General features: G+C 54.8%; 11 protein-coding genes and 1 non-coding gene across 18 annotated transcripts; 5 read left to right on the plus strand and 7 right to left on the minus strand.

The window, feature by feature from the left end:
• Window positions 1–4,823: 4,823 nt before the first annotated feature.
• PLVAP (plasmalemma vesicle associated protein) lies at window positions 4,824–21,936 on the plus strand. Its single transcript, XM_061149902.1, has 6 exons — window positions 4,824–5,295; window positions 13,021–13,117; window positions 13,237–13,949; window positions 15,920–15,989; window positions 16,123–16,204; window positions 21,277–21,936. The coding sequence occupies exons 1-6, from the start codon at window positions 4,927–4,929 to the stop codon at window positions 21,281–21,283; spliced, it is 1,338 nt and encodes a 445-aa protein (XP_061005885.1). The 5' UTR covers window positions 4,824–4,926; the 3' UTR covers window positions 21,284–21,936.
• Window positions 21,937–27,638: 5,702 nt separating this feature from the next.
• Window positions 27,639–32,148, minus strand: GTPBP3 (GTP binding protein 3, mitochondrial). Of its 2 annotated transcripts, none has more exons than XM_061149903.1 (9): window positions 31,281–32,148; window positions 30,829–31,161; window positions 30,277–30,530; window positions 30,080–30,166; window positions 29,792–29,994; window positions 29,312–29,618; window positions 28,964–29,129; window positions 28,467–28,745; window positions 27,639–28,290 (listed from the first exon to the last, which is right to left on the minus strand). In XM_061149903.1, the coding sequence occupies exons 2-9, from the start codon at window positions 30,879–30,881 to the stop codon at window positions 28,068–28,070; spliced, it is 1,572 nt and encodes a 523-aa protein (XP_061005886.1). In that variant the 5' UTR covers window positions 30,882–31,161; window positions 31,281–32,148; the 3' UTR covers window positions 27,639–28,067. The 2 variants fall into 2 exon arrangements, with proteins under 2 accessions (XP_061005886.1, XP_061005887.1); XM_061149904.1 differs by lacking the exon at window positions 31,281–32,148 and having other exon boundaries at window positions 29,312–29,455; window positions 29,546–29,618; window positions 30,829–31,260.
• Window positions 32,149–32,622: 474 nt separating this feature from the next.
• ANO8 (anoctamin 8) lies at window positions 32,623–45,361 on the plus strand. 3 transcript variants are annotated; one of them, XM_061149908.1, is made up of 18 exons: window positions 34,592–34,829; window positions 35,595–35,705; window positions 35,813–35,945; window positions 36,128–36,266; window positions 36,347–36,443; window positions 37,048–37,164; window positions 37,253–37,380; window positions 37,478–37,639; window positions 38,102–38,254; window positions 38,359–38,485; window positions 38,609–38,664; window positions 38,925–38,999; window positions 39,732–40,550; window positions 40,999–41,190; window positions 41,300–41,431; window positions 41,520–41,630; window positions 43,169–43,838; window positions 44,673–45,361. In XM_061149908.1, the coding sequence occupies exons 1-18, from the start codon at window positions 34,724–34,726 to the stop codon at window positions 45,050–45,052; spliced, it is 3,708 nt and encodes a 1,235-aa protein (XP_061005891.1). In that variant the 5' UTR covers window positions 34,592–34,723; the 3' UTR covers window positions 45,053–45,361. The 3 variants fall into 3 exon arrangements, with proteins under 3 accessions (XP_061005889.1, XP_061005888.1, XP_061005891.1); XM_061149906.1 differs by lacking the exons at window positions 34,592–34,829; window positions 44,673–45,361 and adding an exon at window positions 32,623–34,171 and having other exon boundaries at window positions 38,102–38,182; window positions 43,169–44,577; XM_061149905.1 differs by lacking the exons at window positions 34,592–34,829; window positions 44,673–45,361 and adding an exon at window positions 32,628–34,171 and having other exon boundaries at window positions 43,169–44,577.
• A 1,951-nt stretch (window positions 45,362–47,312) lies between these two features.
• Window positions 47,313–55,045, minus strand: DDA1 (DET1 and DDB1 associated 1). The gene is made up of 5 exons (XM_061149911.1): window positions 54,889–55,045; window positions 50,040–50,120; window positions 49,731–49,782; window positions 48,961–49,022; window positions 47,313–48,012 (listed from the first exon to the last, which is right to left on the minus strand). Exons 1-5 carry the CDS (start codon window positions 54,889–54,891, stop codon window positions 47,902–47,904), a joined length of 309 nt encoding a protein of 102 aa, XP_061005894.1. The 5' UTR covers window positions 54,892–55,045; the 3' UTR covers window positions 47,313–47,901.
• A 645-nt stretch (window positions 55,046–55,690) lies between these two features.
• ABHD8 (abhydrolase domain containing 8) lies at window positions 55,691–66,368 on the plus strand. 2 transcript variants are annotated; one of them, XM_061149910.1, is made up of 5 exons: window positions 55,691–56,203; window positions 60,567–61,314; window positions 63,620–63,790; window positions 63,937–64,153; window positions 65,673–66,368. In XM_061149910.1, the coding sequence occupies exons 2-5, from the start codon at window positions 60,575–60,577 to the stop codon at window positions 65,841–65,843; spliced, it is 1,299 nt and encodes a 432-aa protein (XP_061005893.1). In that variant the 5' UTR covers window positions 55,691–56,203; window positions 60,567–60,574; the 3' UTR covers window positions 65,844–66,368. The 2 variants fall into 2 exon arrangements, with proteins under 2 accessions (XP_061005893.1, XP_061005892.1); XM_061149909.1 differs by lacking the exon at window positions 55,691–56,203 and adding an exon at window positions 59,127–59,341.
• Window positions 56,363–57,410, minus strand: MRPL34 (mitochondrial ribosomal protein L34). Its single transcript, XM_061149912.1, has 2 exons — window positions 57,258–57,410; window positions 56,363–57,020 (listed from the first exon to the last, which is right to left on the minus strand). The coding sequence occupies exons 1-2, from the start codon at window positions 57,329–57,331 to the stop codon at window positions 56,804–56,806; spliced, it is 291 nt and encodes a 96-aa protein (XP_061005895.1). The 5' UTR covers window positions 57,332–57,410; the 3' UTR covers window positions 56,363–56,803.
• TRNAE-CUC (transfer RNA glutamic acid (anticodon CUC)) lies at window positions 64,958–65,030 on the minus strand. The gene has a single exon. It is a non-coding gene; the product is annotated as a tRNA-Glu (tRNA).
• Window positions 66,369–67,790: 1,422 nt separating the features above from the next.
• ANKLE1 (ankyrin repeat and LEM domain containing 1) lies at window positions 67,791–72,998 on the minus strand. The gene is made up of 9 exons (XM_061149913.1): window positions 72,763–72,998; window positions 72,525–72,677; window positions 72,009–72,114; window positions 71,749–71,893; window positions 70,778–71,431; window positions 70,468–70,645; window positions 69,599–69,758; window positions 69,370–69,499; window positions 67,791–69,109 (listed from the first exon to the last, which is right to left on the minus strand). Exons 1-9 carry the CDS (start codon window positions 72,993–72,995, stop codon window positions 68,949–68,951), a joined length of 1,920 nt encoding a protein of 639 aa, XP_061005896.1. The 5' UTR covers window positions 72,996–72,998; the 3' UTR covers window positions 67,791–68,948.
• Window positions 72,999–74,052: 1,054 nt separating this feature from the next.
• On the minus strand, window positions 74,053–79,939 carry BABAM1 (BRISC and BRCA1 A complex member 1). Of its 3 annotated transcripts, none has more exons than XM_061149914.1 (10): window positions 79,815–79,939; window positions 79,349–79,445; window positions 78,631–78,982; window positions 77,974–78,032; window positions 77,278–77,398; window positions 77,119–77,197; window positions 76,813–76,837; window positions 75,757–75,886; window positions 75,491–75,577; window positions 74,053–74,539 (listed from the first exon to the last, which is right to left on the minus strand). In XM_061149914.1, exons 3-10 carry the CDS (start codon window positions 78,922–78,924, stop codon window positions 74,336–74,338), a joined length of 999 nt encoding a protein of 332 aa, XP_061005897.1. In that variant the 5' UTR covers window positions 78,925–78,982; window positions 79,349–79,445; window positions 79,815–79,939; the 3' UTR covers window positions 74,053–74,335. The 3 variants fall into 3 exon arrangements, with proteins under 3 accessions (XP_061005897.1, XP_061005899.1, XP_061005900.1); XM_061149916.1 differs by having other exon boundaries at window positions 79,349–79,439; window positions 79,815–79,915; XM_061149917.1 differs by lacking the exon at window positions 79,349–79,445 and having other exon boundaries at window positions 79,815–79,933.
• A 3,239-nt stretch (window positions 79,940–83,178) lies between these two features.
• Window positions 83,179–92,234, plus strand: USHBP1 (USH1 protein network component harmonin binding protein 1). Its single transcript, XM_061149918.1, has 12 exons — window positions 83,179–83,723; window positions 83,818–83,966; window positions 84,198–84,621; window positions 87,704–87,829; window positions 87,964–88,100; window positions 88,273–88,413; window positions 88,690–88,863; window positions 89,455–89,704; window positions 90,323–90,544; window positions 91,296–91,402; window positions 91,605–91,727; window positions 91,983–92,234. The coding sequence occupies exons 1-12, from the start codon at window positions 83,670–83,672 to the stop codon at window positions 92,170–92,172; spliced, it is 2,097 nt and encodes a 698-aa protein (XP_061005901.1). The 5' UTR covers window positions 83,179–83,669; the 3' UTR covers window positions 92,173–92,234.
• A 4,320-nt stretch (window positions 92,235–96,554) lies between these two features.
• On the plus strand, window positions 96,555–106,885 carry NR2F6 (nuclear receptor subfamily 2 group F member 6). Its single transcript, XM_061149919.1, has 4 exons — window positions 96,555–97,124; window positions 100,637–100,731; window positions 104,106–104,690; window positions 106,149–106,885. Exons 1-4 carry the CDS (start codon window positions 96,841–96,843, stop codon window positions 106,421–106,423), a joined length of 1,239 nt encoding a protein of 412 aa, XP_061005902.1. The 5' UTR covers window positions 96,555–96,840; the 3' UTR covers window positions 106,424–106,885.
• Window positions 106,886–108,892: 2,007 nt separating this feature from the next.
• OCEL1 (occludin/ELL domain containing 1) lies at window positions 108,893–111,376 on the minus strand. The gene is made up of 6 exons (XM_061149920.1): window positions 111,111–111,376; window positions 110,723–110,899; window positions 110,386–110,600; window positions 109,808–109,973; window positions 109,518–109,571; window positions 108,893–109,317 (listed from the first exon to the last, which is right to left on the minus strand). Exons 2-6 carry the CDS (start codon window positions 110,798–110,800, stop codon window positions 109,195–109,197), a joined length of 636 nt encoding a protein of 211 aa, XP_061005903.1. The 5' UTR covers window positions 110,801–110,899; window positions 111,111–111,376; the 3' UTR covers window positions 108,893–109,194.
• Between the last annotated feature and the right edge of the window lie 3,447 nt (window positions 111,377–114,823).

The raw sequence follows: 114,823 nt of genomic DNA on the forward strand, positions 1-114,823 counted from the left end.
CCCATCAGGAATTGAACCGGCGCCCTCAGCCGTGAAAGCACAGAGTTCTACCCACTGGACCGCCAGGGAATTCCCACTGTACAACTGTTGAAAAGGCCAAAACTGACCTTCGCTGAGACCCAGTCATGTAACAAGCAGAAGAGTTATAGTCTGTGTACATCTTTTTAAAAATCGGGACTGGGGGAAACTTTTATCCAGATATCTCTGAAGGAAATCCTAATCACAGCGGTGGCCCCTGGAAAAGGAATCAGGGATCTAAGGATCAGTGCGGGGAGGAAGTCTCATGTTCCTTTGTATTATTCCAGTTTAGTAGCTCAGTCGTGTCCGATTCTTTGTGACCCTATGGGCCGCAGCACACCAGGCTTCCCTGTCCATCACCGACTCCCGGCGCTTGCTCAAACTCAAGTCCATTGAGTCAGTGATGCCATCCAACCATCTCATCCTCTGTCGTCCCCGTCTTTTTGTAGAGTTTGCGTTTTAAAACTCACGTGCATGTGTTGCCTTTAATTAAAATTCGTCTTGAAAAATGGTACTTAAGAGGCTGGTGTAAGGAGCCCTTGAAACTCTGATCCCCTCCTCAGGCAGTTCTGCTCATAATCTCCCACTCCCGCCCACCTTGGAGGTGGCTTTAAGGGTCTTTACTGGGAGAGGGTCCACCTAGAGGGAGAGTTGGACCCCATCCCTCGCGCCAGAGGAGGAGGTGAGGTTGAGGAAAGTCTTAACAGCTTTGTTCCGCTACCGACCGCCAGGAGTCGCCCCAGTCTTCAGACCTAGTTGTTGCTGGCTGAGGGCCCAGAATTTGTGAGGCTGGAAGGATGGGTCTGAGACACGCTCCCCCTCACCCCACCCTCCGCCTCCGCCCCCTGCACCCCCTCCAACTCTGGCGTAACTCCAGAAGTGAACAGGAAACAGCTTCTCCTTCTGGAGTCAGCTAGGTCTTGACACTGGCCTCGCCTTGTCTGCCGCCTCAGGGATTTAAGACCCTTCACTGCGCAGCTGTGGGGTCCAGGGCTGATCCACACAAAGGGTTGGACTCAGCGCTGTATACGGAGCCTGAAGTATTTTCATTATTATTCACTTATTCTGCTAACCTCACCTTGGTCATAAGTGCCAGATCGCTGAAAATCAGCGCCAGGGAAACGGGGAGCCACGGGATGTGTGTGAGCAGAAAGGGAACCGTCAGATCTGGTGTCAGACAGAGTTGGGAGAAAAAAGAGGGAGGTGGGAGGCTGGAAGCTGTGGATGCCCTGGGGAGGCCAAAGGACAGGGAGTGGATGACAACTGGGGGCATCTGGGAGAGAACAGACCCCAATCCCAGGCCAGGACTAAGAACCCCCCAGCTGCCCTGCTTCCCAGACCTCATATCCCTCATATCCCAGGGGACTCATATCCCAGTCCACAGGGCCTGCGCCCCCGGCCTGCCCTTGCTCTGTGCCGTTTGCCTGTCTCCACCTGTCTAATTACCACTCAAGTCTCCATCTCTCTGTCTCTGTGTCCCCTCTCTCAGGCCCCTGCCCTGGCCGCCCTGTTAATGGTCACCCTGGGATCCCTCCCTGGCTGCAGAAACAGGACTCAGTGGGGCGGCGTGAGGGTTGGGGGCGAGGATGAAAAGGGAAAACCTGGGTGGAGGGCGTTGGGGACAGCAGCAACTTGATCTTGTTGGTCCCCAGTCCCAGGCGTTCAACCAGAAGGCCCAAAGAGGACAGGCTCTTCCCCTCCAAAGGGCTCTCTTTGCCTCCTCTGTCAGTGCCCAAAGTCGCAAACTTAATTTCCTTTGCAATTAACCAAAACCCAAAGACATTGGCAAAAATGTGGAGGGTTTTCTGAACTTTACTGAAATTTTTCTCCATCAGAAGTTTCACTTCCTCCCCAACCTTCCTGAAGTTCTGTGAGAGTTCTTTTTTTAAAAAACAAAACAAAACAAAACAAAAAACTTGTTCTCCTTGAGAACTTCAGAGTTCAGTCTTCAGAGTGACATGGAATTGACTTCCTCAGGACAGTTTTCCCATCTCTGACCAAACAATCAAATGAAATCATATGGACTGTTTTTGATTTAGAAAAAAAATTAAAATTGGTGTTGGGTTTTATGATGACCCTCCAAAGGAATTCAGAGAGATTCATACACAAAATTTCCTGTGACTATGACAAATGGTTTTCAAGAAAAAACCAAACTCTCCCATCATTTGATGCATTTGACCTCATGTGAATTCAGGGACCTCCCCCCTCTGGAATTTTCTGGCCAGGAATGCAGGCAGAAAGTGTTTAAAGAGTCTGTTTTTAGAAATTTTAGACACTGCTGGCAGGGGTGTCAATGGAAACTACCTTTTTGGAGGACAAATTGATAACAGCTGTCAAAATATAAAATGTTATTGCTTCAGCACCCAGCAATTTCACTTGTGGAGATTTGATTTCAAATCTTATTCTGTTCACTGAAACAAAAAAATTTAGAAACATTCTAAGTGCCCCTTGATAATTATTATGATAATAAAATATATGTCCTGAAAACCTAAACAGTGGTCAAAGGAATCAGCAATCTCAAAGTCATAATGTTGAGCAAAAAGAAGTTTCATCATTACCGTTTCCATTAAAAAAAAATCCAACTTTTTGAAAAATAAGTTATAGGGGAAAAAAAAAACTTATTGAAAAAGAAACATTACAAATCTAAGTTGTGAGACCAAATTGCCAAAAAGAGTGTTATTTTTGAGCTTGACCCAAAAGACATTTGTGTGTATTTTTCAAACTCTTTCTTAGACTGTGACAATTGCTCCAAATTGTAGCACATTGATACTGTCAGTTCTAGAGTGGCTTTTCAGTTTTCTGGGAGTTTATGGTTGCCTATCTTTTCTCTTGACAACAGATACCATATTCATACATACTTCTGTGTAGCATCTTCAACATAAGATGAGGAATAGCCAGGATCTGAAGTTCATACCAAGACTGTAACACCTCCAGGCACTGTCCCCATGCCTGAGCTCTGAACTGGACCCTTGTCACTCAGGCTCTCCTCGTCATGCCCCCTGGCCCCAGTGATCCCACAGGACCAGGGCAACAGCACCTGGAGTAGTGTGTCTCGGTTCCTCAGCCCAGGGTCAGAGGCTGCACATGATCCAGCCCCACCTTTAACAAACACCACCCTTTATTAAGGTTGACCGTGTGCCAGGCACCGAGGCTACTGATTATGGTGGCTCCACTTTAGACAGAAGACGGAGGCTCGCGGGGGGAGAAGTCACTTGTCCCAGGTCACCCAGCGGGAGGCAGCGCAGCCAGAACGTCACTCCGGAGGCCTACAGTGAGACCACGTCCTCACTCTGCCCGCGTGGCCCCCCATCAGTGAAGAGGGACGATCTCCTCCTCCCACCCAGCTCCAGGGGATTCTGGGTGGGCCTGTCCAACCTAGAGAAATAGCTGGTTGGGCATCACTTGCAGCCCCCAACTCTCTTCCCTCCCAGTAGTGGCTGAGAAGGGTCCGGAATCAGGAATCAATGGGTAGCTGCAAAGGCCAAAGGTCAGACAGGGGTTTCCTGCCCACCACTGGGACCTCTTCCTTCCCCACCCAACTCCTGCCTCCGTGATGAACAGCAGCTTGGAGGACCCCTCCCCCTCAACAACTCTCCCACCCCGTTACCCTGGCTAATAGGGGGCTGTTTCCCCATGCCACCACTTTCACCCTGCTGTGCCCCCACACAGGCAGTGGACGGCAGCTGTTATTATCACCCACCCAGGATCCAGCCCCCTTTCCATCTCCTTGCCTCATTCCCTTTGGCCCCGTCCCTCCCTCCTATCAGCCTTGACCCCATGGGGCTAGGGTCTGTGTCCCACCTGTCTTCCCAAGACTGAAGACCTCTCAACACTCCTCTTGGGGAGGGGTTCTGGTGTCACCTACAGAGGAGGTTTACCTAGAGTGCCTGTTTCGGGGTGAGGGGGGCACGTTGGGCAGGAGGGCATACCCAGAGTCCTTTCCTCCTCGGTCCCTAAATCCCTTCCCACAGTGAAGTTCGACCCCCACTATCTTGTACTTCCCATTCACCATCTCACAGAGCTCGAAAATGAGGTTTCAAACAGGAAGTGGTAGTAATAATAGCAACTGGCAAATCTTTTCTCCCAGCCCCCTCCCCCACCCTGGGACCTGGCGCCCTACACGGCTCATCTCACCGAAAGGGAAGCTGAGACTCAGACGTGAGAAGCCCGTCATGGGAACTCACACTGGCCCCAAGTTCACGGCTGCTTTACTTACTAAGTGCCTGCATGAGCCAGGCATTGGGTGGGATGACAGCCTGGGGAGCCCACGCCACCGCCGTCCACCGATCAGCCTTCGGTGATCTGCGCCAATTACTGAGTGCTGTGTGCACCTGGCGCCCGGCAACGGGCTCTGCACAGTTTAGCTCCTGTAATAGCACTGTCCCTTGGGGTGGGCGCACATCTGTAGCCAGCCCCCTCCAAGGGGAGTTAAGGCCAGCTCTGTGAATGACCAGAGTGAGAGCTGACGCCCGCCCCCCAAAACAGTCCTTTCTCCTCCCGGCATCTGTGTGTCTTCCACACAAGGGGGATGTTGAAAAGACGTCATACGCAGCTGAGAACAGCTCTGGGCACAGAGCAAGGGCAGAAGGGGAAACTGAGGCTCAGTGAGACCAAGGATGCCTGGCCGCTCCAGCCTGTGCCCCACCCATAGTTAATCAGAGAGGCCAGACGTGCCTTGGTGTCCTCCCCCCTTCCCTTCACAGCCCGGGGTGGGAGTGTTGTGATAACCCACAGCCCCCATTTCCTCCTGGCCAGGAAGGAGCCAGGCAGAGGAAGTATTAAGAGGAGTAATATAAACACTTCCCCCTCCCCCCCGCCGTGGCAAGGTCTAGAAGGGGCAGCGGCCACCACCCTGAGCAGGCCAGCGAGCCGAGCAGCGCTTGTACAAGGGGCAGACGCTGGGAGGAGATGGGCTTGGCGACGGAGCACGGGAGCCCCTATTCACGGGCTGGGAGCAGCTCCAGGGGCTGCTGGTACTATCTGCGCTATTTTTTCCTCTTCGTCTCGCTCATCCAATTCCTCATCATCCTTGGCCTCGTCCTCTTCATGGTCTATGGCAACGTGCACGTGAGTACTGAGTCCAACCTGCAGGCCACCGAGCGCCGGGCCGACGGCCTGTACGGCCAGGTGATGGGGCTCACGGCTTCCCAGGCCAACCTATCCAAGGAGCTCAACCTCACCGCCCGCGCCAGGGATGCAGTCAATCAGATGATGCTAAACGCCCGCCGAGACTTGGACCGAATCAATGCCAGCTTCCGCCAGTGCCAGGCTGATCGGGTAAGACCACAGGCTAGACTCTCACCGTGGGGACCCCAGGCTGGTCACCTCACCTCTCTGAGCTTCACTTTCCTCATCCATGAAGACGGGGACATTTTGCATGACAAGCCCATGTAGAGAAGTGATGCGTATTTTGTTCCTATGTCTCATGCAATATTTGGGACTTTGTTGTTGTTGTTCAGTCACTAAGTTGTGTCTGACTCTGCAAACCCATGGACTGCAGCACACCAGGCTCCTCTGTCCTTCGCTATCTCCCAGGGTTTGCTCAAACTCACGTCCCTTGAATCAGTGATGTTATCTAACCATCTCATCCTCTGCGGCCCCCTTCTCCTTTTCCTGTCAGTCTTTCTCAGCATTGGGGTCTTTTCCAATGAGTTGGCTCTTGGCATCAGGTGGCCAAAGTATTGGAGCTTCAGCATCAATCTTTCCAATGAATACTCAGAGCTGATTTCCTTTAGGATTGACTGGTTTGATCTTCTTGCAGAGTATTTGGGACATACTTAGACTGAAAAAAAATGATTTGTGGTCTATCTGGAATTCAAGTTGAACTGGGCATCCAGTCTGTTACCAGACATAGACGCTATATACATACTTAATATGTACACAGCACCCAGAACGTGCCAGCATACACAAGCTGCAAATAAGAGCTGACTTAATAAACCACACAGAGCGTTGAGTTCTGCATAATTAGTATGAATGGCCCAGGTCTGCCCGAGGCTGGATGTCTCCTTTGGAAATATTGTTTTGTCACTGAATGCTGAGAGGTAGGAAGAAGCTTTAAAGCCCTTTTGCAGAGGGGAAATGGCCACCTGATGTGAAGAACTCACTCACTGGAAAAGACCCTGATGCTGGGAAAGATTGAAGGCAGGAGGAGAAGGGGACGACAGATGATGAGATGGTTGGATGGCATCACCCACTCAGTGGACATGAGTTTGATTAAGCTTGGGGCATTGGTGATGGACAGGGAAACCTGACGTGCTGCAGTCCATGTGTCACAAAGAGTCGGACACGACTGAGCGATTGGACTGAACTGAACTGAACTGAACCGAAGGGAGGAAGTGGTTTTTGGGAGGCAGGGGAGCAGAAACGGCGCTTCCCTTGTGGCTCAGCTGGTAAAGACTCTGCCTGCAATGAGGGAGACTTGGGTTGGGAAGATCCCCTGGCAAAGGGAAAGACAAGTGAGCAGAAACAGTTACCCCTGGGTCTTGTGGAGACTGTCACCCACTTCACACCCTCAGCTCCTGTCCAACTCACTCAACAAGATCCCCTGGGGTTTCCCTCACACGCAGTTCCTCTGGGGCGGTCCAGCTCCCGGGAGACACTGAGGATAAGGATGCCTCCTCAGGCTTTGGCTGGAATGGGGTGAGAGATGGGGTGAGCAGGAGAAGGGAAGTTTCTGGGGGATGAGGTGACAGCCTCGCTTTCCCCCACAGGAGGTCTCTGGGCTGTTTGGGGCAGGGGACAGCCCCAAATGGGAAGAAAACATCTTTTCTGGGGCTTCAAACTACCCAGTCCCTGCCCCTGGGCAGGAAGGACGTGCATGCCCCACCCCCATGAAACTGCCCAGTCAAGGGCGGTGTCTCCCCCTCATACCCCCAGGACAGGGCAGGCCCCCCTCAGACCTGCAGAATGGGGTGAGTCCCCCCTCAGAACCCGTCTGAGGCAAGTCCCTCCTCAGACCTCAGGGCAGGACCAGGTACCCACCCAAGAGCCCCCCCAGGCCAGGGCAGCCCCCTCAGTTCAGGGCGGTCTTCTCAGTTCCAGGGAATTGGCTCATTTGGATCTTTCAGGACACAGATGGCCTTCCGGTCCAGGAACTGTTAGGAATCGCAGGATCGTAAAGTTTTATAGTTTTGTTTTGTCTTTTTCTGTTTTCCTTTTTTTTTTTGGTCCCACTGCCCAGGGATCTTGAGGCTTCCCAGGTGGCTCAGTGGTGAAGAATCCACCTGCAATGCAAGAAATGCAGGTTTGATCCCCGGGTGGAGAAGATCCCCTGGAGGAGGAAATGGCAACTCACTCCAGTACTTTTGCCTGAAGAATCCCATGGACAGAGGAGCCTGGAGGGCTACAGTCCATGGGGTCACAAAGAGTCGGACACGACTGCCCAGGGATCTTAGTTCCCTAACCAGGAATTGAATATGCACCCCTTGCAGTGGAAGTGTGGAGTCTTAGCCACTGGGCCACCGGGGAAGTTCCTTTTTTTGTTGGTTTATTTTTTTATCATAAAGTTATAGACTTGCATATCTTTGAATCCCAGATGCCCCCATCATAGAATATTAGAAATCTAAGAATCTGGATGTTCACAACTTTGAAATTTGAAAACCATAGCTTTTTTTCCCCTTTAAATTGACAAATTCTTCTGGCCTGGAACCCCTCAGGATTTTCTCCAAGGATCCCCAGAAAGTCAGTGCTAATGCTGGGGAAGAGCCCCCACCCTTGCCACGGCAGCCCCATCTGTCTGATGATAGCGAATCTTAGCCGCTGGACCACAAGAGAAGTCCCAGGATTTTATTTAGAATTTGTAATAATATCTTTAAAATTTTTTCTTTTATTGAAGTACATTTCATTTACATGTTGTGTTAATATCTACTGTACAACAAAGTGATTCAGTTACACATATGTATACATTAATATATTCTTTTTCCTATTTTTTCCATTGTAGTTTATTTATAGGGTATTAAAATATAGCTCTGGTACTATACAGTATGTAATAAACTTTTTGATGGTCAAATTGTTCTGAAATAGGCCACTAGGAATCCTGCGTTCTGGCTCCTGTGTCTTTTGACATAACTCCAATAGTCTTTAAGAGCTTCCTGGCTTTATGTCCTAACAAATACTCCAGAAAACACTTCAGATTATTTATACTTGTTTACTAATCGTTGAGTTCTTCTCCTCTTAGTTCAGGGCAGCCACAGCTGCTAGAAAGTGAGGGAGGGACTCCTGAATTGCTTAAGAAAGAGGTACCTGAACACTCCCTGACAAGAGAAGGTACTTTTTTGTATTGTTAGGTTGTGTTTGCTATTGTTGTTTAGTTACTAAGTCGAGCCTGACTCTTTGCAACCCCGTGGACTGTAGCCTGCCAGACCCTTCTGTCCATGAGGTTTCCCAAGCAAGATACTGGAGTGGGTTGTCATTTCCTTCTCCATCAGATTGCATTAGTTCTAAGTACATGTTATTCTCATCGTCTTGGCATCTGGGAACCTGTAAAGAAGCAGAACTTTTGTATTTTGGGGAGCCACTTCCTTCAACTAGAAGAAACCCTCTTTCTCATTTCATCTTTGGATCCAACTTACACCCTTAGATCTTCCCTTTCTGTAGTTGAAGCTTTTGAAAACAACACTTCCAGAGCCCTTTTTTCTTTTTAAAATTAATTTATTAATTTGGCTGTGTGGGGTCTTAGCTGTGGCACATGGCATTTTTGATCTTCATTGTGGCCTGCATGATCTTTAGTTGTGGCATGTGGGATCTAGTTGCCTGACCAGGGATCAAACCTTGGCCCCGTGCATTGGGAGGGCAGAATCTTAGCCACTGGACCACAAAGGCAGTACCCCCAGAGCTACTTTTGCTTTCCCCCACCCCCAGGTCATTAGCACAGGGTCAGCTTCCAAAAGGAGGAAGGACAAAAAAAAAAAGAGAAAAGCAAACCTTCTTCACCCCTCTCCTACCTTTCCTTGTTATATTTCTACAGAGGCTTCTGTTTCAAAGTTTGAAAGGCACGCCCATTGTTTATAAAGAAAAGTTACTTATAAAGCTTTGTCAAGTTAAAATGCACAAGCCATGCAATTGACCCATTCAAAGTGTACATAACAAAAAAATGTAGATGAAAGAGAAAAAGTGTACATAACAATGATTTTTAGTACACTCACAGAGTTGGGTAACCATCGGTTGGATTTAGAACTTTCATTACCCCCAAAAGAAACTGTATCAGCAGTCACTTCCCTCCCCCGCCCCCAGCAGCTGCAAATCTGTTTTCTGTTTCTATGGATTTACTTATTCTGGATATTTCATTTAAATAGAATGGGGCACTGTATAACCTCTTGTGTCTGACTCCTCACACTCAGCATGATGTTTTCAAGTTCATCCACGTTACTACATGTGTCAGTGCATCATTCCTTTTTTGTGGCAGAATAACATTCCACTGGGCGGCTGGATCATGTTTTATCCATTCATCTGCTGATGAAACACTTGGGTTGTTTCAACCTTATGGATGCTGTGTCTACCGCTGCTGTGAATATTTGGGCACAAGTTTCTGTGTGAACATAGACTTCCATTGCTCTCAGATGTATATACCTAGACATAGAATTGCTGGGTCATAGTGTGATTCTATGGAAAATAGATGGGGAAACAATGGAAACAGTGACAGACTTTATTTTCTTGGGCTCCAAAATCACTGCAGATGGTGACTACAGCCATGAAATTAAAAGACGCTTGCTTCTTGGAGGAAAAGTTATGACAAACCTAGACTGCGTATTAAAAGGCAGAGATATTACTTTGCCAACAAAGATCTGTATAGTCAAAGCTATGGTTTTTCCAGTAGTCATGTATGGATGTGAGCATTGAACCATAAAGAAGGCTGAGCACCAAAGAACTGTTGCTTTTGAACTGTGGTGTTGGAAAAGACTCTTGAGAGTCCCTTGGATTGCAAGGAGATCCAACCGGTCAATCCTAAAGGAAATCAACCCTGATTATTCATTAGATGGACTGATGCTGAAGCTGAAGCCTCAATACTTTGGCCACATGATGCAAAGAGCCAATTCATTGGAAAAGACTCTGATGCTGGGAAAGGTTGAAGGCAGGAAGAGAAGGGGACAATAGAGGATGAGATGGTTGGATGGCATCACTGACTCAATGGACATGAGTTTGAGCAAACTCTGGGAGATGGTGAAGGACAGGACATGCTGGGCATGCTGGCAGCCTGGCACGCTGCAGTCCGTGGGATTGCAAAAAGTCAGACACCACTGAGCAACTGAACAACCATGTGTAATTCTATGTTTAGCTTCTTGGAAAACTGCTAGACTATTTTCCACTGTGGCTCCATTATTTTTACAGTTCCACCAGTACTGACTGAGAATTCTGTTTCTTCACATCCTCACCAACACTTGTCCCTTCTTCTTTATTTATGGCCATTCTATATCATTCTGAGGTGATATCTTATCATGGTTTTTATTTACATTTCCTGATGTCTAAAGGTGGTGAATATTTTTTGATGTATTGGTTGACATTTTGTATGTCTTCTCCGGAACAATGTCTATTCAGATGCTTGGTCTGTTTTGCAATTGGCTTGCTTTTTATTATTAATTTCTAAAGAATTTGCTTTTATATATTCTGGTTACTAGTCTCATCATCAGACACATGATTTGCAAGTATTTTTCCCATCTATGAGTTTTTTTTCCTTTCTTGATGTTGTCCACTGAGGCACCAAAGTTTTTAATCTTGGTGAAGTCCTAGTTAGCTGTTTTCTCTTTGGCTGCTTGTGCTTTTAGTATCATACCTAAGAAAACATTGCTGGGACTTCCCTGGTGGTCCAGTGGCTAAGACTCCAAGCTCCCAATGCAGGGGGCCTGTATTCAATCCCTAGTAAGGGAACTAGATCCCACATGCTGCTACTAAAAAACCCACATGATCCCACATGATGCACCTAAGACCCGGAACAGCCAAATGAATAAGTATTTTTCAAAAAGAAAAGGAGAGAAAGTACTGCCAAGTTCAAACTCAGGCAGAGTTAACACCTAAGTTTTCTTCTGTGGAATTTTTTAGTTTATGCCCTTACATTTAGGTCTTAGATATGTTTTGAACTAATTTTTGTATATGGTGTGAGTTAGAAGTGAAGTGAAGTGAAGTGAAGTCGCTCAGTCGTGTCCGACTCTTTGCGACCCCACGGACTGTAGCCTACCAGGCTCCTCCCTCCATGGGATTCTCCAGGCAAGAATACTGGAGTGGGTTGCCATTTCCTTCTCCAGGGGATCTTCCTGACTCAGGGATCAAACCCAGTTCTCCTACACTGCAGGCAGACGCTTTAACCTCTGAGCCACCAGGGTGTGAGTTAGGGGTCCAGATTTATTCCTTAGTATGTACCAGTCCAGTTGTGCCAGCACCATTTGTTGAAAAGAATCATCTTTCCCATGAAATAATCTTGTCACCTGTATTAGCTTGCTAGGACTGTCTTAACAAAGTACCACAAATCAGGTGGCTTAAATAACAGAAGTTTATTTTCACAAAGCGCAGGATCAAGACGTTGGCAGAATTGTTTCCTTCTAGGGCTTCCCAAGTAGCTCAAAAGCTACTGCAATGCGGGAGACCTAGGTTCAATCCCTCGATTGGGAAGATCCCCTGGGGAAGGGCATGGCAAGCCACTCCAGTATTCTTGCCTGGAGAATTCCACGGACAGAGGAGCCTGGTGGGCTACAGTCCACGGGGCCACAAAGAGTTGGACCCGACTTGAGTGACTAACTCACAGGACTGCCAGGGAAGGAGCCGTTCCATGCCTCTCTCCTGGGCTTGCAGATGGCGGCCTTCTCCCTGTGTCTTCAGGTCACATCTGTGCGTGTCTGGGTGTCCAGGTTTCCTCTTATAGGAACCGCAGTCACTGTGGATTAAGGCCCACCCAATGACCTCATCTTAATTTAACCTCCTCTTTAAAGATCCTCTCCAAAAAGATTTACATTCTGAGGTCCTGAGGATTACGACTTTGACATGGAAATCTGGGGTAGGGGACAACAATCCAGCCCATACTAGCATCCATGTTGAAAAGCTTTTTTTTTTTTTAAGATATTTACTTCTTTATTTTATGGCCATTCTGGGTTTTGGTGCTGCATGCAGGCTTTCTCGGGTTGCAGCGCTTTCCCTTGTTGCAGAGTACAGGCTCCGGGCACGCAGGCTTCAGTGGTTGTGGCACGCAGGCTTCGTTGTCCCTTGGCATTTGGGATCTTCCAGGGATTGAACCCATCTCCCCTGCATTGGCAGCCGAATTCTTTACCACTGAGCCACCAGGGAAGCCCTTAAACATCTATTTTTGATTGGCTGTAAATGTTTACAAGATTCCTTCAGGTTATACAATGCATCAGTTTATAAAATATTCCTTTTTATTGCTGAACAGTATTAATCATAAAGCTTTTTTTTTCCCCTAGTTGACTAGAATGCGTAGGGGAAAGGGTGGGATTTTTTTTAACCTTCTTTTTTTTTTTTTTGAATGAGAGGTTCTTTAAATTCTATAATGTTTTACAATTTTCAAAAGTTTCACACATATGATTTCATGTAATCCCATAATAACCCATTTAAAAAAAAAAATTTCCAGCTCCTGTATTGGTCCTTCCCTCTTCCTTCTCCCCACCGGTAACCACTCGTTTGCTCTCTGTATCTGTGAGTCTGCTTTTGTTTTGTTATATTCACTAGTTTGTCGTATTTTTTAGATTCTGCCTATCGGTGATACCGTACAGTGTTGGTCTTTGTCACGGATGCCCTTCAAGTCCATCTGTGTTGGTACATATGGCAAAATTTCATTCTTTTTTATGACTGAGTAGTATTCCATTGTCTATAATTGTCACAACTTTCGAAGCTCAGACCAGCATCCCTTGTAAAGAAGCTACTGTCCTTGTGAACTGTGCCGACACAGACCACCTGGTTGACAGATCTGGGTCCCCCGTCGCAAGGGTCTGGGCAGGCCTGGGGGCGGGGGGTCCCATAGGTGCTGGACACCGACCTCTGTCTTGCGTCCCATTCCGGTAGGTGATTTACATGAACAACCAGCGGTACATGGCTGCCATCATCTTGAGCGAGACACAGTGCCAAGAGCACCTCAAGGAAGCTAACAAGAGCTGCGATGGTGAGTGGGTGAGGGTGAGAGTCGGGGTTACGGGCCGTGGAGAGCAAGGTGGCAAGATTCCCCGCCCAGTCTCTTGGCAACTGCCCCCCTTCCTGAGTCTTCTGGTCCTATACCCCTAGCTTTGGCCCTCACGCTGACCCAGAAAGCCAAGACACTGGAGGTGGAGCTGGCAAAGGAGAAGTTGGTGTGTACCAAAGACAAGGACGGTCTGACAGTGGGCAAGCGAGTGGCAGAAGAACAGCTTGCCGAGTGCGGCAAAACCCGCGACCAGCAACAGCAGGAACGGCTGCTGGCTGAGGACCGGCTGCGGAAGGTGCAGGCCTTCTGCCTCCCCCTGGACAGGAACAAGTTTGAGACGGATCTGCGAAACCTCTGGAGGGACTCCATCATCCCGCGCACCCTCAGTACCCTGGGCTTCAACTTGTACCATCCCCTCGGCTCGGAACTGCCTTCCATCCAGAGAGCCTGCGACAGCCTGCCCTCCATCATGACCTCCAAGGTGGAAGAGCTGGCCCGGAGCTTGCGGGCTGGCATCGACAGCGTGACCCTCGAGAACGAGAAACTCCAGCGCCAGAAACTGGAGGTCGAGCAGAGCCTGCGCGCCAGTCAGGAGGCCAAGGAGAAGGTGGAGAAGGAGGCGCAGGCCCAGGCTGTCAAGCTCCAAACTGAATGTGCCCGCCAGACCCAGCTGGCCCTGGAGGAGAAGGTGGCGCTGCAGAAGGAACGGGACAGGCTGGCCAAGGAGCTGGAGGAGAAGAAGCGGGAGGTTGAGCACCTCAAGTTGCAGTTGGCAGTCAGCAACTCAGCCCTGGACACCTGCATCAAGACGAAGGTGGGTAGGGGGCCCTAGATTCACGTTGCATTGGAGGGACGGGTCTGGAGGCCGAGTTGATGGTGATGTTGAACTTGGGTTTGAACTTGGCTTTTTTTTTTGAACTTCTTTTTGAGGTTGGCTTCCCACTGTAGATTGGTTCTGTTAGGACTCACTTGAGAGTTTCACTGATGTTAGGATTGAGGCAGAGCTTAAAATCTGTATCAGTACTGAGAAAGGGGATGGGGTTAAGACTGTAGTCAGAGGTAAGTTGTCCATCAGGTCCAGGGTTGAGTGAGGGGTGAATCTAGAACTGTGATTCCTTTGGGACCGGGGAGAGTTGAGACATTGAGGGTGGATTTAGACTTGAGGCTGGGATCACACATGGGTGTCCATGAGTCTAGAATGGCCTTAGGATTATGATCATGTGTTGACACAGGATTTTATTGGCATTAGGACTGCAGTGGAGTTTGGATTGGGAATGATATTAAGAAAGAGATAAGGATTGGGGTTGAGTTTAGGAAGGCGGTGGGCCTCAAAATTGGCTTAGCGTTAGAATTAGGAACTCATTCAGTGTTGGTGTCAGGGTCAGGATGGATTTGAGTTGAGTTGAAGGATCAGAGGATGCTGGGTTAAGGATTGGAAGTGACCCTGGGGTCAGCATGAGGGTTAAGGCAGGTCACAGGAAAGGCTTGATGTGGGTGCTAAACTAGTGTTTAGAGTTGGGTCAAGGTGAATTATTGGTGACTCCTGGGTCTAGAGCTGGTTTCGGTTAAGGTAAGGGTTTCAAGTAGGATTTCATTAGTCTTAGAATTAGGTTGAATTTGGCATATGGATTGATTTTGGATTATGAGGAAAGGTTAAAAGTTAGGTCAGAGGTTGCATGTAGAGTGGTCATTGTATCTAGGTCAAGTGAAGAACAAATCAAGGATTTCAGTGGTTTGGGGACTGCATTGAGTTAAGGCTGGAGTTGAGGCTTAGGTTCCTATAGGCGGTTGGTGGGGCTAGAGATGCTTAGAAGTTTGGGGCTAAGGGTAGATTTAGCACTTCATGGGCATTAAGATTGGGGTTGGGATTGATCATGGGTTAGGAGTTGAGACTAAGTTGAGTTTAGGGTGGTTGGTTGGGGTTGAGTTGGGTTGGCGTTGGGATATATTTGAAGGGAAGGATTAGGTGATCCTGGGTTAGAGCAGGGATATACCAGAGTTCCAGTGAGGGTCAGGGTTGGGTCTCGTGTAGAAGCTGGGTGGATATTGATCTCGGGGCTGAGGTTGGTAGAATTCTAACTCAGGTAGAGGCTGAGGTCTAAGGTTGAGTTGGGGTTGAGTGTGGTATTGGGAAAGTATTTATGGGTGGTCATAGGGGAATACAGGACTGGGGCTCAGGGAATGAAGTTGTGGAGTAGATTTTTCACAGCGGCTGGGACTAGGGGATGGGTTATGGTCGGGGTTAGATGTAAAGTAATAGATCAGATTTGTCATTGAGATTGGATTTGATTCTAAGGGAGGTTCTGTTTTCAGGTTAGGATCCAATTTTAGGTAATTGAGTTCAGAACTGGTTTTGAATTTCAGGCTTGTAGGAATTCATTTAGGGTTGTTTGAAGGATGGCCTTGAGGATGGAAGTCCAGTTGGTTTGCAGAGCGGATCAACTTCAGTCTGGAACAGGGCTGGATTGGCTGGATAGACCCGACTGGGGCTATGGATTGGAGTCAGGTTGGCACTGAGGCTATAGTGGATCCCTGCAGAATGGTGTCTCTGGGGGGCTGCCAAGGGGAAGTCAGTGCCTGGAGCTCCCAGTCATTTCAGGGCAGATGGCTGCAGGTGATTATATAGCCATCATCGTATGTGTCCTTCTTGCATGGGTATCTGTCGGTTTCTCTGCCCTGGAAGGAACTCAGGTCTCTAAGGGTGTAGAAAGGCAGGAAACTCCCCAGGACTTGTGTTTGGGAGTGCTGGCCTCCACCAACCTCCCTTCACTCTTCTTTCCACAGTCGCAGTTGACGCAGTTGACGATTCCTGGGCCAAGACCAGTGGCCCCTGCCCCCAACCCTCCACCTATCGGTGAGTGACAGAGGGCAGGGCCAAGATGGGGGGTGGATTCCACCTTGTATCCCGGGTTGCCAGCCCATCCCTGGCCCTGGAGGCAGGGCTACTAAGGCCCCCAGTTAGCCCTGGCCCCTCCCTCTCTCGGCAGACCCAGCTAGCCTGGAGGAATTCAAGAGAAGGATCCTGGATTCCCAGCGGGCCCCTGCCAGCAACGTCTTGGTCTCGGCCAGGTGAGGCTCTGGACTGTCTCAGGCTGACGGTGCAGTCTCAGGGTTTGAACAAGGCTGGGTACAGGACTGGGGTGGGGGAGGGCGGGGGGCTCATATCACACTGTTTGTTCCTTAATTGAGTGCTTGCTGTATATACCAGGCCCTGTGCTGACACCTTTGGCTTCCCTGGTGGCTCAGATAGTAAAGAATCTGCCTGCAATGCGGGAGACTCAGGTTCAATTCCTGGGGTCGGGCAGATCCCTTGGAGAAGGGAATGGCAAGCCACTCCAGTTTTCTTGCCTGGAGAATCTCATGGACAGAGGAGCCTGGCGGGCTACAGTCCATGGGGTTGCAAAGAGTCGGAAACGACTGAGTGACTAACACTTCATGCTGGGCCCAGGGTCAAAGCCGTGACCAAGACACATACAGTTTCATTCATGAAAGTCTCTGAATAATGGGCCAGAGAGACAATGAAGGAGGCAGGGTAAGAAAAATGACCAAAAACCTGCCGTGATTGGGTGCTGACTGCAATCTTGGCATAGTCCTAAGCACTCTGTCCATTTAACTCATTTAATCTCCAGAATCTTAACCCATGGGTGAGCTACTGTTACCCCCACATTCTGGAGGAAGCAAATGAGGCATGGGGCGGGGGTGTGCGTCATGCCCCAGGTAACACAGCTGGGACCTGAACCTAGGCGATCAGACTCCAGACAGGCAAGGGAGAGCCTCGGTGAGGAAGGGATCTTTGAGCTGGAAGACGGACAGGAGCCGACCTGGGGGACAGCAAGGGAGACAGTCCCTCCTGATGGCAAGAACTGCCGGAGCAAAGACGAGGGTAGCAGAAGTGAACGTAGCCAAGGAAGGGTAGCAGGGAGAACAGTGTCTGAGGGTGACCCTGGGCCTCTCCCTCCACCCTTCTGAGCCACACTTTCTAACTCCACAGAAATGTTGGGTGGGGGGGGGTGAGGGTCCCTGAAATCATCTTCCCAGATGTTGCAGTGGTAACGCGCCCGCCTGCCAATGCAGGAGGTGCAAGAGATATGGGTTCCATCTCTGGGTTGGGATGATCCCCTGGAGGAGGAGATGGTAACCCACTCCAGTATTCTTATCTGGAAAATTCCATGGACAGAGGGGCCTGGCTGGCTATAATTCGTGGGGTCACAAAAGAGTCGGACATAACTGAGCATGCACACACACACTCTGAGATTCAGGGTAAGAAAATACTTTGCCAGCTGTAAAGTGCTGTCCACGACTGGCTGGAGCAAGGGACCCAGAGCCTCAGTGGGGAGTATCAAGGGTGCCTGGCACATGACCAGGCCATAGCTCCATGCCTTTGCCCCCCTCCCCTCCTCCCAGGGCCCTCTGGCCTGGGACAGTCATCCTTTGGACAACAGCCTGTGCGTCACGGGGAAGGTGACTCAGGCCACGGCCCCTAGAACACCCTGTGCTCCCACAAGGAGTCAAGGATTGGCTTTCCATTTGCAATTTATGACCTGAGGTTCAGGGAAGTGTGTGGAATTTTTTTCAGATCCCTCTGACCCCAAAGCCCGTGCTGTCCAAGCTTTTGCCTTGTGGCTATCATCAAGCTAGATCTATTTCAGCCCCAGGGTGCTAAACAAAGCCCATAGGATTCAAAGGACTTCCAAAAGTCTGTCACTAACTCCCCAGAGATCTCCACACCCAGTTCCATCTTCACTGTGTCTCTTCTTACATACTCCCCCTGACGGGGAACTCACCCCCCTTCAGAACGGGTCCCCTCACTCTTTGAATAGAGTTTGACCCTGCTTTTTGAACAAACAGAGCTTTCCTCTCTCCATCTTGGCCTGAAGCCATCATGGCAAGGAAGGAGGTTCTATTATTATCCCCATTTCTCAGAGGAGGGAACTGAGGCCCCAGGGAAGTGACCAGCCCGGGGTCATGCGTCAGCAACTCAGGGTTGGAGCCAGGCTCACCATCCAAGCGTGTCTGGGTCCCAGCTGAGAATGGGGAAGCTCTTGACATTGTTTACCCCAAGTGACACACCGCACCCACCTCCCCTCCGAGGAAACAATGTGTGCTTAAGCCTGGCCCCTCCTGCTTCTCTCTGCAGGATCGCAGGAAGAGCCTCTGGCCCACGGGCTCCAGCTTGATTTGCCTCCCCCTGAGAGAGGGGCCAGGGACAGGCAGGCTGGGGTCTTCAGCTCTGGGTTTGAGTCCCAGTTCATCCAGTCACTCACTGGACAAGCTGTGAATGACTGAACTGTAACATCTGATTTTTACAGGCACCCAATAGGGAGGTAGATTCGAGGCAGGCTTCAAATCACCCATCCCATGGTGGGGACTGTTGATTGCTTTTCCACTCTTATTCCTTCTGGGCCTCCAGAAAGCCTGTGCTGTTGCTAAGTCACCCCCATGCATCCCAGATCCTTGCAGCTTGCCGTGCTCACAGAGGGAGGGAACACCCAGGCCTCCGCCATGGCTGGGCTTGAGAACAAGGTCATGCTTTTTAACTGAACGTTGTTTTCTATTAGTGCCAAAAAGTGCTGAAAGCGTCAGTTGCTCAGTTGTGTCTGACTGTTTTTGCGACCCCATGGACTGTAGCCCACCAGGCTCCTTTGTCCATGGAATTCTCCAGCTAAGGTACTGGAGTGGGTTGCCATTCCCTTCTCCAGGGGATCTTTCTGACCCAGGGCTCGAACCTGGGTCTCCTGAGTTGAAAGCAGATTCTTTACCATCTGAGCCACCAGGGAAGCCAAATGTTCCAGCTTTCCTCTACTTAGTAAGACTGAGCTTCCTTTGGAGATCAGTTTATATAATTAAAAAAAACACAATGGAGGTGAAGACAAACATTAAGTAAATGTTGGTTTAGTGGCTCTGTGGTTGAAGATGGAGAAAGTCACAGTATGTAAGGTTGAAGATGGAACTTCAGCCCTGACTCTGAGCCAGGCAGACAGTAAGTGTCGATTCAAGTTCACTACTACCACTATGACCATTCGTTTTATCTTTCAACCCATATTTCTTGAGCAGCTATTCGGTGCCAAGGACACAGGGGAGAATAAGGCATAGATATTCAAATTCCCACACCCTGTATGAATGCCAGGCTAGTAGGGGAGACGGATAACAAACCAGATGAATGAGCTATGACAGGGCCCCTTGGTAATGAGTGAGACAGAAAAGGGATGAGGGAGCTTGAAGAGGTTGGAATTTTCCACCAGGGGTAAGGGCGGGCTTCACTGAGGAGTGATGTGTGAGCAGAGAACTAAAAGTGAGGGAGGAGCCAGGAGGGGATTCCCTGCAGGGTGCCCCAGGCAGTGAGGCAGCCTGTGCAAAGGTCCTGAGGCAGGACCATCCATGCCTGGTGAGTTTGAGTGAGGAGTTGCGTGTGGCTGGAGTGGAGTGATGGAGCGGGGAGTTGGAGGAGGTGAGGTCGGGGTGATGGCAGGACAGATCAGGCAGGGCCTTGGGGCAGTGGTGAGGACTTTGGGAGCCCTGCGAGGGGCTGTGAGCAGCAGAGGACATGATCTGACTCAGGTGTTCACAGGCTCTGTCTGATTGTTGTTCTGCGGGGTGAAGGCAGGAACCTGGGACCAGGGTGAGGGTGACAGCCCTGGTCCAGGTGATCAGTGGGGCTTAGAAAATGGCCAGGGACGACCCTCCCTTGCAGGTTGGTGGGCAGGAATGGTTAAAGAATCTGATCTCTGTCAGGGCTGGCTCGAAGCCAGTGGATCCTGGTGAAGGACAGAGGCTGGAGCTGGTTGTGGGGGGACGGGGGGGAGGGGGGTTCGGAATCTACGAACGTGAGGCTGCGGGGGCCCCAGGGAAGAGCCGGGGAAGGAAGGGAGGGTTGCCAGCGGAAGCAGGACTTGGCTGAGGCCCCCACCTCCCCCATCAGGAAACAGCCTCCGCGTCAACCTCTGACCCCTCACGGGAACCTTTGCCAGGCCAAGGAGGGGGAAGGGCATTCCAGACAGTGGGACGGCTCTGGCAGAGGCAAGGCGGAGGGGCAGTGTTGAAGGGATGGCTCTGAGAATTTGGGCGATGCTTGGACAGGTTTTGATTCCCCAGTGGGGAGGTCTGGGAGTGGGGGGCGGAGTGGGTGGAGCCTTGAATGCCAGATACAGAAGATTTGGCTTAAAAAAAAAGCTGTCTTTGTCCTGAGGGTGCAGAGGAGCCAGGGAAGCCTGTGAAAAGGGGCAGGCTCATTAGAAAAACCTTCCTGGGAGTGAGTGAGGGGCTGGCTCTAGGTCAGTTCTGTATGGACTAAAGAGGGAAACTAAGGTCCTGCCTGGGGAGTCGGGGGTGGGGGGTGGAGGGGGGACTGGGGCGGCAGGGACTTTGGGCAAACTCCCAGGATCCCAGGGCCTTAGGGAGCAAAGGGGAGAGTCAGACAGACTGCAGCAAAACCTGGAGGTGGCCTCTTGGAACCCCAGTCTTGTCAGTGGTATAACGGACAGGCACACACCTCAGTCCCACAGAGGTTCAACAAGACGAAATCTAAGGGGAGGTTGATACTGGTGTCTGCTAAAAAAATGTACAACGTTAAATGCAAGTTAAGTTTTATTTGGGGCCATGTGAGGGCTGCAGCCCAGGAGACAGAAGATCGGGTAACTCTGAGCAACGGCTCCAAAGAGATAGGGAGAAGACGGTACATATGTGATTTTGGTAAAAGGGGCGTACATGAGATCAAGCACACATTTTTTTTTGTAGAAAGCTTCTGCTAGTCACGAGAAACAGCTGCCACCATGAAGGATTTTAGTGCTTTTCTAGATATGAGGAGATACAAGAATTGGGCTCATAAAATTAGCTCCTGAGAATATATAACTATTAAAGACCTGTCCAGCCAGCTTCTGGAGCACAGAGTACTTCGTTTCTGCTTTCTCCTTTGAGCTTCTTCAGGGGGTGTTGGAGGTCAGCAGCTGCAGTAGCACATAATTTAATCTTTGTAGAGGTAGATGGCAGTGCCCACAGCAAGTGCCAATTTGTGATTGACACCGGAAAGACCCCTAGGGTTCTTGGGAGCTAGAAGGGGCCCAGGGTAAGAGGCAGGCCCAGGCGAGGTTTGTCCTGCTGTCTGCCTGACCGACTGTTGTATTCTCATCTCCTTCCTGCTCCAGTGGCTGAGGAGGCTCCAGGCCCCGCTGACTGAGGGGTGGCCCGACTCACCTGTCTGGAGACCCGGTGCAGCGAGACGCCCGCAGCGTGGGACGCAGCCAGGGTGGCGTCAGATGACCTCCCGCACACACGCCAAAGTGGGCGCCCTGGGCGGGCGTCCTCTGCTCACCCTCGCCCACACCCTCCCTGCACACCCCAATACTCTCACACAGACTCACACCCACACCACACCGTCCCTCACTCCTAGACACCCTGACGACATCACAGATGCAGTGACATCACATGGACAGCTTGGTGGCGTCACACGGAGACGAGGCGATGACTTCACAGAGACACGCGGCGACACCACACACGCAGTTTCTGCCCAGCCCCTGCCCAAAGTCACCCCTTCGTGCACCCAGGCCAAGGCGCCCATCCTATCCCACTTGTTTAGAGCATTTTAGTGCTCCGGGTCTGAGGAAGTGAGAACAGGAAGACATTCACCTTTGTCCTCCCCTGAGAGTTTCTAGGCCCCCCTGGAGAGGGAATGTCTCTGATCCAGGGGCCCCCTCAGAGCCCGGGAGGGGGCTGCCCCTTCACCCTTTCTACCCCTACACCCAGTCCTGCCTGTGGCCCGTATAAATGTTAGTAGCACTAAATAAATGTTATCGAAACCCTTCAAAGTCTCCTGAGTCATGATTTTTGCTTTGAAAAGGCACCACCAGGCTCTGAGTGGCCAAAGAACTAGCAATAAGATGAAAGTCGAAAAACCCCATCCCCAGCGTCCCCAGAACAGAAGACCTGGAACCTGGAACCTACATGGGTGGACGCCGGCTTCCCTCAAAAGGCAGGCATCTCTATGCACATGTGCGTGCTAAGTCACTTCAGTCGTGTCCGACTCTTTTCGACCCCATGGACTGTAGCCCGCCAAGCTCTTCTGTCCTTGGGATTCTCCAGGCAAGAATACTGGAGTGGGTTGCCAGGCCCTTCTCCAGGGGATCTTCCTGACCCAGGGATCAAACCCGCATCTCCTGCAGCTCTTGTGTTGCAGGCAGATTCTTTACCACTGAGCCAACGGGGAAGCTCCAGGCATCTCTGTATGTGAAGAGAAATGGCAAAATCATATAATCAATAAGGGTTATATGAAATGCCTTACAAAGCCCCACATTATGACAGCGATAATATGAATTTAGTGTTTCTTTAAAATAGCAGATTTTTTCTATTTTTTTTTTTAAAGCAGATTGAGAAAGCAGTTTCTTTCTTTTTCATTTTTTAATGTAGTATAGTTGACTGGGGCTTCTCCTGGTGGCTCAGCAGTAAAGAATCGCCTGCAATGAAGAAGACGTGGATTCGACCCCTGGGTAGGGAAGATCCTCTGGAGGAAGCAATGGCAACCCACTCTGGTAGTCTTGCCAGCAGCATCCCATGGACAGAGAAGCCCTTGCATCCACTGGGTCGCAAAGAGTCGGATATGATTGAGCAACACATCTCACACAGTTGATTTTTAATGTTGTGAAAGTTTCAGGTTTGCAGCACAGTGATTTCAGTTATACATATACATACCTATATTTAAAAAGCAGTTTCTGGGACTTCCTTGGTGGCCCAGTGGTTAAGAATCTGCCTGCCAAGGCAGGGGACACAGGTTCGATCCCTGGTCCGGGAAGATCCCACATGCTGTGGAGCGACTAAGCCCGTTCACCGCAGCTACTGAGCCCGAGTGCCCCAGAACCCGTGCTCCACAGCCAGAGAAGTCACCACACCCTGAGACTGCAGAGTGGCCCCCGCTTGCCTAACTCGAGAAAGCCCGTGCATAACGAGCAAGACCCAGTGCAGTTAGAAGTAAATAAACAAATAAATAAAATTTTAAGGCAGTTTCTTAAATAAATACAAATCAGTTTCTGAAAAAGCAGATTATTTACCTGTAGCTTTTGTTTCTGGTGGAAATGGCAACCCACTCCAGTACTCTTGCCTGGAAAATCCCATGGATGGAGGAGCCTGGTAGGCTACAGTTCATGGGGTCGCAAACAGTCGGACACAACTGAGCGACTTCACTTTCACTTTTTGTTTTTGGTAGGTTTGCAAAGATTCCCCCAGGTACAGACAATTACTGAGGAACCATAGCCTGTTTGTCAGGAACTCCTTATTCCAGAACAATTTCACAAAGGTCCCAAGCATTTGTTTTTGGGGGGGATTTTTGGTGGGAAGGTAGACGTTAGAAAGGCCATCGGTGTCCAGTGTGGGAGCACTTAAACTCACTGATCACTAAATAAGTAGGAAGCCAGGGAAATTTTGCACATTAGAGGGACCCAGGGAAATCACATCATACCAATTAGACTGGGATGGGGGGAAGGAAAAGGATAAAAAGCCATAATCCCTACTGCTTGTGAAGATGTAGAAAAAAGGGCATTTTCCTCTAGGACTGGTAGAAATGCCCATCTCATCCTGGCCCTTTTGGAAATAAGTTTGATGATATTTAATAAAAGTGAAGGCAGGGAATTCCCTGGCAGTCCAGTGGTTAGGACTCCTTGGTTTCACTGCCAAGGGTCCTGGTTCAATCCCTAATCAGAGAACTAAGATCCCACAAGTTGTGGAATGCCGGGGAGGGTGGGAGCCGGGGCAGGGGTGGGAGGGGAGTGAAGACAAACAAATCCTTTGATTCTGCAACCCCATTCATAGCACTTTGTCCCTGAGAAGCAAAAACTCCAGGAAACAAAGCAAATGGTCATCGGTGGGAGAACGGCCTAAAAATTGTCATCTAGAGTCTCAGCTTGCCTGTCCCCAGTCCTCCATCCCCCCAGCCCAGCCCATCCCCTGGGACCTTGGAGGGAGGAGATGAGTCACAAGGAGGCAGGGCTGGCAATGCCACGCTTAGGGCAGGCTGGTCAGAAGGGACAAAGGAGCGATATTTCCTGGATACGGAAACCCGGGCGAGAGACAGGCCGCTGCAGGAAACACTCGGCTGGGGCCCCGCCAAGCAAGGGCAGGAGGGTCAGCCAGGCCCAGCCGCCCAGACGGGCCCGTCTGGAGGCCCCAAGGAAGCCGGGACGTCCCTGACCCTGAGCCTACTGCCTGAGCAGCCAGGGAGGACGCTGACAGCAGACGGTCCTGAGTTTGGGTTCCAAACCCCGACGCTCTTGCAGTCAAATTTGGCTCAGTTGACCTCAGACTCCATTTACTCACCTAGAAATGAATGTGGGGGGATTCAGGATGTGGGGGGACACATGTATACCTGTGGCCGATTCATGTTGATGTATGGCTAAAAACATCACAATATTGTAATTAGTCTCCAATTAAAATAAATAAATTAAAAAACAATCATCATCCTAAACTCTCTGGGCCCAGGGATGCAGGTCTCTGGCTCTTGCTTGGTCTTTCCCATTCAGAACATCCCAGGATATCAACCTCCCAACCAGCCCGGTGGTCTGTAGTTCATGGGGTCGCAAAGAGTGGGACACGACTGAGGGCTAAGTACAGCACAGTCCGGTCCCAGGTCAGGCCTCCAACACTGGGCCTCAGCCTATGCCTCCTTTGTAGCCTCCATGCTGGTCCAGAGGGATCCATCCGTCCCGGGACCTGACCTCGCGTCTCTCCCACTCGCACCCCCTCCACGGCTCCTTGGTGCCCTGGGAATAAGGCCCAATTCCTCAGCTCTCTTGGGCCCTTCCTCCCCACACCCAGGGCAGCCTTTGCCTCCAGCTTTTCTAGACACGTGACTCTTTGACTGAAGACTCACTGACTTTGCATCTGTATTGTGCCCTCAGACTAGAATGAATGCTTTGTTCTCGCCGCCTGCCAATTCTTCTTTCCCCAAGGCCCCGCCCTAAAGATCGCTCCTCCTGGCAGCCCCTCTGGATGCCCCAGAGTTCTTGCTCCTTCTGGGTACTTTCCCTACGCCATCCCTCCCTCTTTCCTGCCCTGATCCTGGAGCTCTGACTTCTCCAGGCTGAGGCCCTACGCCAGCCCCGCCCTGCCCTGAGAGCCAGGTGGGGGTTGAGTCTTAGCTGGGGAGCAATTGGCAGACCCCCTCCCTGATCCTGTGGTCCAACCACTGGGTGAGGTCCTGACTCTTTGGGGATTTCCTGTGACCTCTATAAATAATCCCCATGCCTGCTTCCCACAAACCGCCTCCCCCTTCTTGGAAAAAAGGGACTGTAGCCAAGGACCTCAGTCCCTGATGTGCCAGGGACCGGGTAGGTGGGCGGGGTCGAGGCATCCTTTCCCAAGAGCATCTTCCTCCCCACCCGGACCCCACTCCTCCCTGCTGGGAGCCCTCCAGACCCTCCCCACGCAAAGGATATCTGGGCACCCACCCTCTCTACACCCATATTGCTGCTTCTTGCCTTTCTGCAAAATGGATCTAATAGTAATATCCATGGACTGAACTGGGGTGACCCTTCCCTTCCAGGAGCCCCCCATTCAGGGGGGACCCCAGCTGTCAAACAAGCAAACAGACCAACAGAGAGTGACATATTGCAGTGAAGCCATGATGAAATGGAGTCAGAGGGTCCCTATGGTTGCAAGATGGGCCCTGGACAAGTCCCAGCCTCTGCTCCTGTGTCCCTTGAAACCTGAGAGTTTGTATCTTCAACTACTGGAGGTGGAGATTTTTTTTTCTGATTCTGAAAAAGAGCTTGACCCTATTTGAGACTCCATTTCCACCTCTGGCAAAAGGGGAGTTAACTATTCATAAGCCATCAGGTGGGTGTGGAAGCCTGGATCCCTGGGACCTTAGGGGGCCGGAACTTCACTGGTGTCGGGCACCTTTCTTGTTAGGGCAAAGCGCCCTCTGCTGGTTCCTCACCTCAACAGCAGATCCCCTATAAGTGAAAGTCGCTCAGTCCTGTCCAACTATTTGTGACCACAACCTCCCTCTTGGACAATAGTCCCCCCATGGAATTCTGCAGGCCAGAATACTGGAGTGGGTAGCTGTTCCCTTCGCCAGGGGATCTTCCCAACCCAGGGATCGAACCCGGGTCTCCTGCACTGTAGGCGGATTCTTTACCAACTGAGCTATCAGAGAAGCCCAGATCCCCCATAAGTCCCTATAATCAGAGGCTTCACTATCAGGCCCTCCTCTCCTGGATTCTTTCTCCCTTCTAGCGCTCACTCATTCTACTTCCAGCCACACTGACCACCTCGCTGCCCCTCAAACACACGGTGATGCTCCCACCTCAGGGCCTTTGCACATGCCCTGCCTTCTGACTGCGACGTTCTTGCTGGCCTCTTCTGTCTGCTTCTCACCTTTCATATGTCAGAGTAAATTCCATGTCTACCCTCACATCCATCCCTGACCAGGTCAGGTCTCCTCATCGTAAGTTTGCCCAGCAGCCTTCAGAACTCAGGTTTCCCAGGTGACTCGGTGATAAAGAATCCACCTGCTGACGCAGGATTCAGAGGAGACATGGGTTTGATCCCTAGGTTGGAAAGATCCCCTGATGGAGGCAATAGCAACCCACTCCAGTATTCTTGCTGGGATAATCCCATGGACAGAGGAGCCTGGAGGGCTACAGTCCACTGGTTGCAAAGTGTTGGACACGACTAAGGGACAGAGCAAGCAAGCATCCAACCTCACCAAAAGGAGCTGTGTCTCTTCTTTAATTAAGGGCAGGAGTGGGGACTTCCCTGGCATTCCAGTGATTAAGAATCCTCCTTCCAGTGCAGGGGAGGAAGGTTCGATCCCTGGTCTGGGCACCAAGATCCCACATCCCAGGGACAACTAAGCCCGCCCACCACAGCTACTGAAGTCAGCACACTCTGGAGCCCATGCAACTAGAGAAAGCCCATGCATCGCAATGAAGACCCAGCACAACTGAAAATTAAAAAAAAAAAAAAAAAACCAGGAGCAGGAGTGATGCCTGCTTACTCCCCCCTGTTTCCAGCCCCCTACCCTCAGTCTGTCACCCAGCAGGCCCACAGTGAACTCAAACTGAAATCTAACCTTATGTGCAAATCCCAGAGCTGCGGGCCTTCAGCAACTAAATACTTCTCTGAACCTCAGTTTCCTCATCTGTAAAACTATGACAACATAACTACTGCATTGTGCTGTTATGAAGATCCAATCAAATGATGGGTGCGATTCTACCACATAGTAGGTACTTGATAGTCGTTGAGTGACTAATGACTAAGCTTGGAGAGGAAGTAGGGATTTTGCAAGTCATTTTGAGGACAAAAGAAGCAAAGTTTCAAGATTAATACCACAAAAGGAATGACAGCTTGGGACTTTCCTAGCGGTCCAGTGGTTAAGATTCCCAGCTTCCACTGCAGGGGGGCACTGGTTCAATCCCTGGTTGGGGAATTAAGATCCTGCACGCTGTGTGGTGCAGGGTGGTGGTGGTGGTGGGTGTTGGGGAAGGACAATTTGCAGAGCAATAAACACCAATTTGTGTACAAAATACAAGAAAAAATATATTTTATAGGCATATCCACAAGCATGCAAACATGCACAGAAAGTTCTGGAAGGATACAACAACCAAGGAGAGGGTGTTCAAATATTTCTGGATCACCCATTTTTTACCGTTCTTTGGTATTTGCAAAATAAATTAAAACCTATAAAAAAAAAAAAACCTCTGAGACCTTTCGACCTCCGTCTTGATCCTCCACTCCTCCTCCCCCAGCATTTTGTGCCCCAGAGGACCTCCCTTCAGCCCCACTCAGGGCCAAACCCCCGAAATCTGGCCGGCTGCCGTTCAGTCACTACCAGCAACAGAGGCTTCGTGGTTTGGGGTCAAGTTCCCCCACTTGGCCTAAGCTGTTCCCAGACACCCCAAGGCTTCTGGGTGCTCCTCCAGTCTGGGTCTGAGCTTCAGCTGCCCCCTCACTTGCCCACGCAGAAGTCCCGGAAGATGATATCCAGAATTTCCTCGGTGCCCCCTCCGCCAGTGAGACGACTCAGATGCCCTCGGGCTACCCGAAGTGCCTCGGCTGCCAGGGCTAAGTCTCTGGCCTGCTTGTACTGACCAAGGGCACTCAGGCAGCCCTGGAGGTGGTGCTGGTGCCTCGACCGTGTCAGAAGTGGGCCTGTGGACGGGTCCCCACACCTGGAAGGGACAAAGGATAAGGTCTCTCTCGACATTCAAAGTGGGGGGGAGGGGAACGATCATACCCCATTTTTAGATGCAGAAACTGAGCTGGAAGGGCCAGTTGTACCCAAAGCCACTGGCTCAGCCCCCAAACTTGGACAGAGCGAGGTTGCCCAGTGGGCAAGGGGGCTCACAGGGCAGCCAGCTCCTTCTTGAGTGCTTCTAGGAGGCCGTCCAGTCCCTCGCCCGTCAGGCAAGACAGCAACAGGTGGGAGGGGAGGTCAGGATGGGGGTCTGAGCACCCAGCGGGCAGCAGGTCCGATTTATTCAGCACAAGCAGGAGGCGCTGGCTGTTCCCACTGGGGTTCCCGGCTCCTGCCGGGATGACAACGGTGTCCAGGAAGTTGCAGCTGGCCGGAGAGGCCAGGTCAGAAGCATCCAACACGGCCAGAATGAGGTCAGCCTGCTCCAGCCTGGCGAGGGTGAAAATGGAGGATGGACTCCAGAGCTGCGCAACGAAGTGCACTGGGCAGGGACGGGGGTAAAGGCCAAACCTAAAAAGCTGCCCTCCCCAAAGAACTGAGGCCCCACCTTAGTAACCTTTCCTCATTAAGGGCTAATGAAAGATAAATGCAACAGGTAGAAACAGCAAAGGGCCCGCGTTTCCCCCTCCCACCTCCCTCCTGCTCACCTTTTTTGGGCGCGCCGCACGCCCTCCTGTTCCACAGGCCCCACGCCTTCCCGCAACCCCGCAGTGTCGCTCAGTAGCGCCGGGAACCCGGCCAGGTCCACCGGGGTCTCCAGAACATCTCGGGTGGTCCCCGGCTCCGGGGACACGATGGACACAGGCTTCCGGCCTGGGGGTGAGAGTGTGGTCAGAGGAAGCGGGCGGGGTGGAGACAAGAGAGTCCCTCCCTTAGGCTCCACCCCCGGACAGACAGTTTTCAACCTCCCGGGCCCCTTCCCTACCCCGGAAAGCCCAGTACCTTTAGCTCCCAGCCCCGCCCCCTGCCCTGAGCCCCGCCCCCTGCCCACGCACTGAGCAGGTTCACCAGGCTGCTTTTGCCGGCGTTGGGAGGTCCCGCAACCACTACGTGCGCTCCTGAGCGGAGCCTCTGCCCGCGCCTGGCATCTCGAAGGTGTACGCCCAGTGCCACCTCCAGCTTCCGCACCTCACTATCAGCTGTGGATGGAGGAAGGGAGAGAGAGAGTAAGAGGACCTGGGGGCGCTGGATGCCAGATATCTCCACCTCCCACCCCCAGGGGGACCCACCTTGATCCAGGACGCCTTCCTCCAGGTTGTCATCCTCACTAAAATCGATATAGGCCTCTACATGGGCCAGAGCCTGAGCGAGGGAGAGGTGGGTAGTGTGATCATACAGAAACTCACCCCGAGTGGGTGCCCGGGTTCAGCCTGACCTTAAGGGACCAGATTGGAGGCTCATAGGCAGGAAACACTAACACAGGAAAAGGTTAGGTAGTGTCTCTGCGGCAAGGTATGAGCGAATGGTGTACTTGCTTTAGTGAGGGTCTCGGCCCAGCCGCGGCAGAGGTCACCCAGCTCCCCATCGAGCTGCCTCAGGGCCTGTCGCCGCTGCGCCTCGGTTTCTGCATGGATCAGATCTGCCAGCCCCTCCACCTCCGTCAGGCTCAGCTTCCCGTGGGCGAACGCCCTCCTGGTGAACTCGCCTGCTTCCGCTGGCCTCAGCCCTGGCACACTGCCTGCGGAAGGTTCAAGATCCTGAGGCCCCTGGCCCCTACCCAGGTCACCGGCGTAGCAATACCTCAAACCCAAGGCTGCACTTACCCAGGGCCTGCAGGACACCACTCACCACGGCCGGCCCTCCATGCACGTGGAACTCCGCGCAATCCTCACCCGTAAAACTTTGGGGACCTAGTATGTTGAAGAGATGGGTGTCAGCAGGATACAGCCTGGACGAACGCCTGGAAGGAGGAAGTACGGTCATAGGAGCTACTTGAGGTTCCGGATCTGAAGTCCCGTACCTGGAAACCAAAGCACCAACGCGCGATCCAAAGGCTCCCCAGAGCGGGGGTCGCTGAGCAGGCGCAGGCAGGCTTTGCGGGCCGGGGGTAAGTCCCGCGGCGCCGTGAGGCTCCGGAGGGCGTGGCCGCTGGCAGGGCCGCTGGTTCGGATCACCGCGATGCCGCAGCGGCCTTGGCCAGAGCTCAGAGCGAAGATAGTGGCTCCGGAACCGGGGGCCGGGTAACCACTGCCCTGGCGCGTGCACGGTCTGGGACTGGAGAGGAGGAAAGTCAGTGCATCTGAGAAGCTCTGACGCCAGAGTGGCAGGTGGATAGATGGCTCGATGGTCGCGTGAGCCCCCAAGTGGACGTTTTGTGGCTAGGGAATGGACTGATCGGAGGTTCTGAGGCCAGAAGAAGACTGGATTTCGGTGGGCTCTGCGGCCGGGGGTGGGGCTTGGACTGAGGCGAAAGGTGGTTCTGCCGCAGGGAACCGGACCCAGGTCCCAGGGAGAGGGTTTGGGGCCCAAGCAACGCCCTACGCTGTCACAGCCCTCCCCCAGGTCACCCCACCTGTGAGGCCCACGTGCAGCCCGGGATACCAGGGTCCACAGCCCCCGCCACATGGATTCACAACCAGCTACCCGCCTGCCCACCCTGCCGTGTGGGTCTGCAAGTCCTCGCAGGAGGTCCCGCCCACTCTGCGGCGTGACTGGTCAAGTGCTCAACAATTGTCGATTATCATTGGGCCCCTTAGAAGACGTGCCGCCCATCCAGTGAAGGTCTTCGCTTCTACTGGCTAATGACAGGGAAAGAAGCCGAGGGCTCGCCCGCTGCGGTGCAGTGAAATGGTGTTCCTCCAGCAACATTAGACAGAATTTTTAGGATCCTAGAGAGGCCAGGTTCCTAGACACCGGAAATGAGGAGTGGCGCAGGGCAATGGAAATTATAGAAAGGCCAGGGTTTGAGTCGAAGCAAGAGCATCTCGGGGGCTTCCCTGGTGGCTCAGACAGTAAAGAATCTACCTGAAATGCAGGAGACCCAGGTTCGATCCCTGGGTCGGGAAGATCCCCTGGAGAAGGAAGTGGCAATCCACTGCAGTATTCTTGCCTGGAGAATCCCAAGGACAGAGGAGCCTGGTGGGCTGCAGTTCATGGGGTCGCAAAGAGTCGGACACGACTGAGTGCCTTTCACTTTCAAGAGCATCTCAGTGGCCGGGAGGGATGAGCTCCGGGTAACCTACTCCCTGGCCCTGGGGAAATCTATTCCAAATTTCTGGGAAGACTTCTCCTTTTCTCGGAACTCTACAGTTTCTCGCCCCTCCCCAGCCTTCCCTCCCGCCGTCCCTCTGCCTCAGATACCCTTCCCTTGACAAACAGCCTCAGTGCCTTGTTCCAAGGTCCCCTCCGCTAGGAAGCCTCCCTAGGATCCCCAGCACAGTCCTCTCTCCCCTCTGAGCTACTCTGGCCCCGGTATCCTCGTGCAGAGTTGTGTGTCCCGTCTGTCTCTGGCTCCCCGAAAGCCAGAAAGGGGAGATTATTTTCAGGTTAACCCGGGACAGCGCCGGCCCGTGAAATAAAGCGCTGATGGTGGAATTCCAGGCACTGGATAGGCGGGGTCTCCGGGGTGCTGTCACGCGGCGAATTCTCTGGTTCTTGGACGGAGCGGGCGGGTGGCGCAACTAAGAAGACTGGAACAGTACTGTTCTAATGATTAGCTCCACGCCTCGCTCTGTTCAGTTTTTTAATTTGTCAGTTAGGGAGTTTGGGGACATGTTCACATTGCTATATTTAATATGGATAACTACCTAGGACCTACTGTATAGTACATGGAATGCTGCTTAATGTTGCCTGGCACCCTGGATGGGAAGGGAGTTTAGGGAAGAAAGGATACTTGTATATGTTTGGCTGCGTCCCTTCGCTGTTCACCTGAAACCATCACAACATTGTTAAGTGGTTATACCCCACCACAAAAATAAAAAGTCCAAAAAAAATTTTTTTTTCACGTGTAGAAGAGGAGTGAATGATGACGTTGGCTCTCTCCAAGTTGTTCCATCTATCAAAAGTACACATCAAATGCCTACCGTGTAAACACGGAGAATCAGTCTGGGCCCCTGCCCTCGTGGTCGATCAGTCTAACGGAGGAGGCTACAGAGGATGGTCAGGGGGTTGGAGGACAGACAAAATACAGGAGCCCCTGCTAAGTCACTTCAGTCATGTCTGACTCTGTGCGACCCCAAAGACGGCAGCCCACCAGGCTCCCCCATCCCTGGGATTCTCCAGGACCCCCAGTTAAATGTAAATTTCAGATGAACAAGGATTATCCTGTCCATATAATTATGACCCATACAATATTTGTGTGTCCGTGTATGTGTGTTAGCTGCTCAGTCATGTCTGACTCTTTGCAACCCCATGGACTGTAGCCATCCAGACTCCTCTGTCCATGGGGATTTTCTAGGCAAGAATACTGGAGTGGGTTGCCATGCCCTTCTCCAATGGATCTTCCCAACCCAGGGATAGAACCCAGGTCTCTGACCATTGCAGGCAGCTTCTTTACCACCTGAGTGACCAGGGAAGCATGTAATATTTGGGACATACTAAAAATTTATTCATTTGTCTGAAATTCACATTTAAATAGGAGAACTGTATTTTTATTTGCTAAACTTAGAAAAGGCAGAGGAATCAGAGATCAAATTGCCAACATCCGCTGGATCATCAAAAAAGCAAGAGAGCTCCAGAAAAACATCTATTTCTGCTTTATTGACTATGCCAAAGCCTTTGACTGTGTGGATCACAATAAACTGTGGAAAATTCTGAAAGAGATGGGAATACCAGACCACCTGACCTGCCTCTTGAGAAATCTGTATGCAGGTCGGGAAGCAACAGTTAGAACTGGACATGGAACAACAGACTAGTTCCAAATAGGAAAAGGAGTATGTCAAGGCTGTATATGGTCACCCTGCTTATTTAACTTATATGCAAAGTACATCATTTGAAACACTGGGCTGGGTGAAGCACAAGCTGGAATCAAGATTGTCAGGAGAAATATCAATACCTTCAGATATACGGACCTTATGGCAGAAAGTGAAGAAGAACTAAAGAGCCTCTTGATGAAAGTGAAGGAGGAGAGTGAAAAAATTGGCTTAAAGCTCAACATTCAGAAAACAAAGATCATGGCATCCGGTCCCATCAATTCATGGCAAGTAGATGGAGAAACAGTAGAAACAGTGGCTGACTTTATTTTTTGGAGCTCCAAAATCACTGCATATAGTGACTGCAGCCATGAAATTAAAAGACACTTATTCCTTGAAAGGAAAGTTATGACCAACCTGGATAGCATATTAAAAGCAGAGACATTACTTTGCCAACAAAGGTCCATCCAGTCAAGGCTATGGTTTTTCTAGTAGTCATGTATGGATGTGAGAGTTGGACTATAAAGAAAACTGAGTGCCAAAGAATTGATGCTTTTGAACTGTGGTGTTGGAGAAGACTCTTGAGAGTGCCTTGGACTGCAAGGAAATCCAACCAGTCCATCCTAAAGGAGATCAGTCCTGGGTGTTCATTGGAAGGACTGATGCTGAAGCTGAAACTCCAATACTTTGGCCACCTGATTCAAAGAGCTGACTCTTCTAAAAAGACCCTGATGCTGGGAAAGATTGAAGGCCCAAGGAGAAGGGGACCACAAAGGGTGAGATGGTTGGATGGCATCACCGACTCAATGGACATGAGTCTGAGTAAACTCCGGGAGTTGGTGATGGACAGGGAGGCCTGGCGTGCTGCAGTCCGTGGGGTCACAGAGTCGGGCACGATTGAGACTGAACTGAAATTTGGTAACTCCACCGCGTCCTCTCTGAGGACGTTTCATCCTGAAGGGTGCAGCAGTTCACTGGACAGAGAGGGCTTGAAAAGTGTCCTAGGTAAGGAACAGCATGTACTAAGGCATGATATACTTATTCTCATTCTCCCCGTGGTGGTTGGAGTTATTGCTACCGGGAATCTCCAGAGACCAACCCCCCCTCAACCCCACCCACACCACCTACCCGCAAGACCATCTCAGATTCCAAACCGATGGGGAAACTAAGGCTTTAAGGCAGAGAATCCAGGCCCAGGGCGGGCGGTGTCGAGATGGGGCCACGATTCGGGCGGGGACAGGGAGGAGAATGAACATTCGGCGCGGGCGGGGACGAACACCAGAGAGCGAGGTGGGCGGGCGAGAACGAAACTCGGAAAACATCAAGGGCGGAGTCGAGAACCAGAGAACGACGCGCGCGGGGCCGAGAAGGAGAATCGAGGTTCCGCGCGGGCGGGGACGAGAAGCAGCGCTCGGGCACGCGGGGACGGCGGCCGGCGCGGGCGGGCGCGGCCTTTGTCTCCTCCTCAGGCGCGCTCGGTGGCTGCCCCGGCCCCATGAGCCCGCGGCCCCCCGGCGCCTGGGCCGCCCGCAGCCCCTGACCTGACCTGCCCTCGCAATGGCGGAAGCCACCTCCGGCGCTGGGGGCACGTCCCTGGAGGGCGAGCGTGGCAAGAGGCCCCCGCCGGAGGGCGAGCCTGCAGCCCCGGCGTCCGGAGTTCTGGGTACGTGTGCAGCGCCTGCATCTGACAGGGTTGCAGGTGCCTGGAGTGCTCGCGGCAGGTCTACGGGGAGGGTTATTGGAGTCAGCCGTCCCGGGCCTGGAGTCCAGTCGAGGCACCGGCTCTTCCCGGCACTGCGGCTGCGGCCGGGCGAGCGCGGCTGGAACGGTGCAGCGGGTGTGGGGTCCCAGCGCAGAGATACGGACACGCCCCTCCTAGAGCCCCGGTGCGGGACTGAGCCCAGTCACCCCTTGGGCTACTCGATCGCTGCTGAGTAGTGATGCGCTCAAGACAGCCTCTCCACAGAGGATACAGAATCATACAGTCCTGGGTTCAAATCCCTTCTGGACTCTGTGACCTTGGGCGCGTGAGTTAAATGATCGGCCTCAGTTTCCTCGCCTGTGAAATGGGGGTAAGAACCGCACCCAGCTATGAGGAGACGCTGACATAATATGGTGAGGCGCTCAGAGCTGCTAGTGAGCGCCCCATCGATTGTGGTTTCGGAGGCGGAGCTGGGCCTCAAGAATGAGTAAGATTTGTAAGGGAGGACCTGGGGGAAGGGCATTCCCGGAGAAGGGCCTGGCTGGTACAAGGACGTGGAAGGAAGGAAACAAGCCTGGGCTAGAGCTCATAAGGCCTTGAATGCCAAGCTGAGTGCCAAGGAGCCCTGGCGAATGTGTGATCAGGGGCAAGGTTTGGAGGGACTAAGACTGGAGGCCAGGCCATCTGAGACTGACCTGACCCCAGCCTGCCCTGCCTTCTCCCCAGATAAGCTTTTTGGGAAGCGGCTCCTGCAGGTGGGTCGGTATCTGGTGTCTCACAAAGCATGGATGAAGACGGTGCCCACGGAGAACTGTGACGTGTTGATGACCTTCCCAGGTACCTGTCTGTGCTCACCCGCCCAGGGCCCACACTGAATTCCCCCGAGCTGAGCTGCTCCCCTGTCACTCCTGGCAAGAGCCATTGGTCCCTGTGCCCCTTGGCAGATACGACCGATGACCACACGCTGCTATGGCTGCTGAACCACATCCGCGTGGGTATCCCTGAGCTCATCGTGCAAGTCCGCCACCATCGCCACACACGCGCCTACGCTTTCTTCGTCACCGCCACATACGAGAGGCGAGTCCCTGTCCCTGGCCTCTCGCTGACCCTGCTACTCAGCTCCCCGCCCTTCCAAGCGCCAACTGCGAGGTCCAGCCACCCTGCATTTGTCCCAGACGGCCACCAGGTACACCATCCCTAGTTCCAGGATGGTGAGCCAGGGTCTCCCCGTGATCCCACCTCCCCTGCCCTTCCCGCAGCCTACTCAGAGGGGCCGACGAGCTGGGTCTGCGCAAAGCAGTGAAGGCCGAGTTTGGCGGGGGCACCCGCGGCTTCTCCTGCGAGGAGGACTTCATCTACGAGAATGTGGAGAGTGAGCTGCGCTTCTTCACCTCCCAGGTGCGGCCGGCTCTGGCCCCCAGCGCACATTCCTAGCCCGTGGGCGGCTGCTCCCTGTGCTCACGCCCTGTCCCCTGCAGGAGCGCCAGAGCATCATCCGCTTCTGGCTGCAGAACCTTCGTGCCAAGCAGGGCGAGGCACTGCACAATGTGCGCTTTCTGGAGGACCAGCCAATCAGTGAGTGAGGCGGTCCCGAGCTTCCAATCATATGTGGGGAGTTGGCTGGGGCTCTTAGAGGAGTGGCTTAGGAAGGCGGGGCCTAGATGAAACCAATCAGAGTCTCCCGAGGAGTTGGGCGGGGCCAAGAGATCAACCAATGAGCTGAAGGGGTGTGGCCTCAGCAAGGGGTGGGGCTTGTCTCCTTGGAGGCAGGTCCAGGAGAAACCCTTTTCTGGGTCTGCGATGAGGTTGGGGCAGGACCATGGACAGCACTCCACAAATTGTGTGGTGGGCTCTGAGGCTCAGTATCCCCCAGAAAACCAGTCGCTGCAAGTTCACCTCCTAATGCCAGCTTTGCACCATTCCTCAGACGTTTGGAGGAATGAGCTGAAACCAAGTAGCTCTGTTTAAAAACGTGTTTCCCCACTGGGATCCCACCTGCCCCTGCCCCTCCCAAATCTTGAGGAATGATGTTCCTTTCACCAAGAACGCTTCTCCTGGGAATAGCGTCTGCTAGTTTAAGAGCAGGCAAAAAGTTATAACTTGGGTTTCAGCCGAGGGGGGACTGGCGAGGCCCAGCACAGGCAGACGGGTGGGGTCACCCGTTCTTGTCCCCCAACAGTCCCTGAACTGGCGGCCCGAGGGATCATCCAGCAGGTGTTCCCAGTCCACGAGCAGCGCATCCTGAACCGTCTCATGAAGTCATGGGTGCAGGCTGTGTGTGAAAACCAGCCTCTAGGTGTGGTCCTGGCTGGAGTGGGGGGTTGGTGGGGGTCCCAGGAGGCAGGCAGGGCTGACTGGGTCTGCCCCCTCCTCATCCCCGGCAGATGAGATCTGCGACTACTTTGGTGTGAAGATTGCCATGTACTTTGCCTGGTTGGGTTTCTACACATCGGCAATGGTGTACCCGGCGGTCTTCGGCTCAGTCCTGTACACATTCACAGAGGCTGATCAGGTGCCGGGTGTGGACTGGACAGGGGGTGGAACACCTCAGATAACTTCCTTCCTGGACTGGGCCAGCCAACATTGCAGCGCTCCTCTGTCACCCCCAGACAAGCCGGGATGTGTCCTGCGTGGTCTTTGCCCTCTTCAACGTGGTCTGGTCAACGCTGTTCTTGGAGGAGTGGAAACGGAGGGGGGCCGAGCTGGCCTACAAGTGGGGAACACTGGACTCACCCGGGGAAGCTGTGGAGGAGCCACGACCCCAGTTCAGGGTCAGTTGGGGCAGTCTGAGTTCAGAGACTTCGAGAATGGGGTAAAAAAGAGAAAACATACTGAGCAAGTAGCATTATAAGAACAAAGCAGGAGGTGAGGTAGGGCTACAGCTTCTGAGAAGGTTTGCCAAGTGAGGGGATCTGCATGCCCTAAGGGAGAGGTGTGGAAATTTGGATTTGAGAGACTAGGGAGAGTGCATTAAGTGGACACACCCTGATAGCAAGGATGAGATATCTGGATGGCATCACCTACTCAATGGACATGAGTTTGAGCAAACTCCAGGAGATGGTGAAGGACTGAGAAGCCTGGCGTGCTGCAGTCCATGGGGTCACAAAGTCAGACACAGCAACAAACCACGATAACAAAGCATCATAGACATGGAGTTCGAAGGGTTGGGAAGGGGGTGGGACAGAGGCAGCCCCTCTGATCTTGTGTCCGGCCGTGCCCCCACCCTCTGCCAGGGCGTGCGGCGCATCAGCCCTGTGACTCAGGCAGAGGAGTTCTACTACCCGCCCTGGAAGCGGCTGCTCTTCCAGATGCTCGTGAGTCTCCCCTTGTGCCTCACCTGCCTAGCCTGCGTGTTCCTGCTCATGCTCGGCTGCTTCCAGCTCCAGGTGACCTCCAGTCCCTAGCCCTGGCCTCGACCCCAACCTGTTCAGGTGTGCCCGGAGCCGAGTCCAGCGACCGGGGCAACCTGTGAATCCCTTTGTCTCTGCAGGAGCTGGTGCTGAGCGTGAAGGGGCTGCCCCGTCTTGCCCGCTTCCTGCCGAAAGTCATGTTGGCCCTGCTGGTCAGCGCAAGCGCCGAGGGCTATAAGAAGCTGGCTGTCTGGCTCAACGACATGGGTACGCACTGTGAGGGGTGGTCCCACTGCCCAGCCCCCAGGAGGAAGGGCCCCACTGCCTTGTGGGGTCCCTGCTGCCCATGAAGGTCTGGGCTACACTCTCACTCATCTCCTTGGCCCCCAGAGAACTATCGGCTGGAGAGTGCCTATGAGAAGCACCTCATCATCAAGGTCGTCCTGGTGAGTGGTGGCCAGCAAGCTGGCAGGGCTTCTTTTATTTTTTTATTATTTATTTATTTGGCTGTACCGGGTCTTAGTTGTGGCACATGTGATCTAGTTCCCTGACCAGAGATCGAACTCAGGCCCCCTGCGTTGGGAGCGTGAAGTCTTAGCTACTGGACCACCGGGGAAGTCCTGAGGCAGGGGTTCTACAGGGGACACATGGGGGTTCCCTGGGACAGACATGGCAGGGTGACCACCCCCCTGCCTGCTTCGCACAGTTCCAGTTCGTCAACTCATACCTGAGCCTCTTCTACATTGGCTTCTACCTCAAGGACATGGAACGCCTGAAAGAGGTGAGACCCTGGCCTAAAGCAGTACCCCCCAAGGCAGCTGGCTGTGGGGGCCAGACCTGGCCCAAGGGGTCCATGGGCTCTTCAGCCCCTCCCTTCCTCCTCCATCCTTCTCTCCTCTCTGTCCATTTGTCTGTGTGTCCTCTCTCTGCCTGTCATGCCCCCCCCCATCTGTCTGTCCACCTGTCCATCGGTCCCTCCACAGCTCCTGATCGTCCTGTCCCTGTCCCAGAGCCTCGAGCGGCAGCTTTGGGCGGTGCTGGTCCCGCTCGTGGCCCTGCGGTTCCGCCTGCTCCTCCTCTCCCTCCAGGGCCTCCTTCTTGAGGCCCGGGCCAAAGTACGGGCAGGTGGTGGCAAGCCCTCGGGGCCTTGCCAGGGTGGGCAGGTGGCTGTGCTGGGGGCCTCACGCCTAGCCGAGGGTGCATGCTCTGAAGGGATGGGGCTCCACCGATTGCGTGCAGGTGTCAAGAGCCCCTGGAGGCCCTGTGGGCACCAGCCGAGCTCCGGGAGGTACGGCATGATGGGAGGCCATTGCCTGCCCAGGTGATCAGCTAGAAGCGCTGTGGCCCGCCCAGCTGTGGTTTGGGGTTGCCTCTGTGCCTGGGGACATCCAAACTGGGTTCAGGCTGTAACTGGATGTGTGCTTTGGGAGGGTGGGTGCTCACAGCCTGTCCTAGTGCCCAGGGCCCCGCCTGCCCCCCACGAGGCCACTCTCCACCCCCTTCCTACCCCCAGATGCTGGCCACACTGCTGATCACCCGCCAGTTCCTCCAGAATGTTCGAGAGGTTCTGCAGCCCCACCTGTATCGGCGGCTGGGCCGAGGAGAGCTTGGCCTGCGGGCGGCCTGGGAGCTGGCCCGTGCCCTGCTTGGCCTCCTGAGCCTCCGGCGCCCCGCACGCCGCCACCTCGAACCCCCGGCTGAAGAGGGTGGCAGTGGCAGCAGCAGTGGGGGGGGCCGCAGGTGTCTCAGTGGGGGCTGCGGGGCACCTGAGGAGGAAGAGGAGGCCACGGTGGAGCGGCGGCCGGCAGGGGAAGGGGGAGAAGTGGGGGATGGGCCCCGGGGGGGCAGAGAGGAGGAGGACGAAGAGGAGGAGGAGGAGGACGAAGAGGAGGAGGATGAGGATGAGCAAGGCGAGGAGGGCGGCCTCCTGGACTGCGGGCTTCGACTGAAGAAGGTCAGCTTTGCTGAGCGGGGGGCTGGGCGGCGTCGGCCAGGCCCAAGCCAGGAGGCCCTCCTGGAGGAGGGGAGCCCCACCATGGTGGAGAAGGGGCTGGAACCAGGTGTGTTCACACTGGCCGAGGAGGACGATGAGGCCGAGGGGGCTCCCAGCAGCCCCGAACGGGAACCTCCCCCAGCTGTCCTGCTCCGCCGGGCCGGAGGTGAGGGCCGAGACCAGGGGCCAGATGGGGGCCCGGACCCAGAGCCAGGCTCAGGCGACTCAGCCCGGAAGCAGCGGCGGCAGAACCGGTCATCTTGGATCGACCCACCTGAGGAGGAACACTCCTCTCAGCTCACCCAGGCGGAGCTTGAGAGCTGCATGAAGAAATATGAGGTGAGGAGGGCACCCGAGGGTGGAGGCATCAGAAGGGAAGGGCACACAGTCTGAGGGTGGAGGTGGGGTGGGAGTGACAGGAAGGAATAACGGGACCCTTTATGTGATCAGGGCTTCCCTGGTGGCTCAGATGGTAAAGAATCTGCCTGCGATGCAGGAGACGGGTTCAATCCCTGGGTCGGGAAGATCCCCTGCAGAAGGGAATGGGGACCCACTCCAGTTTTCTTGCCTAGAGAATCCCATGGCTACAGTCCATGGGATTGCAAAGAGTTGGACACAACTGAGCGACTCACCCTTATGTGATCAGAAACGTGCTAACCTTGCTGAGCTTGGGTCCATGCAGGATAATCTGAAGGAGGCGGGCTAGACGAGAGGAAGGTGGGCTGAGGGAGGCGGTGCCCTGGGTTAGGGGAGAGCCTAGGCCCAGCCTCTGGGTGCCTGCCCACAGGACACGTTTCAGGACTACCAGGAGATGTTCGTGCAGTTTGGCTATGTCGTGCTCTTCTCGTCCGCCTTCCCCCTGGCTGCCCTCTGCGCCCTCATCAACAACCTCATCGAGATCCGCAGTGACGCCCTCAAGCTGTGCACGGGGCTACAGCGGCCCTTTGGGCAGCGGGTGGAAAGCATTGGCCAGTGGCAGGTGGGGGACGGGCCCAGGGCTCTGAGCCAGGATGCCCAGAGGGGGAGCGGGTGCTAGGGAGGCTGGCGGGACCCCACCTGAGCCCCTCTTGTCCCCCCCACCCCCGCAGAAGGTGATGGAGGTCATGGGCGTCCTGGCAATCGTGGTCAATTGCTATCTAATTGGCCAGTGTGGGCAGCTGCAGCGCCTCTTCCCCTGGCTCAGTCCCGAGGCAGCCATCGTGTCCGTGGTGGTGCTCGAGGTGGGACCGGTGGCTGGGTGGGGGAACCAGGCGGTGGGGGCCGGGGGGGTTGTCCCCATGCCTGCAGCCTCCTCCTCTGTCGCCTCAGCACTTCGCTCTGCTCCTCAAGTACCTCATCCATGTGGCCATCCCCGACATCCCGGGCTGGGTGGCTGAGGAGATGGCCAAGCTGGAGTACCAGCGCCGGGAGGCCTTCAAGGTACGTGGGCCAGGGCGTGGCATGCTTTACATCTCTGCTCCGAGGGGCTTCTCTCCCCTCGCCTCTCCGCCTCACATGGCTGGGCACTCACAGCCTTAGGAGGGTAGATGTGCAGATCATGTTAGTGTTCGTCGCTCAGTCGTATCCGACTCTTGGTGACCCCGTAGACTGTAGCCCACCAGGCTCCTCTGTCCATGGGATTCTCCAGGCAAGAATACTGGAGTGGGTTGCCATGCCCTCCTCCAGGGATCTTCCCGACCCAGGGATCAAACCCAGGTCTCCCACATTGCAGGCAGATTCTTCACCATCTGAGTCACCAGGGAAGCCTGGGATAATAATTAGCATTTCAAAAGGACCTGGTCCCTTCTGGGGTCCTGGTGGCATCCCGCACCAGGCCAGCACTTATGAACTGTCATCTGCCAGCTTGCTGGGCAGTGTCCTGTTTGGGGTTAGGGACACAGCTGATGCTTCCTAGAAGCCCAGCCTGTGCCACATTCCCCAGAGAGCTGCAAAGCGGGCCAGGGAGCTCATTGCCACCAACCAGTGGAGCCCTCCATGATGATGTGTGTGTGTGCTCAGCTGCTCAGTGTCCAACTCTTTGTGACCCCATGGACTGGGGCCCACAAAGCTCCTCTGTTCATGGAATTCTCCAGGCAAGAATACTAAAGTGGGTAGCCATTCCCTTCTCTCGGGATCGAACCCAAGTCTCTTATGAGAAGTCTCCTGCATTGACAGGCAGATTGTTTATCGCTGCACCACCTGGGAAACCCCGAAAATAGTGATGGAAATGTTCTATTCTGGGTTGCCCATGTAGCCCGTTCGTTACTACAGATGGCCAAGGAGCGCTTGCAACGGGACTGGTGCTACTGAGAAACCGAGTTTTTCCTTCAGTTATCTGGTTGTTTATTTATTTATTGGCTGTGCTTCGTGGCTTATGGGATCTTAGTTCCCCAACCAGGCATCAAAGCCGGGCCCTCCACGGTGAGAGCACAGAATCCTAACCACTGGACCGCCAGGGAATTACCTTATTTCAGTTATTTAAAGTGACAAAACCATGGGAGTCCCCTGCTGGTCTAGTGGTTAGGATTCAGTGCTTTCACTGCCATGGCCCGGGTTCAGTCTCTGGTCTGGGAACTGAGATACCTGCAGGCCACGTGGTGGGGCCCAAAAATATATATATTTTTTTAATTAACAATGCCATGTGTGGCTACTGGCCACTGGACAGTCACAGCTGTCTCTACCCAGTTCTCCAGAAAGCAGGGAACTGCTGAGGCCCAATATTTGTTTTAACTCTCCCAATTTCTAAGACAGCATCTGGCGTGTGACCGGGGACAGAATTGGTGGCCCATAAATGTTTGCTCTCTTCTCAGTTCTCAGAGAGCCCTGGGGTGGGTCCAGGGATGCTGCTGGAACCCAAGAAGTGTGTGGATCTCTCCCCACGCCTGCAGGAGAGCCCTGGCATGGGCCCAGGCCTGGGTGGGCACCTGCTCACACACTCACTCCTCCCAGTGCCCGTAATGGCTCCATTCTGCCCCCAGAGACATGAGCGCCAGGCCCAGCACCGCTACCAGCAACAGCAGCGGCGGAGGCGGGAGGAGGAGGAGCGACAGCGCCACGCGGAACACCACGCCCGGAGGGAGCGAGACGCCAGTGGCCGAGAGGAGGCTCGGGCCGAGGGCTCTGGGTTGGACCCTGCTGCCCCGGAGAAAACCTCAGCCAAGGCCAAGGGCAGTGGGACAGGTGGCCATGGGCCGGAGCGACCCAAGCGCCCGGGGTCCCTGCTGGCACCCAACAACGTCATGAAGCTGAAGCAGATCATCCCGCTGCAGGGCAAGTTCCTGTCATCCGGGGCCTCGTCCTCCTCGCCGGCCGGCCCGGGGGCCAACCTCACCACCCGGCCAACCCCTGCCCAGTCGCCCACTGGCAGTGACACCCGCCTGCCAGCCTTCCTTAGCTTCAAATTCCTCAAGTCACCTGAGACCCGGCGGGACCCAGAGCGTAGCCACTCTCCACCCAAGGCCTTCCACGCCGGCAAGCTTTTCCCCTTCGGCGGGGCCCGGGCAGAGGCCGGGTCCAACGGGGCGGGCGGGCAGGCCCGGCAGGACGGGACCCTCAGCGGTGGCGGTTGCCGAGCCCAGCGGAGTGGGCTGGCGGACGAGGCTGCAGCTGAGGAGCCGGACACACCCCGGCCTGAAGAGGAAGGCTCAGGTCACAAGCTTTAACTCGGGGGTGGGGACTCTGGGCTGGGCTTTGGGGGTAGGGGTGGGGTGTCCAGGCGTGGGGAGAGGGGCTGAAGGGGACAGAGGAGGCTCCGTTTCCCGGTACCAGTTGGGGACCTGGGTGTGTGGTACATGGAGCCTATTGATCAAAGCCTACCCAGTCTCTCTAGGTCCCTGAGAGCCCGGAGCCCTGTGCCTGACCCTCCTCACCCGCCGGGGGAGGGATGCCAAAGTCCTTGGTCCCCCAGTGCCCTTCCCAGGGTGCCCGCCTGCCATGCTCTGGTGCCAGGAGAGATGAGGGAGGCCCCTTCACCACCTGGCCTAGTCTTTCCTGCCCCCATGAGACCCCACACCCAGCTCACTCTGGGGGACCAGAACCCCCAGGCCTCTATGCAAGTCCCCGCCCTGCAGCCCAAGCTGTTCCTGGAGGCCTTCCTTGGAGGTGGGGCTCAGGCTGCCCACTAGGGGAGTTCAGGGCTGCAGCCCTGTGTCTGCTGAGTAGAGTCACAGGCCTCACTGCCGCCCCTCCCACCTCATCCGAGCCCGGGGTCCAGCGACCCATCCCAGGGAGCCCAAGAGGCGGCAGCTGTAGCACCAGGGACGTAGGTCGGAAGTCAGTGGTACTTCCTCAGACTGCCCTCTCTCCGTGAAGGGGAGGGGCCCAGTGCCCAGAGGCCGGGGATGCCCCCGAAGAAGCCCACCCCTTGTCACTGATCAGAAGCAATAAGGCCTTCCATGTGCCTGAAAGCCCAGAGGGAGTGCGGGCAGGGTCCCCAGCGGCGGGGACGGCATCTCCCCGGAACGGCCCCTCTCGCCTCCGCAGGGACAGCGCTGGCCCCCGTGGGCGCCCCGGCCCTCCGCACCCGTCGCAGCCGGAGCCCTGCGCCGCTGCCACCGCCGCCAACACCAATGCCTCGGCCCCCGACGCCCCCCGCGGGCTGCTGGCAGTGGGACGGGCCGTGGGGCTGCGGGGGCGAGGGCGCCGCCCCCCGCCAGGCTCCTGCTGCCACCGACTGCCCGCCCTGCGCCCTCGTCGGGCCCCCGCCTGCCCCCCAGCCCCTGCCGGGGGACGCCAGCTTCTACAGCCTCCCGCTGCCGCCGCTGCCTCCCACCTCCGAGCCCCCCCAGCCCCCGATGCCCTCACCCAGCCCCAGCTCCAGTCCCAGTCCTCAGGCCGTATGCTGGCCCAGCGGCTGGCATTAGCTCCGCCCGCCCTGCCTTCCTGTTTTCATATGCAATATCAATCACAGACGGGGCGGCGGCCGCCACCCAGAAAACACTTGGGCCGGGCCCGATGTACCCCAGTATTGGCTGCCCCCTCCTGGGGCAGGGCCGGGGGCCTGGGGCCCCTCTATCTGCCGTTTTCCTTTCGACCAGGATGGGGGGGGAAACGAAACCCCCAAAAAACAACAGAAAACACACAGAATAGGCGATTATTTATTTGTTTTTAATTTATTTTGTCATATTTTTGTAAAACGGCAGAAATGCAATAAAAAGTATATTTCAACAGTGCCCAAAGGCGGAGCTGCTGAAAGGGGACTTCCGGGCCAATGACAAGGTTGGGGCCAGCTCTTTGGGGAACTGGCAGGCCCAGAGTGGGTTCCCCTTCTGTCCTGAGACCCTTGGGGAATGCCTAAGAACTGGGTCTCCAGGCCAAACGTATGGAAAACTCCAGAAATCCAGGCCTAAGGCCCCCCCTGGGAGGAGCTGCAGAGCCTCAGGCCCCATCTTCAGCCTCCTAGACAAAGGAAGAAATCTCAAAAAAAGTGCCAGCAGGAATCAGCAGGAATCAGCACACTCAGTAGGTGTGGGTCCTGAGTCAGCCTCGGCTGAGCCAGGCCACCCTTTCTGGCAGACATGCCTCCCAGGCTGACATCTGAGAAGTCAAGGGCTACAGGAGAACTCGGGGCTGGGAGTCAGAAGGCACCTGGTGCCCGAGTCTCGATGTTATGGGGACGGTGTGTTCAGAGGCAGCATCAGGCAGGGTTGGCATGGCCCTGCTGTGGGACACTCTCAGACCGCTGTCACAGCGGGGGGCCCTTCACTGTGTGATGGGGTGGGCGTGGCCTCTTGCAGCCTCAGGGGGTCTACACCCAGAGGCTCAGAGTCAGAAAGGCCCTGCCCTAGGGCCGGGGGAGCCAGCGTGAGGCAGGGGCACTGTGGGAGGCCACAGAAAAGCCATCAGGGCTCGCTAGGGGCAGAGAGCAGCCCGTGCAAAGGCACAGGTGTGGGAAGGCAGAGTGATGTTTGCGGGGAGCAGAGCAAGGAGGGCCCCAAAGGCAGGGGGGTGGTGGAGGCTGGCTGAGGGGCCTGAGCTGGGGCGGCCATGGAGAGGCCATGGACCCCACGCACACCATGGACAGCACTGGCAGGAGATGGCACCCAGCCCCCTGGGGCCAGGGAGGTGTGGGTGAGCCTCGGGGAAGGACAGGCTGAAGGACACGACCTGCCCGGCCCCATGGCCTTTGAAGCTGAACTCCTGCCATCTACTCAGTCACCAACAGCTGGTGACACCACGCGCCTCCCCAGGGCCAAGCCAACCCCTGGGACTAGCGATTCCGAGCTGGTCTGAGAGCCTCCAGGGATTTGGCCCTCCCTGGCATGACCATGGTCAAACCTGCCTTTCCTAAGCACCTGCTTTACGACCACTGCTGAAGAACTGAACACTGCTGCAGAGGCACCCAGAGCTGGGCCCCACAGCTGGGCAGTTAAGCCTGGAACCTTCCACCCAGCAGACCCCTGGTGAAGCCCAAGCAGTCTGACTCAGGCTGGTATCTCCACGGTGATACGCCGGGACGGGCACCCCCTGCAGCCTGCTGTCTCCCTCGCTCCACAGCTCCACCCCTCACCACCCCCAACACCCCAGCAATCGGCTCCAACACTCTGGCTCCCACTCAGGGTGGGCAGTGGGGGGGAAGAAGTGGCATTCCCCTGGCCCTGTGCTCTGGTGCTTAGGGCCCTGAACCTTCTGCCTGGAGCCCGAATGCCCCCTACCTCCCCAGAGTCAGCCCCAAACCCAGCCCAGCTGGTGGCCGGGACTGGCCAAGGAACCTGCCGCCCGAGGGCACTGGGGTTGGGCTTTCCTTGGCGCTCCGCGTGCCGCCTCCTGAGCCAGGGCGGGAGGCCAGGCCACCTGTCTCCGCGATGGCGGGTGGGCATGTGGCCCTGCTCGATGACGTCCTGGGCATGGGGCCACCACACTCCATCCTTGGCAGCATAGACCGTTTCTCCAGCGGGGGAGGGGGGGTGTCCTGGTCCTTGGGGACACCTTGATGCGGGTGAAGCCGAGGGGAGGGTCCAGGCAGGTCTTGACTCAGTGAGATGGCCAAGCAGGCCCATCAGAGGATCCAGCTGGTTCTGGGGCCCGTGTCTGGAGGCCCCTCTTGGCTCCTCTTGGTGATGACGGACGACTCTCAGGGGCTCCATCCTCTGGCGCCGAGGCACGCCGAGCAAAGACGCAAGGTCGGGTAGGAAAGATCCTTTTATTGGGGTGGACACGGAGCACGCACTAGTCCATGATAAAATGACTTAAGAGAAAGATCCAGAAGGGCTGACTTCTCCCCCTTACTCGAGCTCAGAGCAAGGTCTGGGCACAGAATAGGTCCCGGTGGAACTCGAGACAAGGCAAAGTCTTTAAGGCCCGGACCGGGAGGTGGGTGCTGGGAGAAGGGCCCCCACCTGTGCCGGCCGGCCGCAGCGGGGTCCCGGCTCTAGACCCTCATAGACACGCTCCAGTTTTCCAGAGGAGAACTGGGGGGCAAGAGGAGGAAGGGGAACGGGACAGGGGGAGGTGAGGAACAACGTTTTTGTTTTTCTTTTAAAGCATCTACCAACATCACACTACTGGGTCTGATGTCCCCTGTAACCATCGCTTGGTACGTTTTACAGCATAAATAAAAACTCAAGGAAAATAAATACATTGGCTCCTATGAGGTTGGAAGTGGTGTGGAAGGGGTGTGGGCGGGCCGGCGGAGGGTGGGGTGGGGGGCGCTTACACAAGGCAGGTGGGAGAGGCGCGGATGGGATGGGAGGCGCCTGAGGGGGGGCGTGCCTTAAGTGTCCTCGTGCATGTCCGGGCTGTCGGTCCGCGCGACCTTGCGGGGCGGCGCCGAGCTCTCGCCCTCTAGATCCACCTGCTCCTGGTCTCTCTTCTTGGCGGCGTTCTGGGGGGCAGGGAGCAGAGCAGCCGTGAGCCTCCCGTGGGGGAGCGCCTAAGTCTGACGCTGCCTCTGCAGCTCCAGGCCTCCAGTGCCGCCCCGAGCTGGGCCTGGGCTGACCCTTCTGTCCCCCGCACCTGCCCTGCCGAGTCACTGGGGACCCCAGCCTGGGACAGGCGCTTCAGGGAGTCACCGCGACGTCTGACTCCCCACGTGGTCCACTTCTCAGACAGAGAACTACCCACTGTGCCGGAGGGCAAGGGGCACTCAGGAGCTGCATGGGGAGGCCCCCCAAACTGCCACAGAAAAGGAAAGTGTGCTGACTTGGGAAAAGCTCCTTCCCTCACTGGTGGGGAGCAAGGCTTGTGGAGCCCGAGGGCTGGGGTGTTCCGAGAAGTCACTGCATCATGGGGTCCCCTTCAACCTGGCCCAGAGCAGGTCACTGTCCAGTGGTCAGCATTAGAGAAAAAAAGACCACTTGACCACGTGGCAAAACTACACAGGCAGATTTTCAAGAAAGCAAAAAAAGTCCTGTCAGAAAGATGGCCCCTTGTGGGGAAGATGACTTTTCACCTCAGCTACACATCCTAGTAGGGCCTGAATGTCTTAATCACGTGAGCCTTTCATCACTGAATGAAGATTCCAAGCAACAGCACCCATGTCCACCTGCCACCAGGGCCATGCTCCCCACACCCTCTGGGGAGCCAGGCCTCTCAGCACAGCTTGGCAAGCCCCTGCCTGTCCCCGAGCACCAGAGCCCCATAGCCTCAGCACAGCCCTTCTCTCCTCTAGAACATTCTTCCCTCTCCTGGATCATCTGGCAAACTCCTACTTAGCCCTCAAGGCCCCACCCGAACCCTCAGTCTCCCAGCCACCCGTGTTCCCCAGCTCACAGCCCCCTGCTGGGCACTGGGTTCCTTCCCGAGGCCCGCGCCCACACCCCGCGTGCCTTACCTTTTTGTCCCATTGCTGATGTAGGTAGCGCAAAAGGATGTTTGTTTTTTCTGTCACGATGACTGAGGAGGAGAGACAGACAGAGCTGTGGGAAGACGCTGGCCACCCCGGCTGGCACTGCCTGCCCTTAGATGGCCTCTGGGTGTCACTGCTCTGGGTGGCCTCTCTGGGACTCAAGTCACACCCCCAACCCAGTAGCAGATTTCTAGAAGCCAAGCACCCCCTACCTGAGCCCATGCCACTACCAGCAGCCCGAGCCGGCTGCCGCAATGGGGTCCCAGCTTCCCAGGTAGGGGTCGAGTCCGCAGCAGAGCTCGGATTCCACCCTCAGGCAGGGAACGAGCCCCGGCCTGCCAGCTCCTACTTTCCCAGACAGCCCAGGAGCACGGATCCACTTGACCAAGCCCCAGTGACCACAGAGCGAGCCGAGAAAGGTCCAGGGTTCAGGTCCACAACAAATAACCATAAGCCCCCCTGTTCTGCAGACTCCAGGGCCCTCCCCAGGCTGCCCTCCCCAGGCTGGGGGTGGGTCCCCCGCCCACGGTACAAGGCTCAAGACCTGTGTCATGGAGCCAGCGGGGGCCATCTGACTCGATGGGGGCAGACTGTCCATGCCAGTGGGGAGATCAGGAGGCTCCCAGGGAAAGGCAGGCTTCCGGCTACTCCTAAGGGCTGGGAGTGGCCCAGCTTCCCACAGGTCCCCTCTTGTACCACCCCACGGCCTTTCCCCTCGCCAGCTGGGATAGCACCGAAGGACAGCGGCCACTTACTCTGTTCAGACGGGTACTCCCTAGTGGGCAGGTAGACTGAGGGACGTCGGTTCTGCAAGAGGGGTGGGAAGGCATGGGTTAGGAGAGTGGGTGAGTCTGCGGTCCCCACACACCTCAATTTGGCACCCTCACTCCCAGGCAGATTAAAAACCATGCAAGGAAAAAAAAAAAAAAAATAAAAGCCATGCAAGGAATTCGAGTGGGGCTGGGCCTGAAGCTCAGCCTCTGTTCCAGACAAGACTCAGACCCTCGGGCTGCACATCACCCCTGACCCTTTCCCTCGAGGCAGTTTATAGCCTATGTACTCACCGAGGCTTTGCACACAGAGTCAGCATGAAATCTACTAAAATTGCTTTTGTTGTAGACAGGCAGTCCTTTCAGAAAATCTGCCTGGAAGACAGGGAAGATGGTAAGTGAGAAACCAGGCAGCAGGCTGGGCCTCCCCCAGAGCACCTGTGGCAGGACGGGCTACCAGACAACTTCCGGTTTCCTTCTTTCTGTTCCATCATTCAGGTTTTCTAGAACTCACCCTTGGGCGGGCCACCTGATGCATCTACTCTTAGGAGCAAACAACCCTGGGGTTAGGGCACATTCTCCCATGAGAGTGAAAGTGTTAGCTGCTCAGTCATGGCTGACTCTTTCGAGAGACCACGGACTGTAGCCTACCAGGCTCCTCTGTCCATGGAATTCTCCAGACAAGAATACTGGAGTGGGTAGGCATTCCTTTCTCCAGGTGATCACCGGCCCAGGGGTTGAAGCCAGGTCTCTCGCATTGCGGGAAGATTCTTTACCATCTGAGTTACTAGAAATGCCCAGTCTTCACAATAGCCCCATCACTTTGCGACCCCATGGACTATACAGTCCACAGAATTCTCCAGGCTAGAATACTGGAGTGGGTGGCCTTTCCCTTCTCCAGGGAATCTTCCCAACTCAGGGATTGAACCCAGGTCTCTCGAATTGCGGGCGGATTCTTTACCATCTGATCCACAAGGGAAGCCCAAGAATACTGCAGTGGGTAGCTTATCCCTTCTCCAGCACATCTTTCCAACCCAGGAATCGAACCAGGGTCTCCTGCATTGCAGGCGGATTCTTTACCAACTGAGCTATCAGGGAAGCCCAAGAGGTGCGGGGAAATTGAGGCTCAAAAAGGAACAGACACTTAAGTCAGGAGCGAGCAGTGGGGTGGGGAGCTGGTCCCAGGCCATCCGATTGCAGACCTGCTCTCTGTGCTTGTTGAATATAAAACTCCTGGTCTCATCTCCATTTAGGCATTTCTGAACGAGTCCTGGGGTAGAGAGAGACTCGTCTGCCCTAAGTCACCCCGTGACAGTGCATGGAGGTTGGGGGAGCAGGAGCCTGGGTGAAGGGGAAAGGGCAGCTGGGACTCAGGGGCTGCCTGCACACAGGACCCGGACAGAGCCCAGGGTCAACCAAGCTTCCAAGTCTTGTGAAAACTCAGAAACCTAAGTTTCAGTCTGTCAGTGCTAGCTTTTTAAACCTGGTTGAGCTCTTCGTCAAACACTGTGAGAACAAGGGTCAGTTTGGGGGCTGCTCCAGGGGTCCCCACATCCAAAGGCTTCTTTGTGATGGGAGAATGCCTTGGGGGGTGGGGGAGGTGGGCAGAAGCCTAAAGGGAGCAGGTTGGCCACCCCTGCCCCCTCACACCCCACTGCCTGGGGCCGGAAGCTCTAGGTCTGCAAGGTGCCAGGGAGCCAGCAACGGCATTCATCCATGGCCCTGACTCGTGGTAAGTCCTTTTTCCCTGGCATGCTGGCACCAGCTGGGTGCTCTGGAAGGGGAAGACCCTGACTCTGGGTGGGGCTCAGGTCTCTGGCCACGAGATGTGAGGAACAAAGGCCAATGGGAGCTGTGTCCGCCTCAGAAAACCGAGGCACAAGAGCCTTAGGGAGGAGTGACGGCTGAGAGCTGGGGCAACGACTGACGTCCCGCAGAGCAGGAGGGCAACACTGCCATCAGGCCTGGAGGCGGACAGCAGGGAGGGCCAGGGCCTTCCCCAGCTGGGGGCACCCCTCATGCAGTCAAGGAAATTGAGGCAGAAAGCTCACGGGACACTCGTCAGAGGTCCCCCAGCCCCAAATGGAAACAGGAAGCTGGATGAGTCCAGGTTTGCCCCTCCTGTTCCCGGGACGCCAGTGCCCCCCTTCCCACCTAAAAGCCGAGGCTCAGCGCCTGCAGGCCGTGTGAGCCTCCCCTCGGGGGCCCCACTGCCAAGCCTGACCCCTGGGGGCTGCGCCCTCGGGGAAGCCACTGCTCGCAGGATTCCCCCATCACCCCTCGTGGGACCAACCTAGGCCCTGCTGGGCCTAGGCAAGATGGCAGCAGGATGGCCTCCCGCTCCCACCCAGGAGGCGGCCCTCATATCTGAGTGACCTACTACCCCGAAGTCAGCTCAGAGCCCCTCACGCCTGCCTCCCCTGTCCCAGGACCCCTGCCTCAGCTCAGTTCCTGACCATGGGACCTGCTTCATCCATCTGGCAGGCTTTCCTCAGGACCCAACCATGCGGTGGGCCTCACGCCAGGCACTAGGGCACTGCGGAGAGCCACAGCAGTCCTACCCCCCGCCTCCGGGAACAGCTGGTGCATGGGGACACGGGTGTGGACCAAAGAGCGCGTGGTGAGAGCCCAGTGGCCATGCGGACAGGGCGCCACGGGGTGCCACGTGAGGGGAGAGGGTGGGGAGGCCAGCTGGTCTGGGGGGGCACGGCCCAGACGCAGTGACACAGGCCTGAGCCCTGAAAGGGGAGGACAGGGTCCCCCTCCACAGCCCTGGCGGGGCTTGGCCCATGCCAGCCTGCTGCCACACCCTTCCCCAGCCTCAGCCACCCTCCAACGATGCCCCTCCGTTCTCCACCCACCAACCTCTCCAGCCAGCTCAACTCCCCCTCCCCCTTTCCTCTCCCCACACTCACATGGGGAGCCATGCTCACACCCACCCCAGCGAGGTCATCTGTTTACACGTCCAGCTCCTTCATGGACCGTCCCCTCCCTGAGGCAGAGGGCAGGGTTGGCTCAACCCTGGGCCCCTGACAGGGCTCACATGGGCCGGGTGGCAGAGTGGTGAGAGGCTCCGGAGCCCCAGGCCGGCACTGAATGCCTCTCCCTGGCTGTGTGACCTGGGGCACGTGAACTCCCAGCCCGGCTGTCCCTGCTGTGAACCAGGGTTGTTCTGAGTTCCAGGAAGACAATATGGAGAAACAGCTTTGCCCAGAGCTGCCCTGAGGTGGAAGCATCAACTGAGTATTATTAGCAGCAGTGCGTCTGTGCTGAATAAATTAATGCAGACAGGGGATGGCCTGTACTTCCTGTTAGCTGACCAGGAAAATGAAGCCTCGGAGACAGGGAGAAATCCTCACCTCAGCCAGACAAATCCCAGCTACAGCTGGGCCCAGAAGCTGTCCACTGCTTCAGCAAACACTCACTGAATATCTGTGTGCCAGTCCCTGTGCGGGCAGCCTGCCAGTGACCCAACCAAAGCAAGATGAGGCAAAGAAATGGTGTGCAGAAAAGAGAGACATGGGGGTCTCCTGCAGTCAGGAAGGGGCCCTCTGGCAGATGATGTTCCCGGGAGGATGAGCATTCCAGGCAGAAGGAGTAACAGATTCAAAGCCCCTGGGGTGGCAGGGACTTGGAATGTGAAGATGTGAAAACAAGGCCACAGTGGTTGGAGCTCACGGGGAGAGGGGTGAAGTGGGTACAGATGAGGTCACAGAGGTAGGCAGGGGGGACCTTGGAGGCTAAGGGGGGAGGTGGGTTTCATTGGGGTGACAACAGGAAGCCCCCAGAATGTTTTGTAAGCGAGATGGTGGTATTATCCAACTGACAGCTTTAAAAGCGCCCTCTGGTTCTTGGTGCATTACAGACTGCCAGTGGGGCAGGATGGAGGCAAGGAGACCAGGGAGGAGGCTGCAGCAGGTGTTCAGGTGGGAGATGGCAGTGCGTGGATCAGGATGGGGAGCCGTGGACAGATCCAGAAATCATTCTGGAGGCTGAGCCAACAGAATCCTCTTTAGGGGCTGAACGTAGGCAATGAGGTTGCAGCGAGCAATCGAGGACAATGCCCAGGCCTGGGGACCTACCTGCTAGGAACCAACTTACCACCTTCCCGTACTCTTCCTGACAAGAAGTCTTTTTTTGCCCATCCCCCACGGCATCCTAAGGACTACACCTTGTGGGCTGGGACTCTGAGTCTAGGAACAGTGCTATTTGATTTGCCCTGACAAAAGCTTCCATCACCTCTGTCAGCCCTGGGGATGCCAAACAGTGGGGGGAATGGAGGGGACTTCAGCCCAACTCTAAGGCTGGGTCCCATTTCACAGGTGAAAAGACTGAACCCCACAGAACTACCAGACACAAACCCCACGATGACTGAGTGGCCCAAGGCGGGTTTTAACCTCCCAACAACATGCTGGCATCATCCCCACTTCAAGATGAGGAGACAGCTGGGAGAGAAAGTCACCATCCCAGAGTCACCCAGCTTATCTGCTGAGCGTTTACTGTCCCAAGCCCTTTAAGACGTCAGTTCCCTAAATTATCACAACCCGATGAAGTCTGGACTACTGCTACCCCTATTTATCAGGGAAAGGGCCTGGCGATTGGAGAGATAAAGTTGCTCCCTCTTCCAGCTGGTCAGGGCCGGAATGTCGGAGGTGGGGTTAGGGCTCTGAGGGACCAGGGCAGTTCGCGATGTCGCACTTCCTTCGGCGACAAAGCCCCGCATGTCACTATGTCAAGCCCCCTCCCCGCCCCGACGCTCAGCCAGGCCTTCCAAACCCTCCCGACCTGAAAAGGCCCAGACCCGGGGCGCGGAGTACTAGGCCTGAGTTCGGGGACCTGGGGGACCCCATCCCCATCCACCAGGCGATTTCCGGGGGACCCGCGACCCGGAAATGAATGAGTTGTCAGGGCCTGGAAGCCTAAAAAAGGTCAGGGGTCGAAGACGGAGCCAGGGTGGGGGTCAGCAGGAAGCTAACAGCAGGGTCCGGGGGGATCGAAGGTCACAGGTCAGATGGAGGGGCGGGGCCAGGCCCGAGGGGGCTGGGTAGGGCGGTGAGGGGCCTCGGGGTTACTGGAAGTGGGTGGGCCCGGGGCGCCATTTTGTCGAGCGGAGGGGGAATACGGCCCTGCCGGCCACTCTCACCATCTTCTGTTTCCTCCGTCACCACCTCAACCACCGCCTCAGCCGCCGCCGCCGCCACCACAGCCGCCTTCTTAGCCGCCGCCGCACAGTAACTTCCAGCCACTGCGCAGCCTACACTGATGGTGCGACCGCCCTTCCGTCATTGGTCTGCCCTCTGGCTCCGCCTCCAAGTTACGCGGTCTTTGCGCACCGCCATTGGCCAGATCCGGCTAAACCACGCGCCCATTGGTCGTCACGCCTCCTCCTTCGTGGTCAAGTTACATTGAGAAAGCAAAACCCCGCCCGAGACCTGCAAGCTGTGAGCGGTGAAATCGGAAATGGGTGGAGGCCGGGTCCTCAAAGCCCCTTGGGATTTGTAGTCCGCAACAGCGGCGGTCCCACCGCTCTGTAACATTTGCTACGCTTTTTCGTATGGTGGTTCGTGGGGTTCTCACAGCAGCCCTGGAGGGATGGGCACTCGCCGTAACACTCCCATCCTCCTCCCCAGGGTTCCAACCTTTGAAAGTGAAAGTGAAGTCACTCAGTCGTGTCCGACTCTTTGCGACCCCAGGTTCCTCCGTCCATGGGATTTTCCAGGCGAGAATACTGGGTTGCCATTTCCAACCTTTAGGTTTCAGCATATCTAAACTTCCCCCACACTAGTCGTTTGACTATCTTTCAACTGACGGAATAGGCTATCTCTGAAACACTTCCCGTGGCTCCCCAGTAGCCCAAAGATCCAGTCCCGCCTCCTTGCCCGGAAATTTTGGGCCTCTTCGGCCTCCTTCGTCCACCTTTTATCCTGACTCGTCCAATCTCTCCTTTTGGACCACCTTCTGGAAGAAGCTTTGTCTTACTGCCTTCTTCCCAAGGCAAAGTCCAGTACCTCCTCTGGGCTCCTACAATCCTCACGCTCATCCTCCTAGCCCTTACTCCACTGTGCACTGGGTCCAAATTGCCTGGGTGTGAATTAAACCCCATAAAACCCCACCCCCAGCCTGACAGCCTGGAGACAAGGACTTTTTGAGGAAGTTCTCAATAAGTTACAGAATATTATTACTCCAACAACACGGAGAAGGAAATGACAACCCACTCCAGTATTCTTGCCTGGAAAATCCCATGGACAGAGGAGCCTGGCAAGCTATAGTCCATGGGGTTGCAAAGAGTCAGACACGACTTAGCGACTAAACCACCACCGACAACACAGCAAAGGAGAAATGAGCATCATTTTAAGGATGAATCTACTTTATTTTTGGCCGTGCCGCGCAGCATACAGGATTGAACCTGCCCCCGTGCAGTTGGGAAAGTGGAGAATCTTAACCACTCGGACTGCCAGGTAAGTCCCTTTTTACAGGAACCAAAATAACCTCAGAGGGCTGAGGTCTTGCTCCAGGTCACAGCGCCCATCCCCAAGGGGCAGGTGGAGGGTTCAAACCCCTCCCATCGCTCACAAGCCTTCCTAGAATTTGTGAGAATTGACATTTTATAAGACAAGTGAAAATTTGAACATTTATTAGACTTTTAACAACATAAAGGAATTGTTGACTTTTTTTTTTAAGCTGTGAAAAGTTTTGTTAATATGTATTAACGGAACCTTATTTTAGAGAGGTGCATTCTGAAATATTTAGATCTGCCTCACAGGAGAGGGCAGGACGAGTTGTGAATACAGCTGTGTACTGGGTTACAAAAGCGTTCACTGTACCATCTGTGGACTCTTGCTCCAAAGTCTTCCTAATTCAAGAGCGTAAAAAGGCACTCTGGCAACGTCTGACTTCCCATTCCCTCTTCCAGAAACCTAGAGGAGGATTCATGTCCGTCCCAGTAGTCCCTGCTCCCCAGTTCAGTTCATTCGCTCCCCAGCTCTCCACAAAAACAGCGTCAGGCTAAGCGAGGGAAATGCTTTAATGGGGGAGATCCAGCCGCCACGTCGTGCTCCTCAATGGCTCAACGATTTTCGACCCTTGTGCATGCGGCGAAGAATGACCTGAACGCCGTTTGGCGTGCTCAAGCGCCGGATCCAGCCATGCTTATTCTTGCGCTTGATGTTGCTTGGCTGATACTCGTTCCCGCGCGTCCTGCCCCTGGTCTGCTGCATGGCGGGGAGTCTCCAGGTGTCGGGGAGCCCCAGCCAGGCCCGGGGACCCTGGAGCCACCTGAGGGAGCAGAGAGACGGAGAGAAAGGTCAGAGGGGGCGCTGTATGACTTCTGCGTGGAGCTCAACCTTTCCAAGCTTCGGCTTCCAGATCAATGCCGGGAGGGAGCCTGGAAGGAAAAGGTACTCGAGGAGTTCGGAAGGCACTGGAAGGTCATGCGATTGGTAAATACCTGCAGGCAGCCCTCGACGCCTCTTTTACTCCCAGATTTAAGAAACTGGCCCCATGAAGACTCACCTGCCACCCAGCAGCCCCGCTGACCTACTGACTGGGCCCAACAGACAACCAACGGATCTGACCGAGAAAGCCATGTTCAGCCGCAGCACGCCGTCAGTTTCCAGCTATTCCGCAACCTATAGGCTCCGCAGCTGCGGAACGAGGGATTCTGGGAAATGTAGTTTCTTCTACAGCGGAGCCCACATTTCCTTGGGCATTGTAGTTCTACGTAGACGCACCGCACCTCTGGCGTAAGCGTCCGTGCCCGCCCGAGAGTGTAGTTCTTCTTCTCGACCAGCAGGCGGCAGGCGAACGGCGCCTTCTCCGCATGCGCATGCCTACAAAGCACTATTTCCCTAGGTCTGCTGGGAATTGTAGTTCCTTCTCTTGTAGCCCTGCAGAGGGTGCCCGGGGGCGACGGTGGCGCAGCTGGTGGCAGCCTCAGGAAACGGCTGGTTCAGTCTCCCACCCCCAGCGGGAGCAAGGCAGATGGCGCACAGCTGGCTGGCAGCTTTCCTTTAGCCTCAGCCAAGTCTCCACCCCTTGGCGGGGAGCCCAGGAGGTCTGAGTTGGAGTTGGCTGGATGTCCTTGGGGTGGTCATTCAGTCTCTCAATCTGCAGAACTCCAGGATTGCAGGCTTGCCCTTGGTGGTGCCCCCGTTCAGTCTCTATTTTTCTAATACTCGTACCTGAGCTCTTTCCCTTTTTACGTACCCTCTGTGGCGCCCCATTGCCCCAGGGAAAATATTTGGCAGGCATTTGAAGCCTGCCTTCGACATACACACACCTTCCCTCCTTTGCTTGGTGCTCTCCTGTTCATCTTTTAAAAATCCTCTTCAGATACTCTCCTTTCCCCGACTCTAGTCCCTCCTCCCTCTGGTCCAACGCTCCGCCCCGCTCCGCAGCATCACCCACTTTGCGGAGGGGGCGGGGAAGTTTTTTTCTGCATGGATGGATAAAACTGTAGTCTCCCAGGAGCACCCTGAGTGGACAAGAGTGGGTGGCTGGGCCTAATTCAGCTCTGGCAGCAAATTCCAGGGGATAGGAGTGGGCAAAGGATGGTTAACCCCTTGTCATCTGAAGTCCATCCTACCTGCACCATCATTTAGCAAACCGCTACAATACGACAGTAGTACAATAATAATGTCAATAATGTATGGAGCACTTTCCTCGCTAAGTGTTTTACTGCCTAGCAAACTCATGCGGGAGAGGGAATTAATTTAATAAAGAAATAAATGGAGTCTCAGGGAAGGGACTTGCCCAAGGTCATATATCAGCAAACGGCAGAAGCTGGATTTGAACTGTGGGCTCTCTGGCTCCAGCTGGGACCAGAGTCACCAGTTAAATTGACCAGTAGTTAAAATGGCCTATCTGTGAAACTAATTCCTAATAGCTCCAAGATACCTGTTTAATGGTTTAAAGAATAACTATTTGCAGGACTTGGAGTCACACAGCCAAGTTCCAAGTCCCATCTCTGCTCCCCCAGCTTACTTTCTGAACTTGTGCCTTTTATGAGCCTGTTTCTTCGCCTTTTGCAATTTCCTTTGCAAATTGCAAAGATCTGCGAGATTGTAGAAAGGAAAGGTGAGCTCAGAGAAAGGGGCATTGGGGCGACGTTTAGAGGAGACAGGCCAGTACAGAGGCTGAGGCTAGCCGAGGAAATCCTCTTCGCAGCGAGGAGGGCTCCGGTTGCTACCTCCCAGGGGCCCAGAAATCCTCAGGTTCCGACCCCTTCTCGGCCTTGGACCAGGCCCAATCTCTCCTTCCACCTCAGTAAACCCCTGAGCGGGGCGGGGCCGTTGCCGCAAGAGCCCGCCCTAATCCCGGAGTTTCCGAGTCTGATTGGCAGTCTATCTAGGCCAGGTCACTACGCAGCTGCGATTGGCCGAGACGCCAGTCAGTCGGCTCACGGTCCCGCCCGGGGAGACGCTTAAAGGGCCGGCTTGCTCGATGTCCCCGCGCTGACCGCCCCGGGCCCGTGACCGCCCGCTTAGAGGTGCCCGGCCAGACCCCGCGCCACCATGTAAACGGCGCCTGCAGGCGGACGCAGGCTTCTCTGCCCGGGACCCCTCTGCCCTGCCCCGGGTCCCAGGGCCCTCGATGAGGTGAGCAGAGAGAGGGCCGTGGGAAAGGGACATTGAGGCCCCTGGATCTTTCACTTTGGAGGGGGTGTCCACAAAGCCCGCCCTCAGGCTCATAGAAAGCCGCGGTGCCCCAGTGGCCTCGATCCCGCCACAGGGCTCACGGGCACCCAGGAGCTGAGGGCCTGGCTCTGTGGAGGGGGGCTGCCATGGCGCATTTGCGCCCCCCTCCGCAATCCCGCGTTGGAACCCGGCCGGAGGCGGGGGGCGCGGCCTGCTCCCCCTCCACCATCAAGTATGGGCTACCGCAGGCTGGATTTTCGGCGTTCATTATCCCCGCGGAGCCCAGGATGGGGACGGGGAGGGGTTGGTACCATCACCAGGGCCTAAACAATGGGGGTGCGCTGCACGGGTATCCCCCTCGAGTTATGTAACTGCCTGCAGTTGCCATGGCCACGGCGGGGGGGTGGAGGTGGCCCAGGGAGCGGGGATGGAGGCCTGGAGGCCCCCAGCCAGGGCTCCATCCTCATCTCCACCACTGGAGGCTGTGTATCAGGTTCCCTAGAACCCAGGGTTCTGACCAGTGTGGACAGAGCTGCTTCTTCCCAGAGTGTCTGGGCCTCAGCTTGTTGGTCTGTGAAACAGACCCATTGCATCCATGATCTTGGGGAGCTGGGTAAGGCCTTCTGGAGCTCAGTCCTGAAACTCCTCTCCCAGGGCCTCAACTTTCAGAAACCACGTTTAGAGGCCTGGGATGGGGGCTCATTGTTGGGATCTGCATATTTTTAAGACATCTGTGGAGCCCTCCGTTTATGCTGGTTTAGTGAAAGTGAGTTAACAAAAGAGTGCATGAGTGAATGAATGGACAAATGAATGAATGGATTTAGGAAGGCATACGTTATAAACCTGAGCTGGAGGGTCCTCAGGGATGGGTCACATTTGCCACAATGTCCCCTCCTCCAGGAAGCCCCGCAACCCCCAATTCTACCACCTTCCCCATGGAATCCTCTTGGTGTCAGCCATAGCCACAGCCTTCTCTTTGAGGTAGACTAGGCTGGCTAACCACCACACAGGCTCTGACCAGACAAAACATCTCAGTCGGTGCCTGGTTCTGACCACCCCTGAACTGGGGCCTAGACAGGGCCTCCCAGTGCAGCTAACCCACCCCAGGTATAGAGAGTGGGTAGTGTGGGCATGAAGGGCTCCCTATGTAGACAGCCTCTGACCTGGCTGTCATCCCCACCCACAGGACACACCATGCTGACCGGCGTGACCGATGGGATCTTTTGCTGCCTGCTAGGCGCACCACCCAGTGCAGTAGGGCCACTGGAGAGCGTGGAGTCCAGCGATGGCTACACATTTGTGGAGGTCAAACCTGGCCGCGTGCTGCGGGTAAAGCATGCGGGACCCGCTCCGGCCCCGACTCCACCTCCACCATTGTCGGACGCCGCCCAGGGGGACCAGTCCGGCTTGGTCCGTTGCCAGCGCAGAATCACCGTGTACCGCAATGGGCGGTTACTGGTGGAGAACCTGGGCCGGGCACCACGAGCTGACCTCCTGCACGGGCAGAATGGCTCCGGGGAGCCACCAGCCGCCCTTGAGGTCGAGCTGGCGGACCCAGCGGGCAGCGATGGCCGCTCGGTCCCAGGCAGTGCTGGGAGCGGCAGTGGTGGGCGGCGGCGGCGAGCCCGCCGCCCCAAGCGGACCATCCACATTGACTGTGAGAAGCGCATCACCAGCTGCAAGGGAGCCCAGGCTGACGTGGTGCTCTTTTTCATTCACGGGGTCGGCGGCTCCCTGGCCATCTGGAAGGAGCAGCTGGACTTCTTCGTGCGCCTGGGTTACGAGGTGGTGGCGCCCGACCTGGCCGGCCACGGGGCCAGTTCAGCGCCCCAAGTGGCCGCCGCCTACACCTTCTATGCGCTGGCGGAGGACATGCGTGCCATCTTCAAGCGCTATGCCAAGAAGCGCAACGTGCTCATTGGGCATTCCTATGGGTGAGCCAATGCTTTGGTGGGGATGAGGGTGAGGGGCGGGGACTGGCAGGAACCACACCCACTCACAAAATATTGATTTCCCTTCTTGGAAAATCCCACTAACATCTACAACAACACATGGACTCCTGCCACCAATACTGTTGTTTTCACATTGTTTTAAAGCAGTGTCTCAATCCCTGAACTATTGACATTTTGAGTCAGGTAATTCTTTCCTGTGAGTGGCTTTCTTGGGCACTGTAGGATGTTTAGGAGCATCCCTGACCTCTGCCCATTAGACGCCACTAGCATGATGGTCTAGTGATGATTGTGACAATCAAAAATGCCTGTAGATAGTGCCAAGGTCCTCTGGTGGGCAGAATCACCCCTAGCTGAAAACTACTGTCTTCTATTAAATTCAAGAATTGGTTGCTCTGGAGACCCCAAGGGCTCTAAGCAAAGACTACCTGGTATTTCATAATTTTTGTTTAAAAGGGTACAGCTTACTTTAATTCACTCTCCCTTAAGGGCTTCCCAGGTGGCACTAGTGGCAAAGAAGCTGGCTGCCAATGCAGGAGATGTAAGAGACTCAGGTTCAATCCCTGGCTTGGGAAGATCCCCTGGATGAGGGCATGGCAACCCACTCCAGTATTCTTGCCTAGAGAATCCTCCCAGACAGAGGAGCCTGGAGGGCTACAGTCTATAGGGGTGCAAAGAATCAGACATGACTGAAGTGACTTAATATGCATGTACTCTCTCTTAAAGGGGTGATAGATAATACCACCTTGGCATTTAGATGAGAGCCCACACCATGGAAGGCTCTGGGTCTTGGTGCCTGATCACTGCCAAGTGGTACCATTCTGTCCTTTACCCAGGATGAAGGGCAGGGTCTGATCAGGCAGCCAGGTTGAGACCCATTGTTTTCGCAGTTGGAGCGCATGCAATTAGACAAGAAAAAGAAATGTTACATAAAAGAAAGGAAGGCCAGACTAGGAAGTAGCATAGCTCCTATTTGTTTATATAAAAACATACCCCAAAGTGGATGCTTACAATAATGATTCCTCCATTAAATGAGCACCCATGTGTGGAAACTCCTGTGACCCCATAACAATCCTATGAGGTCAGCATGGTTTCTGTGTCACAGATGTGGAGATGATATCTCAGAGGGGTTAAGGAGTTTGCCCAAGGACACACAGTGAATCACTGGCACAGTCAAGTCCATTTGACTCCTGCTTGTGTCCTGTTCCTCTTTTTAGCAGGTGTTGGCAAACTTTTCCTCAAAGGGCCAAAGAGTAAATACTTTAGGTTTGCAGGCCTTATGGTTGGTCTCTGTTGAAACTTCACAAGCCTACCACTATAGAAGGAAAGCAGGCATAATTGTAAACAAATTTATAATTGTTTCAGTGTGGCTTTATTCCAATAAATCTTTATTTATAAGCTATTTTACACACTTACAGAATTTTAAAGTGAAGTTTAACAACAGAAACAAGCAGCTAGCCCTCAGGCCATCATTTGCCTAAACCCTGCTTTCGGGGTAATGAGGAGAGGTACCTGCACCCTTCTACCTTGCATAAAGCAGACAGATGTGACAAACCCAGAGGCCAGTAAGAGAAGATCCTTAAAGGGAAGGTGAAGTGAAAATGAAAGTCGTTCAGTTGTGTCCAACTCTTAGTGACCCCATGGACTATAGAGTCCATGGAATTCTCCAGGCCAGAATACTGGAGTGGGTAGCCTTTCCCTTCTCCAGGGGATCTTCCCAACTCAGGGATCGAACCCAGGTCTCCCTCATTGCAGGCAGATTCTTCACCAGCTGAGCCAGCAGGGAAGCCCAAGAGTACTGGAGTGGGTAACCTATCCCTTCTCCAGCAGATCTTTCTGATCCGGCAATTAAACTGGGGTCTCCTGCATTGCAGGCAGATTTAAAGGGAAGGGATACACTGGAAACAGTGACATTCTCTGAGAAGCCAAAGGTTTTGTTTAATCAAGTAGCTTTCCCAACACTTGATAATAAGTAATTCTTACCTCTTTGGGGGTTATGATGACTTTGAAGATCTGATAAAATTTCTATATTTGGATCCTTTCTCCAAAAGGAAAAAAAAGTCCACCTTCAACACACACACACACATACACACACAGAGTCTCACAATTTCGGGGTGTTTGGGTTGCCTCTCCCATCCCTCACCCGCTTTTGGTGCTCATGGACCCCATGGGAAGAATCTTGGCCTTCAAGGACCTGCCTCTGGGTGAGGGGAGGGCATTCATCCTCTCACTGCTTGCATCCTGCTGACCACTGCCTTTCGACCCTCCCCACCATCCGCCCGCGGGGCAGAGTCTCCTTCTGCACGTTCCTGGCACACGAGTACCCAGACCTGGTGCACAAGGTGATCATGATCAACGGCGGCGGGCCCACGGCCCTGGAGCCCAGCTTCTGCTCCATCTTCAACATGCCCACGTGCGTCCTGCACTGTTTGTCTCCCTGTCTGGCGTGGAGTTTCCTCAAGTGAGTGGCCCGGCCCTGCCCCAGCATCTCCCCAAGGCGGATGGGAGGGGAGGCTGTATGGCTGGGGCTGGCAAGGGGAGCACTGCTGGTGGCTGAGATGGCCTGAGGGCTCCAGTGGTGCTCCCCACCCTGCCCCCCTCCCCCAGGGCCGGCTTCGCCCGCCAAGGGGCCAAAGAAAAGCAGCTGCTGAAGGAGGGCAATGCATTCAATGTGTCTTCCTTTGTGCTTCGGGCCATGATGAGCGGCCAGTACTGGCCCGAGGGCGACGAGGTCTACCACGCTGAGCTCACCGTGCCGGTTTTGCTCGTCCACGGCATGCACGACAAGTTTGTGCCAGTGGAGGAAGACCAGCGCATGGCTGAGGTATGGCACTCCAGTCACCACACCCCTCAAATCCCCCCTGCACAGCCCCGGGGGACTCTGTGCTCCAGCCCCAGGGACGTCAGAGCTTAGATTGAGGGTCAAAGGTGGAATCCAGAAAGTGGGGCTGCCTGGGACAGGGGGGTCGGATTATGTGCTGTCCCCTCTGCCCACTAAAAGGCACTCTTCACCAGACTTCCCTGGCAGTCCAGTGGTTAGCACTTCACACTTCCACTGCATGGAGCACGGGTTCGATCCTTCATTGGGGAACTAGAATCCCACGTCCCATGTGGTGTGTTCCCCCCCCCCCCCAAAAAAAGGCACTCTTCACAGTTGGGATTTGTGATGGGCAACATAATCCTGCAAGAGGGCAAATGGGGGTCTTTCGATCAGATTCCCCAGTCTTGGGATCCTTAGTGCTTAGAAGAGTTCTGCACCATCAGTTCTTAACCAGGGATGATTCCGCCCCACAGGGGACACTTGAAACTGTCTGCAGACATGTCATGACTGTGGGTGAGGGAGGTGCTTCTGGAACCTGGTGGGTGGAGGCCAGGGGTGCTGTTCAATTACCTACAGTGAGCAAGACTGGCCCACAGCAGAAAATGACCCAGTGCCAAGTGTCTATCCTGCGGGGACTGAGAAACCCGGCCTTAGCGTGAGAGGCTCTGTCCATCTGTCACTCTCAGTGAGTTCTCAGTGAGGTGACTCTGCTCCCTAGAGATATCTGGCCATGTCTGATTTTATTTTAATTTTATTATTATTTTAAATTTTAGTTCTGACCGTGCCGTGCAACTTGTGGGCTATTAGTTCCCCAACCAGGGATTGAACCTGAGCCCTCAGTAGTGAGAATGCAGAGTCCTGACCACTGGACCACCAGGGAATTCCCTGGAGAGATTTTTATCACACTGTGGTGGGGGAGTGGGATGCTACAACTGGCATCTAGTGCATTGAAGCCAGGGATGCTGTTCAACGTCCTATAGCCCCCATCCCAGAGAATGATCCCGCCCCAAATGCCATGAGTGCCCAAGTTGAAAAATCCTGCTCTGGACATATTGTAGGCACTTAAGAAAGGCAGAATGAAAAAAAAAAAAAGAAAGGCAGAATGAATGAATACCAAATTAGGCCCAGCAGGGTGACAGGCCAAGCTTCATAGGCGGTGCTAGTGGTAAAGAATTTGCCTGTCATGAGACTTAAGAGACACCAGTTGGATCCCTGGGTCAGGAAGATCCCTTGGAGGAGGGTATGGCAACCTGTTCCAGTATTCTTGCCTGGAGAATTGCATGAACAGACGAGCCTCGTGGGCTATAGCCCATAGAGTAGCAAAGAGCCAGATACAACTGAAGCGACTTAACAGGCGTGGAGGGTGACAGGCCATCCTCTAGCTCCCTCTTGAACGGAAATGAAGGAATATAGAATTGCAAGAAGGACTTCCTGATGCTGCAGGGCATACATAGATAGGGGTTGAGTGGCCCTGAGCTGCCGGGTCCTGGCTCTGGCCGCTCTGAGCCCACCTCCTCTGCAGATCCTGCTCCTGGCCTTCCTGAAGCTCATCGATGAAGGCAGTCACATGGTGATGCTGGAGTGTCCGGAGACTGTCAACACGCTGCTCCACGAATTCCTGCTCTGGGAGCCCGAGCCTTCGCCCAAGGCCCTGCCCGAGCCCCTGCCTGCGCCCCCAGAGGAAAAGAAGTAGCCACTGAGCTGGACGGGTATCGCTTAGTGAGCCGAAGAGCGGGAGGAAGAGTCCCGAACCGGCTAGGGGTCTGCAGTGCGGACCAGGTGGGCGGGCCATTCGCTCCGGTGGGCGGGGTCAGGTCAGGGAGACGCCCCCTGGCCGGCTGGGCCGGAAGACGCGGCATTCGTGGGAGCCAAGTGGACACACCGCTCTCTGCTAGTCCTGTGGGGCCCATCACTGTTTCAGGGCCGTGGCAGCGACCCCCGCGGAGGGTGACCTTGTACAGAAGCCCCATCCCCCACAATGCCAGGGCCGAGGCAGGCCGCCACCCCGCTGTCTTCCGTGTCCGTGTGCTTGATTCTAGGACCCACGAGCCCCGCGGGGACTCTCGGGACCCCCGCCACCATGCCCGAGACCCCTGACCCCCCCATTCCTTGGCGCTGGGAGCTATGTTGCCCAAGTGGGGAGGGCTTGGGAGGGGGCTAGAGCCACCGAACCTGCACATCTCTTATTGTAATTCAATAAAAAGAAGTGACAATCTGAGCCTCCAGACTTGTGTTGGGTGACCACAGCACAGGGCCACCCTGAGCCTCAGTCTCCCCAAGTGTAGACTGAATTGACTCAGGTACCTCCCCTTCAGGGCTGACCCACAAAGACCTAAGGGTGAAGGTGGTCCAGGCTTGCTTTCCGAGTTCACCTCCCTTCTCAAAACAGGGCCTGCTTGGGCAGCATTCCTGGAGCAGAAGACAGTAAGGGGTGAGCTCCTGGTCCCTGGAGAGGAGGAGGAGAACCAACTGAGGTTGATGCTAAAGTTGAGATGAGGCTCAGTGGCCACTGCATCTGATTAGTGTAGCCATAATGGAGTGTCAGCTATATGCAAAGCCCTGTACTGAGTGCCAGATACCCATGGGTTCATTGAATCCTCTTCACCCTACACCACACAGCAAGTCAGTACCTCTTTACTGTCCCATTTCATCTTATAACTTGGTTTGGGGTTGCTTTTGTCACAAAGACGATTTTTATTTTGAATCTATTTTTTGAATCCAGATTTCTCTGGGTTTCCCTGCTCCATGGCCATCTATATTTTATTTATTTTTTTTTAAATATTGATTTATTTATTTGGCTGCACTGGGTCTTAGTTGAGGCATATGGGATCTAGTTCCTTGACCGGGGATGGAACCCAGGCCCCCTGCATTGGGAGGGTGGAGTCTTAGCCACTGGACCACCACTGAAGTCCCCATATTTTATTCTAATAATGTATGTATATCTAGGCTTACCTGTCATTTGTGTGGGTGGTGGGAGGAGAGATTTGTCACCTCAGTTGCTGGACCTTTGATCCTTTCCCCATTGGTTTGCAAGCCCACCTTTAGTTTAAACTGGGGTCTTTACAGTGGCACTGCTGGCAGTCGGTAAATTCTGGAGACATGTTTGATGACCACAACTTGGGGGGAGATGTTACTGGCATCTTGTGTGTTAATCCCAGAAACGCTACCTGACAGCCTACAGAACACAGGATAGCCCCCAGTGCAAAGAGCAACTTGGCCTCAAAATCAGTAGGGCTGAGGTCAGGATACACTGTGTTAGACAAATTCCATCTCTTCTGGAACTTTTTTTTGGGGGGAGGGTGGGGAGTGATGTCTTTGGATTCTTTATGTGTATTCTTGGGATATGACATGCTGTTTTAATTATTACACATGAGGAAAGGGGCACTCAGAGAGAGATGTCATCAGCTCCGTTGAAAAAGTAGAGCCTAGGCTCATGCCAGAGGCAGGGACTCTTAATTATTACAACAGCCAGAATAGCCATGGGCTCAGCAGTGGAGGCCAGAAGGCAGACGGATGCTTACCCCGCCTCCCCCCGACCCTGCAGGGCCTGGTTGGCAGAGCCACAATGACAGGCAGGTTATGAACCCAATGAGGCAGCAGATCACTTCGGGAAAATTTAAAAGATCGGCCAACACCTCCCTAGGATAATAGCTTGGCATTTACTGAAGCTCTTTGTGTAAAGTCAAGGTTAATCTCATTTTATAATGGAAGACACAGATTCAGAGAAGCAACACCAGGAGGTTCCAGTCACACAGCGATCCCAAGGAGGGCTGGTGTCTCACACCCACGCTGCGATGACTTCTCCAGCTCTCAGTTCAGTTCAGTTCAGTCACTCAGTTGTGTCCCGACTCTTTGTGACCCCATGGACTGCAGCACTCCAGGCTTCCCTGTCCATCACCAACTCCCAGAGCTTGCTCAAACTCACGTCCGTAGAGTCAGTGATGCCATCCAACCATCTCATCCTCTGTCATTCCCTTCTCCTGCCTTCAATCATTCCCAACATCAGTGTCTTTTCCTATGAGTCAGTTCTTCACATCAGGTGGCCAAAGTATTGGAGTTTCAGCTTCAGCATCAGTCCTTCTAATGAATCTCCAGCTCTACCCACCCCTCAACACACAACACACCCCTCAGGAACATCCTGCATGCCCCCCACCCCGTTCCACCAGAAACTTTCCACCTGGGCTGCAAGGCCATCTCTGGGTCAGTAGGGCTCAGAGCCAAACACTTTACCCCATGACGGTTTAATCTGATTCCCTCAATGTCCCCCTGAGGTAGAATTTTGCACTTTCCTCATTGTGTACAACTTGGGAAATTGAGGCTCAGACAGAGAAATTACTGGTCCAAGGTCCCACAGCTGGGAAGCAGCAAAACTTGACTCTTGAGCTGGGCAGATTCCCTGTATGTAGCTCAGGAACCCCCAGCACAACCTACACTGTGGGTCCTCTGTATCAGGGAGATAAAAATGGTCACTTGTTTGCTCAGATAGGACCAAACTGCCAAAGCACTGACATTGTCAAAGCACCATGTTCCAAAGAACCTTCTGGTCGACTTGTTCTCCTCCCATGACAGGGAGCTCACTACCTATCCAGCAGTTCCACCTGTAATAAAGTCCTCCCTTACCCCAAGGAGGAGATCTGTCTTGCTGCTCCCTTACCAGCCTTCTGGAGCTGGAGATGGGAGGGCAGTGGGGGGCGGGGGGGGTGCGGCGCTGCTCTCAATGCAGGGGCAGCTGAAATGTTCAAACACCCTGATCTCTACTTAGGTTAACTGGCCAATTCCCTAGTGCTCAGGCACAAGCCTAGATGTCCTGGGGCCGTAGCTCTCGCTCACCCTCAGCCAGGAAGACAAGGAGAGCACGGTGCAGCAGATGTACCCCCAAGCGGCGGCGCCGGGTGGGGGGCCAGTCAGCCACCACTCCATAACAATGTCCTTGCTTCTGGTTAGTCAGCATCTGGATTCCTGGGGAGATTAGGAATAAGGTCATGAGGGCAGCCTCTGGGAGCTGCTGGCAGAAGTTTGTGCCAGGGAACCCCCTGGGTATTGCTCTCAAGCAGGGATAAACCAATGGAGTAAAATATGTGTACATGCAGGTACATAGTTGGTGCTCAGTAATTGCTCATTGGCTGAATGGACAGCTGTGATGGGGAAGGGGTGAGGGAATCAGTAGATCAAGTGCCCTTCATGTGACCCCACTCCTACCCCACAAGCCAGACACCTACCTAGAGCATCCACAAGACATGCTTCTCGAGTGTAAGCCTCTGCAGGGACCACATGCTGGAAGCAATGCAGGGAAACAACGCCACGACCAGTGGCCCAAATGTCCAGGATCCGGCGTACCTTGGGACAGGCCTGGGGGGAGCCAGGGCAGGGTCAGAGTTTGCCCCACAATTCCTTCTACCTGCCCCAGCCGGGCCACCCCTGCCACAAACCTGCTACTTCTCCTCATACCTGTTTTCCTGGCCGTCTTCGGTGGTTAAGGGCCTCCCAGAGATGAATGTCCGGCCGGGCCCGTGTTCCCTTGCCCACGTAGAAGATGGCCTGGACAAAAATCCGAAGGCATTCAGCTAGGCTCAGTGAGAAGGCTCGGGCTGGCAGGTCCTGAGTCTTCCTAGATGAAGCAGATGGCTCAGAGAGGGAAACGTGACAAGAGCTGCCCCAGAGATAGTCCTTAAGTCACAGAGCAAACTGAACCCATGTCCAGTGACCCGTTTTATAAAAGGCAGGGTGGGTAGCTGATCCCCAAGGACACTCAGCAGCTTGAAGTGGATCCAATTGCCTTTTATTGATAAAGAAGCTGATGACCAGAGGGGGCCAGTTCCCTTCCTAAAGACACACAGCAGGACTTCCCTGGTAATACAGCAGATAAGAATCTACCTGCCGGTGCAGGGGACATGAACACAGGTTTGATTCCTGATCTGAGAAGATTCCACATGCCGCGAAGCAACTGATCCTGGGGACCACAGCTACTGAAGCCTACAAGCTCTAGGGCCTGTGAGCCACGGTTACTGAGTTTGTGTGCCACAACTACTGACGCCGCATGCCTTAGAGCCCGCACACCCCCAACTATTGAGCCTGCATGCTTCAACTACTGAAGCCCTTGCACCTAGAGCCTGTGCTCTACAAGAAGAGAATTCACTGCCATGAGGAGCAGCAATGGAGAGTAGCCCTGGCTCGCCACAACTAGAGAAAGCTGCCTGCAGCAAAGAAGACCCAGTGTAGCCAAAAATAAATTAAAAACAAAAAAAGACACAGAGCAGGTAAGAACCAATCTCAGAATTTTCCAGCTCCCATTTCTGAGTCATTCCTGCTCCAAGTACCTGGGGTCCAGCAGCAGATATGTGAAGCTGGACTTCACGACCCCCTCCCGCCACCGTCTGGTGGGGTCTGGCCGCTCGAACTGCTGGACAAGTGCATCTTCATCAGCTTGGGCATCTGGGATACGGCCTGTGCGCAGGGCTTCGGCCAGCTCTGGGCTGTGCCCTGAAAAATCTGGGCCTGGGAAGGGAAACTGGGTCAAGAAAGACAAAGGAAAGGGTGGTTCCCAGAGACCAAGGGAGAAGTAGGTTGCACTCTGAGCCAAGGGATCTTGGAAGATTCCCGGAGACTCCTTGAACTCTGGATACTCACCAGGAGCAGCCTGGGCTTCTTTCAGCCGTCGGAGGTAGTGTGGCCGGGTGAAGGACGTGATGGGACCTGGGCTCTTGCCAAGCGCCCGGAGCCCTTTCAGCAGCTCCAGGTCAGATATGGTAGGGTCCGGTGGACACTGGTCACAGGGGCTGGGGTCCCTGCCCCCTGTGGCACTTGCCTCATCCTCTGTCAGCCAGAGGGCAGCCAAATCACTGTCGGGGGATAGCTGGTCCTCTCTTGGGATGTGGGTGTCAGAAGGTCCAGGCAGCGGTTCCCAAGGGGGACTATGGGTTGAGCTTCTGTCTGGGAAGAACTGAGGGGAGGGGGGATCATCCGGCAAGGTCAGAGTCAGGGCCTGCAGATGGGCATTTAGTTCTGCCTCCCTGTCCTCCATGAGGGGTTGATGTGCCAGCTGTAGGGTGCCCAGAGATCTTGGCACCCTCTGGGAGAGTCGGACACCGGTCCAGGGGGAGGTGTGGCCAGCTAGATCCTCAGCTCCTGAGGCCTCAACAGCAGTGACAAAGGAGGTCACCGAGCTGCAGTCCCAGCGCCCCAGTGGGGACTCCAATCCACCATCTGTGTCAGCAGTCTCCGGGTAGGCAAGCAGGCCGGGGGGTCCAGGGCCAGCCTCCAGGCGCACGTCCTTGCCGGTACCTGTGCCCAGTGTTGTAGAGTTCAGCATCACATTAGGAGGACCGGAGAGGCTGGTATCCAGCCCCTTTTCACAAGGGCCTCGGCCCGGAGCAGGGGGTAAGAGGGAGAGTCAGTAAGGAGGGGAAGAGGAAGTGAAAGAGAAAGAGCAACGTCAGAGCAGACAGAAACAGGCAGCTGCAATCACAAAGAGGAAGGAGCGAGGCAGAGGCAGAGAGACTGATCAGAGGCCCTGGTGGTGAAGCCCTGGGCATTAGACACAGAGATCTGCGAAGTTATATCAGAGGTTAAACACTCCCAGCCGCCCAGATACCACCCACCTCCAGGCTCTGGCTCAGGTTCTGGCTTCCAGGAGCCTTTCCAGGTCCGGGTTGGGGCCCTGGTCCGAGTCTCCAGCTCCCGAAGCACACGGGCACAGTTCTGGTGCCCTTGCTGCTCCGCCAAGTCCAGAGGCAGGAGTCCGTCCTGCAAGGGTGCGGTCACTAGCGGGCGCCCTCTTCCCTCCCTCTCTTCCTCCTTTCCTTCCTCTTTCCCTCCCCTCCGGGTTTGCCTTGCTACAGACTGCGATGGGGCCCCCCACCTGGTCGCGGAGCGCGGGGTCTGCTCCCTGGCTCAGCAGCAGCTCCAGGCCCCGGCGACAGCCCCAGGCAGCGGCCACATGCAGCGGTGTCAGTGCCTCGGCCGATCTAGGGCATGAGCGGAGGAGGGGGTCAGTGAAGCAACTCCATCTCCGGGTCCGGAAGCCCTGGCTATCAGCCCTCCATCTCCGCCCTCCATCCTGAGATGCCACCCTTCGAACCTGCGCCCTCGGGCTGGGACCCAAACCTCTGCTCTCTGACTCTAGAGCTTCTACCGCCGGATCTGAAACTTTGATTCCCATTTTGACCCCGGCGCAATCTCATATCCTATCCTGGGTCTGGTACCCTGCCTCTGCCTTGGACCCTCAAGATCCCTCCCCGGACTCCCTAAGGTCCGCCCCCGGGGATTGAGTCCGCATCCTTGGACGCCGTCTTCAGGACTCCCAGGTCTGGTCCTCGTACTCGGGAGACAGCTCTCGTTCATGGAAGACCTGCCCCGAGCCCACACCCGGCCTCACCGAGCGTTGGGGTCCCCGCCTCGGCGCAGCAGGGCCTCGAGGCAACACAGACTCCGCAGGTGCTGGGCTCTGGCCGCCAGGTGCATGGCCGCCGCGCCATCCTCGAGTACCAGATTGGGGTCGGCACCACGGCGCAGCAAGTCCTCCACAGTCCTAGGGATAGAGGGTCAGAGTGGACCGTGGCACTCGCCCCCTACCCCCAGCCCTGGCCTCCCCGCCCCTCTGGCCCTGCCCTCACCGCAGCTCCTCCTCCTGCAGCGCCGTCCGCAGCCGCCGCGCCAAACCGACAGCCGGGCCCATGCCCCGGCTGTCTCCTTGGGGCAGCCACCTGGTCGCGCCGCCTGCCGGTTTCCAACTTCCCGCGGCGCCCTTGTGCGCACGCGCCGCTCCGCCCCTCGGCTGTCTTCTCCGCGCCCTGGTGCAGTGCAGCGACCCCAGCCAGGCTGAGCGGCGCCGCATCGTCGCCCACATCGAGGGTCGGAGCTTTAGTGCTGGCCCGAGCCCGCGACACCAAGTAGTGCCCAGGGCCAAGTGATGTTTGCTCAGGGCCAAATGATGTCTGGGGCCTCTGATAAGGGCCCGGAAGGGTGGAGGTCGCCATGTGTGCCCGTATCTCTCACAACGGTGTAAACAAGAACACACCCTGTTGGAGGGGATGGAGCTTCGATCCCCGGGACCCGGTGGTGCCACAGGGCACCGAGTCTTCCCGAACCCTCTGCCGAGGCGCACGCAGCCCTCACAGTATGTAAGGTTTCAGTTAACAGCTACCGCCTGCGGAGGCTCTGCGCCGCCCGTTTTCAGTCCTGCGGAGTCTGAAGTCCGTTACTTTGGAGCCCTGGGCCTCTTAGGGTGTTAGTTTCCCCATATGCAGAATGGGAGAATAATACCTTCCAGGCTGGTGTTAAGTTGAAAGAGGGACCTGGCACACGGGTGCCCAGTAAAGGCTCCTGGGAAAGTAAAGCTGTTTCTTGATAAAGCTATTTTCGTTTTATATGCAACTGAGAAAATCTAGCTGGTAAGGTGTGTTGTTGTTTTTTTTTTTTCCCCCACAACTGCTCATTATCCAGGAAGATCAAGTTGAGTGATGGACCTGTTCTATCTGTTTCCCTTCCTCTGGAGAGCACCCACGCTATTTCCTGACGGAACTATAAACCTCTCTTCCCAGAGAGGCTTGAGAGAGGCCTGACCAATGAGGGCGTTCCACAGTTCTGGCCCATGACTGACCCAAGCAAGACCTGTCATAAGGGGTGCTGCGAGAGCCCTCACTTCACCTGGGTTGGGATTTGCAGAGTGGTCAGCCATATTACCCTTTTCCACAGGTTGGGAGGAAAGCAGGGCATAATGAAAACCAACCATGCAGTGTGTTTCAGCTCTTCCCAAAGCAATGTCAGAGCACCTGGATACAGCCAAGCCTAAAGCTCCATCTTAGCTTCTTATCTATAAGAACCTAGCCATTCTCCTTTCAGTTCAGTGGGTGGGTTTTCTGTCACTTGCAACCGAAAAGATTTCAATGAACAGTGGACTTGGGTTAGGGAGTCTCAGATTTTTATTCTGATGACAAAAATCACACAAAGCACAACAAAAATTACAACTGAAAAACTCAGGAGTGGGATATGAGCTGGGAAACATGGGGACTGGGTGTCCAGAGTCCCTGGGATGCTTCCTGGAATCTTAGGGTTCCTTCAGGGCTGCCCAGGTGCCTCAGATACTTCCTAGAACCCCCTCTGGGGGTCCTAGGGAGCCCAGTCTGAGAACCAGCGTTCTATGCCAAGGGTTTCATTGTACAAGAAGGTTGGATGTACAGGGATGGTTCAGACAGTGGCCTCAACCTCAGTGGCTTCATCGTCCTCCTCCAGCAGGCTATAGGAGGCATGGCTTTGGCAAGGCCGCTGCAGTGGATGAGCCAACAGCTTGGCCATACAGTTGTGAAGCTCAAGGGCTGGCCCAGCCAGCGCCACTTCGTACTTATAACTGGTACCTTTGGTATCCAGGCTTCCCATGAAGGCAAACATGTCCTGTGGGCCAAGGAAGGGCTGTTCATGCAGATGTTCTGCTGCCAAGCCCTCCCTGTCTTGGAGGGCCTCCCAGGAGGGATCTCAGGGATGGGTTCTGAAGGGTGCAGAGGAGTTGGCCAGGCAGAAACTATTCCCACTTTCAGCAAACATTTCCTGCCACCCACCCACCCCAAGGGTCTCAGAGCTGGAGCCCCTAGTCTGGAGAAGCACATGACCCCCAGCCCCCTGACGCTGATCTATCCAGAGGAGCAGGGAAGGCTTCTCAGAGTAGGGTCTTCCAGTTTGTGTACTGACATATAAGTAGGAGCTGGGCTCAACCCCCTCTGCTCACGGTTGGGTCAAGTGAGGCTCGGAGAGATAAGTGGCCAACTCGAGATGCCACAACTAGTTCAGGGCTGGAATGTAAAGGACCAGCAGAGCCTGGGGAGGCAGGGATGGAAGTGTGCTCCACGCAGAGGGCACAGAGACAGAACAAGCAGGAAGAGAGAGAAGCAGGGGATGTTGGGGATGAGGCGGATAGGACCTTACATGCTCCTGGGCCACCGTCCCAACAGCCCCATTAGTTCACTGCAGACAAGTGGGAAATGTTGGAATCTGACTGACCATGATCTAGAAGGGCCAGGAATGGTAAGGAGACGGCTAATGGCAGAGCAGTGTGTGAGTGGGCAGGGGCAGGTGGCTTCCCTCCTCCCGACCCCATAGGAGTACAGGTGCCTCTGAGCCTGTTGCCAGGTACCACTGTGCCTAAGACATGCTGTGTGACCCTGGCCTGGTTTCTTGCCCTCTCTGAAGCTGCTTTTCCTCAGCACAGATCATAGTCTAGGGGGTGAGCATCAGATGCCCTGACGGTCCTCAGTGAAAAGGGCCTCCTTTCCCTTAGGGCTGGGGCAGGAGGGTTCGGAGACCTCCCATGTACATCCACCTGCCGCCCACACTCTGGTGGCCTCTCACCTTCCAGCTCATTTCCTCCTCCTTCTCGTCAGCGCCGTTGTGGATGTAAACAACATCGAAGAAGAAATAAGGGCACTGGAACATTTTCTGCAGGGGAAGAAAGGTAGTCTTTGGGACTAGGGTCACCCTATGGCCCCATGACCCCAAATCTCTAGATTCTGGGAACCTGATTCCAGGTACCCCAGCACCTGTGGTCAGGAAGTCCCTCCTAGTATCTAACCACCATCGTGCTGGCTGCAGGCATCCTTCTCCCAGGTCTCACTCACCTTCATGGGCTCCGTCAGGGAGAACTGGGGCTGGCAGGGTGGACGGCTATAGACGAGGATGGTTCGGACCACATACGGCGGTGGGATCGTCTGCACGTTCTCCGTGACTGGCAGCTCAGTCTTCTGCTGGCTGTGCAGCACGAAGGGGGATAGTCAGAGTACACCTTGGTGGCCCACCCTTCTCGTCCCCCCAGGAGAGCCCAGCTCCTCACTGGGTATGTGAGGTCCCACCTGACCCCTCCCAAGTTCACTGTTGCCTCTGAGCCTTTCCCCATGCTGTTCCCTCTGCCCCGGCACCTTCCCAGCTTCACCTTTCTCCCTGACCTCTCCTGCTCCATCAGAGGTTTTGCCGACCCCAAAGCCAGCGCTTGCTCGGATTACAACGGCAGAGTCTGGTCAACACAACAGTGACCACATGACCCACAGAGCCAAAAATGTACTATCTGGCCCTTAAAGAAAAAGTTTTGCTGCCCTGCAGTTAAAGTAGTGGTGGGCCACTGGGCTGTCAGAATATAACCCAGAGGAACTTCCTTGGTGGTCCAGATGTTAAGAATCTGCCTTGCATTACAAGGGACACTGGTTGGATCCCTGGTCCGGGAAGATCCCACATGCCACACAGCAACTATACCCAAGTGCCACAACTACAGAGCCCGTGTTCCAGAGCCTACAAGTTGCAACTACTGTGCCCACGTGCTGCAACTACCAAAGCCTCTGCACCTACAGTCTGTGCTCTGGAACAAGAGAAGCCACCGCAATGAGAAGCCCGCTCACTGCAACTAGAGAAAGCCAAGACCCAGCACAGCCAAAAAGAAATACATATATAAATAAATTAGAAGGAAAAAAAAGAAAGTAACACAGAGGGCAAGATGTGAAAAAAGAACCTCTTTTGCAAAAATGCTTTCAGACAGGTAAGTAAGCAATTGTTCCAGGGGGTAAGGGTGAGAAAGGAAGCCTTTCGGCCTCCCGAAACGACTATTTCTGGGCTGTTTGGAGCTTTTACCCAGAAGGGGTTCTTCTCTTCAAAGGTGAGTAATAATTTCCCCATGGGGGACTTACATGAGGCTGAAGAGACCTTCCAGATCTGGTGAGAATGCTAAGGAGAGCAGAGCAGTGCATGGGTAGACAGAGGTGGGCGGCTTCCCTCCCCCAGAGGCTGGGAGAGTACAGCTGCCTCTGAGCCGGCTGCCAGGAGGCATGCTATGTGACCCTGTTCCAGTCACTTGCCCTCACTGAGCTAGTTTTCCCTCAGCACAGATCATAAACGAGGGGGCTGGCATCAGATGACCTGAAGGCCCTCAGTGACTCAAAGCCCCCCTTTCCCTCAGGACTGGGGCCATTCTCTTCCCTGCATAGAAAGGATACTGAAGGTGGAACAGGAAGCTGTTTCCAGGTCGTAGAGGCAGCTGCAGAGTTCACGGGGGTCAGAGGTCAGGCCAGACAGCTGCAGGGAAGACTGAAACTCAGCAAGGTGCTCTCAGCCCTGGGGGGCCCCCGGGGAGCCAGGCTTGCCCCCAGCCTCACCCAGGCCGTGTCATCGTTCACCACCACCAGCGCAAACTCGTGGCTCTTGTCAATTTTGTGTTTTGTCCGCACGAACATCTCGATCATTTTCTGGGAGACATTGAGGGCGTTGGTTTTGGAGCTGGGGTGAGAGTGAGGCGGTGGTTAAGGCCCAGGTCATGCAGCCAGGCAGGCGGTAGAGCCCAGCCACAAACCCAGCCCAGCTGACTCTCCAGCTTTTGTCCTCACTGAATGGGTCCCTCTGGCCAGCCTGGGCCTCACATCTGATCCAGAGGAGGCACCCCACCTTGGCTCAGTCATGGATCATCAGGAATGCCAGGGAAGGGGAGGTAGGCTTGTGCTTAGGCCCTGCTGCCTGACCCCAGTGAGACTTAGCTGCTCACAGGCCAGGACTTTGGAGTCAGCCAGGCCTTGCTCTGAATCTGGCTCTGCCCATTTGCCAGGAGGCCTTGAGCAAGTCACCTTGCTTCTCGGAGTTTCCGAGTCATGGCTGTGACATGGGTGGAGTGTGACAGCTCTCAAGTGCTGAGAACAGAACCCCAGCAGGCTGCAGCTGTAACATTACCAGTTATCACGGTTACTCTCCAATCCCTCCAGGACCCAGGAGTCAGTCTTAGAGAGACAACCCTGCATTTTGGGGGCTGGGTTCCTCCCAGCCACGGTGGCAAACTCCAGCCCCCAAATAACCCCTCTCACCCATTGAATGACTCAAGCTTTGGCAGCGCCATTTCCTCTGACAGGTCCAGGCAGATGATCTGCAACAAATTTGGAGGCTAGTGAGGGCTGTGACCAGCAGTACTTGGCAACTGGATGTCACTGCGGGCCCCCATGCCACTCTGCTGGCCCTCTCCAAGAAGCCCCATGGGAGAAGGCTATATGATGACCCCCAGTTCCCAGCCAAGCCGTCCACTCTAGAAGGAGGCAGCTGAGGGACTTCCCTGGGGGTCCAGTGGTTAAGAATCCGCCTTCCAGTGCAGCAGACAAAGGTTTGAGCCCTGGTCAAGGAACTAAGATCCCACATGCCGCAGGGCTACTGAATCCACTTCAGTTGTGTCCAGCTCTTTACGACCCCATGGACTGTAGCCCTCCAAGCTCCTCTGTCCATCGGATTCTCCATGTAAGAACACTGGAGTGAGTTGCTATGCCCTTCTCCAAGGGATCTTCCGAACCCAAGGATTGAACCAGCGTCTCCTGCATTGGCAGGTGGATTCTTTACCACTGAGCCACTTGGGAAGCCCAGCTGCCCTAGGACACTAATAGAAAGGGACTGTTTTCCAGAGTGAATCCTAAAGAATGACATTTAATCCAAGGTTCCCTAACATCTCAAAGCCACAGGCCAAGCCTCTCACTTACCACTTTCTCTGGACAGTTGACCCTTGGGGTCCGCACCTGGATCTCTGGGGCTGGTGGAGGCACCTGCCACGGCTTGGGACCGGCTCCTGGAGGGTTGGTGGCCCCGTCGTCAGCACTGGCCGCCTCGCCCTCACCCTCACTGCGGCTGCCCACACTGGTCTGGGCCCCCAGCGCCCGGTCCTCAGCCCCCTCAGGGTTGGAGCGAGTGCGGGGCCTGGGCTCAGCTGACTGCTCCTCTTCCTCCTCCTCTTCTTCCTCCTCTTCCGTGGGACAGCTGGGCTCTGCCACCTCCATGGTTCCGGAGTGGCTGGATGCAGCAGGGATGAGGGAAGCCAGGATCCTTTCCTTAGGGCTTTTTAAAGCATTTGGTTACTGAGCAGAACAGGTCATAAGTCTCTTACTGACAATAAGAGTCACTCTGCTCAGGGACTCAGTTTCCTCATCTGTAGGATGGGTGCCTTTTACACTTATCAACCCAGCATCCACTCTGACTTGAGATAACAGCCTCCCCTTTTTTTTTTCGTAGAGCTAACCCCTCCTCTCCCCCTTTTGGCTAGGGTGCTCATCTGGCCACTGTGAATGGCTCAGAGATGAGGACGTGACCCAGAACACACCAGGGAGGGGCAGTTCCGAATTGGAAGGATACAAGTCCAAAGCTGCTAGGAGCCTCTCTTGCTTCCAAGAGGGGGAAAGAGAGCTTGCGTGAAGTGATGCTCACCCAGAAAATGAAAGACTTCTCAGCGCCCGGATCCAGCTATGCCTAAATTCCCTTTCTTACTTAAGCCAGACTGAGTTGGGGGTTCTGCCACCTGAAACTGAAAATGTCTTGGTGAATAAAGGATACAAACTTCTAGGGTTCTCCCCTCCATAGTGACTGCTTAGGCGGTGTCTGCACACTGGAGAGGTGTGCAATTCCTTTGCGGAAAAACGGGGCGCCAGTGGAACAGTTTGTCTGTCTAGGCAATGGGTGAGGGCTGCTGGGGATGATCTCTGAGCGCCTTGCAGCCCCCATAATCTGTAAGGAAAGCATAGCTGCAGCAAGAGAGATGGAGGCTAGACTGCAGGAGAAACTAGAGCTGAAGGCGGAAGCCTCAGAGCAAATGAGAGGCTGAATTTCTGGAGCTAAGGAAGGTGGGCCTTTAAGGACGGATCCCGCACGCTTTCACCACCCAACTTCTGCTCACCGTTGCCTGAGCCTCCTTCCTACTCATCCGCTGACCCGCTAGGAAGCCGCCATCTTTAGCAGCCGGAAGTAGTTCGGCTCGGCCGTCACGCCTACTGGGAACTGTAGTTCAGCGGCCGAAAGCCGAACGGAGAGATGAATGGGACGAGGCTGGAGAGCCTTGGAAGCTGATAGGGTGAGACTGTGCTAGGAGGCGGGGTTTGGATTGTGATAGGCTGGAGTGGGAGTCTAGTGGGGCGGGATCTGGGATGCGATTGGCTAAAGTGAGACAAGGAGGAGTTTTTATGTTTCTGGTCGATTCAGATTACGGTGGTCAGCCCTTCTGACGTGATAGGCTGAATCGAGGCAGAGTGGAGTAAGACTTACAATGGGAAAGGCTCAGAAAGATGGAGAAGACCTAGTTTACCGTGTGATTAAACAAAATGGGGCTGAATTGGACGGGATTTAGAAGAGGAGGGGTTGATTGGTGATTGATGGACTTGACCGAACCTCAGTAAGGGGATTTTGCGGCAGAGGTGGGCGTGGTTCAGAGCCCAAGGCCCCTCCCAATTATTTAAATCAGCTCCTTATTTTACAGATATTTGCAAAAATTAAAAAAATACCAAGCCAGAACTATTTCAAGCCACCCTTCGTTTCTTCATGCACACTTCTCCCCTCAGCTCCATAACCACCTAAAAACTGAGCCTCAGTTTCTTGTTAAAATCTGTTAAACCTGCCCACATCAGCTAAACTCCGGTTCAAAGAGAGTCCGGAGGGGCTGTGTAAAATGAACTTTGAAGGATGGAGAATTTGCTGAAAAAACAAGAGGGGTAAGGTCATTCCAGGCAGAAGGAACCGCCTGGGCAACAGTTTGTAAGTTTTGAGGAGCTTTGGAGCTGTGAAAGTCTCTCATCGGTTAATGAGGCTGGAACAGAGGCTAAGAGTGAGAATTCTAACGTTCACCCTCAAGTCAGAAAATTGCCAACTTCTCTCGCTACGACCTTTGGGGGAACGGAGGCAGGAAGATTCAGCCTCGTAGAGTCTGTCAGTGGAACCAGAAAGATTCAGACTACCCCAGGCTATGCACAGTTTACATCAAATGCACGAGGAAGGAAGGGGTGTTTCAGGCAAAGGTTAAGGCATGGCCAAAGGCACCAGGGTGTGAGGGAATTGAGAAGCTTCAGCTGTTCATGGAAGAGGTTATCGTGGCTAGAGACGGGAGTACACACTGGTGCCACCCGCATGCATGATTTTATTGAAGACCTTGAATGCCAGGCTGAAGAGCATGAAATGTTTTCCAAGGGCAATGGGGAGCCATGGAGGGTGTGTGAGCCAAGGAGGTGAACAGTGAGACCTCTGTCTCTGGGTCCTGGGTGGGGAAGGGAGTGGAGGTGGGGGAGCCCTGGGAGGGAGCTGGGCTGGCATCCACCTTGGGGAGGAGAGGCTTGAGCTCTGACTGTGGATGGAGATGCGGAAGAGGCCCTTTAGAGGTGGATGCAGGGAAAATGAACAGGATGTAGGAATCATCTGGGATCTGAGGAATTCAGCATTTATGGAGGAGAAACAGAGGAACCACAGATGGGGAGGTCAGAGAGGCAGTAGGGAACAAGGAGGGCACCTTACGATTCAGTTCTCTGATGGTGCCTGACCATGTGCAAATGTATATATATGCAAACATATATACATGTATATACACACACACATATATATACACACACATTTTATATATATATATTTATATATAAATACACACATATGTGTGTATATGTATGTATATGAGGAGGGTATGGCAACCCACTCTAGTATTCTTGCCTGGAGAATGCCCATGGACAGAGGAGCCTGACAGGCTACAGTCCAAGGGGTCACAAAGAGTCAGACACGACTGAGTGACTAAGCACATAGAGGTATATATACATATACATGTATATATATACAATGTGTACAATATATACAATATGCTATATATATATATATATATATATATATACACTGGAATATTACTGAGCCACAAAACAGAAATTTGCAGCAACAGAGATGGGCCTAGAGATTATCATACTGCATGAAGCGAGTCAGACAAAGACAAATATATGATATCACTTATACTGCTGTTTAATTGCTCAGTTGTGTCTGACTCTTTGTGACCTCATGGATTGTAACCCGCCAGGCTCCTCTGTCCATGGGATTTTCCAGACAAGAATACTGGAGTCGGTTGCTATGTCCTTCTCCAGGGATATCACTTATATGTGAAACCTTAAAAAATGATACAAGGCTTCCCTGGTGGCTCAGTGGTAAAGAATCTGCCTGTCAATGCAGGGGACATTGGTTCGATCTCTGGTCCAGGAAGATCCACATGCTGTGGAGCAACTGAGCCCGTGCTCCACAGCTACGGAGCCTGTGCTCTGGAGCCCAGGAGCCACGACTACTGAGCTCATGTGCTGCAACTACTGAAGCCTGTGTGCCTTGAAACTGCTCCATAACAAGAGAAGCCATGGCAATGAGAAGCCCGCACACCCCAAATAGAGAGTATTCCCCACTCACCACAAGTCGAGGAAAAAGTTGACGCAGCAATGAAGACCCAGCATAGCCATAAATAAATAAACAAATAAATAAATTTTTTTATTTTAAAAATAAAATACAAGATGTGCAGTTAAATTTGGGGGGAAATGATACAAATGATCTTATTTACAAAACAGAAATAGACTCACAGACATAAGAAAGCAAATTTATAGTTACCAAAGGGGAAGCGGGGGGAGAGATAAATTAGGAGTTTGAGATTAAGAGGTACACACTATATACAATAAACAACGAGGACCTACAAAAGGCACAGGGAATTATATTCAGTATTTTGTAATCCTATAATGGAACCTGAGAAGGAATAAAAAAGAATTTGTAATATTCTAAAAGAAAGAATAAAAATAAAAAACACTTGGCTGCATACCTGAAACTAATACAACATTGTAAATCAGCTATATTTCAAAAGAAATTTTTTTGTTTTGAAAAAAACAAAACAAAAACCTCCCATGACACTGAAGGAAGACAAAGAAACTGGGGCTCAGAAGGGACCATCGCTTGCTCAGGGGGACCAACCCCAGATCTGTCTGTGACTTGAAGTGGAGCGAGAACTCTGACGCTTAAGGGACAGTCAGAGGCCAAGTGAAGAGCATCAGCCCAGAGGAGCACTCTAGGTTCCAAGAAATAAAATCTAAGGGTGAGAGTTGGAGGAGCCGTGGCCTTGGAAGCAGAGGCAAGGAGGGACTGGCATCTCGGGAGCTGGACATGTGTCCTGTTGCTAGGGCTGGAGGAAGCCCCTGTCCTTGAAGAGGAAACTACACAATAGCAAGTCACATGGCCAGGGGAGGAGGCTTCCTGTTTCCCGGCCCCTCCCAGGCTGGCCTTGGCCAGCCCAAGCTTGAGCGGGCAGTGGTCAGAGTGACCCCAAGAATGTCCAGGGACTTGGTTTTCTGACCAAGGTACCCCCCAAGAGAACAGGGAAGTAGAGCGGGCTGAGGGAACCAAATCCCAGGATTAGAATCTCTGGTTCAGGAGAGCCCTGGGGAGGAGAGAGGACAGTTGAACTCCTCCTCCCAAGCCCAGATAGGGGAGGCAAGGGAGCAAAGAGAGAGAGGAAAATAAAGGAGACAGAAACGAAGGAAGAGGTCAGGGCAACCTTGAGAGGTAGTGAGCTGGCCATCAAGGGAGGCATTCAAATGTGCCAAATCCACATTGATAACTCAAGATCCTTTTGGAGAAGTGAAATCAATGCCCATTTCACAGAAGAGGAAATTAAGGTTGTCATTTGCTTTGAGCTGAAGTCAGGTTGTAGTTTTAGTGGGTGAGGATAAAGGAGGATTCAGAAGACACTGATTTCTGGATAACAATGAGTGCCAGGGCCACACGGCCCCGAAGCCGGCGAGGGAGACACGCTCTGCCCGTAAGTGATCCCCCTCCTTGCCACACCCAACCCTGCAAGACCCCAGCACCCAGATCTGCCTGGCTCAGAGCTCAGCCCTGGGGATCATTTGCAGGGTGAGCTGGACCCTGTGGCAGAGAGTTCAGAGGAGGCTGAGGCAGCCAGTGGGAGCTCTGAGCCGGGCCCTGTGGCATCTCAAGATAGCGCCAAGCTGGAACTGTTGGGCCCTGAGGTGGAGGCCAAAGGGCAGGGCTTGGAGAGCAGGTAAGGCCCACTTGGTCTGTGTCCCCCACTGCAGGCCTGGCACATCTTTCCCACTCATAGATGGTTTTTATGTCCCTCCCTGACTCACACACATGCCATGGCTCCCATTGCCCGTGGCCTGACTTTCAAGGCCCTGTATGATGCAATGCTGGCCTTGTTACAAACCCTCTGTGTGTTAGCTATCCCAGATGACCCCATTTCCAGAAATTTCCATCCTTCACCTCTTCACAGGACTGACAAAGAAGTTGATGGGGACACTAGCAGAGGACCAGCCCCAGCCCCTGAGGAGCGGCCCCATGAGGAAACCCACCAGGCCCCAGAGGTAGCCCCACAGGATGAGGAGAGCGTCCCCTCTGGACCTGATGTATTTCAGACTCTTCAGCAAGCGCTGAGCTCTCTGGAAGCAACTGCTGCTGCCTGGCGCCATCGTCCCCCAAACTGTCCTGGGCCAGTGGAGGCAAAGGACAGAAGCCAGGGGGCACCAAAGCCCTGTTTGGAGCAGGAGGGGGCTGGGAGCTGCCAGCGGGAGGCAGCCAGATTGGCTGAAAGGAATGCCTGGCTGCGTTTGGCCCTGGGCAGCCGGGAGGATGAGCTGATCCGCACACAGAACTCCCTGAAGGCCTTCCAGGCTGAGAAGGAGATGCTGCAGAGAGAGGTGAGCAGGGCAGGCCTGCCTCCCAGGCATGCCTGGTGGGAGGGAGGCAGGCCTGGCATAAGACACATTGAATCATTTGTTCATTTGTGAAGATTTCTTGGAGCTTTGACTTGCCTTGCTGATGTTCAGTCGCTCAGTTTTGTCCAACTCTTTGCAACCCTATGGACTGCAGCATGCCAGGCTTCTCTGTCTTCTCTGCCATCTCCCAGAGTTTGCTCAAACTTATGTCCATTGAGTCAGTGATGCTATCTAACCATCTTATCTTCTGTCACCCTCTTCTCCTCCTCCCTTCAATCTTTCCCAGCATCAGGGTCGTTTCCAATGAGTCAGCTGTTTGTATCAGATGGCCAAAGTATTGGAGCTTCAGCTTCGGCATCTGTCCTTCCAATGAGTATTCAGGGCTGATTTCTTTTAGGATTGATTGGTTTGATCTCCTTGCTGTCCAAGGAATTCTCAAGAGTCTTCTCCAACACCACAGTTCAGAAGCATCAATTCTTTGACGCTCAGCTTTCTTTATGGTCCAACAGTCATATCCATAATTGACTACTGGAAAAACCATAGCTTTGACTGTTTGGACCTTTGTCGGCAACCCCAAAGAGACAAAGGTCCCTCGCAACTTTAGTTAAGAGGATCGGAGAGGCCCACCGAAGAAATGACACTTGAATAAAGGCCACAAGGAGGCAAGGGAGGAACCATGTAAGGAACTGGGGAAGAGCATTTTAGGCAAAAGGAACAGTATATGCAAAGGCTGGAGGTTGGAGTGCGATTCGTGTGTTCAAGAAACAGTGAGGAGGCCAGTATGGGGCTGAGCAGGAGGAGACAAGGGTACCGAGGTGATGGGAGCAGATCCCAGAGGGCCTTGTGGGCCTCAAGGAGGATTTGAACTTTTGCTCTGAGTGAGGTGGGAGGCCCGGAGGGCTCTGAGCAAACAAGGGTGGAGACCTGATGCAGGTGCTAACAGGCGCCCTCTGGCGACTTTGTGAGGAACAGCTTGTGGAGGGAGAAGGTGGAATCTTGGAGATCCAAGAGGTGGCAAAGTTGCGGAGACGGTGAGAACTGGGCAGATTCAGCGGGGATGCTGAAGATGGAGCTGGCAGGTGGGATGTGAAAGCTAGAGAGGGGCTGAGGACGAGACCTGGATTGGGAGCCTTAGAGACTGGAAGTGAGACATAGGGAGCCTGTGGGAGGGGCAGGTTTGGAGGAAGGGAGACCAGAGCCCTTAGGCCTTAATCAGCTCAAGATGCCATGAGCCACCCACATGGGGCTATTAAAGGGACAGTTTTATGTCTGGGTCCAGAGCCCAGGTGATGTCAGGGCAGGAGGGACACAGATGGTGAGACCTGGGCTGCGGAAGCCCAGCGCAAGGAGCGGAGCCCATTTCTCAGCTGGGAAAGAGAAGTCTTTTTAAAAAAAAGTTTTACCCCCCTGACCCCTCCGCCCAACCCTGGCAACCACCAACGTGTTCCCTGTATCTGTGAGTTCAGTTTTTAAAAATTCTAACCTATCATCTGTCTATCTATCTATCTGTGCCCTGCTGCATGGTTTGGTGGATCTCAGGTCCCGACCAGGGGTTGAACCCCAGCCCACAGCAGTGAAAGCCCTGGGTCCTAACCACTGGATCACCAGGGAACGCCCTTGTTTTATTTTAGACTCCACATATAAGTGAGATCATGTACTATTTGTCTTTATCTGGCTGACTTGTTTCACTTGGCATAGTACCTTTAAGGTCCTTCTGTGTGCATGCTAAGTCACTTCAGTTGTGTCCAACTCTTTGTGACCCCATGGACTGTGTAGCCCACCAGGTTCCTCTGTCCATAGGATTCTCCAGGCAAGAATACTGGAGTGGGTGGCCATTTCCTCCTCCAGGGGATCTTCCCAACCCAGGGATGGAACCCACGTCTCCTGCGGCTTGGGCACTGCAGGCAGATTCTTTACTGTTGAGCCACCGGGGAAACCCTAAGGTCCTTCTATATTGTTCCAAATGGCAAGATTCCTTTTTTTTACAGATGAATAATACTTCATTCTCTAAATATATTTACCACATCTTATCCATTCATCCATCGGTGGACACTTAGGTTGCTTCTGTGTCTTGGCTCTTGTAAATAATGCTGCAACGAACATGCGGGTGCAGATGTCTTTTCGAGATAGCACTTTGGTTTCCTTCAGAGAAATACCCAGAAATGGAATTGCTGTATCATATAGTCATTCTATTTTTAATTTTTTGAGGAACTGCCATACTTTTTTCCATAGTGATTGCACCCATTTACATTCTCAACAACAGTGCATGAAGGTTCCCTTTTCTCCACATCCTCGCCTACACTTATCTCTTGCATTCTTTTTTTCTTTTGGTCGCGCCACTCGGCAAGGCATGCAGGATCTTAGTTCCCCCAACCAGTGATCAAACCCGTGCCTCCTGCAGTGGAAGCGCGGAGTCCTAATCCCTGGACTGCCAGGGAAGTCCCTTTCTTGTCTTTTTGATGCTTGCCATTCTATCTGATGTAAGGTGGTATCTCATTGTGGCTTTGATTTGCATTTTCCTGAGGATTAGTGAGGTTTCCCCAGTGGCTCAGCAGTAAAGAATCCACCTGCAATGCAGGAGCCACAGGAGACACGGGTTCGACCTCTGGGCCGGGAAGATCCGCTGGAGGAGAGCGTGGCAACCCACTCCAGTACTTTTTCTTTTTTTTTGCCTGGAGAATCCCATGGACTCTCATGCCAGAGGAGCCTGGCAGGCTACAGTCCATAGGGTCACAAAGAGTCAGACACGGCTGAAGTGACTGAGCATGCACGCATGCAAAGATTAGTGATGATGAGCATCTTTTCATTTACCCATTGGACATCTGGAAAGAGAAGTCTTGATTCAGGGACTGCATGATTGAATGCCTGACCAACAAGTCATGGCTGAACGACTTGCCCAAGGTTGTACAAGAAGGTTGTACAGGATGAGAATCTGGGGCTGGGGGGGGGGGGGGGGGTCCTACCTTCCAGCCGGTGCTCTTGCCACTGCTCCAAGAACAGGTCTTAGGGAAGAATGGCAGGTGGTTGGAGCCACCCCAGCCTTACATTCCCCATTTCCCCAAAGGTCCAGGAGCTGCAGGATTCCCTGCTGAGGCTGGAGCCCTTCCCACCTCCTTCCTGTGACCAAGCAGGTGGCTCGGGTAGTGGTTCCAGCAGCTCTGGGGCTGACGGAGAGACCTGGGGCTCACAGGTGAGTGTGTGAAGCTAAAAACCGTGGTCTGTTTCAGATCCTTAGGGTTTGGGGCCATGAGACTCAAGCCTAAACCCATGATGCTGGGCTCTCAGTGACAATTCTGGGTGAATCAAGTCACCTCTTTTTGACAGGATCCCTTCTCCCGGGCTCACCCCCTGCTCCGGCGCCTGCAGAGTGATTCCAGCACCCAGATGCTTGGGTCTCTCCCAACCCAGCCCCTTGCTCCTGAGATGCACATCATGGAAGCCCAGATGGAGCAACTCCGAGGGTAAGAGTCACAAATGCTGAGCTCATAAGGGCACTGGTGCCTCCCAGCTGGGATATAAAGCCAGCAGTCTGGAGCTGGAGTGGGGGAGGGATGGGGAAGGGTGGAGATCAGTGGTGTCCTAACTGCCCTTCAAAGTCACTCACTTTTCCCTTTTCCCCACCTCTGGAGGCAGGAAAACTGAGAAGCTCAAATGCTTCAACCGCCTGCTGTCAGCTGTGCTCCAGGAGTACAAGGGCCGGTGTGAGGGCCTCAGCATGCAGCTGGGCCAGCGGGAGGCTGAGGCCACTGCGCTGCGTCTGGCCTTGCAGTATAGGTCAGTGCACCCCACCGTGATTCACTGCCTGGGAAAGAAATGGACATCCTCAGAGGATAGTCTTAATCCCCAGAGAGAGACGGAGCCCTCTCAGAAAAGTGTTTGCCCTTGCCGTGGAAATTAACTTAAGGCAATTTTCGTCCAAGAGTGCTGAAGGAATTTACAAACTCCCGGGGTTGGGGTTAGGAGGAGCAGTGAGGGATCCAGGAGCAAGTGGGGATGTCACCTACATAGCAAGATGGGTATGCTGGAGTGCTCAGAACTGCTGTCCTACAGTGAACACTGTGAGGAGGCATATGGAGCCTTACTCACTCTCCGGGAGGCAGACTCAGGAGTTGGAAAAGAAGCCTTCATGGATGACTTGGAGGCAGCTGAGAAGGAAGCTCAGAGGCTCCTAGCCCAGGAGAAGGCTGCCATGGATGGAGTGACACTGCAGGATCCATATCCAAGGTACCCTTGGGAGCCCTGGGGACTGGGTGGGCCAGTGAGTGGGGCTCTGGTTGCAGAATGGGGCTCCCAGCACTGGCCCTATGTTGGGGGTTGGCGTGGCTCCTATGCTTGGCATTAGGCCTGCTGGAGTTGGCTGGTTTCTACCCAGCAAAGTTGACATGGTGGTGACAGCCATTGGGGTTGGTATAGGACCCACCAGGGTGGCATGAAGATGGATGGTGGTGCCCACTGACTGGGTGGCATTATGGTGCTTAATGGGGTTGGCATGATGCTGCATAACAGGGTTGGCAGGTAAGCAATGGTGCTCACTGAGTTGGTGTGATGGCTTCCCCATGATGGTGTGACTGACTGTGTCCATTGGCATGGTGGCATTCATTCATCATTCATCACTGATGAATGATCATCAGTGGGCTGGTGTTGCCCATATGGGTTTACATTATGGTGCCCACTGTGTTAGTTTGACCATGCCTACCACAGATGGCATAGGAAGGAACCATCATTGTCAGTAAGACGGAAGATGACAAAGCCCCCCAGGATTGCCATGAAGCCACGCTGACCAGTGTTGACACAGGCCTCTTCTGTTTCCCGCAGTCCCGAAGGTAGCAGTGTGGATAGGCCCACATCACAGGAGGTGGCTACCCAGCTCCTGGGCTATGTTCAGCGTCTCCAGGAACGCCGTGCTCTGGTCAAGATTCCCCCCGAACCTGGCTCCACCTGGGTGCCCATATCTACCGTGCCCCATGCAGAAGCCATGGTGCAGGCCATTCTGGGGACCCAGCCTGGCCCAGCCCTGCCCCGGCTGGAGAAGATGCAGATCCAGCAGGACCTGGCAGCCACACGGGTACACATTGGCTGTGGTCACCGTGTCAGTCTTTCCTGGTGGGACCAAATAGGTTGCTGAATCTGAGTGAGATGTGATGAGGGGACCAGGTAGTAAGGGAGAGTTTTGCTGGATATTGTTTGAAATTTGTAACCTGGCGTGAAAGAGCTGGGGGCTTCTCTGTGGTAAAGAATCCGCCTGCCAATTCAGGAGACACGAGTTCGATCCATGGGTCAGGAAGATCCCCTGGAGAAGGGAATGGCACCCCACTCCAGTAGTCTTGCCTGGAGAATTCCATGGACAGAGGAGCCTGGCGGGCTACAGTTCATGGGGTGGCAAAAGAGTCAGACATGACTGAGCAGCTATCACACACATGAAAGAGCTGAGGTTCTGAATTTGGAGAAACTCCAGACACTACCGTTGAGTTGCTACTTGACTTTGTCTAAGACACTTGCTCTCTCTGAATGTCTATTTCTACAGCTGTAGTTTTTATGGAAGGATATTTCCCATCATGCAAGATCAAGGGAAGGGTTAGGAGTCTTGCCTGAGCAGCCCTCAGTGGGCACCTCCTAGAGGCTCGGTTTTCTCAACAGTTGACCTTCAAGGCACAAATTTTCTACCCTCTCCTTGGTCTCTCAGGAGACTCTGGCGGACCTGATGCTGCGGCTACAGCTGGTGCGGCGGGAAAAGCGGGCTCTGGAACTGCGGGAGGCTGCCCTCCGAGCCCAGGGCCCAGCCCATGTGCTCCTGCTGGAGCAGCTGCGCTGGGAGCGGGCACAGCTTCGGACCGGCGGGGCCAACAGCAGTGGTGGAGACAGCAGTGGAGGTGGGAGCAGCGGAGATGAGGAGGAGTGGTCCCAGGTGAGTGACCCTGCCTTGGCCTGGTAGGGATAGCAGTATACTACTGGATATGTGGTCCTGGTTAATCCTAGCCTCCTTTGAGCCTCAGTTTCCATTTCTGCACCAAAAAAGGAGTTGAATGGTAAAAATGCATGTGAAAGTTCACACTTGTACTTCAGAGTTTCTTTCTTTGAGTGTATTGAGCCCAATAAGCCCCAAGGGATTTAGTGTCTCCCACTCACACCTGTCCCTACTTCCCACCCCCAGGCTATTCATACTTCCCATTCCCCATTCCAGCAGCTCCACGCCGTGCTTCTTATTTTCCTAAATTTTGGCTCCAGCTTACTCCCTGAGGCTTTCCTTCTTGCCCCTACTGTCTAATCATATCTATCCTCTGTTTAAAGCCTTAGAGCCTTCTGGAACCCTCCTTTGATCATCTCTTCTACCTCCATACCTTTCTAAGTGCTACGCCTCTGCCAGGAACACCAGTCACTTTCCTGTTTATCTGAGTCCTTGACATCCTATAGGTCTGAGCTCAGACATCACCTCCTCTAGGAAGTCCTCGTGAACTGCTTAAAAATGAGATCTCTTGTTAGTTATTTCCCTTGTTAGGGAACAACTGTATCCTTATTGGGGTGTCTCATAAGGCTGGGGGCTCTGTGAGAGCAGGCACTGTAGCCACCACAGTCTGTGATGACTTCAATGTCTAGATTGGGCTGAACACACTCTCAGCCGAGGTCAGTGTCACTACCCTCCCTTCTGCCTCCCTCAGGGTCCTCCTGCTCTCCCTGGCGGCTGCAGGGGTATTGATGGAGGCCAAGTGAGCAAAGTGCAGGACCCAGAAGAATTGACCCAGGAACTGTCAGCATCACTCACTCGGTGTGTGCCTGGGTACTGTGCTGGGGTGTGTGTGGCCTGGCTGGGGGTAATATGTGAGAGCCCACTGGAGTGTTGCGTACAGTGGAGGACTGGGTGTACCATTGTATTCACATGGAAACATCTTGGGCAGGTGGGTGGGAGTGGGGAAGGCAGACAGGAGTGGCTATGTCTGTGAGTTCCTCTCTCCCCACCCTTGTACCAGGGCTCTGGGCCTGCGGGAGCAGCTGCAGTCTCTGCGGGAAGAGCTAGAAGAGGTGGCTCGGAAGGGACGAGCCAGACGTGCTCAGAGTACTGAGCTGAACAGTGATTTATGCAAAGCTCACAGGTGGGTCTCTCTGTGTAACCTCAGAGGCATCCCTGGCTCTCTCTGGGCCACAGCTTCCCCCCCTAAGGTGGGTGGCAGGTTCAACCCATTCCACACCTCCTCTGGTGCCTGATGTGTGTCAGCCCCTGCTGAGTGATGCTAAGACCCCGGGAAGACCCAATCTCAAAGACTTCCTGTCTGGGGCTGGGAGTACATAGCCCCTGTCTTGGGTGGAATGGGGGGCTGTTTCCTGGCTCAGCCTCCTTCTCCCTCCAGCACCTTGGTCATGGCCTTCCGAGGTGCCCACCGGAAGCAGGAAGAGCAACAGCGGAAGCTGGAGCAGCAGATAACACTGATGGAAGCCCGACAGGCAGAGGAGCTGGCCATGCTAGAAGCCACCGAAAGGGCCCTGGGCAGGTCCAGACTTCCCTGCCCACCTTCCCGGCCTGGGGAGACCTTTCTCTAGGCCCTAACCTGGCCATGTCTGGATACTTGTGACGGGTCACACCATAAACTCTTCTGGAGAGACACTGTGTCATGTGGCATGACTTTGCATGTTGAGGCATGTTCTGTGTGATGAGGGCTGATATACCTGAGTGTCTGGGGTTTGATGGGGAGGGGCCTGGCAATTGAGAAAGACTCAGTATATTTGGTCTGACACCATATGGCATGTGAAGAGACATGTCAGAAGGGTCATGGAAGAAGCAACTTGGGCTGTGGAGACAGGATTCCCATGACTGGCTGGGGGCATTCAGGGTTCAGTGAGGTTACATAGCCAGAGCTGAAATTCCAACCCTTATCTGTCTCCAGGGCTTCCCTGGTGGCTTAGATGGTAAAGTGTGTCTGCCTGCAATGCAGAAGGCCTGGGTTCAATCCCTGAGCCGGGAAGATCCCCTGGAGAAGGAAACGGCAACCCACTCCTGTACTCTTGCCTAGAAAGTCCCATGGATGGAGGAGTCTGGGAGGCTGCAGTACATGAGGTCGCAAAGAGTGGGACACAACCGAGCGACTTCACTTTCCTTTCCTTTCTTTCCTATCTGTCTCCAGAAGCCCGGCAGGGTGTCCACTGGGGCAGGGCACACTTTCCCCTGCCCACCCACTTCCCAAGGAAATGCTAGGCTTGGTCTGAAGGATGTTCCCAAGAAGATACCCATAACCCAGAAGGAAGACTGAGGCCTTAACAGTTCAGCACGTGGAACATTAGCTGGAAGAGCATTGCTCCCTGAGTGGAGGGAGGGGGAAGGGGGAATCAGAAGTGGCCTTAGAACTTGCATTCAAAGAATGTGGACCTAAGGTAAAGGGCTTTAGGGTGGTGGGCAAAGGGAAGAAACTCTGCAAAAGAGATCTCAGGGGGGTTATACAGCTGTTGTTGAGGAAATCAGGTTTGGTAACGGTGGGCAAAGAAGTACACTGCCCTAGAGCGTCTGGATGGCTCCTGGCCAGTCTGAGAAGTTGCCAGGTTTACCTGCAGGAGATGGGAGCTCTGGGAGGTGCCAGTGTCAGATTAACAGCGGGCAAGAGATTAGCATCTTATTTACAAGCCCACGCGCCTTGCCCTTCCAGCGGAGTCTGGCAGAGTTGGGAAAGGAGGGGTTAGGCTCGACCCAGACGCCTCGGATTAGTGGCCAGCTGTCCCCTCCTGGGTGGCAGCTGAAATTCAAGACTCGGATTAGTTAGATTTTCATTCCAGCCTGGTCGGGGTGAGGTTCGGGGGGGGGGGGGGGGCGGTTCAGGCAGCACCTGTGCAGGTGTGTGCGCGGCGCGGCTGCCTCTCGCCGGCAGGGCAAGGCTGACCTGAGGTCGGCGCTAGTCAGCCGCCGAGACTCAACCTGGTCCTCCGGATCCACAGGAGCCTTGGGCCAGCGCTGGTGGCTGGTGACCTTCGAACCATAAACACAATCTCCGGACCAAGGCAGGCTTTGCAGAAAGCAGGGAAACTCAGGCGGGCAAAGTCGCCCGTATCCCGGCAGAGGACCCGACTGTAACGACCCTCTCGTCCGTCTCCCTCCCTAAGAGTCTAAGAGTGACCTTAGCCCCGAGTCTCACTAGGTTGCCCGTGGCGGGGCGGGGGGGGGGGGGGGGGGCGAGAGGAGACAAGGTCACCTGTTGGAAGGGGGGGAAGGAGTTCACGCTGGCGATGGGGGCGAGAGCTGAGGTCGCCGTTGGGGGGCGGGGGCAGGTTCCCAGGCCACCGGGAGCCGGGTCTTGCTGTTCCCACGGGTGCCCCGCAGCAGATGGGCCCAGGCCTCTTTGTCCCTGGTCGCGGCCTCTGCAAGGTCAAATGTCACCGCGGGGCCGCGGGCAGGGGTCAGGTGGGGCGGGGCCGGACCTCAGCACCACCCCCCCCACCCCGGCCTCCAGGGACTGCAGGGGCGATAGAGCTCCTGGGCTGAGGCGGGGCGGCCCCCCAAAGGTTGGATCACCTCGAAGTTCCGGGATCTGTGGCAGACCTTCTTCCAGTCTCCCACCGGACCCCTCCCCTAGGCTTGTGTCCCTCAAACTCCAGTTCCCTGTCCCTTCCCTTCTCCGGGCCCCCTCTGACTCCTTGAGCCTTCTCTTCCTTACAAGTCTCTGGCTCTCATCTCTGAGACACCCACCTCCACGTCCCCCCCCCCACCCCCCCATCAAGGATCCTAGAAAGTTCAGACCAGGGACCTAGACACCCATCGTCACCCCAAATACCCAGCTAACACCCCCCCATTCCCAGGCCGCAGAACCAAAGGGTCCTCTCTCTTAAAAAAAAAAAAAAAAAAATTGGCTAACCCGGGTCTTAGTTGCTGCAGGCGATATCTTTACTTGGGACATTTGAGATCTTAATTCCCTGACCAGGGATCGACCCCATGTCCCCTGCAGTGGAGGCACAGAGCCCTAACCACTGCACTGCCAGGACCTAAAGGGTCCTCTTTAACCATTCAAGCCCAACTCAGGTTATGGGGCAGAGAACTCCACTCCAGTCAGACCCTTGGAAAGTCCTTCCTCGTGTCTAACCCTAGTGCTTCTTGCTTTCTGTACTTGCTAAAACCTCCCTCCCCCCTCATGCCCAGCCACACCCTCCCAGCAGGCCCAGAGGCCCAGGGCTGGGCATCCATTGCCTGGCTTTTCCAGAACCTTGGTATCCTCTTAACTGCTGCAAGATCTCCAAACATCTCCAGCCCTTGCCAGGAAGGATGTCCCTCAGACGTCAGCTGGAGAAGGGGATGGCTTTTCTCAAGGACCCTTCCTGAGAGAGGAGGGTGTAGGAGCCCGTGGGGGTAGAGGACCCTTTTCTCCTGCCTGCAGCCCTCAGAGGCCCAGCCACGTGTCCGAGTGTCCAGCTTAGCCCAGGGCAGGGCGGGAGATAAGGCCTGGACCTTCAGGACTCCAAGGTGAAAGGTCACTGCAGGAAGGGCTTTTCCAGCCGGTTAAAGGTTAACAGGCTCAGAAGCAGAGGCTCAGGCTTCTTTGCCCAGGGCGGCCTGCTCTCCTGAGCATACAAAGGGTGTTTAATATATGCTGGCTGTCCTAACCCTGGGTCTTGGGGGCAGTGACATGGAGGCCGAGCAGCAGCTGGGAGACTCTGGGGAGCCTGGAAGAGACATCTGTAGTCCAGTCGGCCCCTGGTCAAGCTCTTTCTGTGAAGCACAGAAAGAAAAGGAAATTAAAGGGGAAAGGGGGCAGGCCCCCGGCAGGGGTGGTGGGCATTCCTGTCGCCTCCAGCCTCGCTGGGCGGGTGGGCGCCCTGCCCCCAGAAGCCTGAAATTCTGGAGAGGGGCCCCCTGACCTCGCGCCCCTGCCGGCCGCAGACCACAACATCCCTTCCCCCCCGGAGATTCCGAACACCAGGTGTTAGCCCAAGCGGAGAAAGGGTGGGGTGGGGGTCGGACGCCGCGACTTTCTGGAAGAGGAAGCAAACACAATCCATCATGCAACTGTGCAAAGAAATGCCCCAGGGGGGTGTGTGTGGTGTGGTGTGTGTGTGTGTGTGTGTGTGTGTACTGCGCAGGGGCGTGCCCCCCGGTGCAACCGGCCCCCCATTATTGCTTCTGCCGGGAATGCAAGGGGGTGGTGCCGAGGGGCGCCTCGAGGGCGGTTGAGCTACACAACTTCCAAGGCCGGAGGTGGAGGGGAGGGCCTTAGAGAGACATCTTGGCGAGGCTGCGGAAGGGCAGAGGGCAGCAGTGGCCCAGGCTCCCGCCGCGGCCCGGCAGGGGTTAAGGCTGGAGCCGGGCGAGGACGGGGGTGGGAGTGGGGTGAGCGAGGGAGGAGGAGGGAGGAGGGTCAGGCCTTGCGGCCCCGCGCTCCGCCCTAGCCCCTCCCGCCGGCCCGGGCGCCGGGCGCCGCGCACGGCCACCCATGTCCTTATAAGGGCGGCCGTCGCCGGGGCAACGAGCGCCCGCCCCCAGCCCGCGGCGCGCGCCCCTGCCCCCGCCCCCGCCCCCCGCCCGCCCCGCGAATGGAACGTTGTGTGTCAAACCGGCCGCAGCGCGAGGCCGGCGCGCGGGGTCGGCGGCGAGAGCGAGGCTCGGGCTCAGGCACAGGCCCAGGCCGGGCGGGCGCGGCCGCAGCGGGGGCGGCAGCTCGGGAAGCGCCGGCCCGCGGTCCTGCAGGCCCCGAGCGGCCGCCGGGGGCCCTGGGGGACTCAGGGGGTGCGGTGACCAGCCCCGGCGCACGCCCGCCGCCCCTCCCCCCCGCCGCGGGCGGCCGCGCAACTTGCGGCCAAACTTTCCCCCCGGCCTCCCGCGCTCGGATGGCAGCCCGCTAAGTTGGCCGCAGCCCTTGGCCGAGCGGCGGCCAGGCCGGAGGGCACCCCCTGCGCTGCCTGGGCCGGGCCATGGCCCGAGCTCCCCCGCCGGGGCCCCAGGGCGGCGGGGCGCGAGTCCCCGGGGCCCCCGGCCAGCACCTCTAGCGCGCCCCCCCGGTCCGGGGCCCGGCCCCGCGCACGCGTGGGAAAGTTGACCTGGAACCGGCCCGACCAGTTCCGCCCGGGCGCGCGGACCGGCCGCAGGAAGTTGCTGCAAAACTTTTTTTGGGGGTGCAACCGGGTGACCCCCGCGCACCGGGACCGGATGCGCGCTGGTTAGGGTCCCCCGGGCCTAGAGGGGTGCCCCGAGGGAGAAACGCGGAGGGGGCGCCCCGGCCCCGCTGCCCGGGGGCTATGGCCATGGTGACCGGCGGCTGGGGCGGCCCCGGGGGCGGCGGCGACACGAATGGCGTGGACAAGGCGGGCGGCTACCCGCGCGCGGCGGAGGAAGACTCGGCCTCACCCCCCGGTGCCGCCAGCGACGCTGAGCCAGGCGACGAGGAGCGGCCGGGGCTGCAGGTGGACTGCGTGGTGTGCGGGGACAAGTCGAGCGGCAAGCACTACGGCGTCTTCACCTGCGAGGGCTGCAAGAGCTTCTTCAAGCGGAGCATCCGCCGCAACCTCAGCTACACCTGCCGGTGAGCCCCCTCTCTGCGCACCGCCGCCGGCACCCGGGCCGGGCCTCTGACCTGCTCGGTCACCTTGGGCCTGGCGCCGACCTTCCCTGGGTCTCTACTGCCCGTATGAGATCGGGGCACAGGTCCTTCGCCCCCTCTCCATCACATTCCTGGGATTGTGTATACAGTCGGCGCTGTATCGGTGCAGGTCCCCCCCATCAGGTGGTCCCTGGCGGCTTCCGCCCCAGTTACTCGCTCCTCCTTCCTCCCTTCCTTTTCTCCGGAGAGGGGTCAGCTCTGCGCGGCGAGGGGTTGGGGTGCTGTCAGGGGTGGGTCCCTAATCCCAGGGCGTCCCTTCCCTTGGGAAGGGGACCCGGTGGGGATCGAACGTGGAACTTGGACTGTGGAGCTCACAGCGTCCGGGGGCCATTGTCTGCGGCCGCGCGGATCGATACGGCGCGCCCTTGGGGTCAAATATCACTTCCAAAGTCGCCCTGACTACTGAGGCGGCGGCTGGAGCGAAACTAGGTGGCACAGGGCGGCTTCCTTCGCATGGGGCAGGGGGGCGCTTCTGCCTTGGGGGTTGGGCCTGCGCCTCAGGGGGAATCCCCCTGGGCGCTCTCTGGGCCCTGGGTCACCGGAAACTGATGTGAGAGGTCCGAGGTGGCGGCTGGATTTGACCGCATCTTGGCTGCTCCAGCCCCACACCCCGCTCTACGCCACCCACCCCCGTCCCCACCCCACCCCAGCTAGGAGTAGGTGCAGAACTGGGATCCTGGAAAATCCCTGAAACTTTTGTCGGTTCTGAGACTGGGTGGGGATGAATGTTTACAAGAAGCATCCCTGGGCTATCCTAGGTTGGAGTCCCCACTGGCCGGGTGTGACCTCACTAGCTTTTCTGGTTCCCGCCCGGGGAATTAGGTCTAAGGGAGAAGCTGCTGGCACTGGGTGTCCAGTCTAGGACCCCCCCATTTCCCACCACTTTTTGCTGAGTTCCCTTTTGCTCTGTTGACAAACCCCTACTCTGCATCCTCCAGGAACATACTTGGGCTCTGCAGAGCCAGTTTGGAGGGTCCCATTTTCCACATGTGCAAAACTAAGGCCCAGAAAGCTCTTGGCACCTGCCCTGGGTCACCCAGGGAGAGACCCTGCCCACTTGGGGCTTAGCAAGGGAGCTGTGGGGTTGGGAAGGTGGGGGGTGGCCAGGCAAGTCTGGGTCAGGACCTCACCAGGGGGAGCTGCTGATGGAGGGCTTGTTGGCAGGGCCACTGGGTGGGGTCCTGGGTACCTGAAGCAGGAATTTGGCCCCAGATCTGGCCTGTTGGGGGCGGCTCTATATGGCGCGGAGCTGGCTTCCTCCCTCCTCCAATGATAACTGGGCCACCAGACTTTGGCCTCATTCTTGCTGCTGGAATAACTGTGTGCTCTCTGGCCGGGTCTTTAGGGAGGGCAGGGGAGGGGCTCAGGTGGTTTGGGGGTCCTAGATGCTCCCTTAGAGTGGGAGCACCAAAGCCAGGGAGAGGGGCCTGGTTTGGCACCAGCAGGTTCTTTAGAAGGTCTGTGTTGTGTGACCGGGAGAAGTCACTGCTTCTCATTGAGCCTCAGGTTGAATCAACAAAGACCCCTCAGGGCCTGACATGGGTGGTTTGATACCAGCACCCTAGAAAAGACCCCAGTTCCAAGCCCAGCCTTCTCCCAGTTTGAGGGAGACACAGTGAGACACAGGCGTCCTAGTCTGTGGGGTCTGGGTTGGGCCAGAGGGAGGGATGGTCTGGGGTCCCAGGAGGAACAAGGAGCTCTGCCTGAGGGTCACAGAGGAAGGCCACAGGAGGTGGACCTTGAAACATGAGGGGTTTAGCAGGTAGAAGCGAAGGGCACTCCTGCAGAGAGTGTGGCTCCAGCAAACACTGAGTGGGCAGGATTGGGGATCAGTGATGTAAGGGTGATGTAAGGTGAGACCACCCAGGCATGGGAGAAGTTAGAGCCAAGTGGGTCAGAAATTCTGGAGTGAAAGTAATGGGGAACCATGGAAGAAGGTGTGTGAGCAAAAGAGGGCAATGATCAAATTGGACTGAAAGCCAGAAGCCCAGGGAGAAGGCAGAGTTGGACTGTGGGGTCTGGCAAAGCATGTGCTGTTTAGGTGGGATAACAGGTAGAACTTCCTATTTCCCCATCTGGAGGGACAGAAGATCTGTCTTGACTCTACAACTGGGGAAGTTGAGGCAGAAGGTTCAGGGCACCCCTGAAGTCTGGGGGACCCGAGCCAGGCCCCTGCCTGCCTGCCCCAGGCCTGGCTGTTTCCACCCGGCTGCCCAGGACCCTCCCACTGCCTGCCTGCTGGGCTTTGTTCTGGTTCTGCCTGAGCTCCCTTTGCCCTAGTAGGGCCTCTTCCTGGGGCTCGGAGGCTGGTGCTGCAGAACGCAGAGGCCCTCTGGAGCCTCACCTCTCCAAAATTGGCCACTGGGACTCCCAGGTGGGCCCAAGTCTTGACACCCTCCCCCACCCCCACTCCCAGTTTTCTCCAGAATGAGTGCATCCCATATAGAATTGGCCTCTGGCCCCCCTATTCCAGGTGGGGAAACCAAGGCTCAGTGGAGAAGTCGCTGCCCAAGGGTCGGGCCTCGGGTGTCCGCAGCTAGGATGTGTTTGACTTTTCAACTTCGTTAAGTATCTGTCTTCCTTTGTGACTGGCTCTGAGTACCCTATTGGTGCCCAGCTGGGACTCCAGCCCTCAGCCTGGGCCTCAAAAGGCTCAGAGGAGAGAGATATGGAGGGAACATAGAGCAGGGGACAAGGGGAAAAAGGGCATTGGGGACATTGAAAGAACAAAGGCCTGAACCTTCCAACTTGCAACTGACCTTGGACGGAACTCATTGTTTCAGAGGGCGGGGCCACATGTCCCATCCCTGGAAGAGGCACCAGCAATCCCGGAGGACTGCCTGGAGGAAGCTTCTTGGGCTCCGTTAGGTGTTGGATGGTCTTTCTAGAGGAGGGGTTTGACATCTTCGAGGGGTACAGGAATTCATTCATTCACTCTTTTGTTTGTTTATGCATTGTTGGGGCCCCGTGGTGCTGTGACCCCATAGAGGACTGGCCTGGGTTCTAGTCTCTTAAGTCAACTCACAAAGTCTTGCTCGTTGACCATCTTCCTTCTCTGTTCTCACAGTGCCCTGGGGACAAAGACCCTGTCCCCTGGCCTGACAAGGACCAAGTAAAATGAAACTGGAGAACTTTTGGCTATCATTGTCATTCTGCCAGGAACTGCCTCTGGTCACCTGGGGAACTTGTATTCATCCTTCAAAACCCAGTTCCAACATAACCCTCCCTGGCATGCTAATCCACTTTGCCACAGACTGCTCTTCATCTGTCTCCACTCCCCCAAATTGTCCTTTCCTCTTTGCACACCTCTGTGCCACTTTGGGGTCACCTGCCCAGCCCAGGTTGTTGGTAGGGATGGGGGGTGGTCCTGGTGGCTCCCAGGCCAGAATGTAGGTGTCATGGTGATCCCCTTGGTGACCTCTGCGTGCCCACAGGTCCAACCGTGACTGCCAGATCGACCAGCATCACCGGAACCAGTGCCAATACTGCCGCCTCAAGAAGTGCTTCCGGGTGGGCATGAGGAAGGAAGGTGAGTCCCCGCTGGGGTGGGGCAGGCAGGGGGTGAACAAGTGGCCTGCCCTTTGCTCCCTCTCTTGGGGTCTGGGAGCCATGGAGGGCGGGGTCTGGCGCCTGCTAACCTCGTTACCACTGATCCTGAGATCCCATGGGCCTCGATCTGGCCCTGGGCTGGAGGAATCCAATTATCTGTGGCCGCCTGGTGGCTGAGGCAGAACTGGGCTGCAAGGGGCTCCCCTACTCCGGCCCATGTTAGAACCTTTCTCTCCACCACCTCTCCCAACCCGGCCTCAGGGGCAGAGAACCTGAAGTTAACCCCGGTAATCCTCTGCCCTCTAGCCTGGCCACCACTTTCTGAACAATGATGTACCTTTTTTTTTTTTTTTTTTGATTTGCTTTCCCTCCGCCCTCTGCCTTGTGTTTGCCCAAGGCAGGAACTCACCCGACTAAGGCAAAGGGCAGCTCACCCTTCCGCCTGACCGGGGGTGCTGGGAGTCAGAGGGAGGCCCAGCCTCTTGTCCTTGCCCTGGGGACTTGGGTGGATCCGCGCAGGGCAGCTAGGTCTAGAACTCCGATCACTCTTAGAATTCAGGTGGAACATGTAGACTTCTACATGAAGCACTGGGCTAGGGAGCAGAATCTGGCCCATTTCAATGACGGCCCCAAGGCTGGACTTCGTGTCACTGCCTGGACTCTTATGAGCCAGGCTGGCAGTTCTTTTCTGTGTCTAAAAGCTGAGTCTCTCCTGCTCTACTGTTGGTTTCTTCTCTGCTGAGCCTCTGTGAAAGAAGCTGGGAACAGCTGCCAGAGTCTTTCTCTTAAGATCATCTGATCACTCTCTTTGGTCATGTGAAGTTGGGGGTGACTGCCCATACCCCCACCCCCGCAACCTGGATTTTGTCTCCACTTGTGAATTTGACCTAAAATCCACATCAAATCCAGGCTTCAGATCTTCAAAGTCTCGAGGTGGAAGTAATAATCTCAGATCATGACCTGAATACAGCCCTATCTCTTGGCCTTTGCACAGGTGGTTCCCTCTGTCTGGAACACCTCCCCCAGACACCTACATGGCTTCCTCCCTCACCTTCTTTTAAGATTTACTGAAACACCACCTCCTCCGAGAACCCTTCCTGATTACCCTTTGCAACCCCTTTATTCAGACCATCTATCTTGCTTTATAGTTTGCTTGCTCCTCCATCAGAATGTCTGCTCCTCAAGGTCAGAAACTTTTGTCTGTCTTGTTTTCTGACACATCCCCAGGGCCTACACCAGGTTCTAAAACATGGAAGGTGCTTAATGTTTCTTGGCTTGAGTTACTATCCATTTAGCTCTTACTATGAGACCCTGGTTCGATTCCTGGGTTGGGAGTATCTGCTGGAGAAGGGATAGGCTACCCACTCCAGTATTCTTGGGCTTCCCTTGTGACTCACCGGGTAGAGAATCTGCCTGCAATGTGGGAGACCTGGGTTCGATCCCTGAGTTGGGAAGATCCCCTGGAGAAGGGAAAGGCTACCGACTCCGGTATTCTGGCCTGGAGAATTCCATGGACTGTGTAGTCCATGGGGTCCCAAAGAGTCGGAAACGACTGAGCGACTTTCACTTTTACTTTCATGTGCCAAAAGCTATTCCAAGCCAGTTAGATACATTCTCGCTTAATTCAGTGATTGCGGTTATCATCGTCATGATTATTATCAACTGCATACTTTTATGGGTGGGGAAAGAGTACAGAGAGCAATCTAATTGTGGTTGGGATTTGAACCCACACAGTCTGGGCTTAATGGGAAGAGCTGGGGAAGGGGTTCTCAGGAAGCAGGAACAGCAAATGCACAGACCCTGAGGTGGCCAGGTGATGGATGAGTGATGGCAGTGGGCTTTAGAACCAAGTGAACCAGAGGGTGATTGGGATTCATTGTCGGCCCTCAACCCAGCTACACCCATTTGACAGACTAGAGGTTCCTGAGACTTCAAATCACATGGGATAAGGCTTGAACCCTGCTTCCCTGATCAGCTCTGCTAGCCCTCAGCTCCACTTTCGTCCTTCTCCTGCTCTGCTCCATGGTGGGTTGACCAGAAGTTCATGGGGGTGATGAGACCGGGCATGCCACCTCATTAAAGCTCATTAATTAGTCTCTGCCGGGCACCCAGCCCAGTCAGCCCCTCCACCCCGCCCACTGTGGCACAGGCCAGGCTGGCATGCAGCCATCCTTCTTCCTTGCACCTCAGCTTTCCTCTTCTCACCTACCTGATCCCTGGGGACACTGGCCAAAGCCAGCAATTGGTCCTCCCCATCACAGGCAAAGCTGCTGATGGAATCTCATGTTTACTGAGCACCTGCTGCTGACCGGGTTCAATCCCTGGGTCAGGATCCCCTGGAGAAGGGAATGGCTACCCACTCCAGGATTCTTGTATGGAGAATGCCATGGACAGAGAAGCCTTACGGTCCATGGGATCGCAAGGAGTCGGACACGACTGAGCGACTAACACTACTTTTCGATAACAGACTTTTTGCTGCTGACCAGGATTTCATCCTTAACACTGAGGTCACTGCAGAGGCCCAGGCAGATGAGAGCTGCTCTAGGGGGCCATGACCTGGAGGGTGGGGCTGGGAGGTAGAGAAATATCCTAATTTCATAGGAGAGATCAGTGCCAGCCCCTACTGATCACTTGTTTGAGGGGTAGGCTGGCTATGTGCCCATGTCCTAGGAAGATGCTTGCCCCCCCTAGACCCATTATCAGCTCTTAGACTCCTATGATTGACAGATGAGGATATGATTGACAGGTCTCGCTTCCCTAGCTGCAGAGGGGAGCTCACAGTCCAGAAGAGGGGGAGGGGGATATGTGTGAATTAAATTAGCCCTCACCCAGTGGTCCCATTTCCACCTGAGATGGTTCCCCCCCCCCCCCGCCCCGCCCCCACTTCCTCCTCTGAAAGTAGTAGTCTGATGGTGGCTGGACTGACCTCAGGTTGAGGGCACAGGGTGGAGCAAGGTGGGGCGTGCAAGACCTTGGCCTCTGTCCTCCCAACAAGCATTGTGCCCATGAGGTAGGGATTGGGGGTTCAGGGAAAGGTTGAGTTGGGGGGCTTGGAGTGGAGGGAATGAGTAACCCTCTGATCATTTTATCTCCAACCTTTCTTCCTCCCTACTTGCCCCACCCCGTGACTCGGGGTACCTACTTTCCCCCTAATTCCTCCCCCACTTCCTCACACCCCCCCTCTCCCCTCTCTGGTTTCCCGTGTCCTCACTCCCCATCTCCTGATCCCTGCCCCCCTCCCCCCGTCCCCTCTCCCCTCCTCCCTCTCCTGTACCTTCCGCATTTCTTGCGGGGCTGGCAATCTCGCTCCCGCTTCTCCCTCCCCCCCACCCCATCTCTGTCTCCCCTTCATAGCGGTGCAGCGCGGCCGAATTCCGCACTCGCTACCCGGCACCGTGGCAGCCTCCTCGGGCAGCCCTCCTGGCTCTGCGCTGGCCGTGGCCGGCGGAGACCTCTTCCCGGGGCAGCCAGTGTCGGAGCTGATCGCGCAGCTGCTGCGTGCCGAGCCCTACCCCGCGGCGGCCGGGCGCTTCGGTGCCGGAGCCGCGGGCGCCTTTGGAGCCGGGAGCGGCGCGGCGGGCGCTGTGCTGGGCATCGACAACGTGTGCGAGCTGGCGGCGCGGCTGCTCTTCAGCACCGTGGAGTGGGCGCGCCACGCGCCCTTCTTCCCCGAGCTGCCGGTGGCCGACCAGGTGGCGCTGCTGCGCCTCAGCTGGAGCGAGCTCTTCGTGCTGAACGCGGCGCAGGCGGCGCTGCCCCTGCACACGGCGCCGCTGCTGGCCGCTGCCGGCCTGCATGCCGCGCCCATGGCCGCTGAGCGTGCCGTGGCCTTCATGGACCAGGTGCGCGCCTTCCAGGAACAGGTGGACAAACTGGGCCGTTTGCAGGTCGACTCCGCGGAGTATGGCTGCCTCAAGGCCATCGCGCTCTTCACACCTGGTGAGACGCCCTGAAATGGGGGGGCTCTGGCCGTGGGAGGGGCCGGGTGGGGGAGGGGAGAGACCTAGCTCCTGACCCTGACCCCGTTAGTTCTCCACTTCCTGATCTACAGCTAGCCAGACTTGCGTCCCTGCATGCGCCTTTAGCGCTGTTGGGGGACAGTGGGGGAGGCAATGCAGGCGGTCTGACACCGTGATGGCCCCACCCCCTGATTCCAGGCCTTCCTAAGAATTTTGATCCCCCACAGCTCCACGTCTTAAGGCCCCACAGCCTCCCTCCTTGATTCTCAGGCTCCCTGAGACCCCCCACCCTTCGCCCCCTCATCAAGGTGTTCATCGTGGTCAGTGGGCACTGACGGCAGAATGACAGGTGGGGGGCCGCGGGAGGGGAGGTCTGCCCACTTGGCTCTGTCCGTCACTTACTGGTTTCTGTTCTCCCTAAACTCTCTGACCCTCATCTGCCAAATCAGGATGCTCCTCTTGTTACTGACCACTTAATGAGGACTGCCTTCCACTTATGAAAGGCAGGGGTGCTCTGACACCTGGTTCTGGGCTCTCCTGGGCCCTTCGCTCCCTAATTCCTAGGACCCGAGACCACTGACCCAGGGCTCCCAACCTGCCCGGCTCCAGGGGCCACTCCCAGCTGAGCTGGATCGGGTAGGGGGTGTGGCTTGAAGCCCCTCCCACCTAGGGGCGGAGGCATCTTAGTTCCTTCCTAGTCTTCAGTAACCCTCCTACCGCCAAAGACCCGCTTTATTCCAGGGAGTGGTGGCATAGCAGACTCTGCACTTTGCAAGGAGGTCCCACTAGGTGTCTCCTGGAACCAAGGATACGGGAGCCAGACCCAGGCTACTCCGGGAGGTGGCTTTTATCCAATAATATGGCTTTGCCCCTCTTTATTTATCCAGGACATTCATAGGGCTCTCACCTGTCACCTTCACTCACAAGGCAGGTCTATTTAGTGTGTCTGAAATCCCTCTTTAGGCTTTGCTTTTCTTCCTAAGTCCCCTTGCCAGCCCCCTCTTCCCCTTGAGCTTTTTATTTGGGGTGTTTTCAGCCTCACCTCCTGGCATGTAGAACTTCCCCAACCAGAGACTGAACCTGCATCCCCTGCAGTGGAAGTGCAGTCTTAACCACTAGACCACCAGGGAATTCCTTCCTCCTTAAGCTTGATTAGAACTTGTCTCCCTGTTAAATGCTTTAGTCAGGGCCCCTCCACCCTTGAGACATCACTACTTGCATCCCGTGTCATCATCCTCAGATGAGGCCACCTTAATATCTCTTGGGGACCAACACCGCCTTAGATATTAGACACCCCCATTTGTGCCCTAGGCCCCATCTCTCATCCCTTGAGTGCCTTCCTCTGTACCAACTGCCCTGAGTGGTGTCCCCAGCCCCGGTCAGCCCTGGGGTCCTGTGTCCTCTTGCCACCACTTCTGAACTTTCCCTTGTCCCTTAGATGCCTGCGGCCTCTCAGACCCAGCGCATGTGGAGAGCCTGCAGGAGAAGGCACAGGTGGCCCTCACCGAGTACGTGCGGGCCCAGTACCCATCGCAGCCCCAGCGCTTTGGGCGCCTGCTGCTGCGGCTCCCTGCCTTGCGTGCGGTCCCTGCCTCCCTCATCTCCCAGCTATTCTTCATGCGCCTGGTGGGCAAGACGCCCATCGAGACGCTGATCCGAGACATGCTGCTGTCAGGAAGTACCTTCAACTGGCCCTACGGCTCAGGCCAGTGACCAGACAGGGCCAGGTCTGCAGACCTCAAGGGACACGGATGCTCAGGCCTCTGGGGGGGAGCCTCCCCTGGACAGAGGACCCTGGCTTCCCTCCTCAGACTCCTATTTTTTAAAGACTGTGAAATGTTTGTCTTTTCTGTTTTCTAAATGATCAATGAAACCAAAAAGAGACTGATTTGTCTAGACTCCAGTCAAGTCTTCCCCAGAAACCCTGATCAAGATGAGGGGCGAGACAGAGGGTCCAATCCCAGGACAGCCTTGTCCCTTGGTGCCCCAAGATTGAACTCGTGGGGGTGTGGCTTCTCTGGTGTGATGGACAAAGTCCTGGCGTCTGGACTGGAGGGGCAGCTGCAGCCAGGCAGGGGTGATGAGTGCCAGACTGATCCTCTGGACACATAATCCACGTTGGACACTACATGATGGATGAATCAAGGCCAATAATAAAGAAGTTTCCTACCTGCACAGTCTCCATCATCTTAGTGGGGGGAGGGGTGACACAGAAGGCATCCTACCGTGGGGACCCACTCCCAGCCCAGCTGGAACACCTACAACCTAACAGCCCTACTTGCGGGCTTTGTTTGTGTGGGATAGTTTTGTGGGGAAACAGGCTGGAAGGAGAGGCCAGAGGTCAGCCAGTGAGTCTGTAGGAGTTGGGCTGAGCAGATGGCTCAGGTTTGAATTTAGATTCTGGCCTATGAAAGTGAGCCTCGTACATTCACACAAACCCTGGACTAAGCACTTGATTGTTTTACTTTTTTTAGCTGCACCACACAGCTTATGAGATGTTAGTTCCCCAACCATGCCAAGCCCTAACCTCTGGACTGGCAGGGAAGTCCCTTTGTTTTCTTTGGTCAACCCTTAATCATGGTGTCTGGGCCCCAGTGTCCTTGGGAGAAATGTTTGGGGCTAGTTCTGTCACATGATCTTAGCCCAGATAGAGCCCTTGATTTCGCTGGCCACAGCGACTGGTTTAGGGAGGGCATGTGGCCCAGAGCTGGCCAGTGAGATTGAACGGCAGGATTGGAAATTAGGAGGATAAAGCAGAGCCAAAAAGGAGACCAATTTCCCAGGATACTTTCGGAGCCCCTGGATCAAGCCATATCAACACCCTTGGGTGTTTCAGTTCCATGAGCCCAGACGTCCCCTTTTGTGCCCGAGCCAGTTTAAAATTGTTTTGTCACATGTAATTAAAAAAACTCATAGAAATTGGCATTTAGAAGATGGAGACCTCTAAGGTCAGACCTTGAAATGTGGACTTAATTGAGGTGATATGGGGTGATGCAGGGCACCAGGGGGCTTGCCATCCTGGCCTCAGAAGGTTGTGGCCCAGTTCTGTAGTGGGAAAGGCATCTGTGGAATTTATGGCAGGACCGTGGCTCTAGGGAATGGGTAGAAAGGGCCCAGATGGTGGTGGTGGGTGGCACCTTTTGGCCCTGACTGAAGGCTTGTCAAGTGAAGACAAATTTATCAAACACGCTCCTTTGAAAACGGGGAAGAACCTGGGTCTCACCCTGTAGGTTGGGCCAGGGCTTAGCCATAAAGCAGCCTCAGCCCTCCAAAATGTTCCCCATTGGAACATTTTGATGGACATTTCCCCATGTCCATCTCGGAGGACATCTGGGAAGTCGGGAACAAGTGAATGAAAGTCTCTTGGATGTGCCCTGTCCCCAGAAGGGGACAGGTTGGAATGGGATGAAGCTCTCCCACTGGCAGCTGGGCTGGTTTCTGCCCCGGGTAGGTGTTTTCTGAGAGGTCCTGTGCATAAGTGAATGTCTGTCCACTCCAGCCAGGCTGGACGGCAATGCGCTGTTTCTCAGATTCACAGGACATCTGTGGACTGACCAAGACCGTGGTGTCTGTCCTGCTTCCAGTCGGTCAGAGACTTGGATGCTTGTCCAGGCCTGATTGCTGAGCTCCTACAAAACCCAATCCTCTTCTGCAGGGAGAAGACATCTTGAACCTCCCTTGTTGTCAGGACACCCGTCGGGGTCCAGCCCTCTGTCCTTGCTCTATCACACTGGGCTCTCTTCCTGAGGACACGTGTTCCTTGAGGACCAATCCTGGGGCTGAGGCCTCTGTGACCCAGTGGCTGGCCCTGCCTTCCTTGCCTGCAGCCTGCCTAACTGTCCGTGTCCTCTGGGAGGCCAAGGCTCAAAGAAAGCTCCTGGGCTACCATCACTGGGCTTCACATGGAGCCTGGTCCTACCTGTGCTCTATCCACGCTACCCAGAGCCTGGCATGGGGTGGACACTGGGGAACCCTCCTGGCTCAGGAGGTGACAGTAGCGGTTGGCCCCTCAGCTTCCTACTGTTGGAGACTCTTGGAGGCCAGGGAGCCCCCTGGACAGACTAGGGTTCACAGTCCACCCAGAGACCCTGGCCAAATCCCTTTCTCAGATCCTTAATTTTTTTTTTTTTCCTTGGGAAAATGGAAGAACAATTTTTTGGTGACAAAGAGTGAAATCAGGAGTTTTAGGTGGCAGTAGGTATTTAATAAATGTTTATTCCACTGGGATGGAGAGCGGGACCTGCTTCTAGGGGATGGGCTGGGATGTGGGGTCTCCATGGAGGTCCTGCAGGTTCTGGGAAGCCTTGCTGGAAGAGGGGCCATCAGATCTAGGCCTCAAAGGCGAAGGCATTTAAAATCAGGCATGGCTATGGCTACCCCAGGTGGGGTAGCAGTAACAGCAAAGATAAGGAGGGAAGAAGAGAAGGAAGAGCAGGGTAGGGCCCCGCCCTCTGATGGTTCCCTCTATCTGTTTGCCAGGACGCTCAGAAGTACACAGAGCCCTCGCTGTCTCCTTGGTCGTCAAATTTCTGGATCTGTGACTTGAGGTGCCTTAGTTTGCCCTTCAGGTAATGGCAGCGAGCCTGCTTGTCCAAGAAGCTGGGGTCCTGAGCAGGGCGAGATCCAGGGAAGTCTTTGTGGCAGTCTGGCCTATGCCTCTCAAGCTGCTTGAGCTTTTGTCTTTTTCTCTCTGAACCTCAGTTTTCTTTCCATGAAACTCGGCACAAGTGCCCAGCCTCATGGGAGTGTGAGTATGTGGAGGGGGGGTGCAAAGACCAGGCTGTAGGACTCAAGAGGCACGACTCACCATCTGCTTCTTCTCAAATTCCCTCCAGACACGGGCAGCAACATGGGCCTCCTTCTGCCAGGGGAGAAGGAAGCGGGTCCTCAGGGAGCACAGGACCCAAGGAGGGATGGGGAAACTGAGGTTCAGACAAGGTGGACCTTGTCAAGGGCTGACCTTGGCCCATGTGATGTGGTGCCCGCCCAGCCTGGAGGAGGAAGAGGCCCAGAGACCTGAGCCCACTGGGCTAATAGAGGCCAGGCTTAGGCCACTTGCAAGGGATGTAGGGTGAGGGTTTCCACCTGGGTGCTGACCTGGCTTCGGGGTTGGGGCAGTGAGTTCAGCAGGGCCTCCAGCTGCTGGAGCTTTGCCTGTGCTGATCCCACCTCCTGCTGGAGCTCCAAGAACTCTGGGTACTGGTCCTGAAACACTGCAGCATAGCGGTTCCGATCCTTCTCAGTGCTCACTGGTGGGTACTTACTACCAGGTTGAAAGGGGGTCAGAGTATGAGTGGAAAGAACTCTTCCACAATCAGTGTAATTTGCTTTTCTTTGTCTCTGTTGGGCTCCCTGCCCCAAATGCCCTTCTCTTTCTACTATTTGGTAAACTCTTACTCTTCCCTTGTAGCTCAGTTGGTAAAGAATCTGCCTACAATGCAGGAGACCCAGGTTCGATTTCTGGGTCAGGAAGATCCCCTGGAGAAGGAAATGGCAACCCACTCCATTCTTCTTGCCTGGAGAATACCATGGACAGAGGAGCCTGGCAGGCTACAGTCCATGGGGTCCTAGGAGTTGGACACGATTTGGCGACTAAACCACCAAACTCTTATTCACTTGTCAAAGCCCCAGTCTCAGTGCCCCTTTCCTGTTCCAAGAAATTAGGAATCACTCACAGCTCATAGTCAGGCACGGGGTGGGGCCTAGGCATATATCTCTCGCGGACGGCTCTAGTAGACTTCTTGGTGCCCAGGAGGGCCCGGGAGGGGAGTTCATCCTCAAATACAATCTTCTTGGGCTTTGTCCTGTGGGCTCCGGGCTGGGGCTGGCACACAGTTGGCTGGCACACAGTTGGGGGAGCGCTGGGTTTGGGGCCTCTAGACACCAGTCGCTGCAGCAGGCGCAGGAATCATGGTTTGGAGTTAACGAGGGTTAGCCGTCATCCCTTAAACAGGGGGGAATGAATTCTATGCCTGGGCTCGGCCTGGGAACCCTCCTCCCTTTCAGACTCACCGGAGGACCAGGGCCAGGCGGACGGGTCTGCAGATTCCCCCGGGAGCCATGGGTCTGGGGGGGCTCTCGGGCGGGCATCGGCTTGGGGGCGGCGCCGCTCCGGCGTCCCCGGGCCGGTGTGCGGGTCCTCCGGGGAGAGTCGCGACCCGCGCGTGGCGGGGATGGTCGGCGGGCGGACTGTGGACACAGCAGGGGTACATGATTGGAGGTGGGACGGTGGGAGGACTCACTGGGAGGCGGCTCCCGGAGCGGCCAACTCCTTCACCCGCTGCACTTTCTCCATCTCCGCCCTCATTTGCATAGACGCACGCCATTGGCCTCAGAGAGCCCCAGCCCGCCGCCGAGTGCGTAACCCGGAAGAGCGCTATGCAAATAATCCGTTACGTACCGCGCAGCCCAGGATTGGCTCGCGTTAACCCCGGCGTGGCCCGCAATCTCTCCCTCAGGGCTAGGCGGAGGCCACGGACAGCGCCCCCGAGAAGACCCTTGGGATCTCCGGTCCGGTGGCGGGCCGCACGAACCACTCCTGCCTTGGGTCACCTGTCCCAGCGTTTGGGGCTCCGACTCTAGGTCCGCTCCCGAAGTCCGTGTGGTGTATCAACTACAGGCTGGAGTCAACTGGCTGGGTCGCTCCGCGGGTCAGGGGAGGGGCCTCGGTATATAGGGCGGGGCTGGCGGTGAAGGGGCGGGCCTGGGGAACCAGGAAGTGGATCCACACCCTGACGGTGAGACTGACGGAGACAGCTAGCTGCTGTGTTTGGGGTCGGTGACTCACCCTTTCTGACCCTCAGTTTATTTGGAGAACTTTCGGCAGAGGATGAGATGGCTAGACAGCATCACCGACTCAGTGGACAGAAGTCTGAGCAAACTCCGGGAGACAGTGGAGGACAGGGAAGCCTGGCGTGGTGCAGTCCATGGGGTCGCAAAGAGACCGACAAGGCTTGGCGACTGAACGACAGCAGCAACTTACCTATTTACTCAGCGGTTGTATTTTTAAAATAGTTCTTTAAATAAGCACTGGAGGCATGTTTAGATAATTCAAATAGAAAATAAGCGTAGCGCAGAGTGAATGTCTCACCCACCCTTATTCCCAGAGGCCACAGTTAATTGTATCTTCTTTTGGAGAGATTCTAAGTCAATGACAAATTCTCCTCACTACGGACAATACTATAGAAAAAAGATTCAAGTGCACATTTCTTTGGCAAATTGTGGAGGATTATGTAGGATAAATTTCTAGAAGTGAAACTTCCCGGAATCCACGGGGGAAAGAGACCTGTGTGTTTTAATTTTGAAAGATATTGTCAAAAAGATAGAACTGACTTGGAAAAGACTCTGAAGCTGGGCAAGTTTGAAGGCAAAAGAAGAGGGTAGCAGAGGATGATATGGTTACATTGCATCACCGACTCAACGGACATAAGTTTGAACAAACTGGTCGATAGTTCTGACTTCCCTGGTGGCTTAGATGGTAAAGCGTCTGCCTACAATGCGGGAGACCCAGGTTCAATCCCTAGGTTGGGAAGATCTCCTGGAGAAGGAAATGGCAGCCCACTCCAACATTCTTGCCTGGAAAATCCCATGGACAGAGGAGCCTATAGGCCTCAGTCCATGGGGTCGCAGAGTTGGACACCACTGAGCAGCTTCACTTCACTTCACTTCTGGTAGAGAGTGGAGAACAGAGGAGCCTGGTGTGCTGAAGTCCGTAGGGTCTCAAAGAGCTGAACACAACTTAGCGACTGAACAGCATCAATTGTCAAGTTGTTTTTCAGTGAGCTTGTGCCAATAATGCTCTAATCAACTGGTTTTCCCACAACCCTTGCAACCTCAATGGCGTCACAGTTTCCTGGGCATGTACTTTCAAAGTTTTAAATCTTGCCTAATCTGGTGAGTGAGAAAATTCAGAAACCATTTGTATTTGTTTTCCTATTTATTTCCTGCAAATCTTTTTTTTTTTTTCTTGTTGGCTTTTAGGAGCTTTTTATATACTTAAGGGTGTTAATTTGACCAGATAATGTTATCTTTGCTGTTACTATTATAAATGGGATCTTCCAATATGTTTTGCAACTTTTTTTATATAGAAAATTAATTTAATTATTCATTAACCCTCTTGCTGGTTTACTAAATTCTCTTACTGAAATAGCTGTTTTAGTTAGTTTGCTTGGATCTTTTTATATAGACAAATAATTTTATCATCTATGAATAATTTTATTCTTTTCTTTCAATTTCTTTTTGTGGTCTAGTTGCATTGACTAGCACCTCCGGACAATATTAAATCATTGGAGGAGATGGGTGGACTGTTGAGTATCCCTCCACTCCACCTCGGTTTAGTTTTTTCACTTTGATGGTAAAACTTCTAGTATTTGCCCATTAAACTCAACACTGCCTTTGACTTGAGATTTTTCCGTTCAGTGAAGAAATGCTCATTATTTTTAATTGAGACTTTGCGTAATGGATGCTGTGAACAGTACAAGGTACAATTTCACCCTATGATTTTGATTCCTGATGCATTAATATGGCTATTAACATGCTTCCTAATACTGAACCATCTCTGAGTCAGAAGCATGAGCCTCCTTCTTATGGTCTATTTTTTAAAAATTGCCACTAGAGCTTTCATAAAGCTTTAAAAAACTGCCACCAGAATTTTAAAAGCTACTAGCGATGGTTTCACACCTATGCTAGTGGAGTGGGGTGGGGCCCACGTGGACAACTCCATGCTTGTTTCACAGTGCTCTTGCTTGGATGGTCTGGGACAGGCACCTTCTGTTCCACGCTTCCTTACCAAGCTTCTTTAGTCATCCCTCTCACAGACTTTGCTCTTGACATCTGGAGTAGGGATAAGCAGAACCCAGGACCCATAATTCCTCTGGACTCATACTCCATGACCCCTTCCAGGGTCCCAACTCCAATGCCCACCCAGACTATTCTTTCGTTTGCTGAGTGACTGTGTGAAGCATCTGCAATGTCCTGAGATCTTAGGCTGTGGCTGGGCTAAGCCTTGTCTCTGAATTATCACTTTGAATCCCAAGGAAAGCCCAGCACTGACACCCTGAGAGGGTAACAGGCAGAAAGGCTAGGGGTCCCCAAATGGAGTTAATAGGTTGCAATTGTCAGACATTTTTTTATCTCTCTCTTAAGTGGCAGGAAGAAACAAACTACAAGTGTCAGACTTTTCCCCCTTCTCTATACAAAATTAAAATGTTTCTTTTAAAATTTTGTGTTGCCATGATGACACCTGGTTCCACTGAAATGAACTTTTCTCAAACCTTTAGCTAACCAATGCGTTTTTCTATGGAAATGTTTTTCTTAAGCTATGGTAATGAACTATGTACTTACCTTAGACTCTTTTCAGTAAGTAGGTTCTGCCTAAGGCTCAGAACCCTTAATGGTTCAACAAACCAGTATGCTTTACTCATGGAAATGTTCTCTTCAGCTATGTTAGTGCAACTATGTATTTGCTTGGAAATCTGCCTTTCTACAAGATTCGTGTCAATTTTCTTTCTTTCTTTCTTTTTTTTTTTTATTAAGAATTTATTTGGTCGCACCAGGTCTTAGTTGAGGCATGTGGAATCTAGTTCCCTGACCAGGGACTGAACCTGGCTCCCTGCATTGGAAGCACAGAATGTTAACTACTGAACCACCAGGGAAGTCCCCATGTCAATTGTTTTATGGCCCCGGATGACTCACCTCGTGCCAGTGTTATCTCAAAACACATGTTGGGAGTGAGGGGCCTGGTGCCACTCTGAATTTTCAGACGTTTCATTTTCTCTAATTAGCAGCTTGCTAATGGGTATATAACTTCTTGCAAAAACTAGCAAGGGGGCACTCTTTATGCCCCCTTCTGATGTCTATGTCAGAAGCTTTCTCTCTTTTATACTTTAATAAAACTTTATTACACAAAAGTTCTGAGCGATCGAGCCTTGTCACTGGCTCTGGATCGAATTCATCTCCTCCGGAGGCCAAGAATCCAGGCGTTGTTCACAGCTCAAAGAGACAACTTTTCAACCCTTCCTACAGGCTGACCTCCAGGCATGGCCCCACTCCTCCCCCACCCTCCAGACCTTACCTTGACTCCACAGGAATGTGTTTGGCTCTGACTTCATCAGA

This window comes from Dama dama, chromosome 9 (genome assembly GCF_033118175.1).
Source record: "Dama dama isolate Ldn47 chromosome 9, ASM3311817v1, whole genome shotgun sequence".
NCBI lineage: Eukaryota > Metazoa > Chordata > Mammalia > Artiodactyla > Cervidae > Dama > Dama dama.

Excerpts from the sequence above, each read along its gene's own strand:
- GTPBP3 (XM_061149903.1), bottom strand. The coding sequence starts at position 30,881 with ATGTGGCGGGGGCTGTGGACCCTGGTATCCCGGGCTGCACGTGGGCCT. Across the intron at positions 30,531-30,828 it reads GCTGCACGTGGGCCTCACAG|TCCCAGACCGTGCACGCGCC; the intron begins GTGGGGTGACCT and ends CCTCCTCTCCAG. Across the intron at positions 30,167-30,276 it reads GTTGGTGCTTTGGTTTCCAG|GTCCCCAAAGTTTTACGGGT; the intron begins GTACGGGACTTC and ends TCAACATACTAG.
- BABAM1 (XM_061149914.1), bottom strand. The coding sequence starts at position 78,924 with ATGGAGGTGGCAGAGCCCAGCTGTCCCACGGAAGAGGAGGAAGAAGAG. Across the intron at positions 76,838-77,118 it reads AGCTTCCTGTTCCACCTTCA|ATCTGGAAGGTCTCTTCAGC; the intron begins GTATCCTTTCTA and ends CATTCTCACCAG. Across the intron at positions 74,540-75,490 it reads AGGAGGAAATGAGCTGGAAG|GACATGTTTGCCTTCATGGG; the intron begins GTGAGAGGCCAC and ends CTTGGCCCACAG.
- PLVAP (XM_061149902.1), top strand. The coding sequence starts at position 4,927 with ATGGGCTTGGCGACGGAGCACGGGAGCCCCTATTCACGGGCTGGGAGC. Across the intron at positions 13,118-13,236 it reads AGCTAACAAGAGCTGCGATG|CTTTGGCCCTCACGCTGACC; the intron begins GTGAGTGGGTGA and ends CTATACCCCTAG. Across the intron at positions 13,950-15,919 it reads ACACCTGCATCAAGACGAAG|TCGCAGTTGACGCAGTTGAC; the intron begins GTGGGTAGGGGG and ends TTCTTTCCACAG.
- ANO8 (XM_061149905.1), top strand. The coding sequence starts at position 33,646 with ATGGTTTTTCTAGTAGTCATGTATGGATGTGAGAGTTGGACTATAAAG. Across the intron at positions 38,255-38,358 it reads TCGGCTGCTTCCAGCTCCAG|GAGCTGGTGCTGAGCGTGAA; the intron begins GTGACCTCCAGT and ends TTGTCTCTGCAG. Across the intron at positions 40,551-40,998 it reads GCTGCATGAAGAAATATGAG|GACACGTTTCAGGACTACCA; the intron begins GTGAGGAGGGCA and ends GCCTGCCCACAG.
- OCEL1 (XM_061149920.1), bottom strand. The coding sequence starts at position 110,800 with ATGCCCGCCCGAGAGCCCCCCCAGACCCATGGCTCCCGGGGGAATCTG. Across the intron at positions 110,601-110,722 it reads CGCCTGGCCCTGGTCCTCCG|CGACTGGTGTCTAGAGGCCC; the intron begins GTGAGTCTGAAA and ends CGCCTGCTGCAG. Across the intron at positions 109,974-110,385 it reads CCCGTGCCTGACTATGAGCT|TAAGTACCCACCAGTGAGCA; the intron begins GTGAGTGATTCC and ends TCAACCTGGTAG.
- DDA1 (XM_061149911.1), bottom strand. Across the intron at positions 49,783-50,039 it reads ACTCTGTGTGCAAAGCCTCG|AACCGACGTCCCTCAGTCTA; the intron begins GTGAGTACATAG and ends CCCCTCTTGCAG. Across the intron at positions 49,023-49,730 it reads GGAGTACCCGTCTGAACAGA|TCATCGTGACAGAAAAAACA; the intron begins GTAAGTGGCCGC and ends TCTCCTCCTCAG.
- ABHD8 (XM_061149910.1), top strand. The coding sequence starts at position 60,575 with ATGCTGACCGGCGTGACCGATGGGATCTTTTGCTGCCTGCTAGGCGCA. Across the intron at positions 61,315-63,619 it reads CTCATTGGGCATTCCTATGG|AGTCTCCTTCTGCACGTTCC; the intron begins GTGAGCCAATGC and ends CCCGCGGGGCAG. Across the intron at positions 63,791-63,936 it reads CTGGCGTGGAGTTTCCTCAA|GGCCGGCTTCGCCCGCCAAG; the intron begins GTGAGTGGCCCG and ends CCCCTCCCCCAG.
- USHBP1 (XM_061149918.1), top strand. The coding sequence starts at position 83,670 with ATGAGTGCCAGGGCCACACGGCCCCGAAGCCGGCGAGGGAGACACGCT. Across the intron at positions 87,830-87,963 it reads GAGAGACCTGGGGCTCACAG|GATCCCTTCTCCCGGGCTCA; the intron begins GTGAGTGTGTGA and ends TCTTTTTGACAG. Across the intron at positions 89,705-90,322 it reads AGGACCTGGCAGCCACACGG|GAGACTCTGGCGGACCTGAT; the intron begins GTACACATTGGC and ends TTGGTCTCTCAG.
- ANKLE1 (XM_061149913.1), bottom strand. The coding sequence starts at position 72,995 with ATGTGGGCGACGATGCGGCGCCGCTCAGCCTGGCTGGGGTCGCTGCAC. Across the intron at positions 72,115-72,524 it reads GGCGGGGACCCCAACGCTCG|ATCGGCCGAGGCACTGACAC; the intron begins GTGAGGCCGGGT and ends CTCATGCCCTAG. Across the intron at positions 69,759-70,467 it reads TATCTGCTGCTGGACCCCAG|GAAGACTCAGGACCTGCCAG; the intron begins GTACTTGGAGCA and ends TGCTTCATCTAG.
- MRPL34 (XM_061149912.1), bottom strand. The coding sequence starts at position 57,331 with ATGGCTTTCTCGGTCAGATCCGTTGGTTGTCTGTTGGGCCCAGTCAGT. Across the intron at positions 57,021-57,257 it reads GCGGGGCTGCTGGGTGGCAG|GTGGCTCCAGGGTCCCCGGG; the intron begins GTGAGTCTTCAT and ends CTGCTCCCTCAG.
- NR2F6 (XM_061149919.1), top strand. The coding sequence starts at position 96,841 with ATGGCCATGGTGACCGGCGGCTGGGGCGGCCCCGGGGGCGGCGGCGAC. Across the intron at positions 100,732-104,105 it reads GGTGGGCATGAGGAAGGAAG|CGGTGCAGCGCGGCCGAATT; the intron begins GTGAGTCCCCGC and ends TCCCCTTCATAG. Across the intron at positions 104,691-106,148 it reads CATCGCGCTCTTCACACCTG|ATGCCTGCGGCCTCTCAGAC; the intron begins GTGAGACGCCCT and ends CTTGTCCCTTAG.